Source organism: Pollachius pollachius (assembly GCF_949987615.1).
Source record: "Pollachius pollachius genome assembly, chromosome: 13".
Lineage (NCBI taxonomy): Eukaryota > Metazoa > Chordata > Actinopteri > Gadiformes > Gadidae > Pollachius > Pollachius pollachius.
In genome coordinates this window covers 16,130,906-16,273,030 of record NC_136946.1, presented here as the reverse complement: position 1 = coordinate 16,273,030, position 142,125 = coordinate 16,130,906, and the positions used below count along the sequence as shown (strand labels likewise).

The 142,125-nt window shown below is 44.2% G+C and overlaps 9 protein-coding genes and 1 pseudogene across 17 annotated transcripts in view; 7 read left to right on the top strand and 3 right to left on the bottom strand.

Moving 5' to 3' along the window:
• abcf1 (ATP-binding cassette, sub-family F (GCN20), member 1) overlaps positions 1–5,154 on the top strand; it is an 11,773-nt gene extending 6,619 nt beyond the window's left edge. For both annotated transcript variants that reach the window (XM_079749626.1, XM_079749625.1), the window contains 16 exons: positions 216–338; positions 432–532; positions 638–723; positions 833–972; positions 1,370–1,518; positions 1,602–1,685; positions 2,037–2,161; positions 2,297–2,409; positions 2,789–2,963; positions 3,313–3,387; positions 3,471–3,541; positions 3,623–3,655; positions 4,262–4,430; positions 4,522–4,586; positions 4,669–4,741; positions 4,969–5,154. In XM_079749626.1, the coding sequence (XP_079605752.1) occupies positions 216–338; positions 432–532; positions 638–723; positions 833–972; positions 1,370–1,518; positions 1,602–1,685; positions 2,037–2,161; positions 2,297–2,409; positions 2,789–2,963; positions 3,313–3,387; positions 3,471–3,541; positions 3,623–3,655; positions 4,262–4,430; positions 4,522–4,586; positions 4,669–4,741; positions 4,969–5,141 (1,755 nt within the window). In that variant the 3' untranslated portion in view covers positions 5,142–5,154. The remainder of the gene's footprint in view (positions 1–215; positions 339–431; positions 533–637; positions 724–832; positions 973–1,369; positions 1,519–1,601; positions 1,686–2,036; positions 2,162–2,296; positions 2,410–2,788; positions 2,964–3,312; positions 3,388–3,470; positions 3,542–3,622; positions 3,656–4,261; positions 4,431–4,521; positions 4,587–4,668; positions 4,742–4,968) is intronic.
• A 323-nt stretch (positions 5,155–5,477) lies between these two features.
• On the bottom strand, positions 5,478–7,540 carry mrps18b (mitochondrial ribosomal protein S18B). The gene is made up of 7 exons (XM_079749627.1): positions 7,411–7,540; positions 6,996–7,158; positions 6,742–6,839; positions 6,579–6,647; positions 6,125–6,191; positions 5,973–6,032; positions 5,478–5,677 (listed from the first exon to the last, which is right to left on the bottom strand). The coding sequence occupies exons 1-7, from the start codon at positions 7,489–7,491 to the stop codon at positions 5,481–5,483; spliced, it is 735 nt and encodes a 244-aa protein (XP_079605753.1). The 5' UTR covers positions 7,492–7,540; the 3' UTR covers positions 5,478–5,480.
• Positions 7,541–8,561: 1,021 nt separating this feature from the next.
• On the top strand, positions 8,562–17,208 carry ppp1r10 (protein phosphatase 1, regulatory subunit 10). Of its 3 annotated transcripts, none has more exons than XM_079749272.1 (17): positions 8,562–8,839; positions 11,565–11,673; positions 11,780–11,866; positions 11,979–12,114; positions 12,224–12,275; positions 12,404–12,493; positions 12,607–12,735; positions 12,827–12,932; positions 13,073–13,176; positions 13,284–13,426; positions 13,613–13,772; positions 13,857–14,024; positions 14,220–14,466; positions 14,572–14,860; positions 14,951–15,074; positions 15,159–15,509; positions 15,753–17,208. In XM_079749272.1, exons 2-17 carry the CDS (start codon positions 11,567–11,569, stop codon positions 15,911–15,913), a joined length of 2,454 nt encoding a protein of 817 aa, XP_079605398.1. In that variant the 5' UTR covers positions 8,562–8,839; positions 11,565–11,566; the 3' UTR covers positions 15,914–17,208. The 3 variants fall into 3 exon arrangements, with proteins under 3 accessions (XP_079605398.1, XP_079605399.1, XP_079605397.1); XM_079749273.1 differs by having other exon boundaries at positions 13,854–13,997; XM_079749271.1 differs by having other exon boundaries at positions 13,854–14,024.
• Positions 17,209–19,441: 2,233 nt separating this feature from the next.
• On the top strand, positions 19,442–22,510 carry agr2 (anterior gradient 2). The gene is made up of 8 exons (XM_079749857.1): positions 19,442–19,553; positions 19,736–19,870; positions 20,114–20,177; positions 20,255–20,307; positions 20,699–20,775; positions 20,952–21,015; positions 22,022–22,105; positions 22,238–22,510. Exons 2-8 carry the CDS (start codon positions 19,750–19,752, stop codon positions 22,285–22,287), a joined length of 513 nt encoding a protein of 170 aa, XP_079605983.1. The 5' UTR covers positions 19,442–19,553; positions 19,736–19,749; the 3' UTR covers positions 22,288–22,510.
• A 313-nt stretch (positions 22,511–22,823) lies between these two features.
• Positions 22,824–28,202, bottom strand: tspan13b (tetraspanin 13b). Of its 2 annotated transcripts, XM_079749188.1 has the most exons (6): positions 27,974–28,202; positions 26,874–27,041; positions 24,888–24,968; positions 24,678–24,791; positions 24,246–24,356; positions 22,824–23,898 (listed from the first exon to the last, which is right to left on the bottom strand). In XM_079749188.1, exons 1-6 carry the CDS (start codon positions 28,034–28,036, stop codon positions 23,824–23,826), a joined length of 612 nt encoding a protein of 203 aa, XP_079605314.1. In that variant the 5' UTR covers positions 28,037–28,202; the 3' UTR covers positions 22,824–23,823. The 2 variants fall into 2 exon arrangements, with proteins under 2 accessions (XP_079605314.1, XP_079605315.1); XM_079749189.1 differs by lacking the exon at positions 26,874–27,041.
• A 2,662-nt stretch (positions 28,203–30,864) lies between these two features.
• On the bottom strand, positions 30,865–41,577 carry bzw2 (basic leucine zipper and W2 domains 2; the record flags this gene model as incomplete). Its single annotated transcript, XM_079749629.1, has 11 exons — positions 30,865–30,896; positions 31,009–31,131; positions 32,954–33,092; positions 33,239–33,385; positions 36,182–36,352; positions 36,725–36,834; positions 36,963–37,098; positions 37,473–37,538; positions 37,687–37,790; positions 40,551–40,727; positions 41,514–41,577. 11 exons carry the CDS (start codon positions 41,575–41,577, stop codon positions 30,865–30,867), a joined length of 1,269 nt encoding a protein of 422 aa, XP_079605755.1.
• A 9,370-nt stretch (positions 41,578–50,947) lies between these two features.
• Positions 50,948–57,311, top strand: LOC307084937 (annotated as a pseudogene). The gene is made up of 3 exons: positions 50,948–53,438; positions 55,779–55,896; positions 57,050–57,311. The product of its transcript is annotated as an uncharacterized misc_RNA (transcript).
• Positions 57,312–65,961: 8,650 nt separating this feature from the next.
• On the top strand, positions 65,962–79,189 carry LOC307084656 (uncharacterized protein). Its single transcript, XM_079749127.1, has 4 exons — positions 65,962–66,074; positions 67,390–70,028; positions 72,345–72,462; positions 78,844–79,189. Exons 2-4 carry the CDS (start codon positions 67,532–67,534, stop codon positions 79,103–79,105), a joined length of 2,877 nt encoding a protein of 958 aa, XP_079605253.1. The 5' UTR covers positions 65,962–66,074; positions 67,390–67,531; the 3' UTR covers positions 79,106–79,189.
• Positions 79,190–85,234: 6,045 nt separating this feature from the next.
• On the top strand, positions 85,235–129,767 carry LOC307085198 (uncharacterized protein). Of its 4 annotated transcripts, none has more exons than XM_079749891.1 (5): positions 85,235–85,375; positions 86,641–89,281; positions 103,736–103,853; positions 104,535–104,737; positions 119,466–119,582. In XM_079749891.1, the coding sequence occupies exons 2-5, from the start codon at positions 86,803–86,805 to the stop codon at positions 119,471–119,473; spliced, it is 2,808 nt and encodes a 935-aa protein (XP_079606017.1). In that variant the 5' UTR covers positions 85,235–85,375; positions 86,641–86,802; the 3' UTR covers positions 119,474–119,582. The 4 variants fall into 4 exon arrangements, with proteins under 4 accessions (XP_079606017.1, XP_079606014.1, XP_079606016.1 ...); XM_079749888.1 differs by lacking the exon at positions 119,466–119,582 and adding an exon at positions 106,381–108,145; XM_079749890.1 differs by lacking the exon at positions 119,466–119,582 and having other exon boundaries at positions 104,535–105,043.
• A 3,510-nt stretch (positions 129,768–133,277) lies between these two features.
• On the top strand, positions 133,278–140,957 carry LOC307085200 (uncharacterized protein). Its single transcript, XM_079749893.1, has 4 exons — positions 133,278–133,408; positions 134,943–137,591; positions 139,153–139,270; positions 139,985–140,957. Exons 2-4 carry the CDS (start codon positions 135,101–135,103, stop codon positions 140,244–140,246), a joined length of 2,871 nt encoding a protein of 956 aa, XP_079606019.1. The 5' UTR covers positions 133,278–133,408; positions 134,943–135,100; the 3' UTR covers positions 140,247–140,957.
• Positions 140,958–142,125: the final 1,168 nt, after the last annotated feature.

The following is a 142,125-nucleotide window of genomic DNA, read 5'->3' as shown; positions in this document are numbered from 1 at the left end:
CCCCAGAAGTTCGGCTATAGCATAAGGCGGCTGAAGTATGCTTTTGACTTTGAGAAATTAAAAATTCCATTCCCTTATGATTTGTTCTCCTTTTAGATCTTGAGGTGTTTCACTGAATGATGTATTCTCTTGTTGCAGGACAAATACAAAATGTAAAGGAATCACTCAAAGTGGATTATTTTCCTCTTGCTACATATCCTCCTGGTTGATTTCAGATGGAGTATGAGCGGCAGGTGGCTAGCGTGCGGGCTAAAAGCGCCATAGAGGGAGACTTCTCAGTGTCACAGGCCGAGATGTCATCAAGACAGGCCATGCTGGAGAACGCCTCAGATATCAAGGTAACTCTCCTTACACTGTATATGTAGAATGCGTTGGTTGCGGTTTTACAAAGGGAAAATGACGTAAATCATGTTATTATTGATCCTTCTCAGCTGGAGAGGTTCAGCATATCTGCTCATGGAAAAGAGCTGTTTGTCAACGCTGACCTCCTGATCGTCGCAGGACGGAGATATGGCTTGGTTGGACCAAATGGGTAAATGTTCTCATCCGGGGACTTTGAACATCCGTCTGTTCATCGGTGACGAATAACTTGATCTTGAGTGTTGTTCTCTCTCTCCCTCTCCCCTTCTTTCAACAGAAAAGGAAAGACCACGTTGCTGAAACACATCGCCAACCGAGCGTTGAGCATTCCCCCCAACATCGACTGTTTGCTGTGTGAACAAGGTGAGCCAACCCGCCAACGCTTAAAGCTGGCTCCTCTCCTCCGCCACACCGCCACCCTGCCTCTGGTCGGCCCCCTTCCCTTAAAGCTCCGCCCTGTGTGTCGCTGCAGAGGTGGTGGCGGACGACACGCCGGCGGTGCAGGCGGTGCTGAAGGCGGACACGCGCCGCCTGAAGCTGCTGGAGGAGGAGCGCATGCTGCAGGCCCTGCTGGAGAAAGGGGAGGACAGCGTCACCGAGCGGCTGGACAAGGTGGGTCCCCAGGGACCCCTGGAGTCACACCAGGGGTCCCCCCCCCGCTTATTATTCAGTCACACGATGAATGACATGTCTTGTGGATTGGTTTGTGTATTACGTTGCCAGGGATGACATTTCTCATGCTCTTTTTAAACGAATGAATCCAGACCTTAGAGGGAGTACTAGTAGAGTTACGATTGTGTGGTTAACCTTATATATATATATATATATATATATATATATATAAAACTTGGTTACATTTGGTTAGTTCTGCAATTTAGCATTAAATTATGATGATGGAAAAATGTATCCAAAGAAGGGGAAGAGACAAACAGTGATTGATTTTACGGTCTAGCCCAGTGGTGCAGCCTTTACGTTCCCTTCACATGTACTGACTCTGGGTCACCTCTAGGTCTACGAAGAGCTGCGGGCCATCGGAGCGGCGGCGGCCGAGGCCAGAGCCCGCAGGATCCTGGCTGGTCTGTCCTTCACCCCCGAGATGCAGAACCGGCCCACCAAGAAGTTCTCCGGGGGCTGGAGAATGAGGGTGTCCCTTGCTAGGTAGGTGTGGGGGTTTTTGCACACAGAGAAATGGTTTGCCGGCCCTTGTCTCAGCAGTGATGTGGTGTATTGATCCGTTTCAGGGCCTTGTTTATGGAGCCCACTCTGCTCATGCTGGATGAGCCCACCAACCACCTGGATCTGAACGCCGTCATCTGGCTCAACAAGTACGCCACTACACTCTTAAGATTGCCATTATAACCTGCTTTTAATTAGAGCTAGGGTATGCAATTTATTTAAGATGCATTTTGTCATAATCTTATTTTTACATCTTGACAGCAATCAATAATTAAATCAAATACTCTAAATAAAAACAACAGATCTGATCTGTGGCTGTTGCAGGACTTCAATAAGCCTGGCCAATCATTTAATTTTGCCTGAATGAAATGATGAGATGGGTCACCTGTCGGACTACCTACCTCTTTTCAAAACCGACCCTACTTTAAGCAGTCCTGTTTATATTTAATAGTCTTGCCTTGGTGTTTGTAGTATTTACATTTTTGTTTTTCTATTTAAAGCTACCTACAAGGCTGGAAGAAGACTCTTCTTATAGTTTCCCACGACCAGAGTTTCCTGGATGATGTGTGTACAGACATCATCCACCTGGACTACCAGAAGCTCTTCTACTACCGGGGCAACTACTGTAAGTCCCCATCTATAACTTTAAGTTTCAAATGGCTCCAGAATCTCTCCGTATCTTGAATTCAACACGATGTCGCCAAATGGTTGCACCCCCATCTCATTCAGTTGGGGCCTATTTTTCCGACCGTCTTTTAAGTGACCTTCAAAAAGATGTACGTGCAGAAACAGAAAGAGCTCCAGAAGCAGTATGACAAGCAGGAGAAGAAGCTCAAGGACCTAAAGGCGGGTGGAAAGTCCACCAAGCAGGCCGTAAGTCTCGCTCACTCACACCCAATGACCAGCCTTCCTTCTGGGCTCCCCTCCTTGCTCATGGTCCGGGCCCCAACCTGTGTGTTCTACATACTACGGATCCATCACACATAACGCTGCTGGCTTTGTGAATGAGGTTACTATAGGTACATGAGGGTTAAAGTTACTCTTCTATACCAATCTTTGATCATCACAATTCAGACCAGAAAAATTATATGTAAAAGCAACGGCAACACTGCACTAGCTGATGTCGAAACGTTTTCTTTCATTCAAACCGTTTTAGGAAGCTTGTTTTGGGGGTTAAGCGCAAAAACAGAAATTATGAAATGGTTCAGTTCAGCAACAAGTCATTGAAAAAGGGTTTTCTTTCGGGCCCCAGGAGAAGCAGACCAAAGAAGCTTTGACCAGGAAACAGGCCAAGGGCAAAAAGAAGGGCGGCGTCGAGGAAGAGAGCAAGGAGAGCACAGAGCTGCTGAAGAGACCCAAGGAGTACACAGTCAAGTTCACATTCCCCAACCCACCCTCTCTTTCACCGCCCATCCTGGGACTGCACAGTAAGCAACGTCCCCGTGTGTCGCTCCACTTCCAGACAGGCACCCAAAACACACAGTGATAGATCAGCTTCTGTGAAGCAGTTTTGGTCTGGCTCACACCTCAGCCTCAGGATTAAAGGCTTTTAGAATGTGTCTTATGATGGATTTGCATGTAAGTGTTCTATTGGATCACACCAATCACCCACGTTGCAACTCTTACCGGTTCAGTCCTCCCCAGATGGGGAGGGGAGACAGAATTCAACATATACATTAAGTCCATAAATTGTATGCCATAAATTGTTGAATGGGCAAATGATTGTTGAGAATGGCTGAAATGGTGACCAACTACTTTTATTTTTTGCCAACACAGGCGTTGATTTTGGCTACGACGGCCAGAAGCCACTGTTCAAGAACGTAGAATTTGGAATTGACATGGAGTCGAGAAGTAAGTACATGCTGTAATCTTGCTGTGGCTGATCTGAAATGGGTTCGCTACTACTTCATTAAAACGTTAATCTGCTCTTTCAGTTTGCATTGTTGGGCCCAACGGCGTTGGAAAGAGTACCCTGTTGTTGCTCCTCACTGGACGATTAAATCCAGTAAGTGTGAAACATTTCCACAATACTTTAAACTTGTTAACTGTATTGATTTGCAATTGACTGAACTTATTTCTCTTTCAGGGCAAAGGTGAAATGAGGAAGAATCATCGACTGGTGAGACAATTTTTGTAAAAACAAATGAGGAAAGATCTGCACATTTCAAACCTTAGTTTTCAATAAATAGCCATTATATTAAAATAAATGGAATGACCACCCTGCATTTCATTTATTTTAATTAAATCCACCATCCATCAAATGCACCAATCATCAGATATTTACGTTACACCCACCAGTGAATACATGCATATACATTAACGTTAATCAAATAAACAAAAGGCTATCTAAAGCAGAGAGCAAACCCACAATAAGTCGCTCTAGCGCTGTAACCTGACCTGGTATCGCATCTTTTTGGCCAGCCATAACAGTAAACAGTGCTTCCCCCATCAGGACTGTGGATTGTGCGATTCATTCCATACTTCAGATCTGGAATCAGCCTTGTGCTTGTACCAAATAACAAACACTGGACCATTTCCACTTGGGGATACTGATTTGGAAGTTAGACTGTCCCGAGTCGTGACTTTATACTGGCCCTGGGCAATCGGGCACCCCTTATCGAACCCTGCCTATGCTGGTCGTAAATAGTTCTAACCCAAGTTCAATATCCATGGATTCATGAGGAGACAACCTCTTCCACACTAAAACCTTTTCTACTCTGCACAGAAAGTGGGCTTCTTCAACCAGCAGTACGCCGACCAGTTGAACATGGACGAGGCCGCCACGGAGTACCTGATGAGGAACTTCAACCTCCCCTATCAGGACAGCAGGAAGTGCCTGGGGCGCTTCGGCCTGGAGAGCCACGCACACACCATCCAGATCTCCAAACTCTCAGGTCCTGCCTTTTCAGTGATGGATAAATCTAGGACCAACTTCACACATTTGCATCAGTGTTGTCTATAATTCACAATGCGTTCCCCCTTCAGGTGGTCAGAAGGCCAGAGTCGTGTTTGCAGAGCTCTCGTGTCGCCAGCCTGATGTTCTCATTTTGGTACGTTGGACCTCTGGACTGTATGTGTATGTACTGAGGGCTTAATGGTTGGTGATTTAACTTCCTTTTATTTTCTTATTAGGATGAACCCACTAACAATCTAGACATTGAGTCCATCGATGCTTTGTCAGAGGCCATCAACGAGTACAAAGGAGGTAGGATCATTCATTCAGCCCGTAAAATATGTATTCAATATTTTGATTCTTGTTTAATACTGTTCGCTCACTGAAGTTTTTTTAACAAACACTACATTGCAGAGCTACAAATCAGAAGCATTTCTTGTAACTGTCCTATAATCCAGCTAACTTTTAACATTGTAGCTAGAGAATCGATACAGCCTTCTATCAGACCCTTGGATTAAAATCATTGTCTTCGTGTCCAGCCGTGATCATCGTGAGCCACGACGCCAGGCTCATCACTGAGACCCAGTGCCAGCTGTGGGTGGTGGAGGACAGCGCCGTCAACCAGATCGACGGAGACTTTGAGGACTACAAGCGTGAAGTGTTGGAATCATTGGGAGAGACCCTGGTCCACAAGATCAAGGAGAAAGAGTGACATCGCTATACACACAGAACTAGCCAGGGGGCTGTCGTATGAAGAGCAGCGCTGCATTGCCATAGCACTCAATGTACTGATAGTGCCCCGTCTTGAAGGGTTTTGCATGTTTTACCAAGGGACAATGAATCTGAATAAAGCCTAAATTTATCATCACATGACTAGAGTTAACCAAGAAAATGTGTTTAACAGCAAGAACGTAAACCAATGAGAATCAAACATTTTATTTTAATTGTTTGGTAAATCATGTAATGACGAAATTGTGGACCGCTCAAATGGAATAAGAAAGGACACTTTATTTCTACATCACTCAACATGTATATAGATTTTTCATACCCCCTATTTGAGATAGGCCTTGTATATTTTCTTCACTTTAGCAACTTCTTTCTCGTCAGGCACCATCTTGTCATACCATGTGTACCACGGCTCTCCAGAAGTCAAACATGCGGGAGTTGGTGTTGAACCCACTGCATCATGGGAATTGGAAAAGTCTTCCGCCAAGAATTCCACATGGGGTATTTGGAATGGTAGTAAACCTGTGGAAATTATCAAGAAAGGGATATGTCTGACATTTTCCCATATATTTTCTCTTGCAATTGCTAAAATTAAACAAGACTAATGTAGGAATAAGCCAATTAGGTAATTACTATTCACAAGACTGGTAATACTTGAGTTTCACAGAGAGAAACAGATTTACACCAGCCTCATCATTGAAGTAATGGTATGCAGCCAGTGAGAAGAGTCGGGCCATATTATCATACACTAAGCTAGCCATACTGACAGTTAACCCATGCATTGCAATCATAATAAAAATGCATTACTTCAACCTACCATGGTCTCTTGCCATGTTGACTGCCTGGTTAAGCACCTTCTGTTGTTTCATACAGACACCTAGGGAGATAGAAGAATGTTCAGGAAATGGGATTCCTCTCTGAAGTTGAAGGACCCAACAAAATCCAACAATATTAAGAACAGTGGCTTACCAGTTCGAGTGGGATCATATACCTTCCCGGTGTAAGGGTTTATGAACTGCTGCAACAACTTTACATTCTGCAAAAACAAGTATATTTGAAAGGCTAAAGTTTGGGGGATGACGGCTTGTACACATTAATTCAACTCATGTATCACTTATTAATTTCTAAATAGACCCCAAATGTATTTCAATTTGCTTCTTAAAACAAGAAAGTTACATATATTCACTATTATGTTTTATAAAAGGGACCTTGTCCACTCAATTCTACTCCACTATGCAACCCAATTTACACCAGGGCTTGTGATGTCACATTGAAATGACGATGCAAAAGGGGTCCGCCAAGGGAACACTCTGGGGTATCATTTTTCCGTCGCAATGGACATGTATAAATCGAACGACAAAATCTAAAAACGAATACAATGAAAGTTGGTTAGTAGCGTCAAAGACATTATCTTGCAACTGACCTGATGGTGAATGATGACATTGTTGTCGCGACAAATGGGACATGGGTTTCCACATATTTTGTCTCCCCTCTGATATAAAACAAAAAAAAACGTTGATTAATACTTGACAGACGATTAGTCTTCCTTAATGACCACATATCGAAACTTTCTTTAAAACACTTGCAATGCAGGTCTTGCGGGTTTTCTGTGGGGGTATGCCTCCTTTGTGGTTCCTCCTGTAATCCGCCCACACGTGACCTTTTCCATAACGCTCAATGTACTCTGTGGGAAAAACGCATCGATCTATCAGGTCATAAATGTCTGGCCTGTTAAGCCCTTTGAGACTGTACCAGTGATTAAGGGCTTTACACATAAATTGAAATAAGAAAGGGAGGCTGCAAGAAGAAACAAATGTCCTAGTTATTACAATGTGCAAACCTTCGCTTTCCAGGTAATCCCAGGGGTTGTCCTTGTAGCGTACAACAGCCTCGTTTGGGCTGTCATCCTTGACAGGCAGCGCCGTGCAGAACGAGCGTCGTCCCAGAAGCTCCACCACTGGGCCGCTCCGAGCCCACAGCGTGACCAGTCTCTGGGAACATGGCTAAAAAGGACGACAGACGTCTGAGGGACATCATTGGCAATGACTAGACACCAACAAACCATTCAATCCCTAATTGAATACCGGTTGACCAAACCTCAGAGCAACATAAAGGACCGCTGGCCTATCCAATGTCAGCTGTGTTCCGTACAACAGCTTCACAGGCATACATGGCTCCCAATCATTCATATATGTTCAGCACATTGTATCATCATAAGATGATACAATGTAGAGCATCATAAACTATCACAATACCTTATGTATTACCAGTGACCGCAAAACCGGAGTAGATATGCGGCACAAAATCTTGCTAATGCCTTGTACGGGTGCCGCCATGTTGTTCCCGTGTATTATTCCTTAACGTGTTTTCTTCCTCTTTCATTTCCTCTGTTGTCCTATACGCCGTACGGGGTGTTACTGCCGCCTACTGTCCACCTAGAGGACGTTTTTCACCGGGTCCTTGTTTAACTACCTCCCTCTTCTCGTGATTCGAGTCTCTAAAATGTGTTACTGCTCCCTAGTGTCGAGTGCGAGAAGTACAACTTGACGCTATGTTTTGATTTATTGTTTACGTTTAGAAACTTTAGATACTTTAATGCAATTATACTACTACTACTAATAATAATAATAGTATTACTACTAATAATAATACTATTCGCATATTATTCACTATGCATTATTCGACTGTTATAATTCAGGCCAAATGGTGTTAAATAAATGTATTATTTCAACAGCATTTTAATAAAATTGGATAGTTAATACGTTTTTGATGTATTTGTATCACTTTATGATACTCAAAAGTGTTTTCTCAATAAATTCGACCATAAATTCTCTAAGCGTACAATGGCGACTTCTTTTGTAGGCGGGGCGACAACGACCACTTGACCTAAATCCACTGGGTAGCCATTTTTAGGAATTATTATTATTCCCATTTCGACGTTGAATATAGTCTTCTAGCCACGTAAAGTCATTAATTCATATATCATTGGTTATAATGGACAAAGTCAATTAAATATAAGAAACTTTCAATTACAAATGTAGTCAGATTAGCTAGAATTTCATCGAAGTGTACACACTACGCCATTATGCCCTTGGCAGGGCCGTGATGTCAACGTGCTCTTAGAGACTCCATCTTTTCGCCGTGCGCAGACCGTGATCAACCGCATCATATGACGTCAAAGTCGTCACTGGGTATAAAAAGTAAGCCCGCCCCTACTGAGCTCATTCCTGGATTTGGTCAGAGGTGAGTGATGTCGCAAAGACATTGAGGCTATTTTCAACAAAATACTGTTTGTTTGCGATGAAATTAGGTCTTGTTTTGCCAAAACCCTTTAATGAACAAAAACATCCATAGGAGCGAGAAAACGTAAGTTAAATGTGTCTTTTATTGTGTCTGTTGCAGGTCCGAATTTGTATTGCCGAAGATTTGGGGCTTCGAGGACTTTGAACGACCGTGCTCAAAATCCTATTTTTTTCTTCAAGTAATGGACATTTGGTTACTATTTTTGCCTCCAGTTTGTTCCTGAAGGAAAAGCTAGCTTAGCTACCACAACCCCGCCCATAAGCAGTTTTTCAGTTACTATAAAACCATAATGGTTGACTATATGAAACTGATGAAATAAGCTATAAGTGGCTTTATAGTACACTATAATAGACCCGAGACGCTGAGGATCTATAACCAATAGTAAGTTGACTTTTAAGGGCGTAATTCGACCGAAATTAATCAAATGAAATTTAGCCATTAATGTAGGCTAGCCCCCGCGCTAGCGGGCTCCGTCAGAAGCGTAAGCATTTAAATACTAATTGGACCGTTGACAAAAGTATAGTACTATTTATTTTTATAGTCTAATATTTATAGTATGAGCTCACACAGGAAAGTGGACGGAGAACAGACGCTCCGCTTCTTTGTGTGTGAGACGGACGGGAAGAAACGGAGCCGAGCACTGCGTTAAATAACCATAAGCAATCTACTCATAAAGATTGCCGTAGGCAGGGAATGCTCGCGGTTATGTCGGATTTTTTTTGCCTGCCAACTTCCCAGGGTTGCTCCCCGGAACGAACCCGCAGTCTATACATAAAGATTGCATTAGTGTGAGGATGGTGGATTTGTCTTCTTCGTAGCTTTGTCTTGTGTCATACTAGGGCAGGCGACCCTCCGCAGCCAGGGTCTGTATCACCGTGTACAATCTGGGATAAAGATTGAGGATGGCTCCGGAGAAGTGTCCTCTCCACTTTAACAGGCGGGATGGCCAAATGTGTTGGATCAGTTTCGCTTTCGTCCTTTTGAGAGACCAGAGGCAAGAGCGCTTTTCACGGAGCCGCCGTTGGGAGTTTACAACCTGAAGAGCCGCTCTGTGGTTGCTCTTGTTTTTCTAGTTAGCCTGTGTTGGGAAGCCAACGACGTGCTCCGACAGCAGCTCAACTCAATCTGGTAGACGTGCCATTGTTCTCGGGATAGCCAGTGGTTGGAGATGGCGTCGACAGAGTGGTTAACCAGAGGGCAGGGCTTAGACGGTTCTAGTGAATCACTCAAGAGATCACAAGCTCCCTCCCTTTGTGAGCACATTGGGCAAAGCCTGGTTAGGATCCGGTCTGTACAGCTGAATGACTGATGTCTACTTTACCCAATGCCTTTTAAAGACCTAATGCGCTTCTCATTTTAGGGTTTTAATTAGTTCATCCATCATCCCTTTTCCTTACTGATTACGTTATTTATGTTTTCTACATTGCTCATGTCCATTTTTATTGTAGATCTGTATTATAAAATATATTGCAAGTAAAATTTTTAATACATAACTATCCATTGTCGTAAAACCTTGATCTTATTATTTTCTTAACTTGCACAACCATTTTTATTGCCTAACTGGTAAATTGGGCAATGTTTACAATTGACTTAAATTTAAATGTATAACAATTGTGACATTTGCAGGAAATTTGTAGTTTTGCAGTGTTGTGGAGGTCAGACATTATTATACATCTACTACAACAGTTCTACGGGTAAGACCAAACTGATTCCTCACATGACATTTGGAATTCACATTTCATTCAAATTTGTGAATGATTATGAAACTATATTCCTTAATTGAATTGGCAATAAAAATGACCTTAGAGAAAGTGTGTGATATGCTTGGTAGTAGTACTGCTAATATACACTTTAACGCACATGCATGGAAATAAGGCTAAAATGTTTTAGTAACGTTCTAAACATTAAATATATTAATTCATAAATATATTTTCGTATTTACCATTTCACCCTTTTAAAAGTAGAGGTCTGAGCTGGCATAAATGGCAAGTTCCCTTATTTATGTAGATCACGTGGAATTTGCCAAACCTTTTTGTTTGTACGTTGTTGCTTTGTTTGTGTTGCGTAATTGGACCGACATGGTTCTTTCAATCCATCCAAACGTGTTTTCACACGAACAGGCAGCAGGGGGCAGTAGAGAAGCTGCTTCCTTGTTTAAGCCCCGAGTCACATGGTACTAGATTGAGATAAACACTGAAAGCTATTGTAGCAGGAGATAACGTTTCAAGTTGGCATGCTTAATAATAAACATAATTTTTGGGGAATATTTTAATCACTCTTTATGATAATTGAACAATGTGACATTTTCAAAAAGGAAAGTGTAAGATGGCACTTGCATTATTTACTAGATATTCTTTTTGAATGTTTGGGAGTATATAGGCCTACCATAGGAACTTATTTATATTTATAAAATTTCCTAGTTTGCCATTTACGTGTGCCATTCTTAAAAACTAATATTAAGGAAATATGTTTTTTTGTGTGTGTTTACACTTGTTTCTTGGCTCCAAATAAAGAATAGACTTTTAAGAAATGAATGTCCTACCGTTTGAGATGTCAAAATATGAGCTTCCCTTTTAATATGGTGGCGCCATTGCTTCACTGCCACCGCTGAGGCTCAACTCAACTGGAAAATGAGCGGTCACACACAAAAGATCAAGGTGGTTGCCCTCTATATCCAAGTGAGGAGGGACACTAGTGATGAGATTCACAAATAATGGACTTATGCAAATACAATGTGTGTGTGTGGTTTATTTTTGGTGAGTTATGTTGAATAACTGATTATTCATCTAGAAGACATGAATTGAGAAAAATACTATTTGGTAGGGGACACAGTGGTGGGCTGTGGATAAATATCCATTGAGGCCCTGTCTCTGAAACGTCTATATTGCCTTTGATTGATAAAGGTGATGGTCTGCGTCTTGTGTGAGATTATTTGATATGGGTTCCGGTTCACCTTTAAAACATGGAGCTCCCTGGCTGGTTGGCAAGCAAAAAAATAATGGTTTTCACTTCAAAGGCTAACCGCAAAGGGTATCTTTTCAGAAACGCTAACGTAAACACGTATCTTCCTAATGTGTCCTAACCTGTCTGATGTGTGTGCTTTCAGACATGGCGGTTGGCCCTGTCGACCCACGGGAGATCCTGAAGGGGGTTGAAGCGCTCCTGGGGAAAGATGGGGAGCTGCGCAGCTTGGAAGGAGTTCCCAAAGTGTTCAGGTGACTGGCGCCCCAATAGAGCGAAGGCAACAGGCCAGTGAGTGTTCTCAACCTCACAAAGATGGACAAACGAAAGCAATGCTAAAGCGTCATTTCCTTCCCTCAGCCTGATGAAAGCTTCCACCAAGATGGTCAGTCGCTGCATGTACATGAACATCCTGCTGCAGACCAAGTCCCACGACATCCTCAACAGGTAAAGTCCCCTGAAGTTACTTTAGTAGGTACTTTCACAATGTCCAACCTTCATTTCAAACCCCTACCATGTTGCCACTTTTTAAATAAAGCGATTTCTCTAATTTCTTCAGGTTTATTCGAGTTGGGGGCTATAAATTGCTCAACGCTTGGCTGACCTACTCCAAAACCACCACCAACACGCCTCTTCTGCAGCTCATCCTGCTCACACTGCAGAAGCTGCCTCTGAAAGTAGACCACCTCAAACAGGTACTGGTCCCTTCTGCCCTCGGCCCAACCACAAATACTGGTCAACCTGCACTACAAAGTGTCCCTTTAGTTTATCTTGAATGTTGAACTCAAATCTTTTTGTGCTTAGAACAACACTGCAAAGCTGGTGAAGCAGTTAAGCAAGAGCGGCGAGACTGAAGGTGAGTTTGTTTGAGACCATTTGGTCGTAGCACCAGACACACAGGGCTGTCTGTGCAAGTAGCAGCCACCACTTTCAAAGGTTTCAATTTTAATCCTGATTTTAATCAAATCTTTATTTGAATTTCAGAGCTGCGGAAGCTGGCGGCCGTGCTGGTGGAGGGCTGGATGGCCATCATCCGCTCACAGAGTGTCCCCAACAGTGGAACGTCGCCAGCAGGTACAGACGCGCCCCTCCTCACGCGACCGCGTCCCGTAGCGCTCCCTGGTGCCCTGATTCCCTGGCACTGTGACACTACTCTAATGCTCTCTCCCCTTGTGTTGGTGCCGCAGACAAGAAGAAGAAGGAGGGCAAAGTGCCCATGCGAGAAATGAAGGAGAAGGCGGCGGCAGTGGAGGAGGAGAAGAAGAAGGAGAAGCCCAAGGCCCACGCGCCTAGCCACGCCAAGATCCGCTCCATAGGTGGGCACTGGGTCCGAAACAAAGGAGGACACCCTCGCCCTGCTTTAAACTGCTCCTTCTAAACACCTCCCTCTGCCTGCATTGTTCACAGGACTGGAGATAGAAGTGGCCACCCCTGCCCTGGTTAAGAAGACCCCCGCTGCCCCTCAACTAGGAGACAAGTACAACATCAAGCCTGCTGTTCTCAAGAGGCCCAGGTACAAAGTCCTGCTGAGTTTCTCACTCAGCCGGCACGCCCTCTTGTGGACTTTTCTCGTGTTCACCAAACAAGAGAGACGTTTGTATGTTGCCCCCTAGTGGCTGCAAATCTGATCTTTGTATCTTGTGTTTCCCATAGCAACGGGCCTTTAGATTCCCCGCCGGTGGAGAAGAAGTACAAACCCCTGAACACGCCCTCCAACTCAGCCAAAGAGATCAAAGTGAAGATCATCCCCGCTCAACGTAGGCCAAACACACACACTCGCGCACCCGCACAACCCTCTGTTTGCATTGGCTAATGGAGGTGGCGGATCAGGGAGTAACTGTTGGCTCTCTCTTCTCCCCTGCAGCTATGGAGTGTACCGGTTTTCTGGATGCCTTGAACTCTGCGCCTGTGCCTGGCATCAAGATTAAGAAGAAGAAGATGGGCTCTCCCGCCGGCGGGGCCGGTACCAGTCCCAGTGCCAAGGCCGTGTCCCCGACCTCCAACAAGGTACCAGTCAGCTCACTTCACTTCAGGGCATTTCTGGGGTGGAGTGAATGGTCAAACCCTCCCTAACTCAGTATAGTCTCATCCCGTTATGTCATTGTGTTTCAGCAGCGAGTGTAAACGATAGTGAACGATACAAAATCAATCCGGTATAAAACATGACCCCCATTCCCCTCCTCCCTCCTCCAGCCAAACCCCTTCGACAAGCCAGCCAACTACCAGGGCCTGACGGCCAAGCCCTCGTCCCCAGAGGGGGCGTCTTCGTGCCCCGCCCCCAGCGAGGACAGCCAGGACATGGAGCCCCCCGGGACCCCCGTGCCTGCCGACGACCCCGAGGCCTCTGACACCGGTAGGTCCCTGGCCTCACCGTCCTCACCTGGCCCCTCTGTCCGCCTGGAACCGGTTCCTAAGCTCTCAAACGTGCTTTCAGCAGAGAAGCCGAACGCGCTGGCGGAGCCGCGGCGGGAGGAGGAGACGCTGACCAAGAAGGGCAAGAAGAAGAAGAGCGTCCGCTGGGCCGAGGAGGAGCAGCTCAAAGAGTACTTCTACTTTGACCTGGACGAAACGGAGAGAGGTGGGCAAATCCATATGACCACCACAGGTGGGAAACTCAATATGCCGTGCACCTAAACATACACTTTACTACTACTTGCAGCATAAGTATTGCCCTGTACGAAAGACTTGAATGACAACCCAATGAGCGCGATTGACTGGTGAACCAATCAGGAGAGAGCAGCCTGATTAACGATCTATGAACTCTCTCTCTCTCTCTCCCCCCTCCCCCCCCACCTCATAGTCAACGTGAACAAGATCAAGGACTTCGGCGAGGCGGCCAAGCGGGAGCTGATGATGGACCGGCAGACCTACGAGATGTCCCGCCGGCTGTCCCACGACACCATGGAGGAGCGGGTCCCCTGGACGCCCCCCCGGCCCTTCACGCTGACCGGGAGCCTGGTGCACCCGGGCTCCGGCAGCACGGAGAAGCTCACGCAGAGGGACCGCGAGATGGGCATCCTGCAGGAGATCTTCCTCAGCAAGGAGAGGTGAGGACCGCCGAACCCCCAGGGCCCTCGGCTTGGTGTCGGTCCAGTGACCAGAGGATCTGTTCAGCACAGACTTGTGACCTGGCGTCCCTTCCTACCCCCCAGCGTACCGGACAGCCCTCACGAGCCGGACCCCGAGCCGTACGAGCCCATGCCGGCCCGCGTCATCCCGCTGGACGAGGACTCCAGCATGCCGGAGGACGGCTACATGGAGCCCATGGACACCACGCCGCAGCACGCCGCCGTCCTGGGTCTGGGCCTGGGCGAGGGCTCCAAGCTGCCCCCGGTGCTGGCCAACCTCATGGGCAACCTGGGGGGCGGCGGGCCCCCGCAGGCCCCCGGCAACCCGGCGGCCCCCAGCGTCAACGTCCAGGAGCTGCTCTCCTCCATCATGGTACGAGGGAGAGCCTGCCCTCCCGCTGGTCACAGCGCCGCCCAGAGGCCAGCTAGGTTTCTGACCGCACTGTGTGTGTTCCGCCACTAGGGGGCGCAGGGGAACCAGTCCACCGAGGACCTCATCAAGCAGCCCGACTTCTCGGACAAAATCAAGCAGCTGCTGGGCTCCCTGCAGCAGAGCCAGAACCAGAACCAGAACGGACCCCCGCCAGGTAATCCCCCCCCCCCCCATCATAGCCCGACCAACCGTGGTGTCTGCAGCGGCGTGTCCTAACAGAACGTGTTCCTCCCTGCAGTGAACCCGGGGCTGCTGGGCCACGGCCCCATGAGCAACATGAGCAGCATGCAGATGCCCATGAACGGCTACCCCCCCAACCAGCCCCCCGGGGCGCACCGCTTCCCCCACCCCCCGCCGCCCCACAACCACGGCCCGCCCTTCAACGCCGGCCCCCGCATGATGGGGCCGCCGCCGGGCCAGGGCCACGGGGACAACGGGGGCAACTACTGGGGCGAGGACTCCATGAGGGGCGGGCCGCCCCGCGGGGGGCACTTCCACCGCGGCGGGCGGGGCAGGGGAGGCGAGCCCGGTCCCTTCAGGGGCCGGGGGTCCCGCGGGGGGCCCCGCGGCGGACACAACAACATGAACGGTGGGCACACACACACACACACACACACACACACACACACACACACACACACACACACACACACACACACACACACACACGTTAAGATCATGCATTAGGGCTACCAACATAATTGAGTTCCGTGACACATACCGGTGATGAGTGATGGAGCGCCAGGTGACCCCCTAGGGCCGCTGGTTGACGGCCCCCCACTAGGGGCGTCCCCCTCCCCCCTGTAACAAGCTTCCTGCTCTCCCTCCTCAGACATGTCCAAGAGGCCCGTGTGTCGCCACTTCATGATGAAGGGGAACTGCCGCTACGAGAGCAACTGTGCCTTCTACCATCCGGGGGTGAACGGGCCGCCCCTCCCCCCGAACCACCCGGCCCACAACCAGCACCCCCCCCACCCCCAGCACGGACACTGAGGGGCCGCGCCCCCGGCGCCCAGACTTTGTCAGCCCAGACTTTGTCAGCCCAGACTTGGCGCTGCGGGAGGCTGAGACCCCGGGAGACGGAGGGAGGTCCTCCGACAACCCCCCCCCCCCCCCCCCCCCCTGGGCACCCTGACACTGGTCTCCGCCCGCTCCGGCTCTCCATCCAATGTTGAATTTAACTTATGGACCGGCTCATTCGTTTGTTTTGTTTGTTTTAAAGTGTAAACCCCTTTTTTCAAAGTGCTAAAATCACACAACTGAACCCCCCCCCCTCCTTAACCACTTCTGGAGCCATCAGCGACCCCAGGTGGAGCTGCGCTCCGCTCGCCTTTCATTCCCCGCTGAACACACACCACTACCATGAGAGGACTGAGTCCTACTGGCTAAACACCCACTCCTCTCAGGGTCCGTTAAGCTCCTCCACCAACAGTCAAAACGTGTCTGGGGTGAAGAACACGTTGATGTCCACAGTTGTGTCCTCATGTTTGCAAGTATTGGTATTCTTTTGGCAGCCCCAAAGTAGACGGTAGGACAGGATTATTAGGGGCCCTGTGCGACCCCCCCATAGCGTTGTGATGAGTATGTAGTGAGATGACGAGAGGAAGCACTTCCCACTCAGAGGGCCCAACAGAAGCTCCAGTCTTCCCCGAGCAATCCTGTTTCTCTTGACGTTTTATCAAATCACTATTACAATCCAGACTCCCATGAACCACACCTTGAAGGGGATGTGTATTAACCCATCTAGTCCACCTTCCTGGAGCTCTGAACTCTACATCAGAGCTGGGAAGTCGCTCTATGAACAGATACTATTGGCCTTTGTTGTGCTATCAACTGTAAGCCAATTGGTTACCCCAACAATAAGAAATGCAACACCAAGGTTTCTGAGCATGCTCCTGCAGAAACTCCCAGCTCTCCCTGTCTCTGGTTCCCGGTTGGTGTTGCTGCTTCTCCACGTGGGTCAACATGGCGGAGGAACGCATCATCAGTGTTAAAACGACTTGTCAAAGACTGATCAACTGCTGTTTGTGTCAGGTATATCGCGTTTTCTGTGAAAACAATGGCCTTCGTGTCTCTTGTGGGACTGCAAATGTTTTTTTTTTCTTTTTTCTGTGGCACCAAACCCAGATTTTATTTCGATGCAGTGCTGATAATAATGGGGCCTCTTATAAAAGAGGGGCCAACTTTTTTTTTTGGGGTGGATCAAATGTTAATATTTTTGTTTGTGTAAATAGGTGCACATCCGACACACATAAGTACGAGTATGTTTTGTACACAAATGTATCCAATAAATGTCTCAAAGTAAAATTTAAACGATAACCTTTCTGTTCCATTCATTGCTGAGCGTGTCATCCTGTGTGTGATCGTCATGGCGATGGCAAGGCATCGTCACCCTTAGACGAGCCAGAATCAATCCACTATTGTATCAGGTTTCCTCTGCTTCCTTACGTGCTCTCACTTTTAGTTTGTGCTCCCGTGTTTGCCTGCGTCAGATCCGTGTTATCAGGGCGGGGTCAGCACAAGGCAAACGAAACGAGTGGTTACAGGAGTGGCCTTTACACACCGACCCTCCTAGTCAAATATTGACCAGCTGTTGGAACAAAGGGAGAGAGGGTTAAGGACACCTCACCACTGCTGGGTCCTCAGGGCTCTCACTGGGAGGGTATGCTCGGTGGGGCCAGACCCCTTTAACTGGTAATGTCCCAGGCATTCCTCAGCATAATGTGCTCAAATAGTGCATATGCTTTATTCAGATATCACATTTGGTGAAAAGATTATTAAAGTTTCAGTTACTGTTTGTAAAATAAGACGGATTTGTGTATAATTAGCAACAAGATTACTCAAAATGACTATTATGAAAATGTTACCTATTCAACCAGTAAGAAAATAATCCTTAAAAATATCAATTATATGTATATATATATACACAATGTAGAAGAATATGGCTGTTCTTCTACTAGCCAAACTACTTTTTAAACCATTTTTTTTTTTTGTATTTGAATGGCTATATACTTCCTATATACTATAGAGCTGCTGTGCAAATATCAAGTTTGGTGTGAGTGAGTAGATGCTTATTGATGTCTTTAAACGTAGATATCCCATAGAAATAAACATATGTTAATGTCAAATTGTGTATTTGTGTGTAGTTCCAACCCTAACCCTTTACGATGTGTAGTTGTCACCCTAACCCTTTACGATGTGTAGTTCTAACCCTAACCCTAACCCTTTACGTTGTGTAGTTATGTGTAGTTCTAACCCTAACCCTTTACGTTGTGTAGTTACAGTATGTGTAGTTCTAACCCTAACCCTTTACGTTGTGTAGTTACAGTATGTGTAGTTCTAAACCTAACCCTTTTTATTGTGTAGTTACAGTATGTGTAGTTCTAACACTAACCCTTTACATTGTGTAGTTATGTGTAGTTCTAACCCTTACCCTTTACATTGTGTAGTTTTGTGTAGTTCTAACCCTAACCCAAACCCTTTACATTGTGTAGTTATGAGTAGTTCTAACCCTAACCCAAACCCTTTACATTGTGTTGTTATGTGTAGTTCTAACCCTTGAGGTCCATGAACGTGCAGGATGGACACATTTAGATATCTGAGTTCCATTGACATTTACATTGAGGGCCTTTAGCAGACGCTAACCGTCATGTTCCTGTTTCAGTGAGGGCTGCTATGCTAACGGCTTGATTCTTTCACGTTCACCTCCCTGGGCGAGAGAGCCCCAACAAGGCTTCCATTGATGGAGAACGGGTCGTATTACCTGTGTGAGTGTGTGTCTGTGTGTGTCTGTGTGTGTATGTGTGTGTGTGCGTGTGTATGTGTCCTGAGCTATCCACTCACGATGCTCAGGAATATAATATGAAACCTTTATTTTCGACTCACCCAGTCTACCTGCATCAGTTCTCCTTAAGTTGTACGTCTGATACGTTGAGATATGAACATCACGCATTATGAAGCTGGCTGATTGTTCCTATTTTCCCGATATAATCATAATAAATGTTTTTCAAACTATGATGTAACATAAGTCCCCTTTTATTCTATTAAATCAACCTCTTTGTGTCAGTGCAAAAATCAATTAACCCATTGGTCAGGACTAAGGATCCAATGGTGAAGAGTAGAATCATCGTTCTGATTGTCATCACACCTTACGCCAATGCTGAGCTGTCCTTGGCGCACGGCCAAACATCCCAACACCCAAGAAATCCTCACACACGAAACCCAAGTAATGTTCTGAAGAAGAAAGTTGTCCCTTTCTCTCTTCAATAAAAGTTCACCGTTAAACCAAATGTGAAGAAACATAAAAGAAGGAGACATTTTTTAACTGATAAGATCTCAAAGAATAAGACATCATGTCATTCATCCATTAACCTAGTGTCGGTGGTGGTGGAGGTGTGGTGGTGGAGGTGTGGTGGTGGAGGTGTGGTGGTGGGGGTGGTGGTGGTGGAGGTGGTGGGCTGGTAGTCTGGAACAGGTACAGCGTTGTGTTGGGGTGGGGTGGGGGAGGCTGAAGGCGGGGCTAGCAGGCGAAGGCGGTGTATAAATGTGCTGCAGGTGAGAGGGGAGAGACACAGCAGGTCCACCACCCACCGTCGTCAAGGCAACAACGTGAAGACAAACTATCAAGAAACAGGTAAGACTGCCATAGCTGCTAACCCTACCCCCTTGGGTGACAGGATGTACGCGTGCCTCGGGTCTCCGGGGGTCCGGACAGTCATCCCCTCACCTCCAGGGGGGTTTGAGGATTGTTCAGTTTGTTGAAGTTACCTTAAAACAAGCGATTTAAAGCCTTCTGTGCCTTTCCTTGTCTTGCAGCAAGTGGAGTAACGATGACTAAAGCCATCCTGTTGGTGCTGTTGGTGCTGGTGGCAGTGTGCTCCACCCAGGGGAAGCCAGAGCAGAAAAACATCCCCAAAAGGGGCAAGAGGATTCCTCAGACTCTCTCCAGAGGTTTGTTCCGCTCCTCTGCTCACATTACTCACACACACTGTTTGTACCCATTTTTGGATTTGGTTCTTGTCTTGATATTGGTATTGATCTGAAATGTTTCCTCTGTGTGTGTGTGTGTGCGTGCGCGTGTCTGTGTGTGTGTGTTTGTGCGTGCGTGCGTGTGTGTGTGTGTGTGTGTGTGTGTGTGTGTGCGTGTGTTTGTGCATGTGTGCGTGTGTGTGTGTGTGTGTGTGTGTGCCACAGGATGGGGTGATCAGCTGATCTGGGCCCAGACCTATGAGGAGGCTCTGTACTGGTCCAGGTGGAGGTGAGTCCCAACCGGCCCCTTTAAACCCACTCCCCTACAGGGATGCATGTGTCTAAAGCATATGTATCTGTCCTCAGGAACAAGCCTCTGCTGGTCATCTTCCACCTGGAGGACTGCCCTCACAGCGCCCGTGAGTCCCTCAGTAGCGTGTTAGTGGTTAAGTGTAATGTTAAGTCTAGTTCTTGTTTAAACAAGTGTTGGTGTGCCTGAGAGAGATGTTAAAGGGATTCGAATGCTTGGTTTAAAACCATTTAAACAATAGAAAACTGAACAAACGACAGTGTGTGTGTATGTGTGTGTATGGGTGCATGTGAACGTGTGAGTGCGCGCGCGTGTGTGTTGTGGTTGTGTGTGTGTGTGTGTGTGTGTGTGTGTGTGTGTGTGTGTGTGTGTGTGTGCATTGGCATGTTTGCTTATGTGTAATAGCAGGATGTGTAGTAGCAGGATATCCTGCTCTGATTAACATATTGCTGAGACGCTGAGTTGAAGTCATGCAATCTTTTGTTTCCCTGTGTTTCTAGTGATGAAGAAGGCTTTCGCAGATGACAAGGAAGTACAGAAAATCTTGGAAGAGGACTTTATTGTCCTGAATCTTATGGTATGTCTCTTCATTTACAATCGACTTATACCGATTGACAGTGAGCGTATCAAGAATCTCCTAAGATTGATACATAGTTTGGGAGTAAAGCACATGAGCTTTGTAGCTTTAATATTGAAAGTCACTCACTTACAGCATGAATAATAGCCCCACCCTCTCTCTCTTTTACCCAACAGTATGAAACCACGGACAAACATCTCTCCCCTGACGGACAGTATGTCCCCAGGTTCCTGTTCGTCGGTAAGATATCTCCCTCTCCCTCTGTCTACCACCTCTGTGTCTCACCCTCCCTCTCCCTCTGTCTACCACCTCTGTGTCTCACCCTCCCTCTCCCTCTGTCTACCACCTCTGTGTCTCACCCTCCCTCTCCCTCTGTCCCCCCCACCTGTGTCTCACCCCCCCTCTCCCTCTGTCCCCCCCACCTGTGTCTCACCCCCCCTCTCCCTCTGTCTACCACCTCTGTGTCTCACCCTCCCTCTCCCTCTGTCCCCCCAACCTGTGTCTCACCCTCCCTCTCACCCCCCCTCTCCCTCTGTCCCCCCCAACCTGTGTCTCACCCCCCCTCTCCCTCTGTCCCCCCCACCTGTGTCTCACCCCCCCTCTCCCTCTGTCCCCCCCACCTGTGTCTCACCCTCCCTCTCCCTCTGTCCCCCCAACCTGTGTCTCACCCTCCCTCTCCCTCTGTCCCCCCCACCTGTGTCTCACCCCCCCTCTCCCTCTGTCCCCCCCAACCTGTGTCTCACCCCCCCTCTCCCTCTGTCCCCCCCACCTGTGTCTCACCCCCCCTCTCCCTCTGTCCCCCCCACCTGTGTCTCACCCCCCCCTCCCTCTGTCTACCACCTCTGTGTCTCACCCTCCCTCTCCCTCTGTCCCCCCAACCTGTGTCTCACCCCCCCTCTCCCTCTGTGCCCCACCTGTGTCTCACCCCCCCTCTCCCTCTGTCCCCCCCACCTGTGTCTCACCCCCCCTCTCCCTCTGTCCCCCCCACCTGTGTCTCACCCCCCCTCTCCCTCTGTTCCCCCCACCTGTGTCTCACCCCCCCTCTCCCTCTGTCCCCCCCACCTGTGTCTCACCCCCCTCTCCCTCTGTCCCCCCCACCTGTGTCTCACCCCCCCTCTCCCTCTGTCCCCCCCACCTGTGTCTCACCCCCCCTCTCCCTCTGTTCCCCCCACCTGTGTCTCACCCCCCCTCTCCCTCTGTCCCCCACCTGTGTCTCACCCCCCCTCTCCCTCTGTCCCCCACCCAGATCCCTCCATGACCGTGAGGGCTGACATCGTCGGTCGCTACTCCAACCGCATGTATGCCTACGAGCCTGCCGACATGAAGATCTGTAAGTACAGGGTTTCACAGCCCGATCTGATGACCATGCACACACTATTCAACTGTTCAATCAATTACAATGTTGACCCATGTTTGATGATTATTTTAAACTGTATTTATATCGTCCACTTTCCTTCCCCAGTATTGGAAAGCATGGCCAAGGCCAAGAAGCTGCTCAAGACCGAATTATAGGATGTGACAAATTGATCCAGCGAAGATAATTTGGTGTTCATTCCTCTTGCTGTCACTAGAGTTTACATTGGTAAATTAAGCACTGTTTTTTTTTCCTTAACTGTCACTTGAAGGTTATCTGCATTGGACTTGCTCAATAACTCATAATTATATGTTGTCCAATGAATGTCTGTGCTGTGGCCTACAACCATGTATTTTTAATAAACAAAAGCGTTTCAAACTATTTTTCTCTTCGCCTCCGTTTCTGGCGCCACATTTTAAACGGCTCAAAGTCTCATTACCAAGGGGCTGAGGGAGAGAGACTGAAGTCACAGCTGTGCTAACCATTGTGGAGGAGCGGGGTCACAGGTCAATGTGGGTTAAACATTGTGGAGGGGCGGGGTCAGACTTCAGGGGGTTGGGAAGCGGTTTCCCTGAAGTACTCCTGCTAGGATACGGTGCAGACCGCAGCCTGGCCCCTTTATAAGCTGCTCCTAGCGACAGCGGACAGAGCGATTGCCTATGACTTGACTCACACAAAGTGCACTTAAGGAATACGTGTTTTATTTACCTTTCGAGGTTGAATACATTTTCACATCAATTGGATCTCAAACTCAAAACAATAGCATGAAATTAAATAATTTTCTTTCGGTTTAATCTGTACAGTACAAAGAGACGAATAAGTAGCTTCCCAGTAGCGCGTTACTCAGAATCATGCAGAAGGCAGGAAACACACAACAGCCACCAGCCGTGGAGCGTCAGGACGCACACGCACACGCACACGCACGCACGCACACACACACACACACACACACACACACACACACACACACACACACACACACACACACACACACACACACACACACACTAACCTCAACTACAACAGGTGTACAATCAGGAACCTTCAAATTCAGTTTAAATAACTTACTGTGATCATTAGTGCTAAAGATTGACATTATTGCATTCAGCAGATTTTAGCGTTTCACAGTTAAGATCAATAAAAACATATTTTAATACAATTGATGGAGTTAAATAGAAAAAGCAGGCCTGCATACATATTTTCATACACAGCAAAATGGACACAACCTATTTCACAAACATGGTGCATACATCGTGTTAACAAACCATGTTAACAACATGTTTATACACCATGTTTATAGACCATATTAACACCATGTTTACACACCACGCTAACACGATGGTCTATAAACCATGTTTATAGACCATGTTAACACCATGTTTACACACCACGCTAACACCATGTTAACACCATGTTTATAGACCATGTTAACACCATGTCAACACCATGTTTATACACCATGTTTCTGGTTGCCTCTGCAGGGGTTCTAGATAATGGACGTCATGCAAACCTCTCATTCAGAATAAAAACCCGGCACATGCAGCATCCTTCAAGTCCAAAGTGATCTGTATTTCTGTTCAGTAGCGGTACACACCTCTCGTTAAATAACAACACCTTCATAAAAACAGCATAGATGAGGAGATCAGCGCAGAAGTGGGCGGACAGTGCAGAGGGGCGTCGTGTCTGGGGGGTCTCTAGAGGAAGGCACTGGGGTTGGCCCGCGGGTCTTTCTGGTTCCTGTAGCGGTACGTGAACCAAACCCCCAGCATCTAGGAGAGGAACAAAACCTTGGTTCAATGGTGCAATAAAGGGCAGCATTACACAATCTAACAAGATACAGACTGGGCCATTCTTCACTCAATAAGCCAACTAGACTTGAATTTAACTTTGGACTTGCTCCACAACATATGACCACGGTATCAACAATGCAATGTTAAATAAGTCCTGGACTTAATTGTGTTTTTATCCGCAATTGTAATTGATGCGTGTTCATGTTTGTAAGGCATTTGTTTGATACAATTGAATAATCCAATCAATTGAATGAATCAAATCAAAACACAACATCCTTGTCATGGTGATTCTTGCGGTTGCTTTGGCAGCGGAGGGGGCAGCAGACCTCTGTGAAGCTGAAGAAGAGGCCCAGGCCGCCCACGTAGCGCAGCACCTGGCCCGCGTGCGCCTGGATCTGCTCCGCGCACGGCGAGCACGAGTTGTTGGGGTAGCAGGCCTAGGGTTAGACACACACAGACAAAGACACATACACAGACATGCTCACGCAAAGACACACACCCACAGACACATACACAAACGCGCACACACCGACGCACACGCAAAGACACACACACAGACACAGACAAATACACAGAAACGCTCATATAGAAAAGCACACACACACACACACACACACACACACACACACACACACACACACACACACAGGTTTCACAGTGAGGACACAGATTCAGAGGCACACGTTTCATCTGTAAAATGCTAAAAAGGCGTTGACAAAAGACAATGGGTGGAAGAGCGGAGACGGTGTTAAACGCACAGCGTCGCAGGTGGAGTTGTACTCCACCTGCCTGAAGCCGCAGCAGTTGAAGCTCTTCTCCACGTCCCTTTGGGTGCTCTGAGAGTTGTTCCAGCCCACCTCTAGGAGATGTTCCTGTCCACACACACACACACACACACACGCACACACACGTTTATTTGGGTGAAACAATATGCATGATATGCATCCCATTATTAGTGTTGGTGTTACCTGCTGCTCTTTGTTGATGGCCAGACATGCGCTGGAGACGGAGAACTGCACGATGAACACCATGAACAAGACGATCATGTACTGGACACCGTCGTCAAGGAACAAATTCAAACATCAGCATTTAAAACACAACGCTAACATTGCTAGAATTCACACATGATGAAGTCGAGCAATGTTACGGAGAGGAACCAAAGGGAATTCTGGAGAATAGAGGTTGATGTGTGGCTGAAGGGAGGGCAGAATCTAAAGTGACCACAGTGTTTTGGACCCAGGAGGGAAGCTGCCACATTGTGACCGCCGTATATGTTGAGTAAGAACTTCTGGGACGAGTATTTTGGATTATTTCCTGTCTGGTTTGAGGAAGTAAAACTGTTGTCTATGGTGAAGTATGATGTCACCTAGGGGTAGGATGAGCAGGAGAAAGAACAGCTGGCCAAGCACCGAGCCAAATGGGGGGCAGGGGTAGCGTGAGACCTGCGTTGATGGATGGAGATGTAGTGAAACCTGTCAGAGGTATGATCTGAACCATGAGGGCTGAGCCAGCGATGCCGATACAGGACTGCAGGCGGTTGAGGGGGAAGAAGCTGTTTATCCGTATCAAATGAGGATCAGGAGGAGGAATCAGAGGACAGAAGGTCATTGGTGACTTCACGCAGAGGGTTTTCTGTGCCAGTGTGTGAGAAAGGCGTATGGCAATCTTTCATATATCTGCTTAGTGTTTGAGCTGGGCTGCTGACAGAAATGGTAGGTTTGGATCAGCTGTTGGGGGCAGGTCAGGTTAGGAGGTGCTCTTGAGGATGGGTGTGAGGTGAAGCTTTATGGGAGGAGGGTACAGGGCAGAGGTGAGGGGCGAGGTCAATAAACCCAAGAGGAGGGAGACAGGTTTTGAGGGTAAGGGGAAATGTGTTGGACAGGTTCTGGGCAGGTAGAAGACTAGATGCCGGTGAGTATTTAAGGCTGGTCAGAAAGAGTTATAGGAGACAAACTGTGGGTGGATAGTGGAGCAGCAGAAAGGAAACAGCGAAGGTGGTCAGTGAGGAGGAGGCTAGCTGACTCACTTCCTGAGGTGACAAATGACAGGGTTCATGGAGAACAGTGGTACAAGCTCTCCTTATCAGATTTCAAATGCAAATAAACTATGCTGAAAGGCATATCAAACATTTATGTTATCTACACAGTATATGTTCATAATCAAAGATTAGTTTGTCTTTATGAGAAAATTTTGGATGGGGAAAGTATTTCACGTCAATACTTCATAGCTGTCTTAAAGGTGACACATTATACCACCAGGTGTGAAGGTGATTAGCCGTTCCAAGCCGTTTTGAAAATCTGCCTGCGTATCCACCTAGATGTGTGCTGGATAGATGAGCAATGTTTGCAGCAGTCCACTGGGTAGAAGGTTTGACTGATCTATCCAGAACACATCTAGGTGGACACGCCCACTTGTGATGTCAGAAGAGGCAGATTTTCAAAACGGCGTGTAACGGCTAATCACACTCACACCTGGTGGTATAATACTGTTTGTCACCTTTAAGTTGTACTCAGCCTCATCAGTTCATATCAGCTCCGTCAAAATAGCTTTCGAGATCTCGGTCGGGCAAAGGGCTTCTCAGTGCAGACTTTAAGACCCCTATGAACCCTGACCTCCCAGGGGGAAAGCTCCCAAACCCAGAGGGGGGACCTTTAGAAGGAACACAGCGGAGCAGGGGTGTACTGGGAAGGAAATCCGTTCCTGGACTCATCCAATGGGACCGGCCGGGGGGGGGGGTTCCAGACTAAAGGGCATTTGAGAATTAGTGCGGCGATGTCAGGCCCCCCCACCAGGGGAACACCTCAGAGAGGGATATGCTATACCCAGAGGTACAACTCAAGCCAAACTAAGAACATACGCGCAAATATACCAGACAATCCTCCGGTTCTCAGCGCTCGGCCGGGTGAGAATTCGGGAGGGGGGTTTCAGTGGTGTCCGGCCCGGCGGAAGGATACGAAGAAGAGGAGGACTTGGTGATGCTTCATGGCGCCGACGAGGCCGGCCAGGGCCACGAAGAACAGGAAGACCCCCACCCCGATGACGCCGCCCACCACCTGGAAGCTGGACACCAGGCCGAACCATTTCCCCCACGCGGCGATCCCGATCATCAGCAGGCTCACCAACTGAACACACACAACAGTCAGTCGGAGCAGCGCGGCGGGGTCAGACACGGGGCCAGCAGGCCGGAGGACAGGCGGGTTATCTTGTGTACAGCTGCTGAGGTTTGAACCCTCAGGGTCCAACAGTCCAACGAGGATGTTCACACAGAGCCGTAGATAGCGCTATATTCTACTTTGTTATCGTTGTGCAAAACAATGCAGTTAAGCATCTAACCACATGGTTAAAATAGTGATATGTAATTAGAGAACTTATATATACTGTTTGTTTTCCTGTGACATAATGTTCATTAATATAGGTTGTGATCTATAGTCGGGCTATCTATAGTAAAGGCAATAGATCTTATCTAAGAGATGTGTTGGGAATAATGACCATACACAACACCAAATTCCCTTTCCAACTACCTTCATGTAGACTCAGTTGTTGAATTCGATTTTTTTTACAACATCTATTCTAGGCTAATATAGACCACCTACTGACACATTTAAGTGCCTCTCATTCTGCCCTACACGCGGGTTGTTCCAAGCCTATTAGTATTTCCCGTAGAACTGAGGAGGAAGGCTGGGCAAAGCTCAGACAAAGGACGGACGTTATTCCCTTTTTTTTTCCTGAGAAAGCAAAAAGGAAATCGCACTTAAGAGGACCGATGCCGCAGCCGACCACCTCACTGTGACAACGTGCAGGAGGTGAGTCTCCACTGTATGGGAACACACGCCGCCGCATCAGGTTCCAGAGGGGAGCATCCTTCATTATGGATGAGGCGGTGCGTCCTCCTCTCCCTGTTGTTTACAGCCACCTTACCGCCTTATGCATCCTAAACCACACACCTAATACCAGTCACGGAATGAAACCATAACCCGTATAGTCTGGAGCCACACGCATCGTTCTATGCCACTGAAACATCCACCATATGGTACAAAGTAGCGGGCAGCCTCACCACGTAGAGGATGTTGAGCGCCCCCAGGGAGTGTTTGGAGCAGGTGAACCCGGCGCAGCCCATGGTGTCTGTCTGTTCCCGGGTCCGGCGGACCGGATTCACGCGAAAGGGACTCGGATTAGTGGAGAAAAACTAACAAACAGTAACAGCTGTCTGATCTAAAGGCTGAAACAGTCCTCGCTTGGTCGGGAGATTTACCCTATCAGGTCTGAAAAGGAACGGAGGGAGAATGTGGCGCTGGCCTCGCGAGCATGTGACGCAGGCGCGGGTACGTGGAGCTCGTGGACAGGCGGCGGCGGCGCGCTTCCATCGGGGCGCTGAATGTGAGGCGCAGTGGCGGCACTTCTCTATTCCTGACTCCTGGATACCATTAACCAACCACATCTTTCAGGGAATATCTTTTCTCTGCCTTTTATTTAAGATAATTTAAATCACAAAGACTGATGTTTAGAACGTGATACGTGTTAGCTGTCTTAAAGCCAGCCACCATTAAGGGACAGCAAGTGGAACAGGTTATTCGCTTTAAATATTATCATTATCATAGCATCAGTCAGACTACATTCCTAAAGAGCAATGTTGCGACTTTATTTCCTCAAGGAACTGAGGATCTTCAATGCCAGTGAACACACCGTGTGGGTGTGTGTGTGCATGTGTGTGTGCGTGCGTGCGTGCGTGCGTGTGTCATGGTCAACGGGTCACACACCCAAAGTGTTTTCACCTTTACTTTGACTCCTGGTACAGAACCTCTCAGTGAGATACAGGAAGATCTGAGCCAGGGTGTTGCCCAGGCCTGATTCACCAGAGACCATTACTCCAGGGCCAATACAATGGTCCAGAACCAAGGCCAAACAGGGGTAACCCCAGGGGCGTCACTAGGTTTTAAGGACAGGGGGGGCTTAGCCCCCAGGAGATGCACAGAATGTGAGCGAACGTTTAATTTCACAAACAGCTAACAAAAACTGAGAAATAACAACCTAGGTCGCAGGGAAAACGTGGACTGGATTACAGTGATGTGGGCATGCTCTATATGAACAAGTGGAATGGACTCGATAACGACGCACTGACTCTGACTCTCTACCGCTTCCATAAGGGAAACTAAGATTTATGATCACATTTAAGTTAATAATAACTGGTTATATGATTATTTATCTAAACTCAAATTCTCGCCACATTATATTGAATTTGTCAGCACTTTTTTGTAAAAAAAAAAATAATAATTTTTTTTTTTATAAATGAACATAAAATTATTTAGGGGGGCTTAAGAATATTTTAGGGGGGCTGAAGCCCCCCTAAAATAGGCCTAATGACGCCACTGGGTAACCCTCTGAATTAGACAAATCTCCATCCCACATGTACCAATGTCATGACGCTCTATTTTCTTATCTTTTATGATATCACTTTATTCTATTTGTATGCTAACTCATATCGACGCAAAGCCATGGTTAATCAATATATTGCTGATCTCCGTTTTTTGTGTTTTCCCCATGCCTGTCTGAAGGTGATTTATAATTCATGGTCCCTTGTGGGTCAGTCATCACCGTGACGCAAAGCCCAAGATGCACTGCGTTGTTACCGGGGTTACGTTACAGATAAATATGGAGAAGCTCAGTGTGCACAATTAAGTCATGATGCTCTCACTAGGATCTCTTTGCTTTATTTCCGAACTGATAGGGTTAACATCAAGGTTGGAGGTTGATTCACTTAATTCATTCGGACATTTTCAAAAGTACAAAAATGCATAGCACGATAGCAGGCCAATATGATGGTTGGTACTTTTACATTGAAGTTTTATCAATCCAATCCAAACATTGAATAAAAATATTATTTTGTGACATATTTTCAACCACACATTGACAATAAGAGAAGGGCATAGATACACTTTATTCTTTCAAAGCATTTGGCATATTTCGTATCTCATAGTTAGGATGTTGGGTAATTATGATGTGTGCCTGAAAATAACATCACGAAAATTTGCTATTGACGAATTTGTCTGCTATATAAATGGTGTGTGTGTGTGTGTGTGTGTGTGTGTGTGTGTGTGTGTGTGTGTGTGTGATATGAAATCTACAGGCCAGCTGGCTTCATAGGCCATATTGGAACCAACTCCCGGGTGCCATGTTCTGTCACTTGGCCTCCTCCCCTTCAGAGTCCGATTCTGTGTTCAGCAGACAGAGGGTCAACAAGAGTTAACAGCTTGTTAGCCATGGTTAATCAATATATTGCTGATCTCCGTTTTTTGTGTTTTCCCCATGCCTGTCTGAAGGTGATTTATAATTCATTGTCCCTTGTGGGTCAGTCATCACCGTGACGCAAAGCCCAAGATGCACTGCGTTGTTACCGGGGTTACGTTACAGATAAATATGGAGAAGCTCAGTGTGCACAATTAAGTCATGATGCTCTCACTAGGATCTCTTTGCTTTATTTCCGAACTGATAGGGTTAACATCAAGGTTGGAGGTTGATTCACTTAATTCATTCGGACATTTTCAAAAGTACAAAAAATGCATAGCACGATAGCAGGCCAATATGATGGTTGGTACTTTTACATTGAAGTTTTATCAATCCAATCCAAACATTGAATAAAAATATTATTTTGTGACATATTTTCAACCACACATTGACAATAAGAGAAGGGCATAGATACACTTTATTCTTTCAAAGCATTTGGCATATTTCGTATCTCATAGTTAGGATGTTGGGTAATTATGATGTGTGCCTGAAAATAACATCACGAAAATTTGCTATTGACGAATTTGTCTGCTATATAAATGGTGTGTGTGTGTGTGTGTGTGTGTGTGTGTGTGTGTGTGTGTGTGTGTGTGTGATATGAAATCTACAGGCCAGCTGGCTTCATAGGCCATATTGGAACCAACTCCCGGGTGCCATGTTCTGTCACTTGGCCTCCTCCCCTTCAGAGTCCGATTCTGTGTTCAGCAGACAGAGGGTCAACAAGAGTTAACAGCGACACCATCTGGTAGTAGTAGGAATTACACTTCTAATTCATAAAACGATCTCAAAGAGATTAAGAGGTGTTACCTTCTTCCGCATTCTGCAGCCACTCAACAAACTTCCTCATCTGTTCCAAGAAGATGCTTTTTCCTTTTGACGAGTGGCCGTCTTTGTACCACTTCAGAATGGCTTCCTCACTCAGGACATCGGCTGGGATTGGAGGGGGGAGATGGAGAGTCGTGAGGGTGAGGACTTGCACACACACACACACACACACACACACACACACACACACACACACACACACACACACACACACACACACACACACACAAGAAAAGGAGAACCAATCTGATGGCACCTGAATAATAACCAACAATTAGTGAGCATTGAAATAACTTAAGGGGGAGAGAGAAAGAGAGCGAGAGACAGTGAGAGGAGGAGAGACATAGAGACAGACAGACAGACAGACAAAGAAAGCAAGAGAGGGAGCAAGACAGACAGAGACAGAAACAGAGACAGAGAGACAGAGACAGAGAGACAGAGAGAGACAGAGACAGAGAGAGACAGAGAGACAGAGAGAGAGAGAGAGAGTCAGAGGAGGAGAGAGACAGAAAATGAGAGAGAGGTTTAGTTTAGTTTGTTAGGATCCCCTTTAGCCATTACACCAGGCAACAGCTACTCTTCATGGGGTCCACATTTAAGAAGAAAAATATACAATAAATAAACAATACACGACAACAGGTTGATAAAGAAAAGAGAACAGATAACAAAAAAAGAAAATAAAAAAAGAAAAATAATGTACAATTATGAAATCATAGAGAGGGAAAAGAAAGACATCATACATATGTAAAATTGTGAATTAGCAAGTATAATGTTTCATAGCACCAGTCCAATAACATCACATAGTCTGCACACAATGACCTACATGGACTAAACAAGCTATTGTAAATTATTAAAATGGATTTGAAGCTGTTTTTTAAAGTGTATTCTAACCTTAATTTCTATGTTTGTGTGAGGTAAAGAGTTCCATATTGACATAGCTCTGTACAAAACTGTTTTTTTCATTGCATTAGAATTAGGCATGGGCACTGTAAAACTATTCCATTACCACCTGCCTGTTAGAGTAGTTATTACTGGTGTAATGAATTAATTTGTACAAACAATTAGGTTTGTTGCTAACACAAATGCTCCTAAAAAATAAAGTGAGACTAAATAGTAGTCTTTGTTGTACCATGAGCCAAGATAGGCATTTATGCATATGTGAAATATTAGAACTATTTCAACATTGACGTGCCAGGCACGCTGCTCTATTTTGGACTAATTGTAGCTTTCTCAAGTCCTTTTTCGCTGCAATCGACCACACAGCAGGACAATTGTCAAGATGGAACAGAACCAGTGCCTGGATAACCTGGACCATAGAGGTTGATGTTAAGAACCCAGCCCATCTCCTGATTATTGATCAGGAGATCGATCCCCATTTTCTTGGTTATGTTGTTTATGTGACTAGACCATGACAGATGACTGTCCACTGTGACACCAAGCAGCTTTGTTTCTTCTACCTGTTTAATTTGTATCCCTTTCATTGATAAATTGAGTTTGGGATTTAGTCGTGACATATATTGTGAGCCTAATACAAAGCATTTTGTCTTTGAGATATTTAAGACCATTCTGTTATTCTTGACCAAGTCTGATACTAGTTGAAAATCTTTATTCAGAGTTGTAGATAAATCTTCCACAGTGGTAGCTGACATATATAATGTTATGTCGTCAGCATACATGGACACATTGGCCCTGTTCAAGACCAATGGTATGTCATTTGTAAAGATTGTGAACAGTAGCGGCCCAAAGCAGGTCCCTTATGGTATTCCAGACTGTCCTTGTTTAGCAATAGAGAGATCGCTATTAAAAAAAGCTCTCTGTGATCTAGCTCTCTATCCAGGGCACCGCAGAGGATGAGAAACCGTAGCAAGAAAGCTTCTCTAGCATTAGTCTGTGATCAATAACATCAAATGCTAAGGTGCGTTTGTACCTTTGTAGAAGAGCACGACTATCTTGGCGAAGGCCTTCATGAAGTTAATGTTGTCGTAGCAGAAGTCCTGCACCTTGAGCAGCAGCACCCGCTCCGACTGGCCCTGAGTACTGAACACAGCCAGCAGGGGGGCATAGTGCTGACACACACACACACACACACACACACACACACACATGATTTTGTTGACACCGACGCACACATTTTGAATGTGTGCTTGGCAAGATATGGTCTTGGATCGATAATGAAAACAATGGCGTTGGTGACGCCTTTCCTCGGGCCTACCTTCAGGTGTTTGAGCGCCTGCTCCGTGAGCAGCTCCTCCTTCTTGTTCCACTCCACGGCGTTCATCAGACAGGCCCAGAGCAGGCCTATCACGGCCGGCTCCAGCAGCCCGTTCCTCTTCATCTCCTCCTTCACGTACACCACGATCTAGAGGGACGGCCAACCACACCACACGCAAAAGCCCAGCGCAAACAGACACTTAAAAACACAGCGAACCATGAACCAGAACGACACAGAGGTTCTAAAATGACCCCCCCTCTACTGTGACACTGGAGCTCCTGGTTAGAAGGAGGTGGTACCTCTCTGTTCATGGTTTTGTTTGTGTTCATGGTTAGGAGGCGGTACCTCTCTGTTCATGGTTTTGTTCGTGTTCATGGTTAGGAGGAGGTGGTACCTCTCTGTTCATGGTTTTGTTTGTGTTCATGGTTAGGAGGCGGTACCTCTCTGTTCATGGTTTTGTTTGTGTTCATGGTTAGGAGGAGGCGGTACCTCTCTGTTCATGGTTTTGTTCGTGTTCATGGTTAGGAGGCGGTACCTCTCTGTTCATGGTTTTGTTTGTGTTCATGGTTAGGAGGCGGTACCTCTCTGTTCATGGTTTTGTTCGTGTTCATGGTTAGGAGGCGGTACCTCTCTGTTCATGGTTTTGTTTGTGTTCATGGTTAGGAGGCGGTACCTCTCTGTTCATGGTTTTGTTTGTGTTCATGGTTAGGAGGAGGCGGTACCTCTCTGTTCATGGTTTTGTTCGTGTTCATGGTTAGGAGGCGGTAACTCTCTGTTCATGGTTTTGTTTGTGTTCATGGTTAGGAGGAGGCGGTACCTCTCTGTTCATGGTTTTGTTTGTGTTCATGGTTAGGAGGCGGTACCTCTCTGTTCATGGTTTTGTTCGTGTTCATGGTTAGGAGGAGGCGGTACCTCTCTGTTCATGGTTTTGTTTGTGTTCATGGTTAGGAGGCGGTACCTCTCTGTTCATGGTTTTGTTCATGTTCATGGTTAGGAGGAGGCGGTACCTCTCTGTTCATGGTTTTGTTTGTGTTCATGGTTAGAAGGAGGCGGTACCTCTCTGTTCATGGTTTTGTTTGTGTTCATGGTTAGGAGGCGGTACCTCTCTGTTCATTGTTTTGTTTGTGTTCATGGTTAGGAGGAGGCGGTACCTCTCAGTTCATGGTTTTGTTTGTGTTCATGGTTAGGAGGCGGTACCTCTCTGTTCATTGTTTTGTTTGTGTTCATGGTTAGGAGGAGGCGGTACCTCTCTGTTCATGGTTTTGTTTGTGTTCATGGTTAGGAGGCGGTACCTCTCTGTTCATGGTTTTGTTCGTGTTCATGGTTAGGAGGAGGCGGTACCTCTCTGTTCATGGTTTTGTTCGTGTTCATGGTTAGGAGGAGGCGGTACCTCTCTGTTCATGGTTTTGTTTGTGTTCATGGTTAGGAGGCGGTACCTCTCTGTTCATGGTTTTGTTCGTGTTCATGGTTAGGAGGAGGCGGTACCTCTCTGTTCATGGTTTTGTTCGTGTTTATGGTTAGGAGGCAGAACCTCTCTGTTCATTGTTTTGTTCGTGTTCATGGTTAGGAGGCGGTACCTCTCTGTTCATGGTTTTGTTCGTGTTCATGGTTAGGAGGCGGTAACTCTCTGTTCATGGTTTTGTTTGTGTTCATGGTTAGGAGGAGGCGGTACCTCTCTGTTCATGGTTTTGTTTGTGTTCATGGTTAGGAGGCGGTACCTCTCTGTTCATTGTTTTGTTCGTGTTCATGGTTAGGAGGCGGTACCTCTCTGTTCATGGTTTTGTTCGTGTTCATGGTTAGGAGGCGGTACCTCTCTGTTCATGGTTTTGTTCGTGTTCATGGTTAGGAGGAGGCGGTACCTCTCTGTTCATGGTTTTGTTTGTGTTCATGGTTAGGAGGAGGCGGTACCTCTCTGTTCATGGTTTTGTTTGTGTTCATGGTTAGGAGGCGGTACCTCTCTGTTCATTGTTTTGTTTGTGTTCATGGTTAGGAGGAGGCGGTACCTCTCAGTTCATGGTTTTGTTTGTGTTCATGGTTAGGAGGCGGTACCTCTCTGTTCATTGTTTTGTTTGTGTTCATGGTTAGGAGGAGGCGGTACCTCTCTGTTCATGGTTTTGTTTGTGTTCATGGTTAGGAGGCGGTACCTCTCTGTTCATGGTTTTGTTCGTGTTCATGGTTAGGAGGAGGCGGTACCTCTCTGTTCATGGTTTTGTTTGTGTTCATGTTAGGAGGCGGTACCTCTCTGTTCATGGTTTTGTTCATGTTCATGGTTAGGAGGAGGCGGTACCTCTCTGTTCATGGTTTTGTTTGTGTTCATGGTTAGGAGGCGGTACCTCTCTGTTCATGGTTTTGTTTGTGTTCATGGTTAGGAGGCGGTACCTCTCTGTTCATGGTTTTGTTTGTGTTCATGTTAGGAGGCGGTACCTCTCTGTTCATGGTTTTGTTCATGTTCATGGTTAGGAGGAGGCGGTACCTCTCTGTTCATGGTTTTGTTTGTGTTCATGGTTAGGAGGCGGTACCTCTCTGTTCATGGTTTTGTTTGTGTTCATGGTTAGGAGGCGGTACCTCTCTGTTCATGGTTTTGTTCGTGTTCATGGTTAGGAGGAGGCAGTACCTCTCTGTTCATGGTTTTGTTCGTGTTTATGGTTAGGAGGCAGAACCTCTCTGTTCATTGTTTTGTTCGTGTTCATGGTTAGGAGGCGGTACCTCTCTGTTCATGGTTTTCTGTGTGTTTACATTTTACATTTACATTTAGCATACACTTTCATTCAGAGTGACTTATTAAGTACCATTCATTCACAAATTCACACACCGATGGTGGAGTCAACCACAGAGGGGGACAGCCAGCTCGTCAGGAGCAGTCAGGGTGAGGTGTCTTACTCAGGGACGCCTCAACACTCAGCTAGGAGGAGCAGGGGATCCAACCAGCAACCTTCCGGTTACCTCTGGGATGGGGCAGTCCTGGGAGAGCTTCTCCTGCAGCTCCTTCTGCAGCTGCTTGCGCGTGCCCAGGCAGCGCTGTGTGCGGAGGAACTCGGACAGCTCGCTGAGCCCCGCCTGGTCAAAGTACCTGGAGAAGTGCTCCACGCTCTGCTTGTTGGCCGGGAAAAGCTCCTGGTGAGAATGGGTCAAAAACGTTGTTTCACTCACCATGAAATAGATATGTATTAATATATATTATATTATTCATATTATTCATATTAAGGAGCCCAGTCATGGGATGGACGCCTGCACCTTTAAGTTTTCTTGATTATATGTTAATTCATTGTGTGCACTGCAAAACAAAAGTTTAAAAAAAAATCACCGGGTACAAAGCAAGTGATTTTCATGTATAAATGCTATTTACTGTTATATTTTGTGGCCAGACAAAATGAAAGATGCTCTCAACACAACTAAACATGGATGGCCACTGATGCCCAGCGCGGCCTTGGACCAGAGGTGGCTTGATAAGGCCTCGCAGCCGAGGCATTAGAGGGTAACCCTCACCAGGAGTCTCTTGTCCAGGTTGGACTTCCTCAAGGCCATGGTCACCGAGTTGGCATCTTTCTCTGCTATCCACGCCTTGAACATCTTCACAGCGAAGCATGCTGAGATCCCTGCAGAGTATGACCAACACTAAAGATAACGAGCTGTGTTTATGTGTGTGTTTACGTGTGCGTGTCTGTGCGTGTGTGCGTGCGTTGGGGCATGTGTGGTGTATGCTCGTGGGTAAGGGTGCGCTAACCTTCTTTGACGATTCCCTCGCTGAACAAGCCAACAAGGATGGGCGGGGGGAGATCATTGTTGGCCAACAGCACCCCCGTCAACATGGCTAGCTTGGTCTGCTCAGACTCTGTGAAGGCTTTGAGGAAGAGCAACAGCTCCACAGACACAACGCACGAGAGGATGTTAGGAGACCTCTTACATTGCTTTTCTAGAACCATTTCACAGCGATGTCAACGTAGGACCAACACAGGTGCCGCTATTTACACAAATGAGGGGTCTGTACTTTAGCACCAGGGCCTGTGTTGTCCTATAATGAGGCCCTAAGTGAAATGGGTCTATAAGGTGTCTTAACCTAGTTTAGAGTCAGCAGACTGAATCATCTGAATACCTAATAAACTGTAAATCATCAAGTGATCCAAAAAACACCTGATGTTGACCTACCCACTATATGCCAGAATGAACCGTACATCCAACCCTCTTGCATATTTGTAATCCTTGCAAATAACGTCACAACTTGCTGTAGGCTTACCTTCTTAATTTCCTCTTCAAAGGCCTTCTCCAGGTATTTGTATCTCCTTATGAGCTTATGGAAAACCTGTGAGAAACGGCTGGAACATCAAGCTCAAGACAAGGTTTGGGGCCTTTTTCAGTTAAATGTGCACAATAAAATAAGCAGGTGTTTTTTTGTCATATACATGCGATGGAGCCTTCTAGGAGAGTCATCTGGAGCAGAGTAGACCTGCCTGAGCGTAGAGGCGTATGGAGGAATGCTTCTCTTCACTGGTGAAGACGCAGTGGGCCGTCACCTTGTTCTGGTCGGCCTCATGGATGCGGGTCCCTCCTGGGGCTGTGAGGGATGAAAGCAGGAGTCATGTCCTCACAGCCTATAACTTTATTAGTGTAAGTCTATTTACACTGTATAGACTGTTTTTTGATGTATGGGTTTATTCTGGGACAAAATATTTTAGTTTTTTTGGTTATTTATACAGGGCTGGTAAGCAGTCGATCTGGTAACATAAAAGGAGTTATATATTGCTTTTTCAGTCTTTCCCTTTGCCTAGTGTGTTATATAGTACGGTCTGTTAAGCTACCAAGCACAGAGTCCAGCCCAGGGGGGTCCCCTTCTCCCACAGGAGACCCTTCTCCTGGACTGCCTGAACAGCTCGTTTGAAGTCAGCATTTACTTCCGTGATTTAATATCAAGAAATCATGGAGGTACAAACGTTGCGCCTTATAGGCGCCATGGCCCCCCCTAAAGGGGAGGCTAGTGGGGGCGCTGGCTGGTGGATTCCGGTTCTGGTAGCCCAAGGTCAAGAAGCCGTGCAAGAGAAATCCCCTATGTATGGAGTTTCGAAGGAAGACAAAAGGAGGATCAGTGGTTAGAATTCATTTTGACCGTTCTCTCATTTTAGGGCTAATTTTATGAGGAATGATTTTCATTCTTGAAGCGCAGTTCGTTGCTGTAGCTTTGCAACTTGTAAGTTTGTGTCAAAGGTGGGCATATTGATGGCATATTTACAGCCACTGGACAACCCCCATTTACGTGCTATATTCTCATATAGAATATTTATTGTTCGGTTTATTATTTTGTACATTTGTAATCTGATATATATGGATTTGCAAAAACAACTGTCATGTTTTAGTAGATTAATTAATGGTAACAGTGAGTAAAGCTCACAAAGCACAGCACAACAGCTGAAAAACTGAGTTCAGCGAAACGATACTAAATGCTCCAGCTGAAAAGTCAAGCAATGCAGGAGGAAGTTAGGCGACTGAGTGAACAGTAAACCTTCAAGCCAAGCTTCAGCTCCACACAATGTGTTGCCTACAGCTGTCAACAGGCTTCCGGAAGCAACAATCAGGAGAGAATTCAAGATCTGTGGTCAGATTGGGGAAAAGGGACAAAAGGACCGACCCTCATACCCAAATGCGATGCACCAGATTGACAGAGCCCTGAGTAAAGGGCATCTGAGCACCCCCCCCCCCCCCCCCCCTAGGAAGAATGAATAATATGAGAGGAGGATGTAAAGTCAGGAGCAGGGAACAGTTGACCAGTTGGAACACTGCCTCTAGTGTTCAGTCAGGGCACTTCTCCAGAGGCTGGAAAGGACAATAGGACATGTCATCAGGGAAACCTGATGGCATGAAGTGGACAATCCTTAGACTGTGGGCGAACTGAGGAAAGATTACAGCAATACTGTTTGTTTAGCCTGAATTGATGATAACAGATTAGGGCTGAACCAAAGCCATTGATACCGGCAATGTTTACCGCTGTGTGTACAGGGGGCGTGAGATGGCGACACGCTTGCTTAGCATTTCACCAATCACAACAGAGAGGGCCAGCTGACCAATCAGACTGGGCCTTTTGGGAGGTGATGCCTTAAAGATACAGGAGCGAAAGCTGAGCATTTCTGACAAAAGGCATAGAGTAGTTCTGCAGCAATGAAAACGTATTATTAATAAGGTATATTATAACGTTAAAACATGCAAACCCATTCTTGTAGCACACTGAATTTATTTACCACAAAAATACAACGCCTATTATGACCCCTTTAAAGATTAGATTAATAATAAGAAGAAGAATAAATTATAATAAATTGGATTTTCAAAGCGCCTTTGAAGATACCCAAGGACACTGTCAATGAGGATGAGAACTGGGGAGGGAGGGGGTATACTACACCATTATATGCTGTCCAGCTATCACTCCAATAATAGTACTAATTTATATAAGGTTCAATGGAAGGAATAAATGTGCCTTGCTTTAGTTGCACCCCTACACTAAGCAGAGTTACCTTATCCCTAGTAGGTCTCTCTCTGGGCTGGACGTTTACTTATGGTCTTCCTGTGTCCTTGATTGTGCTTCCTTGGGTTACAGGAAGATAGCCAAGAAAGAAAGGAAACTAACTAAATATTGAACAGCTTTTTACCCTTAAGCTACTCAAAGACAGGGTATTCTTTAAACATATCCTTAGTGCCATAACTACTACAGTGGACATTAAAAGCTCTAATTTTCAATGAAAATGTATTCTCAAATGAAAAGGCCACACTCCAGGGGAAATGCTTACTGGTACGAATCGGTTTAATGACAAAAGCCACTCACCCTGCTGTGAGACAGGGATCTGGTCGTAATGGGGACTTACGGTGCTAATCGTACAAAGCCAGCCGGGATCTCTTTGTCCTTGTAGAGGGTTGCCTGCACAACCCTGATCTGTCCCAGTGCCGACCGGACAGACTATAGCATAACAGGGGGGAAGCCAGGGTGCAAGGCTTTCCTTCCCTATAATACTCCCTTCAGTTAGGAGTTACTTGCTATCTGCATAGATGTAGACTCATTACAATAGGATTCTAGATTTGCTTGTTGCTATGACTTAATCTGAGGAATAGGCCTACCTACTGAACCTCTTCTATGAGAGGTACAAAACAGGTGCCCAATTGTCTGTCTGTCTGTCTGTCTGTCTTTGTCAATCCTTAATAATCAAAACATTTGTTCCAGGTTTTGTTGTCTGTCCAGCAAAACAAAGCACATTAATTACAGTGCATTAAAGCAAAGAGTTTGCCTTTTTGTCTGGACATGATTATATTAAATCCCAGCCTTGGCGCCACTCACCCAGCATGCTCCCTGCGATGAGGACATCAAACAGGGTGTCGGCATAACGCCGGTAGTCCAGCCGTGACCCGGACACATCCAGGAACCGGGCCGCTGCCTCCAGATCCGTGCCAGCTTCGTTGAGTCCCTGGACGATAGTATCTCTGAAAAGGGTCGGCTCAAATTTCTCCTTTTCATCTGGAAGAATACGAAGTAGGAGAATAATCGGTATTATTTAGATTGAACAACTACAACAAGTACCCAGCACAAGGAGTTCCCTGCATTGGACCATCACTAGCTGCAGCACTAGAGCATTTGACCATCACTAGCTGCAGCACTAGAGCATTTGACCATCACTAGCTGCAGCACTAGAGCATTTGACCCATTGGAGCTGGGGCTGACCCCATTCCGTTTTCTTCTAAGATATTCATGTAAACAATTTAAAAATACAAAGCCATGAGTAAAGTACAGTTAAGACTAAAAATTAATTCTAGATTTATATCACAAACTTATCATTTCTGTGTATGCATGTATGCCTTGTGTTTTAAAAGAGCTTTTGCCTTTGGGACTTTCCATGGGGTAGCTTATGTAACCTTCATGGATACTTTCTTGCGACACATGTGTATGTAGCTACAGCAGAGACTTACTCTACTATTCTATTCTCTCTATGCAACAGGAGTCCCAGTAGGTGATGCTGTGCTGGCTAGCTACTTATACCTTTGGCGAGCGCGGACAGCATCCTTGACATAGCATAGTGTGTCAACTGTATTCTAGGAACAGGATCATGTGAGGGTAAGCTCTACATCAGCCATTGTGTGATCAATGTGTCAAGAGAACGCGTGTAACACACACATCTTTGTGTTATTAAATTCCACGGCCACACCACATTAGATGTTTAAAATATTCCCAGAAATAGATCAGCAGACTCAGCAGTTCGGTTTATTTTTTTTATTTTTTTTAAATGCATTATGGACGTCTACTCACCCCTCTTTCTGGTCTTGAACCTCTGGCCTGTCAGCACTGGCTTCTGCGGCTTACCGGAACTCATAAAAGTCCTAAACGCAATCAAAGTAAAGCTAGTTACATCATCATCAGTTTACAGAATAGTGACCGAGTCTTGGTTTAAAGGAACAGAAATGCTTACCAAAAGTGTGTTCTGCTCAGAGAAGCTCGGTCTGAGAGTTGATCCGCCTTGCTGCCAACCCGGTGCCCTGTGCTATATTTAATAGACTCACCTCTCTCTCCCTCTCTCTTATGTGCCAGGCTTAGGACACACGTGTCGGAAAGTGGACACGGCTAATTCCCTGTCTCTGACTTTCAGACTCCTACACTTACAAAAGCATGAAAGTACACCTCTGTGGATAAACATCCCAACATAAGTCAAAACCAATACAATCGTATTCATATATACTATATATGATTCCTATTCTCATCCTGGAGGGATGTCTGGAAATCCAAGCTGCACAATCAACGCAGATCAGCCACAAAATGACATACTTTGTATTTGTTTACTGTTCTATAATATTTGGTTTACTTTTTTTTCCCTTTTTTAAGGCTCTGGTTAAAATGTTGTAAAATTTCTAATAGAATAATATACTAATAATGATAGAATAATATCCAACTACGTTGTACTATACTACAAAGTTGTTGCTGTCATGTCCAAAAAATGACCACTGGGCATTTCATAAAAAAAACAATTTGACTTTGACTTCCCTCATTTTTATATACATGACAAATTATTGAAAAGATACAGTATAAAAGTAATCTTAAAGCCAGTACACGGACAACGTGCTTGTTTTGAATCTCCCAGGCACCGGCAGCTCTCATCTCTGGGTCAGGGATTACAGCACTAGGCCTACTCTCTAATACCTTCACCTCAATCATACTTCGAGGGCTCTACTGAGCACGGCGCTGCTCCCTGGGGACGGCAACCTGTTACTACAAGTGTACACCCTTCAAATAAAACACCGTGTTATTTATTTTTAAACGTTGTTATATGTCTTGTATGATTGTCAACATAGTAACCTATGTCATATCGTCACATACCCCAGTTATACAATGTCTACTTACCACTTTCCCCAAAACACGATGGGATCGCACCACTCTGTTGAACGCAGGTGGCGTTCTGTTCTTGACGTCAGACTACCTTTTCCAAAATAGTGGTAGTAACCAGTGGCGCAAAAAGTGGGTATGCACTATATGCGGCGCATAGGGACGCCAAAGCGATGGAAAAAATACCATCAAATGACAAGAAGCTTGAAAACATAACTTATGCAATAACTAGTTTACCATGGAATCATTTATAGATTGTGTGCTACCTAATAATAATAATAATAAAAAAATAAAATAATAATCAGGTTAGTTGGGCTGTCAGACACACAGGCTACAGTTACATATGTTGGGTGACATGGGTCACATCTCCCTCTCATTAAAGTTCTGTGCTTAGTGGCTCTCCATATTTGTGCTTTTCAACATCCAAAATGTGAATGTAATTTCAACAGAAGCACAACCTTACTAGCTCGGCTCCGCCCGCCTCCGTACTAGTGGCTGAGAACAATGACGTTGAGGTCGTACGCTAGTTTGAGTTGTAGTCAAACGTTAGCAATTGGTTAAGGCAGATCCAGAGTGGCACTGGGCAGATCCAATAGTTTTTAAGTCTGACACCCGCCTTCAAGTGAGTTAACGTTTGTCAATGAAGAGAGGCCAGACTCAAATTAAACAAAGTAGGCCTACGAGAGTCTGGTAGGGCCAGGCTACAACCTTACTGCATAATAGTGGATTTTATATCTGATGCAATCACTAGGCCCCGTGGCATGAACATTTCACTTCATGAGGTTTTCTATCATTAATATGAGTTCCTCTAGCCTGCCTATGCTCCTGCAGTAGCTAGAAATGGCGTTAGTTAATTCCGATTTGGAATTTTCCCCGACATGTTACCTCCCCTTTCTCTCCTTTGCCCGCCCAGACCTACGACCGTACGAGCGCTGTGTGTGTGTGTGTGTGTGTGTGTGTGTGTGTGTGTGCGTGCGTGTGCGTGTGTGTGTGAATACACACACTGTAACACAAGTGTTGTACACTTCTTTGTTATTTGAATAACCGTTGTGCTGTTGGTGATATGGCGCATAACCTGACGTCTCTGGTATTTCCACAACGAGACTCGTAGTGGGGGTTATCTCAGCCATGGTTGAGAATGAATTGGTGGAAAGGAACTTTGGCTTTGACTCCCTGAAGTACATGAACCACGACATGGAGGAGAAAGGGATTGTTGGCCTCGAATGTGTCCCGCTTGAGCCCCGCTCCCCGCTGCCGAGGGACCACCGCCTCGGCGCTGCAGGCGGCGGTGGTGCCTAAGCGCTGACCGCTGCTGAGGTGGTGGTCCCTCGGCAGCAAGGCTCCGGCGGGAGGCAATCGCGGTCAACAATCCCTTTCTCCTCCATGTCGTGGTTCAGTCTACTTCAGATTGATGTGGACGTGGAAGAACAAGAGACGTTGGAGAACCCTAAACGGTCGTTTGAGATTCATAATATCGTCTGGAGGCTCACACAGCTTTTGGCCGTGATAATATATATTATTCAATATAAATATCCATGTATAATATGATATTATTTAGATATAGAGCTCCAGGACTCCTGTGTGTTCTAGAGTATTAACAGAACACGGCCAAAGGCTGTGTGCGCCTCGCCATACACCACTGTAAACAGAGCGCTTGGTACCGTGGCTGCAAGCTGCTCAGGGCCACACCCCCACCCTCCTCCTTGACCCGCCTCGCTCCTCCTCATTTGCATTAAAGCTACAGACACCGAAACAGCGCATTTGGGGGAAGCTCAATGTGCGACTGGCTCGAAGTGGCTGTAACTCTGCACCACGGATGAATTTCGGGAATGTCTTTGAATACTGTGCTAGTGGCCCACTAATACCTATATTAAAGCATCCATAAAATAGCATGTCATGGGACCTTTAAGTAGAGACGTGACCCAGGATCTCAGTCCGCACTTGAGAAATCCGACGTCCATTTATTGTTTGCCGCTGAAGATAAATATGAAACAGCTTCCTTTCAGAAAGTGCCCTTAAACAATCCTCCAACTCATCTTCCCAAGAGAATCAGAACAAAAGGGGCATTATGTACATACAACTTTATCAGATTTTTTTTCCTTTAACAGCTTCCTTTAAGAAAGTGTTCCTAAACAATACTCCAAATCCTGTACAAAGCACACAGAGGGGGAGGGGTACTAGCATGATTACACGAAGGTCAGGTGCATGCTAGCATATCGTAATAAAATGTCAAGTTCTCCAAAACACTGCAATCTATGCATTGATATTTACATGACACTTCCATTAAACAATGTATACTCAAAATAATTAATATAAAGAATGGTAAACTATAAGATGGTTAAAGATTTGATCACAAAATGGGGGGAAATAAATGCACACACCTCTTCCCAAGAGAATCAGAACAAAAGGGAAGAGGGCAGGGGGGGACAGGAAACTGTTGGGGTTCTCAGAAATGTGGGCGGGAGTACAGAAGGAGGTGGAGCTAAATCAAAGAACAGAGTCAAATAGAAAGGGGAACATAAGCTAAACTTCAGGTAATAAAACTGTAAAAGGCAATTTAGTGTAATTATAATTAAAGGGATATTATACCCTGTTACACCTATATGGGTGAAAGTTGACTGTAGTCATGTGTAAATAATAATAGTTAATTACCGTTGTGAAATAAAAACATAGATACATGGTGATGGATCAGCCTGTTGGATCACAATCCCTGCGGCGTCCCTTGGAATACCTAATAACAGGCTTCTCATCAAACAAATATAAACCGGTTACGCAATGCCATAGTCCTGACAAATCCGAATTATAAAGTTTAAGTAGATACTTACTGCTGATCAGCATCTTGTCGGATCTGTGTTTTCGCTGTTTGTGGCTGGGCTTTTCAATGTGCAGTTGCACGGCTGGGAGCAAATGCTACAGGGAGAGCCAGGTCGATTGAAACACGGGATGATTGAACACAGCGATTTCCTCGAAAACCATGCAAGTCTTTCACGTCAAATTTGTTACTAAGTTCAACACGAAAGACTGACCAATCCCGAGAGTTTTTTTGTAATGACGTCATATCGTTCAAATGTTATCCAAGGGAACCTGTTTTTGAGTGCGGCAAGTAGAATCTTCTGTGTGTTATTTTTTTTGCAATACACAGTTGTGTTTTTTGTTTCATGGCATAATAATAAGACAATACAACAGATGAATTAGTACTTAAACCTGTCCTAAAGTGTGCAATGTCAGAGTTTTGAAGTTAAGAGGCAAAAAAAGGTTTGGTTAATTTACCTGAAAAGTCCCATGGCATGCCGCCAGGTGCGGTGTGATTCGCCGGTACAAGCCGTTTTGGAAATCTGCCCCTTATGACATCACAGGTGGGCGTGTCCAGCTAGATGTGTGCTGGACATATCAGTCTACCAGCCTACCCAGTTGACTGTAGCAAACGTTGCTAATATATCCGTCACACATCTAGGTGGACACGCCCACCTGTGATGTCATAAGGGGCAGATTTCCAAAACGGCTTGTAGCCACACCTTGTGGCATGCCATGGGACCTTTAATATAACAGGTTAAGTCATTATGATGGTTCTATTACACTTTTTGGTTCGATTGGTCGCAGTTTCGACTCCCCCTAGCGAATCTTGGCGGGGAAAGCGAATATGCAAGTTTCTGCCGGCGACCCGCCGCCCACTCTCGCGGGAGTCTCGGGTCTTGCCTAGTAACGAATTGCTTTACGGCACTACAGACCCACAAACACGGAACCGGCTCGATATAAACACAAGTAGCGAAGGGATGTTACATTCATCATGGATCAGCCCACTAAAAAGAGACAGAGAAACCCAATGGCGGAGGAACAGAAGAAGAGAAAAGGGAGACTGACCGACAGAGAGGCCAGACACGAGTAAACGTTGGGCGAGCTTTTCAGGAATAGCGTGAACTGAAAGAAAAAGAAGACTGCAAATCGGACGCCGACCTCCGTGTTTCTTGTGTCTCGTCCCCCAGATACAGGCTAAATCCCCGAATCCAGGTTCTTGTTTATTTAGATCATAGACCGCTATTCTAATGCGTCAGAGTGTAGCCTATATCATGTAATATGTCCGGCTGGCCATATAATGCAGTACCGTGCACGAGAGCTGCTGTTAGCACATATTCGTCAGTAACAAAACTGTTACGAGACGTGAACCTCCATTATAGCTTTAGCCATGTTATACCTTTGGTGTAGTTCCCCGCGTGTAAACATGTTTGTAAAAAGATTGCTTTGTATTTTTTCTTAGTTAAAAGCGTTGGTGAACAGCATTGTTATGAGTTTTCGTGACGAGGTTTGATGACCCAAGACGGCTCGGCCTGCCGGCCCCGGTACAGCCACCACCCACATCCGAACTTGTGCGGGTACAAGTGTCACGAGGAAATCCAGAGAACCCTCAAGAAGATGGTACACAATAGCAGTAAGGCAAAAAACAAACCATGAAGAACTGGCACATATTTTTCTAACCAAAAAGTGTGTATTATTGAACAAATGAAAGAAAGGTGGTGAAAACATGTTATATTAAAAAAAGGGAAATTTTAAATTTTTTAATTTTAAAACCATATACAATAATATTTATTTGCAAACATTTACAGGTAAACATAAATGTGTCGCTAATCTTCCATACACAGCATCTAGCTATGTCAACTCTCCTGCGGGGGCTGGCGACAGCATACCCTCTCGATGTCTGAATCCAACTCCCTGCAAATCTGTACACAAGTGACGTAGGCCTATTAGATAAATCCTGTCCTTTTAACACTTTTAACGTTCACAGACTCTCATCCCTCCCATCTAGTTTTGTTCCCACACCCGTCTTGACAACCACAACCCACAACAGGGTACAGGTTTTCCGCACCACGCACCTAAAACAATATGGCACTCTTGGGATTAAGCCCTCTCAGGATAGACCCTCTGGACAGCTTGACCATAAACCAAAAACCAAAATCCACACTGATTGATATATTGCTGCAAATGACACAGCTGTCTTAACAACCACAACACTTACTGGGAGTGAGGCCCCACGAAATGATTGCAAATGACTCAGCCGTCTTGACAACCACAACACACACTGGGAGGGGACCCCAAGAAATGATTGCCAATGGCTCATATGAAACCCACTACTCATTTTAGGATGACATACACAGAGGGGCGCACCCACCGGAGCTAATGAGTGTTGCAGACTTGACGGAGCCGTTCCATTAAGACACAACTACCACATTCACCCATATATGTATTTCACACACACCTGACATTTATGTATGATGCCTACTGAGACCGAGCCTAACACCCAGTTCAAGCTTGCATGAAACCAATGTGGGCCATTGACATGGGGCCATTATCGAACCCGTGGATATTCCCATACAAGGCCTGTTTTTATGTTATGTTTAACATTAATAAAAAAAATGTCCATAACCAAACAACAAATTAGAATAAACAGATTCACCTTAAAGGATGATGACGTTATTGTGTTCTGATTCTGGTATCGCATATAGACAGTGTCATTTATGGTAAAAAAAAGATGGTGTCAGTTCCCTTCAGATATTTCCCCTTTTCTCACTTCATTTGACTACTTCCTTTTGCGTCATCATTTATAACCCAATGGACCACACACAAAAGACTTTCCAACAAGCTTTTATCAATAACACATTATCTTGATTCGCCGGAAGCATCAGCAAAGAGACCAGATTGAGGAACATTTGTTTTTGTGGAATTTGGATATTATTACTTTTTAATTATACAAATATGTACAGTAAGTATTTAACTTAACTGAACCCACTTCTTTCACTACAATACAGCTTAAACTCAAGTAAATTATCTTTCTGCACAAAGGAAAGTAACATATTACCATTTCAAGCATGTGTTTATTTTAGCCTTTAATGTTAGTTTGTGATGGAAATGCTTTTTTTTTCATCGTTTTAATCAACAATATAAGAAACCTTTGGAGAGGAGAGAACAAACCAGTTAACAATCATTTAGGAGCTATTTCTTTAAAAATCATAGAATGTAGAATTTAGTTGTTCTATAAAAGCTTGGTTGTGCAACATGTCATGTTTTGGAATTGTGCCAATATTAATTCCATGCTTGGATTGTTCTCAGCCTCATCTGAAAGTCCCTTTGGATAAATTAGGCCATCTAACTGCCTGAATAAATGTATCAAGTAGGCATGCTAGCTGACTAAATATATATGTAGAAGGTAAAGAAGGTCTATTAACGCATGCTTTCTCGATTTGTCCTCCGATGTGGTTAAGTGCTCTGGTTCAGGATACTCTGTATGCAAAGCAGTGAGCTGAATCAATGGGACACAAGGCATTATTACTCAGAGAAATCTTATTTTATTCAGATGCCTTCAGCATGAATACAGTTTGTTCAAGGGGAGTCCACGACCCGGACATGAAAAGTCTAAGTCTATCTGTTATTTTAAGGTCTAACAGATAAGAGGTAAGCAAAACAGAGACGTACTCAGAAAATGGCACAAAAGTGTTAATAGTGAGAATGATACGTAGACGACAAAAATAACATAAAATAACACAACTCCAACAAAGAAAGACATCCTTCGTAATAACAAGATATCTGAGTGACATACATGCAGAATGTTGGTTACAGAAGTAGAGAATGTTCTACTCGGAAAGATAACTCATTATAAATAATAACTAGCAGTACTAGTTGACTAATATAAATGTAAAGCAGGTCTGCTAACTGACCAAATGTAAATGTAAACAACCCTACCAGAGCAACATGTACATCACCTCCTAATGTTAAAATTGGTTTAAAGGTCCCATGGCATGAAAAACTCACTTTATGAGGTTTTCTAACATAAATATGAGTTCCCCTAGCCTGCCTATGGTTCCCCAGTGGCTAAAACTTGCGTTCGGTGTAAAACGAGCACTAGGTGTTTTGCTCGCCTTTGAAAAAATGGAGGCTCAAGCACGCTGATTTGGAATATGCTCCCATATGTCGTCATAAGGATCTAAACTCCTCCCCTTTTGTGTGTGTGTGTGTGTGTGTGTGTTATTACACAGTGTTTGCTGTTGATGTTATGGCGCATAACACGTTGGCTCTTTGACGTCTCTTGTATTTCCACAACGAGACTGTAGTTGGGGTTATCTCAGCCATGGTTGAGAAGGAATTGGGGGATAGGAACTTTGGCTTTGACTCCCTGAAGTATGAACTGCGACATGCTGCCTGCCACCGGTTGCCGCGAGGCACCACCGCCGCGAAGCACCACCGCCGCGAAGCAGCACCGCCCGGCAGCGGGCAGCCGGCAGCAGGCAGCGCGCGGTTCAGTCTACTTCAGATTGATGTGGAAGTGGAAGAACCAGAGAACCAGAAGTTGTTTGTGATTCATAATATCGTCTGGAGGTGCACACAGCTTGGCCGTGATAATATGTATTATATGATATAGATATCTATGTATTATATGATATTATTTAGATATAGAGCTCCAGGACTATAACGCGTGTGTCTTACACACGCGTACACACAAAGTGTTGTACACGCTGTTGGTGTTATGGCGAATAAAACGTCAGACTCTCGTCTCTGGTATTAGGAGATAGGAGAAAGGGATTGTTGACCTCGAATGTGTCCCGCTTGAGCCCCGCTTCCCGCTGCCGAGGGACCACCGCCTCGGCGCTGCAGGAGGCGGTGGTGCCTAAGCGCTGACCGCTGCTGAGGTGGTGGTCCCTCGGCAGCAAGGCTCCGGCGGGAGACAACCGCTGTCAACAATCCCTTTCTCCTCCATGTCGTGGTTCAGTCTACTTCAGATTGGTGTGGACGTGGAAGAACAAGAGATGTCGGAGAACCCTAAACAGTCATTTGAGATTCATAATATCGTCTGGAGGCTCACACAGCTTAGTGGCCCACTAATACCTATATTAAAGCATCCATAAAATAGCATGTCATGGGACCTTTAAGGCCAGCACTGCTTAGCCTGAAAAAAAAAGTTTTTCCTTTGCTTTTGTATATATATTTTTGGTTATGATGTAAAAAAAATATTATGGAGGACAATGGCTATGACTCAAATTCATTATATTCCTACAAAAGATGAATTACATGTTATTATGTTTAACTGAGGTTGTTTACATCATGTAGGCCTATGGGTTTGAGATACATCTCAAACCAATAGCACGAGGATGCTATGCTTCAATTCCAGTATTTTGATAGCAGATTGTAATGACCACTGTCTGTGTATCTTTGTGTGTCTCTTTGACAGTCTTTTAGGATTGGCGGTTTTAACCTGAGGGATTCATCGGACTGAAAGAAATGAACGAACAAAACCAAAGATCAACTTGGTAGGACTGGAGACCAATTGTCTTGGAAATAACCAACATCAACAAACTGCTTTGTGTGTTGGAATAAAAACGAAAATTGCGATGCTATTTAGGGGAATTCGTTTTTGTTCATTTGGAATATTATATTTATTTTTGAACAATTTTATTTTCCCAACTGTTAGTTACACGCTGAAGAACTGCAGGGTCACACAGAGTAGACATGCCTTCTGTCAGAAGAACAGTTTGAAAGTATTTCCAAAGGACATTCCAGCAAGAGTCAGAACTATAGAAGTGTCTAGAAACAACATTTCTACACTATATAAAACAGATTTGACAAATGTACCAAATCTGTTGCGCTTAGACCTGACACGCAACAGGATCTCCAAAATTGAATCTTCCACTTTTGTGGTTCAAATCTCTCTTGAGGTGTTAAAGTTAAACAACAACAGGCTTTGTAAGCTACAGGAGGGTATGTTTGATGGCTTAGTCAATCTCATGGAATTGTATCTGACTTCCAATCAGATCGAAACAGTAGCACCGGCCTCTTTCAAGTCTCTGAGCAAGCTAAGGATTTTGGACCTAGGCCATAACAAACTGCGCCACTTAACAAATGTCTTCTTACAACATACACGACATTTACAAAACCTGTACATTCGAGCAAACAAAATTTCCACTTTTCATTAATGGGAGCTGTCAAATAAGTCTACCGAACTTGCTACACTTGATTTGTCTCAGAATGAGCTCATGTACTTTAGGCTCACTGCAGCTATCTTTCCCAAACTCAAAAGGTTGTTCCTTGAGGATGGTATAAAGAATGGCATCGTCTGGGAGGTGAATGACACATCGTACCTTAGAAGTGTGGTTAGACTAGATATCAGTGGGGTTCGCTCCTCATTACATGGACGGCAGGAAGTGCTAAAGACATTTAACTCCTCCTCCTCACTGAGGTATCTGCAGTTAAACCAAATAAATAACAGCCTGCGGGTTCTCATCAATGCTTCCTGCAAAATCCCAAAGCTGAGCACTTTGGAAATCCGAAATAACAGCATCAAAGTTATTAGATCAGACCTGCTGCACTTGTGTACTTATCTGAAAATATTAGATTTGGGGATGAATGAGATAACTGAAATCTCTAATAATTCGTTTCAATCTCTTAGAATGCTTAACACTTTAATCCTAGAGTCTAACTGTCTCACATCTGTCCCCTATGCTGTAAGGAAAACTCAAATCACAAAACTGGATCTCAGCTGCAATAAAATCAATGTTCTTGGCTGTGATGATTTTGCCAATATGACCCGTCTCAGCGTTATCTATCTATCCAACAATCCTCTCTTGGCCCTCAAGGATTGCGTTTTCAAAGATTTGGTCAATTTTAATAGATTATTGTTGCTAAACAGCAGCATTCATCAATTAAACGGCGCCTTCAAAAAGAACAAGCAGAAGCTTAAAACTCTTTCTTTGATGAACAATAAACTCACTGTTCTAGATCGTGGAGAATTTGAAGCTCTGAAATCCCTCCAGACTTTGTCATTAAAAGGGAATAAATTACAACAACTTAAGGATGGGACTTTTTTTGGACTGTCCAGGCTTACACATCTTAGTCTCGAATCAAATAAAATAACTGAAATTACAAACGGTACTTTTGGTGACTTGAAAGCTTTAAAGACATTGAATTTGAAAAGCAATCAGATTAAATATGCAACGGCAGAGCCTATTCTGTATCCACCATTTGCCGAGCTTTCACAACTAGATACATTGGATCTTTCAGGTCAAGGCAGATCTCATAAGCGGTTAAACTTCCCTCAAAACTTTCTGCTAGGCCTGACAAATCTGTCAATACTCTACATCCAAGGTAACCATCTTACATCCGTGCACCCAAACATCTTCAACTATACTCCTAATTTGAATGTACTTGGTATGTCTAACAATTTTTTAACAGACATTCCCGACAATTTGTTTTCCCCAATTCAAAAACTAAAAAGTCTTTACATTTCAATGACAATGCTGAGGTCTCTAGATTTTTTGCTCCATGCTAACCTCACAGAGCTGGAGATATTGCAGGTGGCGTATAATACCTTTTCTGTGATTAGAGAGCCAGTGATGCTGTCTCTGTCAGCACTTACTTACCTGGATATGCAGGGTAATGGCTTCACCTGTAACTGTGACAATGCGTGGTTCCTCCAATGGGTAATCACCAACAAGCAAACACAAGTGTTTTCTGCGTACAACTTTGAATGCAGCTACCCTCCAAACCTTAAAGGTAGAAAACTGTTGCAGATTGACGTCCGTTCTTGTATAGTAGACATGGACTTCATCTGTTATATTTCCACGGCATGCGCGGTCATCATGACCTTAGCAGTCTCCTTCACCCACCATTTCCTGCAATGGCATCTGGTCTACGCGTACTACCTCATGCTGGCATTCCTCTACAACTCAAAGAACAAGGACAAGCGTGCTCATCAATACGACGCCTTCGTCTCCTACAACGCAAACGACGAGGGCTGGGTGCTGGGGGAGCTGCTGCCCAAGCTGGAGGACGAGCAGGGCTGGAGACTGTGTCTGCACCACCGAGACTTCCAGCCAGGTGAGGAGCTCTACCCTGAACATCCTCTGCACCTCCATTAGCATACATGCTAGCCTACACTTATTCATATATCGTTCATGTCAGTGGATATGCTATTAGATGATCATAAACATGGTATGAGATTTTTTCCTAACTTAGAAGGAGCCTTCGGTTGGTGACTGCAATAAGCATAAATGGTCTGTGTACAGTAAATGTAATAGGAGTCTGTGTTACGTTATGTAACAGAAAACAATACATTTCCATGTTTATTACCGTTTCATAAGCAAAAATGTATATTATGCTTAAGTAAATTAAACCAAGTCTAAATAACTGATCAAATTTAAAATGGTATTACAACATTTGAAGGACCAGGGAATTGCATTGGTGGTTAAATGGTCAATCGACTGGTTTTTAATTTCAAAGGCACAAAAAAAGAAAACTCTAAGCACAAATGAACCCTAACCTAACCCTACCCATCCCTCCTTCCACCCTCTCTTCCTCCAGTTCTTCATTCTTAAATTCTTGCCTCTCTGCATCTCACGTATCCATTTAAAAATATATATTTTTTCAATCTTGGCTTTGAATCAATAATTCTTGGCTTTGAACCTTGTCTAATGCCCACTGATTATATCCGTCCTGTTGTGCATGTCAAATATAAATAATGTAATGTGGCGCTAATCAGGGCATTCAATTGCAAGTTTGAGTTTGCAAAGTTGCAAGTTTGAGTTTACAGACATAGGTCATAAATTGCAAGTTTGAGTTTACAGACATAGGTCATAAATTAACTACACTGCAAAATATACACATATATATTTATTTTAATAAAAATACATTTGTAAATGTAAAGGAAAACACATATTGAGTGGCAGTTATGAACTGATTAATATCAAATCAATTCTTTAATTGCATGTCCAATCATCCAGTTTTGTCAAAATAAATTGAAATATTTTTCTCCTCGCGGTATAATTTTTGGGTGGGACAAATGTGCCTGTCTCCAATATTGGAAGGAACACGTCCCCTCCATCCGTCCCGGTTCCTACGCCCTTGATTTTAACTATTTTTATTCATTGCAAGGCTGCTATTGCTGTATCTTTTATAATTGGTATAGTTCCTTACAGGAGCAGTTTCAAAATAAAGATAATCATGTAGTCACATAGTGACGAGTCACAATACAGAGAATCCTTGTATGTTTTGTTTGTATTAACAGAAACAGTTTCTGCATTAGCTTAGTTTGTTAGTAGGTTTAATATTTTGTGCATCAATCTTTTGTGTCTGTCTCTTAAACTTGTGACCGATACACAGATCAAGGCAAGAACATACATACATGCAATATAAAACTAGAAAGCTATTAGCAACGGTAAGTTTCAAAGTAAGACTAGATAATATTCTGTAAATCAAAAATAAATCTTTGATATACAGAATATTATGAATTGTATAGATAAATAATATAAATAGCACATTTTGCCTTATTAACATGAAAAACCATAATGTAGGTACATCTTTAACCCATTGTTAATGCAAGAACATGTCAAAGAGTTTAGAATTAAGACTATTTAATATGTCAAAGAAATACTTAGAATATCAAATAAATGGAAACGGCTGTTTTGCACAACAGTTGATGTTGTGTTTGAGACTCACCATGGAATGGCGTCAAGCAGAGGCGACCGCATGAGGGGCACAACTGACAAGCTAAAACACAGAGGAAGGGCCACACAAATGAAACAGACAGGAATATTCTCAGAGATGCAAAATCACTTAAAACTCCCTCATAACATGAATGCAATCTGGTTTTATTATATCTGCTTACATAAACTAATATTTTATAATTTTTAATCAGTATTGTTGGCCTAAGAAGTAAAGTGTGAAAGAGAGCAGTTGTACGTCTGCGTTAGCATGTAAGCTAATGAATAGCTCAAAGCTGGCTAGCGTTGACTGACTCACTAATCTCACTAGTCAGTCTTTTTATTTATATCGTAAGTCTCATGACAAACAAGCTCAGAACGGTGCGTTTCCCTTTCTTTAGATTAATTTGTTTCATCCAATCATGTTTCTTGAGGTAGGGATCTGTAGGCTAGTAGCTGACCAACACAAACTCGGTAGAATATCATAACCATAACGTTAGAGGAAGCATGGCGTAACTCACCCATCACAGTTGTTGGTTTCTGGCCCAGGCTCTGTGCCGTCTCACCCAAGAAGCTCTGCTATAACAGTCAGATTGCTGGACCTGAGATGACTGACTAGCCAAATGGTCTTAGGCAACTAAGATCAGTTTGGCTAGTGAGAGAGTGGACCAAGAGAAAGTACAGAGAAGGGTACTTCAAATATTATTTGAATGTATTTTCACTGACCGATGCTTTTCAGGTAAACCCATCATGGAAAACATTACAGATGCCATCTATGGCAGCCGGAAGACCATCTGTGTGGTCAGTCGCGATTACCTGGAGAGTGAATGGTGCTCCAGAGAGATCCAGGTTGCCAGGTAAGATCCCAGAGTTTACATGGATCACCAGAATATGGTCGTTCACGTGTGTACTCGTGGTCATATTGTATGACCCTCATACATTTTCCCTCAAACTGTAAAGTGCAACGGACCAAAAGAATCAAGAGCTTTTATTTGTGTGTAATAACTTAGGAATGCGCAGCTATTACTGAGTGAAATGAAATGTTGTTTTGCGTCCACCACACAAGCCTCTTCGTGGCCCAATCTAGATTTTAGGCCACTCCCGTCACTTATTTCTGACCAATCAGGGTATCTTTGCCCTGACTGGCCTGAAACGTAGGGTGAAAGGAAGTAGAGTCTTGCTTCAAAATCTTGTTTTTTCCTCTCTCTCCCTCTTAACAACTCTCAAAGCATATTTACACCAATTTTAATGCCTCAGTAGTGAGGTTAACCCGTAGGGAATCTGTCACTCTATAAGACAAGCAGTCCGGTTCAACAGTGGAAACATGCCCCCAGCTACATCGCTCACCTCCATTAAATCAAAGACATAAGGGTCCAGGGAACATGTATAACTAAGACATGAGAATGTTAAGGGTGTTATGTTAACCAATATCATATGGGCAACTGGGCCTGTGCAAACATTTTAAAGGGAAAAGATGGTATGGCAATAAGACAGTGCATAAGGCTGGGACAAGTGACCAAAACATTAATGCTGTAACTTATTTTCTCGCAATGTGTCTCAGTGACTGCCCATGGTGCATGAGGTGTCTGTGGAAAGAATCCTGCATTTACCCTGTTTGAGCAGGTCACCCAATTATCCCCCACACGTGTGTAATGAAAAAGAACCACACTTTAGGGGGCTGATTAAAACACCACATCACCACCTGGTTATTTTCTCATGACTGACTTGCTGATCAATGATTGGCTACATCAATACATGGACAATGTAGCAATGGGAAAATGTGTCAAAAAATTATAACCAAGTAAAGTACTTGAGTATAGTCAGAAAGTATTTCTACTCAAGGACCAATACAACCATGTAGATAGGTCTGGTTTGTGTGCTGCTGGGTGGGGGTGGGTGCCCAGGGGTACAAGGAAGTCTTCATATGGTCATGACCCAGGCCAACCTTCACCTAAAGGTTAAAGAGCTCACATATATTAAAAAACAACTCTCCCTGTTCCATTACCCCAGCTTCCGTCTGTTTGACGAGCAGAAGGACGTGCTGATCCTGGTGTTCCTGGAGGACATTCCCATGCAGCAGCTTTCTCCATACTACCGCATGAGGAGGCTCCTGAAGAGACAAACCTACCTGAGCTGGGCTCGAGCAGACGCACACCCAAACCTGTTCTGGGAGAAGCTCCGGCAGGCCCTGGAGACACAGGAGCACCCAATGGGTGAGCATATACGGCTCACCGTGGAGGACGGACCCCCTGGAGAGAGACCAGAACAGTAAAAGGCTTAGAAATGCTGGGGGGATTATACTAGAGATACCCGAGGTCTGTATTTGGAGGGAAAGGGAAACATTTCCCCTTGCCAGCTTTGTTTGTTTTTGTGTATTGTAAAACACCTTCTTAATCTAGTTAATTGGTACATTTGGTGTGGATTTGTATTTTTATTCATTGCGACATTGGTGTAAACATTGTCTAATGTTTTCCAATATGTACCGTTGGGCATTTCAACTTCTGATGAAATCTGGGGAGAACTGACCCGAGGTTTGTCTTCGACAATGAAGAGTCCTTCAGGGAGTTCTGTTGTTTGCAAATAGCTGAGTTTATTAGTTCAAGTGCTTACCAATCATTAGCATGCAAAGGTATGTAGAACACCATCACTATAACAAGGGTGAAGTTCCCTAAGTGTATGGAAAGGCCTGCATTTCAAGATATGTTCCAGATCGGGGGTGCAAAAAATGTCTGTGACTCTGTACCAAACAACGTTATCGCTTGTTTCTTTGCGTAGCTCTATAGCTTATTATTGTATCAAGGCCTAACTTAAAAGGGGAAACTATGGTCATTGTTAATTTGAAATTAAACTTGTTTTCTATTCTAAAACACAAATCAAAGACTGCAACTTTACCATCTGTAAGAGTTGAGTATTTCTAAGCCTGACTTTGCCCGTGCACATTGCTGTGTAGGGACCCCTAGAGGGCTTCCATGTATATAGCACCATTCATAAAAGTTTATATTAAAGGTCCCATGGCATGCTACTTTATGGATGCTTTAATATAGATATTAGTAGGTCCCAAACACAGTATTTGAAGACGTTCCCGAAATTCAGCCGTGGTGCAGAATTATAGCCACTACGAGCCAGTCGCACATTGAGCTTTTCCCAAATGCTCCGTTTCGGTGTCTATAGCTTTAATGCAAATGAGGAGGAGAGAGGCGGGTCAAGGAGGAGGGTGGGGGTGTGGCCCTGAGCAGCTTGCAGCCACGGTACCATGCGCTCTGTTAACAGTGGATGTATCGCAATGGCGAGGCACACACAGTCTTTAGCCGTGTTCTGTAAATATTCTAGAACACACAGGAGTCCTGGAGCTCTATATCTAAATAATATCATATTATACATAGATATCTATATCATATAATATATATTATCACGGCCAAAAGCTGTGTGAGCCTCCAGACAATATTATGAATCTCAAACGACCGCGTCGGGTTCTCCGACGTCTATGGTTCTTCCACGTCCACATCAATCTGAAGAAGACTGAACCCCGACATAGAGGAGAAAGGGATTGTTGCCCGCGGTTGTCTCCCGCCGGAGCCTCGCTGCCGAGGGACCACCGCCTCGGCAGCCGTAAGCGGGGCTCAAACGGGAGACATTCGCGGCCAACAATCCCTTTCTCCTCCATGTCGTGGTTCATGTACTTCAGGGATTCAAAGCCAAAGTTCCTTTCCCCCAATTCTTTCTCAACCATGGCTGAGATAACCCCAACTACAGTCTCGTTGTGAAAATACAAGAGACGTCAAAGAACCAATGTGTTATGCGCAATAACACCAACAGCAAACACTTGCGTTACAGTGTGTGTAATCACACACACACACATGCAGCGCTCGCACGGTTGTGTCTCATTGGCGCGCCAAATTCTCTGGGCGGGCTAGGCAGAGAAAGGGGAGAAGCTTAGATCCTTTATGACAACATATGGGACCACATTCCAAATCAGCGCGCTTGAGCCTCCGTTTTTTCAAAGGCCAGCAGAACACCTCATGCTCGTTTTACACCGAACGCAAGTTTTAACCACTGGGGGACCATAGGCAGGCTAGGGGAACTCATATTTATGTTAAAAAACCTCAGAAAGTGAGATTTTCATGCCATGGGACCTTTAATCGAATAGTTTGTATAAGAATATAGTTTTATGATGGATAATTAATAACTAAAAGATAATTTGAAGTGTGAATTTTTTTGCAGGTTCAATATAAACCTAATTTAGAAGATGAATCTGAAACTACTGTTTTCTTCAATATGAATTGAATCATGAATAAAATTCTTGTTCACAGGAGATATTTATTGCTATATCACTGTTACGCTGCACTAGACTTTTACACCTTAATCATATCACTTTGCCACATGTCATGATTATATACACATGTATACAGTGGTGTATAGTAACAAAGTAGCAATACTTTGTTGCTGTACTTCAGTCGTTTTTTGGGAATTTGTACTTCACTAAATTTAGTATTTACATTTCTAGCAACTTTCACTTTTACTCCTCAATAACTCCTCCTTACTTCCTCAATAAAATACACTTTTACTTTGATACAGTTTCCCTTTGCATCTTTGTTTCTCGCTACAAAATAAAAGCTCAGGCAATTAGAAATGTCATGGCGTTGGGACGTGGGAACAGCAGGTTTGGCCAATCAATGGTGGTCCTAGCTAGATTGGTAATTTGATTGACAAGGGCTCACTACCACCAACAAATTTTCTTTATGTTTCGATTTGACCCAATAGCATTAGTATTAAGGGGTGGGAGATGGACACCTATCCAATAGTAATAAGGGGCGAGGAAGGGCCATCAGACCTGTCACTCAAACTTGCGCCAGTTGTAAGGAGATTTGGTTCATGATGTATTAGTCGAGCTGGCGTTGACTGTACATAGTTCTCTGGTTTATGTTCTTTAAGTTCTTGTAAGAATATTTCAAGTTGAAGTTCTACATAAATGTAAGATCATTTTATGCATGAATATTTTAAAGGATGTTTTATTTTAGCTCGTGTACTAAACATACATTTTCTGTGGCTGTGTCCATGCTTAACTATAGTTAATATATACTATATAAAAAAGCGGAGCCTAGATGCCTCTATTATTAACAATTACAGTCAAATATCAAATCTACCTTTCATAAGTAAAAGCATTGAGAAAGTTGTCCTCCAGCAACTTCACTTCCTGGCTTCAACTGGCTGCTATCAAATCTTCCAAAAAGGATTTCAACCATAAAATACTTTTGGAAAAACTGCGGAGCCACTGGCAGGGGCCTGGGGAGATCCTTGACAAATTGTCGGAGGTGGTGTACCACCTGCGGATGCCTGGGCCAGGCACCTGGGGGCGTGTGGTGGTGCTGCACCGGGACGGACTCTCGCCGTACCGCCCCCTCGCCCCAGTTGTTGCTGGGGAGGGAGGCAGAACTCCCATTGGTTCCCCGGAAGGCTCCCCTGCCGGCTGCAGTTGCCGCTCCTTGGGGGATCCAGGGGCCCGGCGCCGGGCCCCTGAATACTTTAGGGACTAAGTGTTGGATGATGGGGTCGTCGGAGACGACTGAACCCCCAGGTGGGAGCTTTGTGGCGAACACTGGCGTGGACGCCTCTTCCATGTGCGTGCAGGGCATCCTGGGAACTCGTTGGTTGCCTGTTGTATAAAGGCCCTTCTGGGTCCTTTGTATTTGTTAGGATAAGTGGGGTTAATGGGTTTGGATGGTTCATTGTTGGTGTGTGTTGTTCTGCTATCATGTTGTGTTTATCACTGTCGCCACTGTCATGGAGAGTGTCATGTTCGTTTGTTGGGTGCGCTGTGTTTTATGGATAATGTTGGTTTTCAATAAAGGTAGTCTGTGTCGAGCGGTGTATGGGGCACAGAACTATGGTTAACTTACTCTGTGTACTTCTTGGCCGCCGCTACAATATCATATTATACTTACGCCTTGTTCACACTACATGTGTCCGTCGACGGATGATCAAGGGCGTGTCTGATGTATAGGGGACTAGTCTTTGTAGACGCATACTACTACTACTACTCTTCGTCCCCTATGGGACATAAGGCTTCAATGAGCAGTCTCCATTCCACTCGGTCCCTGGCATCATGAGGGGCCTCTCCCCATGACAGGTTCATCTGTTTCAGCTCTTGTGTCACACTTCTGCGCCAGGTGGTTTTTGGCCTCCCAGGTTTTCTTTAGCCTGGTGGTGTCCATCTTAAGGTGACCTTTGTGATGCAGTCCTGCTCCATCCTCAATATATGTCTTAGCCATCTCAGGCGTCCGTGCGTAATCTCCTTGGTGATGTATTGACAACCGGCCAGCTCTCTGAACCGTGCAGCAGAACAGACTTTACATTGAATAGGAGCATCGTTGTTTTAAGGCTGTATTGTTTTGATCTCCAGATGGGATGGAGTTGGGAGAAGGCCCCCTGAGCCTTTCCCAGCCTTGCTTTGATGTCTTTTGATGCCCCGCTGTCCTTGCTGATAAGACTGCCAAGATAGGTAAAATCTTCGACAAACTCAAGTGGTTCCTCATTAACAAGGATGGGTGCTGTTGGGATGGAGTTGACACACATCACTTGTGTTATGGAAGTGTTGATTCTGAGCCCAACTTGTATGACATCAGTTTTAGCTTGTTTATTGTACTGGTTGGTTGATAGGAGAGCAAGATCGTCAGCGAAGTCAAGATCTTTCAGCTGGGAGAACAGAGTCCACTGGATGCCTCTGGGTCTGTCTGCTGTGGTGTTGTTTGTGATCTAGTCTATGGCGACCAGGAATATAAGCTGATTGGTCAGCTAACATTCCTGTATAATGGATATCAGCTAATAATAACTATTAGCAGATATCCATTCTTTGGCCCCTTTCTGTCTGAAGCCAAGGACCTTTTGTGCTGTTTCGGAGTATATGGTCTTGATAGTATTCCATTTGCTGTTTATGGTGGGTTCTTCTTCCATTTCAGAGGAAGCCTCTGGAGTATTGAAGCAGTTTCTGAGTTCCAACACAAACTCTCTGTTTTTTTAATGTCCAGTTTCTTCTGCCGGTGGCTTTTTGGGATTGACTTCTTCAACTTGAGTTTAATGGTGGCAGCGATTAGGTGGTGGTCGCTATAGGCATCTGCCCCCCGGTAAGCTCTAACATCTTGCAGTGACCTGCACCATTTACCATTAATGCGGTCGATTTGTTTGATTGTCCTACCATCAGGTGACTGCCATGTGATCTTATGGGTGTTCTTGTGGGGGTAGATGGTACCGCCAATGACCAGGTTGTTGTTCATGCAGAAATCAACAAGGCGTTCACCATTGTTGTTCCTTTCGCCACATCCCTGCCTGCCCTCTCGTTGTTGGAATTGTCGGTTCCCACTTTGGCATTCATGTCACCAGTTAGGAGAAGAACGTTGTGTTGGGGTACCATTGAAACCGCCATTTGCAGTTGTTCATTACAGTCTTCTTTGACCTCCTCCTCAGCCTCGTTGGCTGGTGCATAGCACTGTAAGATGGTGAGTTTACAGTGCTTTGAGTTGAGGCAATCTCGGATCAGCCTTTCACTTACTGGTTCCCAATCCAGCAAGGTTTTGGCCTTCTTTTGGAGATTAAGATGGCAACACCATGTGTGCGGCTGTTCTCGTGGCCTGAATGGAGGATGGCAGACCCATCATGCAGGACTTGATGACCAGAGCTGGTCCAGTGACTCTCACTTATCCCCAGGATGTCCAGGCGGTACATTTTCATCTAAATAAGGACTTGTGCTGTCTTGGTGGTCTCAAACATGGTTCGGACGTTCCATACTCCAATGCGGATCTTGGTTTCAGGCCTTAGTAGGCCCTCTTTTGCACTCCTGACTTCCTTTCGGCTTTCATCAGAAGTGGTCATACTGCCATCCAAAGAGTTTTGGTGGCTGGGGTCTACAATGGGCCTGATGTCAATAGGATTTCTCATTTTAGTTTCTGTAACAATGGGTTTTTTTTACGGGGTGATGTTGTTAGCGCCACGCCCAGCCCCCAACCTGGAGGACCAGGTGCTGCCTTTTGTCTCACTCCTCACCCAAGACCAGTCTGGTATGATTGAACCTGCCAGGAGCTATAGGCTGCCTCCAGGATAGCTCTCAGTATCATAGAAGCACGCAAGCCTCTCCACCACGGCAAGGTCAGAGCACGCGGAGAGGACGCATACTTTGTAGACGCATACTGCAGCCAATGAAATCGCTTCCCGCTACAAAGCTGATGTGTGGATAGAAATACAAAAGATGACACAAACAACAGGTCACTAAAAACAATCCTATCATTCCACATTTCTTTAAAAAAATATAACGGCCAGAATTTTCCTGCTTCTTCCTGATTGTTATTGCAAAATGAATCCAGTAGATGCGTGGAGTGTATTTGCATAACCGCGATCTGATTGGCCGACGGCCGACGGATCCGCTGCTTCCTGAAAAGTTGAACGTTTCTCAACTTTTTGACGCAGGCCACCGAGCTGAATGGACGGACGGACCCACAATGCATTTTACGAGCGCCCCATGCAGAGTCAATGAGATCCATCGACGGACGGAGGTAGTGTAAATGAGCCCTTAGGGTTGATGCTACAGCAATTTGAAGACATAATCTCTTTTTAAATCCCATTGTAAGTTCAGCTAAACCAGAATTTAGCTGAAGCAAAGTCAAATACTTCACAAAAGGGTAAATTAGGATTTAGGCTCCTGGTTATTCTGTGTTTTTGTCCACCATGTGTCTGTTTGTCGTGCCTCTGACACCTCTCACCTGTACATCCTGCCTTTGTCTGTTTCCCGCCTTTTTTCCTGCTCATCTGTTCACCTGTTCACCTGCTCACCTCAGCCTATTTATACCCTGTATTGTTGGTGCCCCCTCGTCAGATTGTTTTATGCTGTTTCATAGCTCGCCAAGTTAGTTCTCTCTGTCATGTTTCTGCCTGCCTCCCTACTTGTCTGCCTGTTTTTTGGATTTAACCACAGTTTTGACCTTTTGCCCTCCTCTGGACTACATTCTTAACGGTGACCCGGCTCTTCTTACAGAGCCTGGCTCTGCTTCAAATACATCTTTGGAACTTTACTCTGCTTTTGGGGTCAGATGTCACACACACCTGACATTAATGTATGTTGCCTACTTAGACCCAACCTAACACCCAGTTCCATCCTGCATGAAACCCATGTCGGCCATTGACATGGGGCCATTATGGAACCCGTGGACCCGTGGACCAAGGATGATAACATTATTTTGTTGAATCCTGGTTGCATATAGATAGTGTCATTTATATTATTTTATAAAAATTAAAAAAAGATAGTGTCAGTTCCCTTTAGAGAATTCCCCTTTTCTCACTTCATTGGACTCCTTCCTTTTGCTTCATCATTTAGAACCCAATGGACCACACACAAAAGAATATTTCCAACCAGCTTTTATCAATAACACATTATTTTGATTTGCCAGATGCATCAGGAAAGAGACCAGATCGAGGAACAATTGTTTGTGTAGAATTTGGATATTATTCTTCTTCTTACTGTGTTCGGTTTTTGTTCCTGTTTTTGACAACAGCATCATTTTTGTTCTTGTATTTCCTCCTGAGAAACAGGGGTCGATTTATGCTGTTGTTTGAGCTGAAGCCTTGCTCTGCTTTAAATACATATTTGGAACTTTACTCTGCTTTGGGGTTCAAATTTCACACACAGCTGACATTCATGTATGATGCCTACTTACACCCAACCTAACACCAAGGTTCAATCCTGCATGAAACCCATGTGGGCCATTGACATGGGGCCATCATCAAACCTGTGGATATACCCATTCAAGGCCTGTTTTTATGTTATGTTTAACATCAATAAATAAAATATCCATAACAAAACAACAAATTAGAATAAACAGATTAATCTTCAATAATTTAAATCAATGTGTTTAAACTTCAAAGATGATGACATTATTGTGTGGAATCCTGGTTGCATATAGACAGTGTAATTGATGGTATTGTGGCGAGCAGCACGGGAAGGAGGGAGCCCAGGTTCAACCAATTATGCAGTCCGTGCCCCATACACCGCACGACTACGGACTGCTTTTATTCAACACCCTCATACATAACAGAAACACGGCACACCTGACCAACACACACAACACTCAAACTAATGGTCGTGATCACACTACACATCACACAACAATGGAACTACACACAATTAACCCCCCCACAACAAACAACCACAAAGTAACCCAGGGGGCCCCGAAAAGGTCCAAACCCCTATGACAGTTGAACCCCCCAGAATCCCTTGCGGCTCCACACCTGTGGTCGCCACACAGCCCCCACCTAAGGGGTCAGACGTCCCGTCGACCCCAACACCCAATCACATAGTCCGAAACGTTCCCGTGGCCGGCGCTGCCGCCTCGGCCTCTGCCGGTGGCGGCCCCATTGCGGCGCAGCTTTCCTCCCTGGTTGGGACGCCCGTCTCCCACAGCCGCAGAAGCCCTGGGGGTGTGGTCGGGGACCAACTTCATCGGGGCCCCCATCAGGTTCCACTGTTGGGGAGTTCTGGAGCGCTGTTCGGGCACCCCATCCTCCGCCGCCGTCCGACGTCTGGCCCTTCGACGGCCACGGGGCGCACGCTGCCCCGTCCACCCGCAGTCCTCGACCAGCCCCAGCTGCCCACACTGCTGCGGCTCACGGTCCTGTAGCCTGGGTTTCCGGACCGTGTCCTGCCCGGACTGGAACGCCACTGTCGCTGTGCCACGGGCCGCGTCCATCCGGGCACCACAGCGGCGGCAGCAGTCAACACCTGTGGTCGCCACAGTATTTGATTTAAAAAAAAAAACAAGATAGTCTCAGTTCCCTTTAGAAAATTCCCCTTTTCTTACTTCATTTGACTACTTCATTTTGCATCATCATTTAAAACCCAATAGACCACATACAAAAGAATATTTCCAACCAGCTTTTATCAATAACATATTATTTTGATTCGCCAGACGCATCAGGAAAGAGACCAGATTGAGGAACAATTGTTTTTGTGGAATTTGGATATTATTATTTTTCAATAATAGAATTATGTACAGTAAGTATTGAACTTAATTGAACCCACTTCTTTCACTACAATACAGCTAAAACTCAAGTACATTATCTTTCTGCAAAAGGGAAAGTAACATATTACCATTTCAAGCATGTGTTTATTTTTGCCTTTAATGTTAGTTTGTGATGAAAATGTTGTTTTTTTTCATCGTTTTAATCAACAATATAAGAAACCGTTGGAGAGGAGAGAGCAAACCAGTTAACGATCACATAGGAGCTATTTCTTTCAAAATCATAGAATGTAGAATTTAGTTGATCTCTAAAAGCTTGGTTGTGCAACACGTCATGTTTTGGAATTGTGCCAATATTAATGTCATGCTTGGATTATTCTCAGCCTCACCTGAAAGTCCCTTTGGATAAATTAGGCCATCTAAATGCCTGAATAAATATATCAAGTAGGCATGGTAGCTGACTAAATATATGTGTAGAAGGTAAAGAAGGCCTATTAACTGATGCTTTCTCGATCTGTCCTCTGATGTGGTTGAGTGCTCTCGTTCAGGATAATCTCTGTATGCAAAGCAGCGAGCTGAATCAATGGGACACAAGGCATTATTACTCAGAGAAATCGTACGTTTATTGAGATGCCTTCAGCATATATACAGTTTGTTCAAGGGGAGACGACGACCCGGGCGTGAAAAGTCTATGCATCTTATCTGTTATCTTCGGGGCTAACAGATAAGAGTGAAGCAAAACAGACACGTATTCATAAAAGTGGCACAGATTGTTAATAGTGAGAATGATGATGTAGATTACCTAAAAAAACACAACTCCAACAGAGAACGACATCCTTCGTAATAATAACATCTGAGTGACATACATGCAGAATGTCGGTTACAGAAGTAGAGAATCTTCTACTCTGAAAGATGCCTCAAGATAAATAATAACTAGGAGTACTATTTCACTAATATAAATGTAAAGCAGGTCTGCTAACTGACTAAAAATAAATGTAAGTAATCCAACCAGTTCAACATGTACATCAGCTCCTCATGTTAAAATTGGTTTAAGGCCAGCACTGCTGAGCCTGAAAAAACACTTTCTCCTTTGCTCTTTTATATATTTTTTTGTTATGGTTTAAAACATTTATTATGGAGGACTATGGCTATGAATCAAATTCATTATATTCCTGCAAAAGATTAATTACCATGTGATTATGTTTGACTGAGGATGTTTATATCATGTAGGCCTATGGGTTTGTAATAAATCTCAAACCCATAGCATGAGGATGCTATGCTTCAATTCCAGTAATTTGATAGCAGATGTAATGACCGCTGTCTGTGTATCTTTGTATGTCTGTTTGACAGACTTTTAGGATTGGCGGTTTTAACCTGAGGGATTCCTCGGACTGAAAGAAATGAACAAACAAAACCAAAGATCCACCTGGTAGGACTGGAGATCCATTGTGTTGGAAATTACCAACATCAACAAACTGCTTTGTGTGCTGGAATGAAAACGAAAATTGCGATGCCGTTAAGGGGAATTTGTTTTTGTTCATTTGGAATATTATATTTCTTTTTGAACAGTTTTATTATTCCAACTGCTAGTTACACGCTGAATAACTGCAGGGTCACACAGAACACACAGGCCATCTGTCAAAAGAACAGTTTTAAAGTATTTCCAAAGGACATTCCAGTAAGAGTCACAAGTCTGGACGTGTCTGGAAACATCATTTCTACACTAAATAAAACAGATTTGGAAAATGTACCAAATCTGTTGCGCTTAGACCTGACACACAACAGGATCTCCAAGATTGAATCTGCGACTTTTGTGTTTCAAATCTTTCTAGAGGTGTTAATTTTAAACAACAATAGCCTTTGTAAGCTACAGGAGGGTATGTTTGATGGCTTAGTCAATCTCATAGAATTGCGTCTGACTTCCAATCAAATCCAAACAGTAGCACCAGCCTCTTTCAAGTCTCTGAGCAAGCTTAGGATTTTGGACCTAGGCCATAACAAACTGTGCCACTTAACAAACTTCTTCTTACAACATACACCACATTTAAAACACCTGTACATTCCAGCAAACAAAATTTCCACTTTTCATTCATGGGAGCTGTCAAATAAGTCTACAGAACTTGTTACACTTAATTTGTCTCAGAATGAGCTCATGATCTTTAGGCTCACTGCAGGTATCTTTCCCTCTCTCAAAAGGTTGTACCTTGAGGATGGTATAAAGAATGGTATCGTCTGGGAGGTGAATGACACGTCGTACCTTAGAAGTGTGGTTAGACTAGATATCAGTGGGGTTCGCTCCTCATTGCGTGGACTGCAGGAAGTCCTAGAGACATTTAACTCCTCCTTACTGAGACATCTGCAGTTAAACCATATAAATAACAACCTGCAGGTTCTCATCAATGTTTCCTGCAAAATCCCAAAGCTGAGCTCTTTTGAAATCCGAAATAACGGCATCAAAGTTATTAGATCAGACATGCTGCACTTGTGTACTTATCTGAAAATATTAGACTTGGGGATGAATGAGATAAGTGAAATCTCTAACAATTCGTTTCAATCTCTTAGGCAGCTGAACACTTTAATCATAGAGTCTAACTGTCTCACATCTGTCCCTTATGCTGTAAGGAAAACTCAAATCTCAAAACTGGATCTCAGCTGCAATAAAATCAATGTTCTTGGCTGTGATGATTTTGCCAATATGACCCGTCTCAGAGTTCTCTATCTATACAATAATCCTCTCTTGGCCCTCAAGGATTGCGTTTTCAAAGATTTGGTCAATTTAAATATATTAATGTTGCAAAACAGCAGCATTCATCAATTAAACGGTGCCTTCAAAAAAAACACGCCACATCTTAAAACTCTTTCTTTGTTAAACAATACACTCACAGTTCTAGATCATGGAGAATTTAAAGCTCTGAATTCCCTCCAGACTTTAACATTAAAAGGGAATAAATTAGAACAACTTAATGATGGGACTTTTTTTGGACTGTCAAGTCTTACACATCTTGATCTCGAATCAAATCAATTATCTGAAATTACAAATGGTACTTTAGGTGACTTGAAAGCTTTAAAGACATTGAATTTGCGGAACAATCACATTAAATATGCAACGGTAGAGCCTATTCCCTATCCACCATTTGCTGAGCTTTCACAACTAGATACATTGTATATTTCAGCTCAAAGCAAATCTCATAGATGGTCCAACTTCCCTCAAAACTTTCTGCAAGGCCTGACAAATCTGTCGGTACTCTATATCAACGATAACCATCTTAAATCCATGCACCCACACACCTTCAACTATACTCCTAACTTGAACGTGCTTTTTTTGTCTAACAATTTTTTATCAGACATTCCCGACAATTTGTTTTCCCCAATTCAAAAACTAAAAAGTCTTTACATTTCAATGACAATCCTGAGGTCTCTAGATTTTTTGCTCAATGCTAACCTCACAAAGCTGGAGTTGTTGCAGGTGGGGTATAATACCTTTTCTGTGATTAGCGAGCCAGTGATGCTGTCTCTGCCAGCACTAACTGACCTGGATATGCAGGGTAATAGCTTCACCTGTAACTGTGACAACGCCTGGTTCCTCCAATGGGTAAACACCAGCGAAAAAACACAAGTGTTGGATGCATACAACTTTGAATGCAGCTACCCTCCAAACCTTAAAGGTAGAAAACTGTTGCAGATTGACGTCCGTTCTTGTACAGTAGACATGGACTTCATCTGTTATATTTCAACGGCATGCGCGGTCATCATGACCTTAGCAGTCTCCTTCACCCACCATTTCCTGCAATGGCATCTGGTCTACGCGTACTACCTCATACTGGCGTTCCTCTACAACTCGAAGAACAAGGACAAGCGTGATCATGAGTATGACGCCTTCGTCTCCTACAACGCAAACGACGAGGGCTGGGTGCTGGGGGAGCTGCTGCCCAAGCTGGAGGACGAGCAGGGCTGGAGACTGTGTCTGCACCACCGAGACTTCCAGCCAGGTGAGGAGCTCTACCCTGAACATCCTCTGCACCTCCATTAGCATACATGCTAGCCTACACTTATTCATATATCGTTCATGTCAGTGGATATGTTATTAGATGATCATAAACAGGGTAGGAGATTTTTTCCTGACTCAGAATGAGCCTTCGTTTGGTGACTTCAATCAAAGAGTCTGTGTTATGTTATGTAACAGAAAACAATACATTTTCATGTTGTTTATTACCATTTCATAAGCAAAAATGTTTAATATGCTTGAGTAAAAGAAACCACATCAACATAACTGATCAAATTTAAAATGGTATTCCAACATTGGAAGGACCAGGGAATTGCATTGGTGGTTAAATGGTCCATCGACTGGTCCTTAATTTCAAAGGCACAAAAAAAAGAAAACTCTAAGCACAAATGAACCCTAACCTAACCCTACCCATCCCTCCTTCCACCCTCTCTTCCTCCAGTTCATCATCCTTACATTCTTGCCTCTCTGCATCTCACGTATCCATTTAAAAATATATATATTTTCAATCTTGGCTTTGAATCAATAAATCTTGGCTTTGAACCTTGTCTAATGCCCACTGATTATATCCGTCCTGTTCTACATGTCAAATATAAATAATGTAATGTGGCGCTAATCAGGGCGTTCAATTGCAAGTTTGAGCCTTTTCAACATGGTGTATTTGAACCAGGGGCGTAGCAATGAGTTTAACTTTGGGGGGGACACATATCGGAAACCAGGCAGATCTGTCAATGGTTTGAGCAGAAATAGGTCATGAATTAACTACACTGCAAGATATTCAGAAATATATTTTATTTTAATAAAAATAAACATTTGTAAATGTAAAGGAAAACAAATATTGAAAGGCAGTAATGAACTGATTAATATCAAATCAATTATTTAATTGCCTGTCCAATCATCCAGTTTTGTAGAATAAGAAGCGGTGACAAGACGTCTTGTTGCGCTTTCAAAATAAAATTAAATATTTTTCTCCTCGCGGTATAATTTTTGGGTGGGACCAATGCGCCTGTCTCCAATATTGGAAGGGACACGTCCCCTCCTTCCACCCCGGTTCCTACGCCCTTGATTTTAACTATTTTTATTCATTGCAAGGCTGCTATTGCTGTATCTTTTATAATTGGTATAGTTCCTTACAGGAGCAGTTTCAAAATAAAGATAATCATGTAGTCACATAGTGACGAGTCACAATACAGAGAATCCTTGTATGTTTTGTTTGTATTAACAGAAACAGTTTCTGCATTAGCTTAGTTTGTTAGTAGGTTTAATATTTTGTGCATCAATCTTTTTTGTCTGTCTCTTAAACTTGTGACCTTCACATAGATAATTAGGCAAGAACGTACATACATGCAATATAAAACTAGAAAGCTATACGCAATGGTAAGTTTCAAAATAAGACCAGATAATATTCTGTAAATCAAAAATAAATCTTTGATATAAAGAATATTATGAATTGTATGGATAAATAATATAAATAGCACATTTCGCCTTATTAACATAAAAAAAACATAATATAGGTACATCTTTAACTCAATGTTAATGCAAGAACATGTCAAAGAGTTTAGAATTAAGACTATAAAATATGTCAAAGAAATACTTATAATATCAAATAAATGGAAACGGCTGTTTTGCACAACAGTTGATGTTGTGTTTGAGACTCACCATGGAATGGCGTCAAACAGGCGACCGCATGAGGGGCACAACTGACAAGCTAAAACGCAGAGGAAGGGCCACACAAATGAAACAGACAGGAATACTCTCAGAGATGCAAAATCACTTAAAACTCCCTCATGACATGAATGCAATCTGGTTTTATTATATCTGCTTACATAAAGTAATATTTTATCATTTTTATTCAGTATTGTTGGCCTAAGAAGTAAAGTGTGAAACAGAGCAGTTGTACGTCTGCGTTGGCATGTAAGCTAATGAATAGCTCAAAGCTGGCTAGCGTTGACTGACTCACTAATCTCACTAGTCAGTCTTTTTATTTATATCGTAAGTCTCATGAAAACAAGCTCAGAACGGTGCGTTTCCCTTTCTTTCAATTAATTTGTTTCATCCAATCATGTTTCTTGGGCGTAACTCACCCATCACAGTTGTTGGTTTCTGGCCCAGGCTCTGTGCCGACTCACCCAAGAAGCTCTGCTATAGCAGTCAGATTGCTGGACCTGAGATGACTGACTAGCCAAATGGTCTTAGGCAACTAAGATCAGTTTGGCTAGTGAGAGAGTGGACCAAGAGAATGTACAGAGAAGGGGACTTCAAATATTATTTGAATGTATTTTCACTGACCGATGCTTTTCAGGTAAACCCATCATGGAAAACATTACAGACGCCATCTATGGCAGCCGGAAGACCATCTGTTTGGTCAGTCGTGATTACCTTGAGAGTGAATGGTGCTCCAGAGAGATCCAGGTTGCCAGGTAAGATCCCTGAGTTTACATGCATCAACAGAATATGGTCGTTCATTAAATCAGGTTCACGTGTGTACTCGTGGTCATATTGTACAACCCTCATACATCTTCCCTCAAACTGTAAAGTACAACGGACCAAAGCCTAAATTACACATTTGTGTTGGCACATCTTGCAGACGTGCTATAGCGCTCTAACCACTGAGCCAGAAGTTTGCAACCAGCAAACCCAGTTGGTGTATATAACCTTCTTAATTAATAGCTGCTATAGGAAAGAATCAAGAGCTTTTATTTGGGTGTAATTACTTAGGGATGCGCAGCTATTACTGAGTGAAATGAAATGTTGTTTTGCGTCCACCACACAAGCCTCTGCATGGCCCAATCTAGATTTTAGGCCACTCCCGTCACTTATTTCTGACCAATCAGGGTATCTTTGCACTGACTGGCCTGAAACGTAGGGTGAAAGGAAGTAGATGTCATAATGTTGGACTATTGTGTCTTAGACCACTAGATGGCGCCAATTCTGTCTTTCTGTTCTCTGTGTTGTTTCCACCTTATGTCGATTGTTAAGCAGACTCACCTGGCCCTGTTAATTAGTCATGTGATTGGTTCCGCCGTGTTTGTCTCACAGTACTTAAGCCTGGTTCTTTCACTCTGTCTCTGTTGAGTCTGCACTGAACCCATGTGAGTAGACCTTGGTCTTGAACTCTACGTTTTGGATTTCTTGTTGTTTGACCCTGGACTGTTCCCATACTCTGAGTTTTGGATTACCCTTTGGATTTACTTTGATTGTGTTTTTGCCCTTTTGGATTGTTGGACTGAGTTTTTTGTGTTTTTGCCTTTTGGATTACTTGGACTTTGTGTTTTGTGTTTTGGATCTTCTGAGCTTTTGGAACTTTTGAGGAATAAATACCTTACACTAATCCTGTTTGCTTCGCACTTGAGTCACCCTAGTTTCCTGTGTACCAAGCCATGACAGAAGACTCAACCATGACTGACCCAGCGACAGCATCGGCAGGAGCCCCTGATACTATGTTTATTGCTGCCTCTGACTTTGAAAAAATCATGGCAGCTCTCAATAGCTTTGGTTCTACTATGGATACTCATGGACAGGCGCTGGCTCTCCAACAGACTCTTGCCCAACATGACCACCTTCTTCAGCAACTCGTCCAGTCAGCGAGGAGTCCTAGCCCCACTCTACCCGGTGGCCAGGATCCACCAGACCCAGGTGGGCAGCCTTATCCCGCCGGCTCCACCTCAACCGGTAGCTCGACCTCCTAGTGCAGAACCTCGGCTACCTACTCCTCAACGATACAATGGTAACCCAGGTGCTTGTCGTGGTTTTTTAACACAATGCCAGTTGACTTTTGAGCTGCAACCTATTTCGTTCCCTACTGCTAGATCCAGGATAGCTTATATTATAACTTTATTGACTGACAAGGCGTTAGCCTGGGCCACTGCAATCTGGCAGTTACAGGGTCCAGAATGTTCGGATATTATTCTTTTCAGTAATGAGATGCTGCAAATTTTTGACCAGTCTGCCTCAGGACAGAAACTCTTGCTCCTTCGTCAAGGGAGAGACCGGGTTTCGGATTACGCCATCTCTTTTCGTACTTTGGCCGCGGAGAGTGGCTAGAATGAGACGGCCCTTGTTACCACTTTCTTAAATGGCTTGTCTGAATCACTGAAAGACTGTTTAGCTGCAACTGAGTGTCCTAAGGATCTTGAGTCCATCATCTCCCAGGCCATACGTCTGGACAATCGTCTCCGAGAGCGTAGACGGGACCAGACCAGCGGCCAGCAGCCAAGCTTCCAGAGCCGACCAACACCTATAACTCCCCTCTGGAACCAACCTGCTCCCATGGACACCACAGAGCCTATGCAGATTGGACGAGCACACCTCTCTCAGGAGGAAAAGGATCGGAGACGAAGGGAGAGATTGTGCATCTATTGTGGCCAATCAGGACATTTCAGAGCCTTTTGTCCCGACCTCCTGGGAAAAGACCAGCCCCGTCCAGCCTTGGGAGGGCCGTGACGGGGGTCACTCGTTCTCCCGAGCTCCCATGCACAGGAGTCTACCTTTCAGTAACCTTGGCCTGGGGAGGGCTAAGCCACTCCTGTCGGGCATTATTAGACTCTGGTGCTGCTGGAAATTTTATGGACACTGCCCTTGTCCGAAGATTGCAGATTCCCCAAGAGGCCTTGGAGACTCCGCTTTCTGTTTCCGCTTTAGATGGCCAACCTATTGGTGATGGAAAGGTTACTTCAGCCACCACTCCACTTCGCCTTCGTGTCGGGAACCACAACGAGAGTATCTCTTTGCATTTGCTTGACTCCCCAGAATTTCCTGTGGTCCTTGGTTTCCCGTGGCTGAACCGCCACAACCCACAAATTGATTTGTCGACGGGGTCCATCCTTGAGTGGGGTCCAACTTGCCATGCCACCTGCCTTTTTTCTAGGCCTTCCCCTGTGTCTAAGTCTCCAGATCCTTCCGAGCTAAGCAACGTTCCCACAGAATATCTGGATATAAAGGAGGTTTTTAGCAAACAAAGGGCCTGCAAACTTCCACCCCATCGGTCCTATGACTGTTCCATAGAACTCTTGTCAGGATACAGTCCTTCACGTGGTCGGATCTTCTCGCTCTCCTTGCCGGAAAGGAGGACCATGGATGACTACATCAAGGATGCCCTCTCCACTGGTTTTATACGCCCCTCCACGTCCCCTGGTGCAGGGTTTTTCTTTGTGGGGAAGAAAGATGGTGGTTTGCGCCCTTGTATAGACTACAGGAGTCTGAACAAGATCACCATACGCAACCGATACCCCCTCCCGTTGATCTCCACAGCTTTTGATCTTCTACAAGGGGCCACCATTTTTTCTAAGTTGGACCTTCGCAATGCTTATCACCTCGTTCGCATCAGACAAGGTGAGTGGAAGACAGCTTTTAACACCCCCTCTGGACACTATGAATATCAAGTGATGCCCTTTGGACTCACTAATGCCCCAGCTGTTTTCCAAGCCCTGATAAATGATGTTTTGCGTGACATGATTAACCTTTTTGTGTTTGTTTATTTGGAAGACATTTTGATTTTTTTTCCAAGTCTCGTCACGAGCACTGCCAACATGTGCGTCAGGTCCTCCAGAGACTTTTAAAGAACCACCTGTATGTAAAACCTGAGAAGTGCGAGTTTCACGTCACCGAGGTGGCTTTCCTTGGGTTCATCATCAAACAAGGTCAGGTTCTGATGGACTCAAGGAAGACTCAAGCGGTGCGAGACTGGCCCGTTCCTAAGACTGTGAAAGAGGTCCAGCAATTCCTTGGGTTTGCAAACTTCTACAGGAGGTTCATCAGAGGTTTTAGTTCTGTGGCTGCTCCTATCTCTGCTCTCACCAAGAAGGAAGCAGCACCTTTTGGATGGACTCTGGATGCAGACCAGGCATTCCGAAGACTCAAGGAGCGCTTCTCTTCGGCTCCTATACTGACAGTACCTAATCCCTCTTTGCCTTTTATTGTAGAGGTGGATGCCTCCAGCGTGGGTATTGGAGCTGTCTTGTCTCAGTGCTCGTCTGATGGGAAGGTACACCCATGTGCCTTTTTGTCCCATCGCCTCAGTCCCACAGAGACAAGGTATGATGTTGGTGACAGGGAACTTCTGGCAGTGAAGATGGCGCTTGAAGAGTGGCGCCACTGGCTGGAAGGAGCCCAGCATCCTTTCTTGGTTTGGACGGACCACCGGAATCTGGAGTACCTCCAGCAAGCCAGACGCCTGAATCCTCGGCAAGCTCGGTGGGCATTATTCTTCGGTCGCTTTGACTTCACCTTGTCCTATCGACCCGGTTCCAAAAATGGAACCTGATGCCCTATCCAGACAGTTTCTGCCTAACAACCGGGAAGAGGATATAGGGCCAATTATCCCACCAAAGACAATTGTTTCACCTGTCCGTTGGGGAATTGAGACCGTTGTCAGACGGGCTCTTCAGCAGGATCCTGATCCGGGACCTGCACCAGATGGTAAACTGTTTATTCCCAGAAGAGCACGGTCTGAAGTTCTCCAGTGGGGCCATTCCTCGCATCTCACAGCACATCCAGGTGCCCAAAGAACTCTGGAGTTCCTCAAGCGACACTTCTGGTGGCCGGAGATGGAGAAGGAGGTTAAGGACTTCGTTGCCGCCTGTGCTACCTGTGTCCGAAGCAAAGACCTTCGTCAGCGTCCTCAAGGGTTGCTCTTACCACTCCCAACTCGGCCCTGGTCGCACCTGTCCATGGATTTTGTGACTGGCCTACCCGTCTCAGAAGTTAACAGTGTCATTTTAGTTATTGTTTACAGGTTCTCTAAGGCCTGCAGACTAATTTCTTTACCTAAGTTGCCATCTGCACTTGAGACCGCTAAGCTTGTTTTTCTCCATGTGTTCCGAGTTTTTGGTCTGCCGCAGGACATCGTCTCGGACAGAGGCCCCCAGTTTTCCTCCTGTATATGGCAAGCCATCTGCCGACTCATAGGGGCCACTGCCAGCCTGTCCTGGGGGTTCCATCCGCAGTCCAATGGCCTGACAGAGAGGGTAAACCAGGAGATGGAGGCCACCCTTCGGAGCTTGGTTGCTGACAACCCCTCACCTTAGAGCGCCAAGTTGCCGTGGGCGGAGTATGCTCATAATACCCTCCAGTCCTCCTCCACTGGTCTATCCCCATTTCAGTGCCAGTTTGGGTTCCAACCACCCTTGTTCCCAGAGCAGGAGAATGAAGCAGGGGTGCCGTCTGCTCTGCATTTCGTGCGGCGGTGCAGACGAACCTGAAAAAGGGTTCGCCAGGCACTGCTTCGCACTGCCAAACGGAACCAGGTGCAAGCCAACCGTCACCGGACACCGGCTCCTATCTTCCGCCCGGGACAGAAGGTCTGGCTGTCCGCCAAGGATCTACCGCTACGGGTGGAGTCCCGTAAGCTTGCCCCACGCTACATTGGCCCTTTCAAGATTACCCACCGGGTTAATCCAGTCGCCTACAGACTCCAACTGCCCCGGTCCATGAAAGTCCACCCCACTTTTCATGTTTCACGTTTGAGACCCGTGCTTACCTCCCCTTTTGCCCCTGCCCTCAAGCCCCCTCCTCCACCCCGGATGGTCGATGGTGGACCAGTCTACACGGTGAATCGACTGCTGGACTCCCGTCGGGTCCAGAGGTCGGTCCAGTACTTGGTGGATTGGGAAGGCTACGGCCTTGAAGAACGTTCATGGGTTCCTTTGGAATATTGTCGACAAGACCCTGATCAGAGACTTTCACCTACAGCATCCTGATCGTCCTGGGAACGCCAGGAGGCGTTTCTAGAGGGGGAGATTCTGTCATAATGTTGGACTATTGTGTCTTAGACCACTAGATGGCGCCAATTCTGTCTTTCTGTTCTGTGTTGTTTCCACCTTATGTCGATTGTTAAGCAGACTCACCTGGCCCGGTTAATTAGTCATGTGATTGGTTCCGCCGTGTTTGTCTCACAGTACTTAAGCCTGGTTCTTTCACTCTGTCTCTGAGTCTGCACTGAACCCATGTGAGTAGACCTTGGTCTTGAACTCTACGTTTTGGATTTCTTGTTGTTTGACCCTGGACTGTTCCCATACTCTGAGTTTTGGATTACCCTTTGGATTTACTTTGATTATGTTTTTGCCCTTTTGGATTGTTGGACTGAGTTTTTTGTGTTTTTGCCTTTTGGATTACTTGGACTTTGTGTGTTGTGTTTTGGATCTTCTGAGCTTTTGGAACTTTTGAGGAATAAATACCTTACACTAATCCTGTTTTTGCTTCGCACTTGAGTCACCCTAGTTTCACCAAGCCGTGACAGTAGAGTCTTGCTTCAAAATATTGTTTTTTGGTATGGCAATAACACAGTGCATAAGGCTGGGACAAGTGACCAAAACATTAATGCTGTAACTTATTTTCTCGCAATGTGTCTCAGTGACTGCCCATGGTGCATGAGGTGTCTGTGGAATGAATCCTGCATTTACCCTGTTTGAGCAGGTCACCCAATTATCCACCACACATGTGTAATGAAAAAGAAACACACTTTAGGGGGCTGAATGATTAAAACACCACATCACCACCTGGTTATTTCTAATAACTGACTTGCTGATAAACGATTGGCTACATCAATGCATGGACAATATAGAAAGTTGAAAATGTGTAAAAAAACATAACCAAGTAAAGTACTTGAGTATAGTCAGAAAGTATTTCTACTCAAGGACCAATACAACCATGTAGATAGGTCTGGTTTGTGTGCTGCTGGGTGGGGGTGGGTGCCCAGGGGTACAATGATGTCTTCATATGGTCATGACCCAGGCCAACCTTCACCTAAAGGTTAAAGAGCTCACATATATTAAAAAACAACTCTCCCTGTTCCATTACCCCAGCTTCCGTCTGTTTGACGAGCAGAAGGACGTGCTGATCCTGCTGTTCCTGGAGGACATTCCCATGCAGCAGCTTTCTCCGTACTACCGCATGAGGAGGCTCCTGAAGAGACAAACCTACCTGAGCTGGGCTCGAGCAGACGCACACCCAAACCTGTTCTGGGAGAAGCTCCGGCAGGCCCTGGAGACCCAGGAGCACCCAATGGGTGAGCATATACGGCTCACCGTGGAGGACGGACCCCCTGGAGAGAGACCAGACCAGTAAAAGGCTTAGAAATGCTGGGGGGAGCGGGGATTATACTAGAGACATCCGAGGTCTGTATTTGGTGGGAAAGGGAAACATTTCCCCTTGCAAGCTTTGTTCGTTTTTGTGTATTGTAAAACACCTTCTTAATCTGGTTAATGGGTACATCTGGTGTGGATTTGTATTTGAGGGTCAAGCAGCGAAGCTTCGAGACAACCTATTGTTTTCGTACATTTTCCTATTATTATCCTTCAATGGGAGTCTATGGCAGCCCATAGAACTTCATTGTAAAAAGATGTGAAATTTAGCACACTTATTCAGGACAGTCCCATTATCCTATGACCCAAATTTGTGGTCGCTATCTTATGATCTCTAGCGCCACCAACAGGTCACAGTTGAATATGCATTCATGTTTATAACTTTTTACCCATTCGCCCAATTTTCACAATCATTGGATTCCTTGGGCCAAGCCGAGTTCAACGCACCCTATATCGTCGTTTTGTGCCATGATGGATTTTCCGCCATCTTGGTTTATGTCAAAAACCTTGAAATGTTTTCCAATCTTCTTTAAACTTGGCACACATGATGTTCAGGCCATGCTTGACAAAAAACATTAAATGGATTTTTCAAATTCAAAACCGTTTGGCCGCTACAGCCAATCAAATTCGACCGCGAAGACGCCAAACAGGAAGTAAGCCAATTTCTCAGCAGCCCTTTGACACATCATAACCAAACTTTTCACATAGACCCCTGATGTCATCATGGGGACAATCATTAAATTCGGTGACCTTTGACCTCTAGAGGGTGCTGTAATTAATGAGGATGTGTTTTAACTCCTCTCTCTTCACATGAGTATATTTCAAACCTATTTTCAATGTCTGGTGATACTGTCAGACCTCCCCACATATCTAATGAAATATTTCCCATGGCAACATCAGAATTTGCCCGCCATGTGGAAAGTTGTCAAAATCAATAGTAAATATCCACAAGACCCAAATTACGTCCAATCATCATGAAACTTGCCATATATGATCTTCAGCTTTTTCAAATTCAAGCCAATGACAGCCAATTAAAGTTGACCACAAAGCCGCCAAACAGGAAGTATGCCTGTTCTCAGCATCTCTTTAACATATCATAGCCAAACTTGGTACATAGACTCATCACATCATTCTGGGGACATCCAAACAATTTGGTGACCTTTTACCTCAGGGGGACGTCAAACAGGAAGTGAGCTCATTTATCTGCAAGGCCTTCGTGTATCCAAACCAAACTTGGCTCATAGTCTTATGACCCTATTCTGATAATGCCCAAACAATTTGGTGACATTTGACCTTTAGGAGGGCGCTGTTAGCAGCAAGTCTATTCCAGCTTTTAGAAAGCAACCTCAATGTATTTTCGTTGTGATAACCATTTGACAATATCTTTCATTGTCAGTAAAATGATATCTAATCATATGCATTTTATCATGGTCATCATATACTGTGTTATATAAAACTGATAACATTTCAATCATCATGTCAATCTGACATACAGCATACAATTAGAACACACATTTATTTCCAATGTTAGTTGCGCTGAACAGCGCTCATTTAAGGGTAGACACTTCACTCGTGTGGCGACAAGCGGTACTGCATGTATAATTCAACAATGACTTTATTTACCATTCCGCCCACTTACAATATAAACTGCAATTCTTACTGGAGTAGATGCTTCATGAACTACCTCCAGAACAGATGCTTGTTTACATTGTGTTTCTGTTAGGGATATTGTTCAGAAAGAATACCCCTATGTATTTCTTTGATTTCTTCTGTCAGGCAGACGATAATGTGCCCTTACCATTAGGTGGGGTCATTTTCCATTTTGTAAACATTGACGTGTAGTCGCATAATGTTCTAGTCCAGGGGTTTTCAAATTGGGTGAATGTGACCCTCCCCTTAGAGTAGGTAAGGACAGCCGAGCCCCCCCCCCCCGAGTTCATGAACTATCGTTCAATGAACGCGTTCAGGCACAACACTGACCCTTTTGTCTGTGTACCAAACAATGTTATCGCTGGTTTTTTTGCGAAGCTCTACAGCTTAATATTGTATCAAGGCCTAACTTAAAAGGGGAAATTATGGTGATTTTTAATTTGAAATTAAACTTGTTTTCTATTCTAAAACACAAATCAAAGACTGCAACATTACCATCTGTAAAGAGTTGAGTATTTCTAAGCCTGACTTTGCCCGTGCACATTGCTCTGTAGTGACCCCTAGAGGGCTGTCATGTATATAGCACCATTCATAAAGGTTTATAATAATCAAATGGTTTGTATAAGAATCAAGTTTTATGATGGATGATTAATAACTAAAAGATCATTTGCCGTGTTAATTTTTTTGCATGTTCATTCTTAACCTCATTTAGATGATGAATCTGAAACTGCTGTTTTCTTCAATATTAATTGTATTATAAGTAAAATTCTTGTTGACAGAAGATATTTTTTTCTATATCACTGGTACATTACACTAGACTTTTACACCTTAGTCATATCAATATGTCATATCATGATTATGATTATATACACATGTATACAGTGGTGTATAGTAACAAGGTAGAAATACTTCGTTACTGTACTTCAGTCTTTTTTTCGGGATTTGTACTTCACTTCAGTATTTACATTCTAGCAACTTTTACTTTTCCTCAATAAAATGTATACTTTTACTTCGATACATTTGCCCTTTGCATCATCGTTACTTGCTACAAAATAAAAGCTGAGGAAATTAGAAAAGTCATGAAGTTGGGACGTGGGAACAGCAGGTTTGGCCAATCAATGGTGGTCCTAGCTAGATCGGTAATTTGATTGACAAGTGCTCTCAACCACCACCCAATTTTGTTTATGTTTTGATTTGACCCAATAACATTAGTATTAAGGGGTGGGAGATGGGCACCTGTCCAATAGTAATTAGGGGCAAGGGAGGGCCATCAGACCTGTCACTCAAACTTGTAAGGAGATTTTGTTGTAAGGAGATTTGGTTCATGATGTATTGGTCGAGCTGGCGTTGACTGTACATAGTTCTCTGGTTTATGTTATTCAAGTTCTTGTGTGAATATTTAAAGTTGAAGTTCGACATAAATGTAAGAACATTTTATACATGAATGTTTTAAGGGTTGTTTTATTTTAGCTCATGTACTAAACATAAATTTTCTGTGGCTGTGTCCATGCATAGGCAATGCGTGTGCTGCCTGTGCATGTACAAAGTTTATATATATTATATAAAAAAGCAGAGCCTATTAAGCAGAGCCTATTATTAACAACTACAGACCAATATCAAATCTACCTTTCATAAGTAAAAGCATTGAGAAAGCTGTCCTCCAGCAACTTCACTTCCTGGCTTCAACTGGCTGCTATCAAATCTTCCAATAAGGATATCGACCATGTAATACTTTTGGAAAAACTGCGGAGCCACAGGCAGGGGCCTGGGGACATCCGAGGTGGTGTACCGCCTGCTGATGCCTGGGCCAGGCACCCGGGGGCGTGTGGTGGTGCTGCACCGGGACGGACTCTCGCCGTACCGCCCCCTCGCCCCAGTTGTTGCTGGGGAGGGAGGCGGAACTCCCCGCGGTTCCCCGGGCGGCTCCCCTGACGGGGCCGTTGGCCCTGCAGTTGCCACTCCTGGGGGATCCAGCTGCCTAACCGGCGGCGCTGGGCCCCTGATCACTTGAAGGACTATGTGTCGGGTGATGGGGTCGTCGGGGACGACTGACCCCTCAGGTGGGAGCTGTGTGGCGACCACTGGCGTGGACGCCTCTTCCGGGTTTGCACAGGGCATCCTGGGAACTCGTTGGTTGCCTGTTGTATAAAGGCCCTTCTGGGTCCTTTGTATTTGTTAGGATAAGTGGGGTTAATGGGTTGGGGTTGTTCATTGTTGGTTTGTAGTTTTGTGTTGTTCTGTTATCATGTGTTCATCATTGTCGCCACCGTCATTGAGAGTGTCATGTTTGTTTGTTGGGTGCGCTGTGTTCTATGGATAATGTTGTTCTTCAATAAAGGTAGTCTGTGTCGAGCGGTGTATGGGGCGCAGAACTATGGTTAACTTACTCTGTGTACTTCTTGGCCGCCGCTACAATATCATATTATACTTACGCCTTGTTCACACTACATGTGTCCGTCGACGGATGACCAAAGTCGTCTGATGTATAGGGGAATAGTCTTTGTAGACGCATACTGCAGCCAATCAAATCGCTTCCTGATACAAAGCTGATGGATATAAATACAGAAGATGACACAACAGGTGACTAAAAACAATCCTACCATTCCACATTTCTTTAAAAAAATATAATGGCCAGAATTTTCCTGCTTCTTCCTGCTTATTATTGCAAAATGAACCCAGTAGGTGCGTGGCGTGCATAACCACGATTTGATTGGCTGACGGATCCGCCGCTTCCTGAAAAGTTGAACATTTCTCAACTTTTTGACGCAGGCCACGGAGCCGAATGAACGGATGGACCCACAATGCATTTTACGAGCGCCCCATGCAGAGTCACTGAGATCCGTCGACGGACGGAGGTAATGTGAATGAGCCCTTAGGGTTGATGCTACAGCTATTTAAAGACATATTCTCCTATTAAATCCCATTGTAAGTTTAGTTACACACAAACCCAGGTTTATCTGAAGCAAAGTCAAATACTATACATAAGGGTAAAACAGGACTTAGGCTCCTGGTTATTCTGTGTTTTTGTCCACCATGTGTCTGTTTGTCGTGCCTCTGACACCTCTGACCTGTACATCCTGCCGTCTTCTGTTTCCCGCCTTTTTTCTTGCTCATCTGTTCACCTGTTCACCTCAGCCTATTCATACCCTGTATTGTTGATGCCCCCTTGTCAGATTGTTTTATGATGTTTCTTAGCTCACCTAGTTAGTTCTTTCTGTCCTGTGTCTGCCTGTCTCCCTACTTGTCTGCCTGCTTTTGGATTTAACCACAGTTTTGACAATTTACCGTCCTCTGGACTAAAACCCTAATGCCAACCCGGCTATTCTATTACTTTGTTTCGTTTTTGTTGCTGTTTATGACAACAGCAACATTTTTGTTCTTGCGTTTCCTCCTGAAAAACGGGTCGATTTCTGTTATTGTTTGAGCTGAAGCCTTGCTCTACTTCAAATACATCTTTGGAACTATACTCTGCTTTTGGGTTCAGATTTTGCACACACCGGACATATATGTATGTTGCCTGCTTAGACCCAACCTAACACCCAGTTCAACCCTGCATGAAACCCATGTTGGTCATTGGCATGGGGCCATTATCGAACCCGTGGATATTCCCATACAAGGATGATGACGTTATTGTGTTGAAACCTGACCGTGTCACTGATATCATTTTATTTAGAAAAAAAAGTTTCAGTTCCCTTTAGAGAATTCCCCTTTTCTTACTTCATTTGACTACTTCCTTTTCCTTCATCCTTGTTAACCTTATAGACCACACACAAGACCATTTCCAACCAGCTTTAATCAATAACACATTATTTTGATTCGGCAGACGCATCAGGAAAGAGACCAGATTGAGGAACATTTGTTTTTGTTGAATTTGGATATTATAATTCTTTTCCTACAGTTTTTGGTTTTATTTCCTGTTTTTGTTAACAGCAACATTTTGTTCTTGCTTTTCCTCCTGAGAAACAGGGGTCAATTTTTGTTATTGTTTGAGCTGAAGCCTTGCTCTACTTCAAATACATCTTTGGAACTTTACTCTGCTTTTGGGTTCAGATTTCACACACACCTGCCATTTATGTATGCTGCCTACTTAGACCCAACCTAACACCAAGGTTCAATCCTGCATGAAACCTATGTTGGTCATTGGCATGGGGCCATTATCAAACCCGTGGATATTCCCATACAAGGCCTGTTTTTATGTTATGTTTAATATTAATACATAAAATGTCCATAACAAAACAACAAATTAGAATAAACAGATGAATCTTCAATAATTTAGGTCAATATGTTTAAACTTCAAGGATGATGACGTTATTGTGTTGAAACCTGGTTGCATATAAACAGTGTCATTTATGGTATTTTATAAAAAAAAAAAAAGTGTCATTTCCCTTTCGAAAATTCCCCTTTTCTTACTTCATTGGACCCCTTCCTTTTGCTTCATCATTTATAACCCAATAGACCACACACAAAAGACCATTTCTAACCAGCTTTTATCAATAACACATTATTTTGATTCGCCAGACACATCAGGAAAGAGAGCAGATCAAGGAACATTTGTTTTTGTGGAATTTGGAATTATTATTTTTTAATAATATAAATATGTGCAGTAAGTTTTTAACTTTTTTGAACCCACTTCTTTCACTACAATACAGCTAAAACACAAGTACATTATCTTTCTGCAAAAAGGAAAGTAACATATTACCATTTCAAGAATGTGTTTATTTTTGCTTTTAATGTTAGTTTGTGATGAAAATGCTTTTTTTTTCATCGTTTTAATCAACAATATAAGAAACCTTTGGAGAGGAGAGAGCAAACCAGTTAACGATCATTTAGGAGCTACTTTCAAAATCATAGAATGTAGAATTTAGTTGATCTCTAAAAGCTTGGTTGTGCAACACGTCATGTTATGGAATCGTGCCAATATTAATTTCAGGCTTGGATTGTTTTCAGCCTCACCTGAATGTCCCTTGGGATAAATTATGCCATCTAACTGCCTGAATAAATATATCAAGTAGGCATGGTAGCTGACTAAATATATGTGTAGAAGGTAAGGAAGGCCTATTAACTGATGCTTTCTCGATTTGTCCTCCGATGTGGTTGAGTGCTCTGGTTCAGGATACTCTGCATGCAAAGCAGCGAGCTGAATCAATGGGACACAAGGCATTATTACTCAGAGAAATCATATGTTTATTCAGATAACTTGAAAAGCCTATGCATGTCATCTGTTATCTTCAGGGCTCACAGATAGGAGTAAAGCAAAACAGACACATACTCAGAAAAGTGGCACAGATTGTTAATAGTGAGAATGAGACGTAGATGTCATAAAAAATACTACTCCAACAGAGAATGACATACTTCGTAATAACAAGAAATCTGAGTGACATACATGCAGAATGTCGGTTACAGAAGTAGAGAATATTCTCCTCGGAAAGATAACTTAATATAAATAATAACTAGGAGTACTAGTTGACTAATATAAATGTAAAGCAGGTCTGCTAACTGACTAAAAATAAATATAAGTAATCAAACCAGATCAACATGTACATCAGCTCCTCATGTTAAAATTGGTTTAAGGCCAGCACTGCTGGGCCTGAAAAAACAGTTTCTCCTTTGCTTTTTTATAACCTTTTTTTGGTATGGTTTAAAACATTTATTATGGAGGACTATGGCTATGAATCAAATTCATTATATTGCTTCAAAAGATTAATTACATGTGATTATGTTTAACTGAGGATGTTTATATCATGTAGGCCTATGGGTTTGAGATAAATCTCAAACCCATAGCATGAGGATGCTATGCTTCAATTCCAGTGTTTTGATAGCAGATTGTAATGACCGCTGTCTGTGTATCTTTGTGTGTCTGTTTGACAGTCTTTTAGGATTGGCGGTTTTAACCTGAGGGATTCCTCGGACTGAAAGAAATGAACAAACAAAACCAAAGATCCACCTGGTAGGACTGGAGATCCATTGTCTTGGAAATTACCAACATCAACAAACTTCTTTGTGTGTTGGAATGAAAACGAAAAAATTGCGATGCCGTTAAGGGGAATCAGTTTTTGTTCATTTGGAATATTATATTTCTTTTTGAACAGTTTTATTTTTTTAACTGCTAGTTACACGGTGAATAACTGCAGGGTCACACAGAACACACAGGCCATCTGTCAAAAGAACAGTTTGAAAGTATTTCCAAAGGACATTCCAGTAAGAGTCACAAGTCTGGACGTGTCTGGAAACAACATTTCTACACTAAATAAAACAGATTTGGAAAATGTAACAAATCTGTTGCGCTTAGATCTGACATGGAACAGGATCTCCAAAATTGAATCTGGCACTTTTGTGGTTCAAATCTCTCTAAAGGTGTTAATTTTAAACAACAATAGCCTTTGTAAGCTACAGGAGGGTATGTTTGAGGGCTTAGTCAATCTCATAGAATTGTATCTGACTTACAATCAGATCCAAACAGTAGCACCGGCCTCTTTCAAGTCTCTGAGCAAGCTTAGGATTTTGGACCTAGGCCATAACAAACTGTGCCGCTTAACAAACGTCTTCTTACAACATACACCACGTTTACAAAACCTGGACATTCGAGCAAACAAAATTTCCGCTTTTCATTCATGGGAGCTGTCAAATAAGTCTACAGAACTCATTACACTTGATTTGTCTCAGAATGAGCTTATGTTCTTTAGGCTCACTACAGGTATCTTTCCCAAACTCAAAACGTTGAACCTTGAGGAGGGTATAAAGAATGGCATCGTCTGGGAGGTGAATGACACATCGTACCTTAGAAGTGTGGTTAGACTAGATATCAGTGGGGTTCACTCCTCATTACATGAACTGCAGGAAGTCCTAGAGACATTTAACTCCTCCTTACTGAGACATCTGCAGTTAAACCGAATAAAGAACAGCCTGCAAGTTCTCATCAATGTTTCCTGCAAAAACCCAAAGCTTAGCTCTTTTGAAATCCAAAATAACGGCCTCACAGTAATTACATCAGACCTCCTGCACTTGTGTACTAATCTGAAAATATTGGACTTGGGGATGAATGAGATAACCGACATTTCTGACGATTCGTTTCAATCTCTTAGGCTGCTTAACACTTTAATCATGAAGTCAAACAGTCTCACATCGGTCCCCAATGCTGTAAGGAAAACTCAAATCAAAAAACTGGATCTCAGCTGCAATAACATCAATGTTCTTCGCTGTGATTATTTTGCTAATATGACCCATCTCAGAGTTCTCTATCTATACAATAATCCTCTCTTGGCTCTCAACGATTGTATTTTCAAAGATTTGGTCCATTTAGTTATATTAATGTTGCAAAACAGCAGCATTGATCAATTAAACAGCACCTTCAAAAACAACACGCCCAATCTTGAAACTCTTTCTTTGTTAAACAATAAACTCACTGTTCTAGATTATGGAGAATTTAAAGCTCTGAAATCCCTCCAGACTTTGTCATTAAAAGGGAATAAATTAGAACAACTTAAGGATGGGACTTTTTTTGGACTGTCAAGTCTTAAACATCTTGATCTCGAATCAAATCAATTATCTGAAATTACAAACGGTACTTTTGGTGACTTGAAAGCTTTAAAGACATTGAATTTGCGGAGCAATCACATTAAATATGCATCGGTAGAGCCTATTCCCCATCCACCATTTGCTGAGCTTTCACAACTAGATACATTGTATGTTTCATCTCAAAGCAGATCTCATAAGTGGTCCAACTTCCCTCAAAACTTTCTGCAAGGCCTGACAAATCTGTCAATACTCTATATCAAAGGTAACCATCTTAAATCCGTGCACCCACACACCTTCAACTATACTCCTAATTTGAATGTGCTTTTTTTGTCTAACAATTTTTTATCAGACATTCCCGACAATTTGTTTTCCCCAATTCAAAAACTAAAAAGTCTTTACATTTCAATGACAACCCTGAGGTCTCTAGATTTTTTGCTCCATGCTAACCTCACAAAGCTGGAGTTTTTGGAGGTGGGGTATAATACCTTTTCTGTAATTAGCGAGCCAGTGATGCTGTCTCTGCCAGCACTAACTGACCTGGATATGCAGGGTAATAGCTTCACCTGTAACTGTGACAACGCGTGGTTCCTCCACTGGGTAATCACAAACAAGCAAACACAAGTGCTTGATGCGTACAACTTTGAATGCAGCTACCCTCCAAACCTTAAAGGTAGAAAACTGTTGCAGATTGACGTCCATTCTTGTACAGTAGACATGGACTTCATCTGTTATATTTCAACGGCATGTGCGGTCATCATGACCTTAGCAGTCTCCTTCACCCACCATTTCCTGCAATGGCATCTGGTCTACGCGTACTACCTCATGCTGGCATTCCTCTACAACTCAAAGAACAAGGACAAGCGTGATCATGAGTACGACGCCTTTGTCTCCTACAACGCAAACGACGAGGGCTGGGTGCTGGGGGAGCTGCTGCCCAAGCTGGAGGACGAGCAGGGCTGGAGACTGTGTCTGCACCACCGAGACTTCCAGCCAGGTGAGGAGCTCTACCCTGAACATCCTCTGCACCTCCATTAGCATACATGCTAGCCTACACTTTTTCATATATCGTTCATGCCAGTCGATATGTTATTAGATGATCATAAACATGGTAGGATTTTTTCCTGACTCAGAATGAGCCTTCGGTTGGTGACTTCAATAAGCATGTTTGGTCCGTGTACATTAAAGGCAATGGGAGTCTGTGTTACGTAATGGAAGAGAAAACAATACATTTGCATGTTGTTTATGACCATTAGATGAGCAAATGGTCAATCAACCAAATCAACAAAACTGATCAAATTAAAAATGGTATTACAATATAGAAAGGACCAGGGAATCGCATTGGTGGTTGACTGGTCGATCGACTGGTCCTTCATTTCAAAAGCACAAATAAAAAGATAACTCTAAACACAAATAAACCCTAACCCAACCCTACCCATCCCTCCTTCCACCCTCTCTTCCTCCAGTTCTTCATCCTTAAATTCTTTCCTCTGCATATCAAGTATCCATTTTTTAAAAAATATTTATTTTCAATCTTGGCTTTGAATCTTGTCTAATGCCCACTGATTATATCCTTCCTGTTCTGCATGTCAAATATAAATAATCTAATGTGGCACTAAACCGGGCGTTCAGTTGCAACAGATTTAGTTTGTGCACAACGCACAGATTATTGAATTAAGATTGAGCCTTTCTGACGTGGTGTATTTGGACCTGGGGCGTAGGAATGACTTTAACATGGGGGGGGGGGGGGGGGGGGGGGACACATATCGGAAACCTGACGGATCGGTTAATGGTTTGAACAGAAATGTCATAAATTAACTACACTGCAAAAATTCACAAATATATTTTATTCTACTAAAAAGATACATTTGTAAATGTAAAAAAACACTTTTTGAATGGCTGTAATGAACTGATGAATATCAAATCAATTCTTTAATTGCAGGCTTTATCATCCAGTTTTTTAGAATAAGAAGCTGTGACAAGACGATCTATTGCGCTTTGAAAAATTTCAAATATTTTTCTCCTCGCGGTATATTTTTAGGGAGGGACAAATCTTTTTTTTTTTTTTATATTTCACTACAAAGCATGATTATGTTAATAAAGACATTTCTCACTGAAATACAAATTGAAAGGCAGAATAGTCCGTAGTGCAGCATAAAAACAGCAAAAAGTAATGATCTTCACAGAGGGAAGATCATGCCCTCACCGAACTCCCCCCCTCCCTCCGTCTGTCACGGCATGTGCGTAATAACGTCACTCAAAATATAGCCAATCAAATCGTTTGTTTACCGGAAGAGCGATTTGGAATGAAAAAATGGCTTGCTCGAAAATTAGGAAAGTTGACCACGAAAACAGACATTTTAAAAGGTGAATGGACTGACCAATACATGTTCATTCTCCCGCAAGGCAGTACTAAACCTTTGTTGTGTCTTTTATGTGTTGAAACCATGGCGCTGATAAAAAGCGGGAATATTAAGCGGCATTATGAATCCAAACACAGATCCTTCAAGGAAAAGTATTGTAACGTCACAGGGTTTGGGAGGAAGGGGCGGGCCTTCTGAGAGGGGGGTCCCGGGGGTTTCCTTCCGGGTGGGTGTGTCCGGTTGTTGAGTGTTCCGGTTGAGCTGCGCCTCTCTGTCCTTTTGAGGAATCTAATAAAGCTCCTATGGACTTCGCTCACTACCTCGCCTGTGGTCATTACATTGGTGTCAGAAGTGAACAAACGACGGGAGTGGGTGGAGAGTTGTGCGTTCAAGCGGAGGGCTACTTTGGATTTACGTCGCGGTCGGGCTACAGCGTTAGTTTCAGTGTGTCGGTTAGTTCGCGTCGGTCATGTCTTTTCCGAAAGTGAAAGAGGAGGAGGTGGAGCAGGAGACTGGTGCGTTCGGATGGACAGAGGACGCGTATGGGGAGTTTCGCAGAGCTTCCCAAGAGGCCAGAGAGGGGTTGAGAGAAGCTGCAAGGAAGCTGGCGGCCGACGCAGGGTTGTCTTCTCTTCCCGCGCGCCCAGAGCGGGAGCCCGCGGCTCGGGAGGTAAACAGACATGGCGGCGCCCATGTTCCAGTTGCCGCCCCCCATGTCCCAGTTGCCGCCGTTTCGGTTAAGACGCCTAAGTACTCCGGTAGGTCTGACTGGGAGGCGTTTCATGCTCAATTTGAACTGCTGGCTGACGCTGGGGGATGGACAGTAGAGGCTAAAGCATTGCAGCTGGCTTTGTGCCTCACAGACGACGCGTTGTCGTGCCTGCTGCTGCTTTCACCGGGGGAGAGACGGGATTACGGAGCTTTAGTGGGGGCCTTGCAGAGGCGGTTTGGACAATGTGTGAAGCCGGAGCTCCTTCGTAATGAGCTTGGTAACCGCTGCAGGAAGCCGGGGGAGTCGCTGAGGGTGTTGGCTGATGACATTGAGAGCCTGACACGTAGGGCATATGCACACATGCCCCCCAGCGTGCAGAGCGAGTTGGCACGGGACCAGTTCATCAGAGCCCTCCTTCCTCTGGAGCTGCGGGTTCAAGTGCAATTACAGCACCCAATTTCTCTTCAGTCGGCTTTGGAGATGGCCGTGGAGAGGGAAATCGTGTGGGCGCGGTCACTGAGGGGGGCCCAAGAGGGAGTTATCCGGCAGGGGGAGCAGCCCGGGGCCCTGTGGCGGAGGAAAAGCCGGCGTGGGCGACAGAAATTACGGAACTGATAAGGGCCGTATCACTGCAGCCGTCACGCATTCGACAGCGTCCCGACCAAAGAGCCTGTTGGGGGTGTGGCCAACCCGGACATTTGGTCAGAGATTGCCCAACACGCGCGGGTCCGGGAAACGCCACAGGGCCCGCACGGGGGGGATGTGCGGACCTTAAACAGTTCTTCCCCCGCCCCCCCGCCCCAGCTGTTCCAGAAACGGAGGGGCCACGTCAGCACAGGCGGGGGAGCCAAGACCCACTTCCCCCAGTAGCAGACGTCCTCGAAGCTTCAAGGACGGCGATGGTGGTGGGTCGACTCGGTGACGGGGATTCAAGCTATGTTCCTGTGGCCGTGGAGGGGGTGCCGTGTTCGGCCCTGGTGGATACCGGTTCATCAGTGACGGTGCTCAGACCAGACGTGTGCCCGGAGTGGATTCGGTTGGAGCCCACTGACGTGCAGCTGCGCACGGCCACAGGGGGGCTGGCCCCGATGAAAGGTACGGGGCTACTTACATTGACTGTGGGGGGAAAGGACGTACGTCACCCAGTGTGGGTAGCAGCGGTGCAGGACCCATGTATTCTGGGCTGTGACTTTTTGAAGGCCACAGGTTGCCGACTCGATCTGGACGGGGGCACGGTGAGCTTCCGAGGGGGGCCTGTGATCGCTTTGTTGCCCACTGGCTCAGGTTCGGGGCCGCCCGTGGGGCCCATCTCGCCGGCAGTGTGTGCAGTAGAGCCCGAAGTCAGCGATCCCCTACCCGTGGCGTCCGTAACCTTTCCCAGGACTTATGTGCCCCAAGCAGCCCAGGCCCAGTCACGACGACTGAAGGGGGGGGCGCCGCCGCCGACCGTGAGGGAGATATGGCTAAAGAACCGGGAGGGGCTGGACGACCAGCAGCAGGAGCGGTTGTGGCAGTTGCTGCTGGAGTTCCAGGACAGTTTTGCTATGGGGGAGGATGACGTGGGCCGGACTCCCTTGGTGCTACACGAGATCGACACTGGGGAGGCCAGGCCTATCAAGTGTCGGCCGCGTCGTCTCCCTTTGGCACGTCAGGAGGCGTGTGACCAAGCGGTGGAGGACATGCTGCAGGCAGGCGTAATTGAGCCTTGTGACAGTCCTTGGGCGTCCGCTGTCGTCATGTTCCCCAAAAAGAATGGCACCTGGCAGCTCTGCCCGGACTACAGGCCGGTGAATGGGGTGACCAAAAAAGATTTGTACCCGCTGCCGCGCATCGACGAGTCCCTGGACTTAGTCTCGGGATCGTCCTGGTTCTCTGCCTTGGACCTCCGCAGTGGGTACTACCAGGTGCCCCTCTCCCCAGAAGCAAGACCCAAGACAGCGTTCTGCACAGGCCAGGGTTTGTGGCAGTTCCAAGTCCTTAGTTTTGGACTGTGTAACGCTCCAGCCACCTTCGCCCGCCTGATGGGCCGGGTTTTGTCAGGCATCCCCCGCCAACAGTGCCTGGTATACCTGGACGATATCTTGGCGCATGGCAGTGCCTTTGACCCTGCCCTCGAGTCCCTGCGCCGGGTGCTGGAACGGATCCGTGCAGCGGGCCTGAAGCTGCATCCAGATAAGTGTCACTTCATGCGCAGAGAGGTACAGTTCTTGGGGCACACAGTGGGGGGGGGAGGGCATCCGCACAATGGAAGCGAAAGTGCAGGCGGTTGCAGACTGGCCCACCCCGGCTAATCAGAGGCAGCTCAAGAGCTTCCTGGGCCTGGCTTCCTATTACCGGAAGTTTGTGCTGGGTTTTTCATGCTTGGCTGCTCCTCTTTACAGGCTGCTACAAAAGGACAGTGTTTTCCTGTAGACTGAGCAGTGCCAGGGGGCGTTCACCAGCCTTCAGCGTGCCCTGAGCGAGTCCCCCGTGCTGGCCCCAGCTGACCCCTCGCTGCCGTTCATGCTGGACACCGATGCTAGTGGCGTCGGGGTGGGAGGGGTGCTCTCCCAAGTGGGGCAAGATGGAGAGAGAGTGGTGGCGTACTTTAGCCGGGCCTTTAACAAGGCGGAGCGGCGTTACTGCGTTACCCGCAGAGAGCTCTTGGCCGTAGTGCTCTCCATCCGTCACTTCAGGTACTACCTCTGCGGCCTGCCTTTTACAGTGAGGACTGACCACTCTGCTCTCCAGTGGCTCATGACCTTCAAAGAGCCGGAAGGGCAGGTGGCCAGGTGGTTGGAGGAACTCCAGGCCTACGTCTTCCGAGTGGAACACCGGGCTGGAGCCCGACACACCAACGCCGACGCACTCTCTCGGCGGCCCTGCGCTGCCGAGGGGTGTCGCTGCTGCGAGAGGAAGGAGGCCCGCGAGAGAGAGCTGCGGGCAAAGGAGGAGGGATGCGCCGCGGTGCAGCAGTTGGAGGTCATCTGCCGAGGGTTGGAGACCATAGATGGAGGCGATTGGACAAAGCAGCAGGAGCAGGATACCGACCTTCAGGCGGTGTTGCAGTGGGTGGAGGTGCAGCGAAAACCACCGTGGGAGGAGGTGGCCGCCCTCTCCAGAGATGTCGAGGGACTGTGGACCAAGTTCGGGGCTCTGCGCCTCTGCCGGGGCGTGCTGCAGCAGGCCTGGAAGGAGCCGGCCACGGGCGAAGAAAGGTGGCAGGTTGTGGTTCCCAAGGGCCTACAGGGGGCTGTGCTCGAGGCCATGCATGGAGCCGCAGGGTCGGGGCACTTTGGGGTTGCTAAGACACTCCGACACCTACGCCAGGGTTTTTACTGGGGCCGGTCCCGGAGGGATGTCGAGGACTTTTGCCGTCGGTGTGACCCCTGCACCGCACGGAAAGGCCCCACCGGGCGCTCACATGCTCCCCTTCAGCAGTTTCTGGTGGGCGCGCCCATGGAGAGGGTGGCAGTGGATGTGGTGGGGCCGCTGCCCCGCTCGGACCGTGGCAACCGCTTCGTTCTCACTGCCATTGACTACTTCTCCAAGTGGCCCGAAGCCTATGCCATCCCCGATCAGGAAGCTGAGACCGTGGCCGACGCCCTGTTGGAAGGCATGTTCAGCCGTTTTGGGGTGCCAGAGACATTGCATAGCGACCAGGGGAGAAATTTTGAGTCCTGGGTGTTCTCCGCTATGTGTGAGCACCTGGGCATCCATAAGACCCGAACCACTCCCCAGAGGCCGCAGAGTGATGGACTGGTGGAGCGCTTCCACCGCACCATGGGCCAACAGCTGGCCATCCTCACCTCCCAGCACCAGAGAGACTGGGATAACCACCTTCCCCTGGTTCTCATGGCTTGCCGCACCGCCGTGCAGGAGTCTACGTCATGCACGCCTTCCCTTCTCATGCTGGGAAGGGAGCTTCGTACCCCGGCGGAGTTGGCATTCGGTCGTCCGCCGGATGCCCCAGACTGTTCCCCTGGCCCTGAGTATGACAGGAAACTCCAAGATCGCCTGGAGTCGGCCTACCTATTTGCCCAGGAGCAACAGCAGAGGGCAGGGGTGAGGCAGAAAAGGAATTACGACATAAAAAGCAAAGGCCGGCATTTCCAGGCGGGAGAGCTAGTTTGGGTGTTCAATCCCCAAAGGAAGAAGGGGAGATGCCCTAAACTGGACAGTCCTTGGGTGGGCCCTACCACCTAAATGAAGAAGGGCGGCACTACACAGAGACAGACTGGCTCCGTACCAAGGGGGTGCCTCCCCACTGGCCCAGGGGGGTCCCGTTGCCCCTCGCTGCCGCCCTGCCGCCTCAAAGCCCACCCCCCCGGCGACACCGGCGGGGCCTTGGTCGGACGCCTTTACCCCAGCTGGCGGGGATAACCGGCCCTCCCCTGTATCCGATACCCTTTGCCCCCCGCCCCCCCGCCCCATCCCAGGTGCTGAAGACCCCGTTCCCTTTGTACCCGATGCCCGGGGAGGGGGTTCTCGACGGCCCAGGGGGCCACCAGGGCACTTAAAAGACTTTGTTTGCTATCTGTAGGATGAGTTTAGTAATTTTGTTCAGCGTTGTGTCTGTTGTTATGTGGGGGGGGGGGGGGTTGAAGCACGTCATGTTAAAGGAAGTTACGTTTATTCTGGGGGCTGTTTTTTCTGTGATTCCTCGGGGCGAGGAACTTTGTGAAGGGGGGGTAATGTAGCGTCACAGGGTTTGGGAGGAAGGGGCAGGCCTTCTGAGAGGGGGGTCCCGGGGGTTTCCTTCCGGGTGGGTGTGTCCGGTTGTTGAGTGTTCCTGTTGAGCTGCGCCTCTCTGTCCTTTTGAGGAATCTAATAAAGCTCCTATGGACTTACTTCGCTCACTACCTCGCCTGTGGTCATTACAGTATTGTGGAAAATATCCGAGCTGAGAGCTCAGTATGAGAGGTCTACTCGAGTCTTCACACACTCATTCACAGGCCAGCAATGTGCAAATGAATGCTCACTTAAGATTGCATGGATTTTGTGGCAACATAAAAAAACTTTCAGTTATGCGACTGTTGTGAAGGAGTGCTTGAACGCCACTGCTGAGACGTGAAGGTAAACAAAGGGATGAATTGTGTGAAAAAATAAAGAAAATCCCAATGTCAGCTGCAACGACAACCAGAAAATCCGAAATGTTATCAGACGACGCACTGTCACAGCTTGATGCGGCTGTTCAGAGTGCCCCATCCTTAGACATTGAGTCTTCAGATGTAACGGATAATGCCGTATAATTTTGGTTTATGTGCGTTTTTTCACCAAGACAAGAAAGAGATCTGTGAGGACCTGTTGGGTCTAACACCACTTAAGGCACACACAAGACGAGAAGATATTTATGAGGCTATTAAGGAGATGCTGTCAAAGAGGGGGATTGATCTAACAAAGGTTGTCTCAGTCACTACAGATGGGGTACCTGTTTTGCTTACTTGAAATGTAGGCCTAGTGTACTTGTTTTGCTTACTTGAAATGTAGGCCTAGTGTACCTGTTTTGCTTACTTGAAATTAAAGCCTAATGCTCTTTTTGTGTTTATTTTAAATGTATGCCTGGTGTACCTGTTTTGCTTACTTGAAATGTAGGCCTAATGCACTGTGTTTATTTGAAGTGTAGGCCTAGTGTTCCTGTTCTGCTTACTTGACATGTAGGCCTTATGCACTTTTTATGTTTACTTGAAATGCAGGCCTAATGTACCTGTTTTGTTCATTTGAAATGTTAATATGCGTTACTTTGTCTTACTTGTTTTTCATGGTTAAAAGTAAGCTATTTGGAAATTGAAAATAAATACATCTGAAATTATAAGAAAATATGCTGTGTTGATTGTATTTGACAAAAGTAGGCTATTAGGACGTGGTAGGTTAGAGGTTCGGACCTTTCTTGGAAGGAATTTTTAGTAACTGGACCTTGTTCAATTTTAATTGAAGACTCCTGATGTAGAGTCACATAGTGACTAGAATAACAATACAGCGAATCCTTGTATGTTTGTTTGCATTAATGCAAACAGTTTCTGCATTTGCTTAGTTTGTTAGTGGGTTTTATATTTTGTGAATTTTTTTTTTTGTCCGTCTCTTTACTTGTGACCTATACACAGATAATTAGGCAAGAACATATATACATGCAATATCTAACTAGAAAGCTATAAGCAATGGTAAGGTTCAAAATAAGACTAGATAATATTCTCTAAATCAAAATTAAATCTTTGATATACAGAATATTATGAATTGTATAGATAAATAATATAAATAGCAAATTTTGCCTTATACACAAATTAAACAGACAGGAAAACTCTGAGATGCAAAATCACAACATAACATGAATGCAATCTGGTTTACATCTACTTACATAAACTAAAATTTTATAATTTTAAATCAGTGTTGTTGGCCTAAGAAGTAAAGTGTGATACAGAGCAGCTAAACGTCTGCGTTAGCATGTAAGCTAATAAATAGCTCAAAACTGGCTAGCGTAGGGGAGTGGGTGACCCGTCGATAGCGATGCCGGCGTAGTTTTTGGCTCTGCTCTCACAGTCTTATTCTTTCAGTAATCCTATCATATACCTCGAATACTTCGACATATTATTCATTATGAATCCTTCCCCAAACAACGATGCACGGAAAAGGGAGATTGGACAATCGCCTGTAAAGAAGAAATTCAGAGATTCGGCCATTTCCAAGGAAGATCTCGATGAAGCTATAGCTAATGGGATAAAGCTAGCCCTCGAAGCACAACAACGTGGTCTAGAAGTTGCGGTAGCCTCCGCTGTCAGAGAATCTGTGGACTCTATCCTGGTCCCAGCGCTGTGTGATTTACGAACCGAAATCCAAAAGACCAATGAAGCTGTGACGGAGATCAGCAGTGAATTTGAGCGTGTAGCCAAATCTACTAAGAAGACCCAAGACCGCGTGGACTCTGTTCAGGCAGCTGCACGAGAGGATAGGCGCTCGGCCGTTGAGTTAAGAGCACAGCTAGAACAGCTCACCACAAAGTTGACAGATCTGGAGGACCGGGGACGAAGTAATAACATAAGGCTGGTTGGCTTACCAGAATCAGTGGAGGGTGCGGATGCAATCAGCTACCTCAAAGATAACCTCCCCAAGTGGATTCCTTCATTGGTGGGCCGAGACATTGGCATTGAGCGGGCGCATCGTGTGTATGGAGGAGCGGCTAACTCCAACAAACCATACACCCTCATCGTCAGATTACTGTGTTGGCAAGACAGATCGGCTATCCTTAACGGGGCGCGTCAAGTTTATCCTGTGAAGTACACCTCCAACAGAGCCACTTCGGCAACATCAGCAAGCACGCTCCTGTTCTTCCCAGATTACAGTCCAGCGACGACAGCAAGGAGAAAGAGCTTCAGTTCTGCCATAAAGAAAGCTAAAGACATGAACCTGGAGCCATTCCTCACCTACCCTGCGCGGATTAAACTGCAGTACAAGGGTGAAAAGAAGATGTTCGACTCCCCCGAAGCCGCCGAGGAGTTCCTCAACTCTCTTCCACGGAGGTCCGCCTTCACACCTGTACGGCGCGACGGTGGAGCTAATGTCGCAGTCTTAACTCTGATCGTTGAGAAGAACCACGGGGATCCTCCGCACGCAAGAGAAGGCAATTTGGTGGGCATGAAGGAATGATCTTTCATCACTTAACATACACAAGTTAGGTAGCGATGGACAGTCTCAGCATCCTTATTAAGGTATTTTGTAATGTTTGGAATATAGGGTGACCTAGGCTCTTCTGATAGTTCCTTCCAGTATAAGCCTAGCTTCACCAGTTCGAGAGGTAATGCTTTATTTATTTTTTTTGTTATGACTGTGTGGGCTTATCTTCTACTGTAGCCATGCGTTGGTGTGGATCGGTCACGTATCAGACGATGTTTGTGTTTTTACAGATCTACGGTTTTTTGCTTGTGCGGTCTGTGTTTGTTTTTGTATATAGTTTTTCCTACCCCTTCCCCGTTACAGACGTATTCATACTCTTTGTTAGAACATCAGCGTTGGGGCATCTGCGCAGTAAATGGCAGGACGATCGCACACATATGCTCCATCTTATACTAACACGTTTACATTTTAAGACAGATCTTAGCCATATAATATGTCAACGCAGTCATTGAAGGTATTATCACTTAATGTGAATGGCCTAAACTCCGCTATCAAACAAACTCGTGTTCTTGAATATCTTCATCGTAAAAGGGTGGACATTGCCCTGATCCAAGAAACGCACCTAAAACAATGCGATGTGGCACGGTTTCAAAATAAACATTACAGATTAGTTGTATCATCATGCGCCCTAAATAGGACCAAGGGAGTTTGCATTCTTCTTAACCGGAAAATGTCCTGCGAGGTGAATGTCACTGGTAAGGATGAGATTGGGAGACTTGCTTTTGCCCGTGTGTTCTTTGGTGGTGGGGGGTGATTTCAATGCAGTCCTTAATCCATCTCTTGATAAATCTAATTCGGATGCAATAACCAATCCTTCATCTACCCTATTGAACGCACTTATCACAGACTTAAATCTTGTTGATATTTGGCGCATGCGGAATGCCACTGCTAGGGATTATACATTTTTCTCTAATAGGCAGAAGACATTTTCCCGGATAGATTATCTTTTTCTTAGCCCAACCTTGGTTGCCGGGCATACGTCCATTGCTATCTTACCAATTCTGCTATCTGATCACTCTGCACTGTTATGCAACGTTGATCTGCCCAACATTAGGACAAAGGCCCCCAGGTGGCGTTTAAACACATCCTTACTAACTAACTCTGGCTTTCTTAGTTCACTCAAAGTTCAATTAAATGATTTTTTGGATATTAACACAAAAGAATGCTCCACTCCACAAATTTTATGGGAGGCCACAAAGTGCTTTATTCGTGGTTTCTGTATTTCATTCACCTCAACTCTAGCTAAAACAAAAGCTTCCCAGATCACAACTCTTGAATGCAAAATAGAATCGTTAGAAAACTTACAAAAACATAGCTTCTCAGATGATCAGTCTAAACTGCTGAAATCTTTGAAAGGTGAATACAAGACACTGGCTGTATCAAAGGCGGAATTTATCCTGCATAGAACTAGACAAAAGTACTACTTTGAATCAGAGAGGCCTAGTCACCTGCTGGCTCTTATGCTTAAGGAATGTGAAACGAAAGCTCACATCCCAGCAATAAATAAGCCTGATGGCGAAATTACAACCAATCCGCAGTCCATTAATAATTAATTTTTAACATTTTATGAAAATCTATTTAAATCAGAAATTGCTTATGACGACACAAATTGTAAACATTATCTTGACAAATTGGATCTTCCCTGCCTTGAACAAACAGACCAAGACGATCTGGAAGCTGCGTTAGAGTTGGATGAACTACATAGAGCTTTGAAATGTCTCAATAAAGGCAAATCGCCTGGCTTGGATGGCCTTCCCCCAGAGCTTTATTTAGAACTCTGGGATTTGGTGGGCACACTAATGCTTGATTCATTTAATTTTGCAATCAAGAGTGGGACCTTTCATAGAGACCAAAAAACAGCACTCATCACCGTACTCTTGAAGAAAGGTAAAGATCCCTTGGAGTGTTCTAGTTTTAGACCAATATCTTTACTTACAAGTGATCTTAAGATGTATGCCAAAGTTCTTGCTCTTCGCCTTGAAAAAGTTATTCAGTCTCTAGTCAATGACGACCAAACAGGCTTTATCAAGGGACGCTATGCATCTGATAACATGAGAAGGCTGCTACACATTATAGATGTGGCAGAGACACACCCAAATCCTTGTGCCATATTTTCACTTGATGCCGAAAAAGCTTTTGATAGGATAGAGTGGAACTATATGTGGGCAGTTTTGCAACGTTTTGGATTCAGACATAATTTTATAGCAATGATCAAGGCGCTATACCACTCTCCCTTAGCAAGTGTTCTAATGGGGGGCACAATCTCTTCTCCTTTTACCCTGCAGCGTGGAACAAGACAGGGGTGTCCACTCTCGCCACTTTTATTTTGTCTATCTCTGGAACCCCTGGCACAAGCCATTAGGCAATCTACAGCTTCCCCTATGAAAATTGGTTGTCATAACCATGTTATATCTCTTTATGCGGATGATATAATTTTGTTCTTGGATAGCTTTGACACCTCTATTCACCCAGTCATCAAGGAATTTGATCTTTTCAGCAGCCTGTCAGGCTATAAAATTAATTGGTCTAAATCTGCACTTATGCATCTAAATAATATTCAAACAAAAGCTCCTATTCCCACCTATGTTCAGACCAAAAGCTCTTTTACATATCTGGGCATTACAATCTATAGAAACATACATAAAATTAGCAGAGACAACTTCAACACTATGCTAAGCAAAATAAAGTCGGACATTCATAGATGGAGGAATCTAAAGACATCTCTTCAAGGTAGAATTAATACAGTTAAAATGAACGTATTGCCCCGTCTCAATTTCCTTTTCTTTATGTTACCACTCTGCCCCCCTCCAAATTATTTCAAAGACATTCACTCCATGATTTCCAGTTTTATTTGGGATGGGAGACGGCCTAGGGTTCGTTTGACTACACTGCAACGACCCAAACTGCTGGGGGGTTTGGCAGTACCAAACTTTGAGCTTTACTATTGGTCTTTTCAGATCAGAGCACTCAGCACATGGATTGACCCACAGGCTACCACCGCATGGAAATTGATCGAAGCTGCTAAAATATTACCACACAAACTGCAAGAAATCCTATTCTCTAGTGTAACAAACAAAGTAATTAAAAATAATTTTGGGCCCATCATTGCAAACTCTATACGGGTGTGGAAGAAAGCAGAACGTTGGATGGGTGCCCCTTCTAAATTCTGTCAGAATACACCACTATGGCATAATCCAAAGTTATTATCCGGTAAAAAGCCATTTCATCAACCATCTTGGTCATCTCTTGGAGTGAATACATTAGGTGACCTATATAATGCTGAAGGTCTTTGCTCCATACAAGACTTAAGAACACGCTTTTCTCTTACTGCGTCCTCTTATTTTGTTTACTTTCAGCTAAGATCTGCCTTAAAAACGTATGGGGTTCCCTGGAATTCTCCTCTCCCCTCACATCCCTTGCTAAGATGGATTGCACCATTACTGGGCAGATCTTCTGTCTCCTTAATATATAATTCACTGGTTCAGCACGGGGCCAAGGCTTTACCAATTGAATCCATATGGAGCAGGGAACTGGGGGGCTTGAATGTAAACTTGGATTGGGAGAGAATTTGGTGCAATTTAAGTATGACTTCTAAGAACCTAGCTCACCAACTAATTCACTTCAAGACCATACACAGGGCCTACATCACACCCTATACGAGATTTCAGATGAAATTGCAAACTACTCTCAACTGTCATATATGTAACACTGCTTTACCCAGAACATTCTTACACATGTTTTGGGATTGTTCGGTCATTCTGGTTGCATGTAAACTCAGTGTTAGCGGATATACTTGATATTTTTTATGTTCCTAATCCTGTTTTTTGTCTGCTTAATGATAATTCTGATATAAATCTAAAGCGAATTCAGCTCAAAATGCTATTTGCAGGGTTTACCTCTGCAAAGAAAACAATTTTGAAAAACTGGTTTACTCCAGATATGTGTATGAAGTCATTCTGGATCCATAGCCTGCTCAACATTGTCAATCTTGAACATACAACTGCCCGACTTAATAAGGCACGACCAGTGACTGTTCAAGCTTGGTACTCTTTCTCATCCAAAATAATCTCTTGGGCTAGGGACAACAACAACTAGACAGTCTTTGTTGTGATTTACCTGCTGAACATGTTTCTGTTGCTGTATGTATTGTCTTACCAACCTGATATTTTTTCTTCTTTCTTTTTATTTTCTACCTTAATTTAACATATGACTTTTGATATGTCTGTAACCACCCCCCCCCCGTTCCATTTGAAAAAGAAAAACAATAAAAATGTTGATCACAAAAAAAAAAAACTGGCTAGCGTTGACTGACTCACTAATCTCACTAGTCAGTCTTTTTATTTATATCGTAAGTCTCATGGCAAACAAGCTCAGAACGGTGCGTTTCCCTTTCTTTCGATTAATTTGTTTCAACCAATCATGTTTCATGAGGTGGGGATCTGTAGGCTAGTATCTGACCAACACAAACTCGGTACAATATCTTACCCATAACGTTAGAGGAAGCATGGCGTAACTCACTCATCACATTTGTTGGTTTCTGGCCCAGGCTCTGTGCCGTCTCACCCAAGAAGCTCTGCTATAACAGTCAGAATGCTGGACCTGAGATGACTGACTAGCCAAATGGTCTTAAAACTAAGATCAGTTTGGCTGGTGAGAGAGTGGACCCAGAGAAAGTACAGTGTACTTAAAATATTATTCTAATGTATTTTCACTGGCCGATGCTTTTCAGGTAAACCCATCATGGAAAACATTACAGACGCCATCTATGGCAGCCGGAAGACCATCTGTGTGGTCAGTCGCGATTACCTGGAGAGTGAATGGTGCTCCAGAGAGATCCAGGTTGCCAGGTAAGAACCCAGAGTTCACATGCATGACCAGAATATGGTTGTTCATTAAATAAGGTTCACAGGTGTACTTGTTGTCTTATTGTACAACCCTCATACATATTCCCTTAAACTGTAAAGTGCAATGGACCAAAGCCTAAATTACAAATTTGTGTCGGTACATCTTGCAGACGTGTTATAATGCTCTAAACAATGAGCCAGAAGTTTGCAACCAGCAAACCTAGTTGATGTATATAACCTTCTTAATTATTAGCTGCTAAAGGTATATGTGTCTCAGTGACTGCCCATGGTGCATTAGGTGTCAGTGGAAAGAATCCTGCGTTTACCCTGTTTGAGCAGGTCACCCAATTATCCCCCACACGTGTGTAATGAAAAAGAAACACACTTTAGGGGGCTGAACGATTAAAACACCACATCACCACCTGGTTATTTCTAATAACTGACATTGGGAAACTGAAAAGGGAAAATGTAGCAGGTTGAAAAATGTGTAAAAAAACATAATCAAGTAAAGTACTTGAGTATAGTCAGAAAGTATTTCTACTCAAGGACCAATACAACCATGTAGATAGGTCTGGTTTGTGTGCTGCTGGGTGGGGGTGGGTGCCCAGGGGTACAAGGAAGTCTTCATATGGTCATGACCCAGACATATATTAAAAAACAACTCTCCCTGTTCCATTACCCCAGCTTCCGTCTGTTTGACGAGCAGAAGGACGTGCTGATCCTGGTGTTCCTGGAGGACATTCCCATGCAGCAGCTTTCTCCGTACTACCGCATGAGGAGGCTCCTGAAGAGACAAACCTACCTGAGCTGGGCGCGAGCATACGCACACCCAAACCTGTTCTGGGAGAAGCTCCGGAAGGCCCTGGAGACCCAGGAGCACCCAATGGGTGAGCATATACGGCTCACCGTGACGGCCGGACCCCCTGGAGAGAGGCCAGAACAGTAAAAGGCTAAGAAATGCTGGGGGGATTATACTAGAGATACCCGAGGTCTGTATTTGGAGGGAAAGGGAAACATTTCCCATAGCCAACTTTGTTCATTTTTGTGTATTGTAAAACACCTTCTTAATCTGGTTAATGGGTACATCTGGTGTGGATTTGTATTTGTATTCATTGCCGACATTGGTGTAAACGTTGTCTAATGCAGGGGTCCCCAACCTTTTCACCACCAAGGACCGGTTTGATTCTCCAAAAAATTTCACGGACCGGCGGGGCGGGGCCTGGGGGGGGGGGTTGGGTTATGTTGCGCAGGAGTTGCCAATTTGTTGATATTTTCATATAGTGTTGTGCATGCATTCATTTAAAATAACTAGTTCCAGTTATTTATGAACAGTGAAGGTAACAAACTCTTAAAAAAGAACGTGAACTTGAACAAGTGAAAAATGAACAACTATGAACATAAATATATTGAACTAAACTTGAAGTAACATCTATCAAGTGTAAACATGCACAACACAAAATGTCAGTAAGGGAACTTAACACGCGTTTGTGAGGCCACAGAATAGGCTACAATTCATTTTAATCAGTGGGAGCCCTGTGCTTGTTTCCCTGCAACAAGAAGGTTCCATCTGGGGGTGATGGAAGACAGTGACACCCTTAGCGTGTTTGAAATGTCCAATCGATTGCGCAATTTTGTTTTAGTGGCAGTCATTGCCGAAAACCCGGCCTCGCATAGGTACGTGGTGGGAAATGGAAGCAACGTTTTCAGCGCTTTTATGGATATCTCGGGATACTCCGCTTTGGTTTTGATCCGAAAACCCGCCAGAGAGGTTTGCTCAAACACATTTTTAAGACCACCATCATTAGCTATTTCGATCAATTGATCTTCCTCCTGCACTGAGAAGTGATTCGGGACATTGACAAATGGGTTGCGGATCCACTCATTTGTTCGCTGTGGATCTTTGGAGGATGGGAAGTAACGTTCGAATTCATTTGAAAGCGCAACAAGGTGATCGCGCACCAGCTGCGAGAGAATGGGCCCTGCCTCAGTCTCTCCCAAAATCCCCACTAATGTTTGGAACATATCGAATACTCCCCTGTCCACTCGTCGTCCCCACAAATCAAGCTTGGCTTTAAATGCAGCAACTTTATCTGCCAGTTTAAAGACAGCCGTCATTCTCCCCTGGAGTGTCAGGTTGAGCTCATTAAGCAATCCGAATATGACACACAGGTAAGCCAGTATGGACACCCAGTGCTCAACACTAAAATGTGCTGCCAATGGTGACTTTTTTTCTGTAAGAAACCTCTGCAGCGGCTCTCGCAACTCAAACACTCTGGCCAATGACCTGCCCCTTGACAGCCATCTGACATCTGCGCGCAAGAGAAGGCGTTTGTGCTCTGCGTCCATTTCTTCACAGAGCTGTTCAAATAAACGAGAGTTGAGTGCGTGTGCTTTTATGTGGTTGATTATTTTAACTACATCATTTAATACCCCATTAACTCGGGCGACATTTTTCGGCTAGCCAGCATTTCCCTGTGAATGACACAGTGTGTGGGCTCGCAGTCAGGTGCAACCTCTCTAACCCTTGCAGTGAAACCGGACAGCCGTCCAGTCATGGCTGCAGCCCCATCAGTGCAAACGCCAATACAGAAAGACCAGACTAATTTTCCTGACACATAACCATCCAAAGCCCGGAATAATTCTGCAGCTGTGGTGTTCGTTGGAAGTGACAGCACACACAACAAATCCTCCTGCACATCGTCCTCAAAACTGTACCGTACAAAAACAAGCAGAATTGCCCTGTTTTCCACATCAGTGGACTCATCGACCTGGATCGCATACCACGGTGAACCATTCACCCTCTCAAACAACTGTGCTTCAATATCCTCCGCTATATCATCAATTCGCCTATGGACGGTGCTGGCTGAAAGAGGTACCGAGCCTATCTTTTTTGCTGCAGCCTCCCCAAGGAGTTCATTGCACATGTCTTTTGCAGCAGACAGAATTAGCTCTTCCCCAATAGTAAAGGGCTTCTTACACTTAGCAATACGACTAGCCACTAAGTATGAGGCTTTTAGCGCAGCCACGTTCACAGATGTGGTTGTTTTAAGCGCTATTTTTTGTGATTCTTGCTCACGTTTTTTACGTTCGAAGAAGTCAAGGGGTTTGTCTTTAAGTGTAGGATGCTTGGATTCTAAATGTCGAATAAGCTTTGACGGTTACATAGCTTCATTCGACAACGTATCGCCACATACCACACATAACGGACTTGGTGCATGTGACTCACCGGTCTCTATAAACCCATATTTTAGGTACGACTCGTCATACTTTCGATTGAAAGACCCTTTCTTTTTCTTTGCGGTTTCTTGCTCATTATCGTCAGTGGGTCTTTTTCCCCCGCTACCCCTTCCAAAGAAACTTTCTAAACACGTCTGTTTTGAGTTGCTCATTTTCGCAGTTTAGCTAACTTAGTGTGACACTACTGTTGAACTGAACACGTGAAGGTAGCTGCACAGCTTAGGCTGCGCAGCCACTGTAGCCAATACGTGTTGGGGGCGGGACAGACAGACAGTTATGCCTAAGAAAAGAAGTTAAGACCTTGCCAAAAATGCAAACATGTTATATGCAATCTAACAACTGCATATAGACTTATGGCATGTAAAAGAGTGACAGTATTGCGAAGTAAATTGAGTTTATTAAGTATGCATGCATTTTGCATGAATTTTTTTTTTATTATTTTTTTACTCATGTCGTAGCCTACGAATCTACGGCCCGGTTAGGAATGTCCCGCGGCCCGGTACCGGGCCACGGCATGGTGGTTGGGGACCGCTGGTCTAATGTGTTCCAATTTTTGCGTTGCGTTTATCAACTTCTGATGAAATCTGGGGAGAACTGACCTGAGGTTTGTCCCTAAGTTCCTTAGGGGACAAACGTTCCCTAAGTGTATGGAAAGGCCACCATTTCAAGATATGTTTCAGATCGGGTTTGCAAAAAACACTCGTGACACTTGTGTCTGTGTACTAAACAACTTCATTGCTTGTTTTTCTGTGTAGCTCTATAGCTTATGATTGTATTAAGGCCTAACTTAAAGGGGAAACTATGGTCATTGTTAATTTGAAATTATTATTTTTTTCTATTCTATAACACAAATCAAAGACTGCAACATTACCATCTGTAAGAGTTGAGTATTTCTAAGCCTGACTTTGCCCGTGCACATTGCTGTGTAGGGACCCCTAGAGGGCTGCCATGTATATAGCACCATTCATAAAAGTTTATATTAATCGAATGGTTTGTATAAGAATCAAGTTTTATGATGGATGATTACTAACTAAAAGATCATTTTCAGTTTTGCATGTTCAATATTAACCTAATTTAGAAGTTGATTCTGAAACTGCTGTTCAATATTAGTTGTATTATAAATAAAAGAATTGTTCACAGAAGATTCTTTGGTCAATATCACTGTTACACTGCACTAGACCTTAACATCTTAATCATATCATTATGTCCTATGTCATGATTACACATGTATACAGTGGTGTATAGTAACGAAGTAGAAATACTGGGGTACTGTACAGCAGATGACACGCAAATCTATGTAATAATGCTAATAATAATAATTTCAATTCATATAGCACTTTCCTCGCCCTCAAAGCGCTTTACATAGGAGCACAACAATGAACAAACAAAAAGGAAATGTAAAGTTGATGGGGCTTGGGTTGGTGGGTGATCTAGGGGTAGGCGGAGGAGAAGAGATGGGTCTTGAGGTGGGACTGGAAGATGGTGAGGGACTCGGAGTCACAGATATGTTGGGGGAGGGTGTTCCAGAGCCTGGGAGCTGCCCTGGAGAAGACTCTGTCACCAAGGCTGCAGAGTTTTGATGTGTGGGTGGAGAGGAGACCGGCTGAGGAGGATCTGAGGGCCCGGGGGGGTTGATAGAGGGAGAGAAGGTCAGAGAGATATGGGGGGGCCAAATGGTGGAGGGCTTTGTAGGTGAGGACCAGGAGTTTGTAGTGTATCCGGTGTGAGATTGGGAGCCAGGGGAGTCTTTTGAGGGCTGGGGTGGTAGGGTGCCAGTTTTGATGGTGGGGCGGATGTGGGGTTCAAGGGAGAGGGTGCAATCAAAGATTACGCCAAGATTGCGGGCCTGGGGGGAGGGGGGGACCTTGGTGACGTCGATAGTAAGTGTGGGGGGTTTGCGAGTTTGCTTAGGGTGGATTTTGAGCCGATGTTAATTTTGAGGAAGTTATTTTGCATCCAGAGTGTAAGTCTAGACAGGCAGGATTCGATGTGGGAGAGGGGGGGGTTGTGGGGGGATTTGGTGCTGAGGTAAATCTGGGTGTCATCAGCGTAGCAGTGGAAGTCCATGGGGAAATGGCGGAGTTACTGACCAAGGGGGAGGAGGTAAATGATGAAGAGGAGGGGGCCGAGTACAGAACCTTGGGGAACGCCTTGTGTGATGGTGCCTGTGGCAGATGTGTGGTTGTGGAGGGAGATGAAGTGAGATCTGTCTGAGAGGTATGAGTGATGCCAGCTCAGTGCAGTACCTTCGATGCCTAGGTTGCTGAGCCTGGTGAGCAGGATGGTGTGGTTTACGGTATCGAAGGCTGCACTCAGGTCATGGAGGATGAGGAAGTTGAGGGAACCAGTTTCGGCAGAGGTGAGGAGGTCATTGAGGACTTTGCGGAGAGCGGTTTCTGTGCTGTGGAGGGGGCGGAAGCCAGATTGGAGGGGTTCGAAGAGGTTTTTGGCGTGGAGATGGGATTGGAGTTGTGTGGTGACGATGCGTTCAAGGGTTTTGAAGAGGAAGGGGATGTTGGAGATTGGGCGGTAGTTACTGAGGGAGGAGGGGTCGAGACCGGGTTTCTTGAGGGTGGGGGTGACAGCAGCAGATTTGAAGGCAGAGGGGACAGTTTCGTCGGACAGTGAGGAGTTGAAGAGCTTAGTGAGGTAAGGGCAGAGAATGGGGAGGCAGGACTTGAGCAGGGGAGTGGGGAGGGAGTCGAGGCATAAGGTAGTAGGTTTGGAGGAGCTTATAAGTTTGGGGAGTTCAGGAGGAGTAACCAGGTCGTAGTGGGTGAGACGGTAATTGGGAGGAGGGGTTGGGAGGTCCAGAGATATGGGTAGGGGAGGGGCCATTGAGTGTGCAGGGGGGTTATGTACAGGGAAAGGTGAATGGTTGATGGTGGTGATTTTGTCAGCGAAAAACTGGAGGAATGAGTTGCAGAGATCGCAGACGGCGTAAGTCCTGAGACGCCAATCAGCATATGAACTGTTATATCTGCACATAGCCACCAGGGAGCATCACCAAGCATATAAGCTGTAATAACCGCACATAGCCACAAGGGAGCAGGAACAAACAAATAAGCTGTATAACCAAACACAGCCACAAGATGGTAGCACCATCACACATACGAGGAGGCAGGAGGCTCACCACCCCTCCCACGGGCCCATAGAACCAGGTGAGAAGAACCGGCTGTCTTAAAGACTGAACCTGCATAGGTCTTAGTCAACCAGCAGCCCGTCGTGTACCCTCCGTAATCTCGGTCCGTGGCTTAGAAAAGTATGACCGACGTGAACTTGATCAATCGCTGAGAACTCTGAAGGAAGAAAGGGCTTTTGATTTATTGGGAGACAGGGCTGCCCTCAGAATAAGAGTGGGGGAGTTTCCATAACGGCCCACAGGAGAGAGTGAGAGGGGGAAGGAAAGAGAGAGAGTGAACACAGTCTACTCCCATTCGTAGCGAGCAACACAGAAAGATACACACACACAGACACATACACATACACCTATACAGAAACTCTCTCACACACACACACACACACACACACACACACACACACACACACACACAGCACAGAGGAGGATAATAGAGAGCCTGTTCCCCTGTACGCGAGTGGTGGCACTACGCCACAAAATACCAGTGCAGATAGGACTCCGTGGAGCTTTCAGGCCTTGATCAATTTGTAGTTCCTCATCCATCATATTTGGAGTTCTTCTACTCCACCACACGTTTTTGTTACCTGACCGCCTTGTTTGGAGTTCTTATTAGTCTCTGTAGTTAAAGTTCTACCTCTGTGATTTCCCCTGCTGGGCGAGAATAGGAACTATCACCAGTTCTAACCCAGCGACTACCCCTGCTGGCTGAGAAGAGGAAATACCACCGGTCCGAACAACCCCCCCCCCCATCCCCCACTGCTGGCCAAGAAGGGAACTACTATAGATTTCACCTCAACGACACCCCTTGCTGGTGAAGAAGTGAACTACCACTGGTTTTCCCCACACCCAGCCCCCAGAGCATGCGCGCTTCAAGGCGTAATGGCTGTACCCAACAGGCAGCCCCAGCTAGCTGAGGCGATAACAGACCCAGATACCCCGGCCCAGCTGAGAGCTACAGTAGTCAGGCACTTGGCAGCCAACGCCCAAGCAAGCAAGCCGCTGTCCACTAGAGAGCAAAGAGTCTGGGCTAGAAGAGACAAGAAGTATAGAAAATAATAGGAAGTTGAGAGAAGAGGGCGACCGCCGGCCCCTCAACCCGGCCCTGGTTGCAACAAAATGCCCCCACCCAAGGAGGTGCCCCATCCCATGAGGACCAGGTCAAAAGATCCCAGTCTCCGGCGTCCGAACAACACCAGTAGCCCCCAGACCAACCAGCGCTGGTCCCATTTCCCCCAGCCAAACGTCGTGGCACCCCAGACGCAGAAGGGAGAGAAACCGACACACCGTGGGGCCATCGGGACATGGTCACTCTGGCCGCCCAACTGCTACCACTCACGGCGGGAGCATCGGCCTGGATCAGAAAGTTTGAGGCAGAGACATCTGGAGATGTCCTGGGCCAAGGATATTTAACAGCCATGGTCGGCAGGGCTCACAGCTCCAGAAAAGCCATCGAACTGGAGAAATTCCCCCAGACTGAAGAACTGCCTGACAGGACCTTCTTCGATACATACCGGAAGAATCCATCTTTGCGTACATAGAGAGGGCCGAAGAGATGAGGACGGACAGTTATGACTGCCACCCATGCAGCAGGAGGCTAGCGATCAAGGTTTTCCAGCAGGCAATCCTACAGGGAGATCCTACAGGGATTGCCTGCTGGGGTCCAGAAGTGACTAAGAACAGTGGTAGCCCTGTCCACCAAACCATTGACAGAGTGGGTAGAACACCTCGTTCACCACTTCACCGTCTCAATGAAGAGAGGCGGTAAGACCAGGATGAAGATCACAAAGAACTGAAGAAACAATTTGTGAAGATGCAGATTAAGGAGCAAGTAGAGAAGTCACTGCTGCGGATGCAGATTAAGGAGCAAGTAGGGATGTCCCTGCTGCTTAAAAAAGCTAAAGACACCCAGGAACCCCTGAACATGATGCCCTTAGCAACCCAGTCGTCAACACTCCCTTCACGTCATTTATTTCATAATTATTATTACTTATAGGAGACAACTTCTGTCTTGTAAATTGACATTTGAATGAATGATCAATGATTTGTCAAAACGCTTACATTTTATCCAAGTTTACATTGGTTGGTGCCCCCCCCCCCCCCCCCATATATAAATGATTTCTTATGTAATTGAAAATATAGATTAAATAGACACTTCACTTTTGAAGAAATTCACACTTAAAGACAACAGCTTTAAAAGGTTTTGTTGATGTTGTATCGTGATATGTATCGTGCTCAGTGGTCTGGACCATAAATACGATTGGCACCTTATACCTTTATGCCTATTTTTAGACAGTGAATGGTGCTGCATTTGTGGATGTGTGGCTCTGTAAAATAGGTAAATATGTATAGTGATGGCCCAACATGGATTCATATCTTACTACTGTATAATAGCAGGCCTGTCGGACAAGTTACTCCCCCACACGTGGTCAAGTGCGCATGTGCCAAGCAGCCCGCAGCTCACACACACACACACACACACACACACACACACACACACACACACACACACACACACACACACACACACACCGCACGCAGACACACACACAGCACGCACACCGCACGCAGACACACACCACACACACACACACCGGCTGCCCTCATGTTCGCGCGGGAGCTCCGGACACCGGTGGACTTGGTGTTCGGGTCCCCGCCCGAGCCTGACATTGCTGGGGGTGCAGCTATGGACTATTTCCGTAGGCTGATGGATGGCGTGCTGGGGGTCCATGACTACATCCGCCAGGCTCAGGCTGCCTCGGGGTTGAGGCAGAAGAGGGGCTATGACACGCTGTTGTGGACGAGCATTCACACCCAGGGACAGGGTGTGGGTGTACTGCCCCGTCAGAAAGAAGGGGGTCTGCCCTAAACTGGGGAGCCACTGGCAGGGGCCTGGGGAGATCCTCGACAGAGTGTCCGAGGTGGTGTACCGCCTGCTGATGCCTGGGCCAGGCACCCGGGGGCGTGTGGTGGTGCTGCACCGGGACGGACTCTCGCCGTACCGCCCCCTCGCCCCAGTTGTTGCTGGGGAGGGAGGCAGAACTCCCCGCGGTTCCCCGGGCGGCTCCCCTGACGGGGCCGTTGGCCCTGCAGTTGCCACTCCTGGGGGATCCAGCTGCCTAACCGGCGGCGCTGGGCCCCTGAACACTTGAAGGACTATGTGTCGGGTGATGGGGTCGTCGGGGACGACTGACCCCTCAGGTGGGAGCTGTGTGGCGACCACTGGCGTGGACGCCTCTTCCGGGTTTGTGCAGGGGATCCTGGGAACTCGTTGGTTGCCTGTTGTATAAAGGCCCTTCTGGGTCCTTTGTATTTGTTAGGATAAGTGGGGTTAATGGGTTGGGGTTGTTTTGTATTGTTGGTTTGTAGTTGTGTGTTATTCTGTTACCAAGTTGTGTTCATCGTTGTCGCCACTGTCATGGAGAGTGTCATGATTCTTTGTTGGGTGCGCTGTGTTCTATGGATAATGTTGGTCTTCAATAAAGGTAGTCTGTGTCGAGCGGTGTATGGGGCGCAGAACTATGGTTAACTTACTCTGTGTACTTCTTGGCCGCCGCTTCAATATCATATTATACTTAGGGTTGATGCTACCGTGATTTGAAGACATATTCTCCTCTTAAATCCCATTCTAAGTTTAGTTACAAACAAATCCGAGTTTAGCTGGAGCAAAGTCAAATACTACACAAAAGGGCAGAATAGGACTTAGGCTGCTGGTTATTCTGTGTTTTTGTCCACCATGTGTCTCTTTGTCGTGCCTCTGACACCTCTCACCTGTACATCCTGCCTTCGTCTGTTTCCCGCCTTTTTCCTGCTCATCTGTTCACCTGCTCACCTCAGCCTATTTATACCCTGTATTGTTGGTGCCCCCTTGTCAGATTGTTGCATGCTGTTTCTTAGCTCGCCTAGTTAGTTCTCTCTGTCCTGTCTGCCTGTCTCCCTACTTGTCTGCCTGCTTTTGGATTTAACCACAGTTTTGACCTTTTACCGTCCTCTGGACTACACTCCTAATGGTGCCCTGGCTCTTCTTACTTTGTTTGGTTTCTGTTCTTGTTTTTGTCAACAGACACATTTTGTGTTGTTGCATTTCCTCCTGAGAAACAGGGGTCGATTTTTGTTATTGTTTGAGCTGAAAGCCTTGCTCTGCTTCAATGTATCTTTGGAACTTTACTTTGCTTTTGGGTCAGATATCACACACACCTGACATTCATGTATGATGCCTACTTACACCCAACCTAACACCAAGGTTCAATCCTGCATGAAACCCATGTGGGCCATTTGCATGGGGCCATTATCGAACCTATGGATATACCCATACAAGGCCTGTTTTTATGTTATGTTTAACATTAATAAATAAAATGTCCATAACAAAACAACAAATTAGAATAAACAGATTAATCTTCAATAATTTAAATCAATGTGTTTAAACTTCAAGGATGAAGAGGTTATTGTGTTGGATCCTGGTTGCATATAGACAGTGTCATTCATGAAATTTTATTTAGAAGGAAAAAAAAAAAGTTTGTCAGTTCACTTTAGATAATTCCTCTTTTCATACTTCATTTGACTACTTCGTTTCGCTTCATCATTTATTACTCTAATAGACCACAGACAAAAGACCATTTCAAACCAGCTTTTAGCAATAACCCATTGTTCTCATTGGCCAGACACATCAGGAAAGAGACCAGATTGAAGAACATTTGTTTTTGTGGAAGTTGGACATTAATATTATTCTTACTTTGTTTGGTTTTTGTTCCTGTTTTTGTCAACAGCAACATTTTGTGTTCTTGCATTTCCTCCTGAGAAACAGGGGTCGATTTTTGTTGTTTGATCTGAAGCCATGCTCTGCTTTAAATACATCTTTGGAACTTTACTCTGCTTTTGGGTTCAGATTTCACACACTCCTGACATTTATGTATGATGCCTACTTAGACCCAACTTAACACCCAGTTCAATCCTGCATGAAACCCATGTGGGCCATTGACATGGGGCCATTATCGAACCCGTGGATATTTCCATACAATGCCTGTTTTTATGTTATGTTTAACATTAATAAATAAAATGTCCATAACAAAACAACAAATTAGAATAAACAGATTAATCAGTAATTTAAATTAATGTGTTTAAACTTCAAGGATGATGATGTGATTGGGTTGAATCCTGGTTGCATATAGACAGTGTCATTTAGGGTATTTTATTTAGAAAAAAAAGATAGTGTCAGTACCCTTTATACAATTCCCCTTTTCTTACATCATTTGACTACTTCCTTTTCCTTCATCCTTGTTAACCTAATAGGTCACAAACAAAAGACCATTTCCAACCAGCTTTGATCAACAACACATTATTTTTGATTCGCCAGACGCATCAGGAAAGAGACCAGATTGAGGAACATTTGTTTTTGTGGAATTTGGATATTATTATTTTTTAATAATAGAATTATGTACAGTAAGTATTGAACTTAATTGAACCCACTTCTTTCACTACAATACAGCTAAAACTCAAGTACATCATCTTTCTGCAAAAAGGAAAGTAACATATTACCATTTCAAGCATGTGTTTATTGTTGCCTTTTATGTTAGTTTGTTAGGAAAATGCTTTTTATTTTCATCATCATAATCATCATTAAAAGAAACCGTTGGAGAGGAGAGAGCAAACCAGTTAACGATTATACAGGAGCTATTTTTTCTGAAATTAAATCAAAATCATAGAAAGTAGAATTTTGTTGTTCTCTAACCGTACGTTCACACCAAAAGCTGTAAAAGATGCAAAATCGCCGATTAGCACACAACGCATCGCTGTCAAAAATATTTACAGCTCATATCGTTCATATCGCTCTCTTTTTCCCTACTACACGCTCGTAGTTGAGGCAAGTGCTGCTGCTGATGCCGAGCCACAAAAACACAAGTTTGGTCAATAGAAAAAGAATAAGGATAAATACATGAAACACTGAATAACTAATTAAAGAAGCGATTGCTTACATGCTAGATTATAGCCTATTTGATTGCTATCATATGTCTAATTGTGTGTGTGTGTGTGCAGGGCCGCTGACAGGTTTGGCTGGGCCCGGGACAAAATTCTCTCAATGCCCCCCCCCCCCCCCCCCCCCAAAAAAAAAAACCACACACACCTCTACTTTCTCAGACCCTACCCTACCCTTAAATGACGGAAATTCAAAAAAATACTCATTACTCAACAAACAATTTATTTGAACATTTTAACATTAACTTTGTGTGCAACTATTTAGGTGCGAAATGCCATGCGCCGGACTTTTGTGGTGGCAAAGTCATCAATGAGGTCATTGAAGTCCAGCTTCTTTGCAAGCTTGTGCTCTATGGGGGTCCAGTTATGGGCCCCCCCCATTCCAGGGCCAGTCCAGGGCCCGGGACAACGTACCCGTTTGTCCCCCCCTGTCGGCGGGCCTGTGTGTGTGTGTGTGTGTGTGTGTGTGTGTGTGTGTGTGTGTGTGTGTGTGTGTGTGTGTGTGTGTGTGTGTGTGTGTGTGTAGTATTGTTTATTACGAAAAAGATCCACTTAACGGGAGCATTTGTGCCAGGCAGACACACGACAGACTGACAAATTAGAAATAGATTTTCGTGCGGCATCTCCCTGCTTCTGAAATGCACGAACATCTCCGCCCAGCGCTCGTTCGCTGGTTTCCATCAGCATTCCTCTGTGCGACCATCCCTGTTTCATACATTGTTGGAATCATATGCTGGATGCTTTATTCTTTCTGTGTTTTTGAGTTACTGATCGGGCTATAATAAGACCACGTTGGCTATGTAATCGCGGACAAAAGGGGAGGTTTCACAGTGGTTGGTGGAAACCGGGACATTTGAGCTCGGTTAGATCGGTAGAATGGAGAGAAAATGATTTGAATTCCCGCTATAAACAAGCGTTCCCGCTGTGAAATGAGCATTCTAGCGCTCAAATTATGTTCTAAATATATATTGTCGCGAGAAGGACAAGACGGGAGCCCAGGTTGAACAATTATGCAGTTCCGTGCCCCACACACCGCACGACTACGGACTGCCTTTATTAACAACCACGAACATAACAGAAACACGGGACACCTGACCAACACACACAACACTCTCACTAATGGTCCCGATCACACTACACATCACACAACAATGGAACACACAATTAACACACAACCAATAAAGACCCCAAACCCGTTAACCCCACTTAACCTAACAGAATAAATTAACAAAACCCCTTTTGTCAACTGACAACCCCAATTCCCAGAATCCCCACGGCTCCGGAACATGGCGCCCACACCCGTGGTCGCCACAATATATATATATATATATTCTATATAATAAGCAGGGTGCGATTTGCCGGTGGGGATGGTGGGGATTATCCCCCCCTCTGGTTTACACGTCCTACCCTCTGCTGAATTATTTTTATCCTCGGTGGGGATAAAAATTATCCCCCCCACCCAAAGTATTTTCACCATTACATCGTAATAATTAACAACCAAAATACACAGGGTCCGTCTTCATTTTGAAACATTTTAAAGTGTTTCTCAAAATTATCCCCCCCTCTGGTTTTTTCACAAATCGCACCCTGATAATAAGAGTCATGTTGGCTATATAATCGCGGACAAAAGGGGACATTTCATAGTGGTTGGTGGAAACCTGGACATTTTAGCAACCCAACTTTTTTGGCCACAACGTCCCACGCCTTTGCCTTTTTATTCCTGTCCCTGTAAATGAACATGCTTGCGTCGTTCAATATACGACGGCCTGCAACAGCAGCAATTATTCTTTCGCGCACCATGATGAAGGAACAAAATTGTTTGTTAGGAAATAGGAACTTTCTCATGTATGTTTCTTAGGACTAACGACGGCGAGAGACATCTACATTCCGATTGGCTGGCGGTCATTTACAGCCGAAACGATACTAGCTCATTTGCATAGAGTTGAGCTGTTTTTCAACCCTCATTTACAGCTTTACAGCTTTAAAGCTATCACTCAAACGTTTTATCGCTCCTATCGCTTTATTGCACATGTCTAATAGAAAGTGAATGGGTGTTTATCGCTCGAAACGCTTTATAGCTTTTGGTGTGAACGTACAGTAAAAGCTTGGTTGTGCAACACGTCATGTTTTGGAATTGTGCCAATATTAATTCCATGCTTGGATTGTTCTCAGCCTCACCTGAAAGTCCCTTGGGATAAATTAGGTAATCTTACTGCCTGAATAAATATATCAAGTAGACATGCTAGCTGACTAAATATGTATGTAGAAGGTAAAGAAGGCCTATTAACTTATGCTTTCTCGATTTGTCCTCCGATGTGGTTAAGTGCTCTGGTTCAGGATACCCTGTATGCAAAGCAGCGAGCTGAATCAATGGGACACAAGGCATTATTACTCAGAGAAATCTTATTTTATTCAGATGCCTTCAGCATATTTACAGTTTGTTCAAGGGGCAGACCACGACCCGGAAGTGAAAAGTCTATCCAAGTTATCTGTTATCTTCAAGGATAACAGATAAGAGTGAAGCAAAACAGACACGTACTCAGAAAAGCGGCACAGATTGTTAATAGTGAGAATGATACTTAGATGACATAAAATAACACAACTCCAACAGAGAAAGACATCTTTCGTAATGACAAGACATCTGAGTGACATACATGCAGAATGTCGGTTACAGAAGTAGAGAATGTTCTACTCGGAAAGGTATTACACGGGTCTTCTCAATGCCGTGGAACGCTCCGTTCACTCCCATGGGCCCTTCACAACTTCCGGCTGTGAATTATATTTGATAATTCACCGTTGCTAAGTGTATTTGACCGCTGCCAAGGAGAATAAAGGACTTTTTACCTCTAATGATGTCTTTGGTATCACTCCTCAAGTAGTCCGGTAAATTGTAAAAAGACACACGGTGTGCACTGTGTTATTTTTTCATTTTGGCAAGTGGCCGTGTAATAAGTAAGGGACAATGTATAGAACGTCACCGGTCATTATCAAAAATAAGCCCCTTCAGGGCGAAGCAAGACACCTCCGCGTCGGTGTCCGGTTTGCCCTGTCGGCACTAACTATAACAATAACTGGGACAAAATTTAAGCAACCCGACAGGAGCAACAGGTACATCACCTCCTCATGTTCAAATTGGTTTAAGGCCAGCAATGCTTAGCCTGAAATAAAAAGGGTTTCTCCTTCATGAGGATGCTATGCTTCAATTCCAGTGTTTTGATAGCAGATTGTAATGGCCGCTGTCTGTGTATCTTTGTGTGTCTGTTTGACAGTCTTTTAGGTTTGGCGGATTTAACCTGAGGGATTCCTCGACGGAAATAAATGAACGAACAAAACCAAAGATCCACTTGCTAGGACTGGAGATCCATTGTATTGGAAATTACCAACATCAACAAACTGCTTTGTGTGTTGGAATGAAAACGAAAATTGCGATGCCGTTAAGGGGAATCAGTTTTTGTTCATTTGGAATATTATATCTATTTTTAAACAGTTTTGTTTTTCCAACAGCTAGTTATGCGCTGAAGGACTGCACGGTCACACAGAACACACAGGTCATCTGTCGGAAGAACAGTTTTAAAGTATTTCCAAAGGACATTCCAGCAAGAGTCACAAGTATAGACCTGTCTGGAAACAACATTTCTACACTAAATAAAACAGGTTTGGAAAATGTACCAAATCTGTTGCGCTTAGACCTGAGAAGCAACATGATCTCCAAGATTGAATCTGGCACTTTTGTTGTTCAACTCTCTCTTGAGGTGTTAATTTTAAAGAACAATACGCTTTGTAAGCTACAGGAGGGTATGTTTGACGGCTTAGTCAATCTCAAAGAATTGCATCTGACTTCCAATCAGATCCAAACAGTAGCACCGGCCTCTTTCAAGTCTCTGAGCAAGCTTAGGATTTTGGATCTAGGCCATAACAAACTGCGCCACTTAACAAACATCTTACAACATACACCACATTTACAAACCCTGTACATTCCAGCAAACAACATTTCTACTTTTCATTCTTTGGAGCTGTCAAATAAGTCTACTGAACTTGTTGCACTTGATTTGTCTCAGAATGAGCTCATATACTTTAGGCTCACTGCAGGTATCTTTCCCAAACTCAAAACGTTGAACCTTAAGGATGGTATAAAGAGTGGTATTGTCTGGGAGGTGAAGGACACATCGTACCTCAGAAGCGTGCATAAACTAGATATCAGTGGAGTTCGCTCCTCATTACATGGACTGCAGGAAGTAATAGAGACATTTAACTCCTCCTCACTGATTTATCTGCAGTTAAACCATATAAATAACAACCTGTCGGCTCTCATCAATGTTTCCTGCAAAATCCTAACGCTGAGCACTTTTGAAATCCGAAATAACGGCATCAAAGTTATTACATCAGACATGCTGCACTTGTGTACTTATCTGAAAATATTGGACTTGGGGATGAATGAGATAACTAACATCTCTGACAATGCGTTTCAATCTCTTAGGCAGCTTGACACTTTAAACATGAAGGATAACTGTCTCACATCGATCCCCTATGCTGTAAGGAAAACTCAAATCACAAAACTGGATCTCAGCCACAATAACATCAATGTTCTTGGCTGTGATGATTTTGCCAATATGACCCGTCTCAGAGTTCTCCATCTACACAATAATCCTCTCTTGGCCCTCCAGGATTGTATTTTCAAAGATTTGGTCAATTTAAATGAATTACTGTTTCAAAACAGAAGCATTGAATTAAACGGCGCCTTCAAAAAAAACACGCCAAATCTTAAAACTCTTTCTTTGATAAACAATGAACTCACTGATCTAGTTCATGGAGAATTTAGAGCTCTGAATTCCCTCCAGACTTTGTCATTAAAAGAGAATAAATTACAACAACTTAAAGATGGGACCTTTTTTGGACTGTCCAGTCTTACACATCTTGATCTTGAATCAAATAAAATAAATGAAATTTCAAACGGTACTTTTGCTGACCTGAAAGCTTTAAAGACATTGAATTTGCGGAGCAATTGCATTCAATATGCATCGGTAGAGCCTATTCTGTATCCACCATTTGCTGAGCTTTCACAACTAGATACATTGGATATTTCAGGTCAGATCAGATCTCATCGGCGGCCCAACTTCCCTCAAAACTTTCTGCAAGGCCTTACAAATCTCTCAACACTCTACATGAAAAGTAACAATATTAAATCTGTGCACCCAAACACCTTCAACTATACTCCTAATTTGAATGTGCTTTATTTGTCGGACAATTTTTTAACAGACATTCCCGACAATTTGTTTTCCTCAATTCAAAAACTAAAAAGTCTTTACATTTCAAAGACAATGCTGAGGTCTCTAGATTTTCTGCTCCATGCTCACCTCACAGAGCTGGAGGTGTTGCATGCGTCGTATAATACCTTTTCTGTGATTAGAGAGCCAGTGATGCTGTCTCTGTCAGCACTTACTTACCTGAATATCCAGGGTAATAGCTTCACCTGTAACTGTGACAATGCATGGTTCCTCCAATGGGTAATCAACAACAAGCAAACACAACTTTTTGATGCGTACAACTTTGAATGCAGCTACCCTCCAAACCTTAAAGGTAGACAACTGTTGCAGATTGACGTCCGTTCTTGTACAGTAGACACAGACTTCATCTGTTATATTTCAACGGCATGCGCGGTCATCATGACCTTAGCAGTCTCCTTCACCCACCATTTCCTGCAATGGCATCTGGTCTACGCGTACTACCTCATGCTGGCGTTCCTCTACAACTCAAAGAACAAGGACAAGCGTGCTCATCAATACGACGCCTTCGTCTCCTACAACGCAAACGACGAGGGCTGGGTGCTGGGGGAGCTGCTGCCCAAGCTGGAGGACGAGCAGGGCTGGAGACTGTGTCTGCACCACCGAGACTTCCAGCCAGGTGAGGAGCACTACACTGAACATCCTCTGCACCTCCATTAGCATACATGCTAGCCTACACTTTTTCATATATCGTTCATGTCAGTGGATGTTATTAGATGATCATAAACAGGGTAGGAGATTTTTTCCTGACTCAGAATGAGCCTTCGTTTGGTGACTTCAATAAGCATAAATGGTCCGTGTACAGTAAAGGTAATGGGAGTCTGTGTTACGTTATGTAACAGAAAACAATACATCTTCATGTTGTTTATTACCGTTTCATAAGCAAAAATGTTTATTATGCTTGAGTAAATGAAACCACATCAACATAACTGATCAAATTTAAAATGGTATTCCAACATTGGAAGGACCAGGAATTGCATTGTGGTTAAATGGTCCATCGACTGGTCCTTAATTTCGAAGGCACAAAAAAAAGAAAACAACCCTACCCATCCCTCCTTCCACCCTCTCTTACTCCAGTTCATCATCCTTAAATTCTTGCCTCTCTGCATCTCAGGTATCCATTTAAAAATATATATATTTTCAATCTTGGCTTTGAATCAATAAATCTTGGCTTTGAACCTTGTCTAATGCCCACTGATTATATCCGTCCTGTTCTACATGTCAAATATAAATAATGTAATGTGGCGCTAATCAGGGCGTTCAATTGCAAGTTTGAGCCTGTTCAACATGGTGTATTTGAACCAGGGGCGTAGGAATGAGTTTAACTTTGGGGGGGACACATATCGGAAACCAGGCAGATCTGTCAATGGTTTGAGCAGAAATAGGTCATGAATTAACTACACTGCAAGATATTCAGAAATATATTTTATTTTAATAAAAATAAACATTTGTAAATGTAAAGGAAAACAAATATTGAAAGGCAGTAATGAACTGATTAATATCAAATCAATTATTTAATTGCCTGTCCAATCATCTAGTTTTGTAGAATAAGAAGCGGTGACAAGACGTCTTGTTGCGCTTTCAAAATAAAATTAAATATTTTTCTCCTCGCGGTATAATTTTTGGGTGGGACAAATGCGCCTGTCTCCAATATTGGAAGGGACACGTCCCCTCCTTCCGCCCCGGTTCCTACGCCCTTGATTTTAACTATTTTTATTCATTGCAAGGCTGGTATTGCTGTATCTTTTATAATTGGTATAGTTCCTTACAGGAGCAGTTTCAAAATAAAGATAATCATGTAGTCACATAGTGACGAGTCACAATACAGAGAATCCTTGTATGTTTTGTTTGTATTAACAGAAACAGTTTCTGCATTAGCTTACTTTGTTAGTAGGTTTAATATTTTGTGCATCAATCTTTTTTGTCTGTCTCTTAAACTTGTGACCTATACATAGATAATTAGGCAAGAACGTACAAACATGCAATATAAAACTAGAAAGCTATACGCAATGGTACGTTGCAAAATAAGACTAGATAATATTCTGTAAATCAAAAATAAATCTTTGATATACAGAATATCATGAATTGTATAGATAAATAATATAAATAGCACATTTTGCCTTATTAACATGAAAAACAATAATGTAGGTACATCTTTACCTCAATGTTAATGCAAGAACATGTCAAAGAGTTTAGTATTAAGCAGAGATGTGGACTCGAGTCACATGACTTGGACTCGAGTCATGATTTTGATGGCTTCAGACTCCACTTGACAAAATTACGCATAACTTGCGACTCGACTTAGACTTGACTGCTATTGACTTGATACTTGACTCGGACTTAGCCGCTTTGACTTGTAATGACTCGACATGTCTCGAGTCAAAAACATTTATTGTTTTAGATATCTAACCTATTTTCCGCCTAGAGGGCTAGACACCCAAGACGCATTCACTTCCGTGAAGATGAAAAAAAAACAGCGAGCGAAGACAAATCTACACTTCAATAATATCAAAACAAAATTTCGATATCGTTTATACTTCATTCAGAATAACAGTTTTAGTTTCATATCAGCTGCGTTTTGAGTTGGTCCCATTGAAGCCGTCTGGCCAGCCTCTGACATTTAAGACATCGTAACTAAATCATTGTTCAGCCATTTACCTTCGTTAAAAAAATATAACAAATCTACACACTCGTATCTTCAATAATATCTAAACTGAATTTTGATATCATTTATGCTTTCTTCAGAATCACAGTTAAAGTTTCATATTGGCTTCGTTTCAGTTGGTCTCATTGATTTACGTTGATGCTGGAGGTGAGGACGTTCAGCAGTGTTGCCAGATTGGGCGGTTTTCCCACCTTTTGGGCTACTTTTAAAAACATACGATTTCAGCGCATGCGCATATCATAACACATTTGAAGACAGAAACAATGAACATATTTTAACTGTGTCGATAAGAAATTACTGTACATTAGAGTGATATGTTGAATTAATGATCAATAGCCTAATAATGACATTATTAAGTTAAAAAAACATGATGACTTGTTCAAGACTTGAAAAAGTTTGGGCCTTGGACTTGCACTCGACTTGGCTTTGGTGTGACTTTGACTTGGACTCGACTTGCCTTTCCTTGTCTTGACTTGGGACTCGACTCGGACTTGACTGCTAAGACTTGGGACTTGCCAAAACAGTGACTTTGTCCCATCTCTGGTATTAAGACTATAAAAAAATGTCAAAGAAATACTTATAATATCAAATAAATGGAAACGGCTGTTTTGCACAACAGTTGATGTTGTGTTTGAGACTCACCATGGAATGGCGTCAAACAGAGGCGACCGCATGAGGGGCACAACTGACAAGCTAAAACGCAGAGGAAGGGCCACACAAATGAAACAGACAGGAATATTCTCAGAGATGCAAAATCACTTAAAACTCCCTCATAACATGAATGCAATCTGGTTTTATTATATCTGCTTACATAAACTAATATTTTATCATTTTTAATCAGTATTGTTGGCCTAAGAAGTAAAGTGTGAAAAAGAGCAGTTGTACATCTGCGTTAGCATGTAAGCTACTGAATAGCTCAAAGCTGGCTAGCGTTGACTGACTCACTAATCTCACTATTCAGTCTTTTTATTTATATTGTACGTCTCATGACAAACAGAACTCAGAACGGTGCGTTTCCCTTTCTTTCGATTAATTTGTTTCATCCAATCATGTTTCTTGAGGTGGGGATCTGTAGGCTAGTAGCTGACCAACACAAACTCGGTAGAATATCATAACCATAACGTAAGAGGAAGCATGTCGTAACTCACCCATCACAGTTGTTGGTTTCTGGCCCAGGCTCTGTGCCGTCTCACCCAAGAAGCTCTGCTATAACAGTCAGATTGCTGGACCTGAGATGACTGACTAGCCAAATGGTCTTAGGCAACTAAGATCAGTTTGGCTAGTGAGAGAGTGGACCAAGAGAAAGTACAGAGAAGGGTACTTCAAATATTATTCTAATGTATTTTTACTGACCGATGCTTTTCAGGTAAACCCATCATGGAAAACATTACAGACGCCATCTATGGCAGCCGGAAGACCATCTGTGTGGTCAGTCGCGATTACCTGGAGAGTGAATGGTGCTCCAGAGAGATCCAGGTTGCCAGGTAAGATCCCAGAGTTTACGTGCATCACCAGAATATGGTCGTTAATTAAATCAGGTTCACGTGTGTACTTGTGGTCATATTGTACGACCCTCATACATCTTCCCTCAAACTGTAAAGTGCAACGGACCAAAGCCTAAATTACACGTTTGTGTCGGCACATCTTGCAGACGTGCTATAACGCACTAACGACCGAGCCAGAAGTTTGCAACCAGCAAACCCAGTTGGTGTATATAACCTTCTTAATTAATAGCTGCTATAGGTAAGAATCAAGAGCTTTTATTTTGGTGTAATTAGTTAGGAATGCGCAGCTATTACTGAGTGAAATGAAATGTTGTTTTGCGTCCACCACACAAGCCTCTGCGTGGCCCAATCTAGATTTTAGGCCACTCCCGTCACTTATTTCTGACCAATCAGGGTATCTTTGCCCTGACTGGCCTGAAAGTAGGGTGAAAGGAAGTAGAGTCTTGCTTCAAAATCTTGTTTTTTCCTCTCTCTTCCTCTTAACAACCCTCAAAGCATATTTACACCAACTTTAAGGCCTGTAGAACCCGTAGGGAATCTGTCACTCTATAAGACAAGCAGTCCGGTTCAACAGTGGAAACATGCCCCCAGCTACATCACTCACCTCCATTAAATCAAAGACATAAGGGTCCAGGGAACATGTATAACTAAGACATGAGAATGTTAAGGGTGTTATGTTAACCAATATCATATGGGCAACTGGGCGTGTACAAACATTTTAAAGGGAAAAGATGGTATGGCAATAAGACAGTGCATAAGGATTGGACAAGTGACCAAAACATTAATGCTGTAACTTATTTTCTCGCAATGTGTCTCAGTGACTGCCCATGGTGCATGAGGTGTCTGTGGAAAGAATCCTGCATTAACCCTGTTTGAGCAGGTCACCCAATTATCCCCCACACGTGTGTAATGAAAAAGAACCACACTTTAGGGGGCTGATTAAAACACCACATCACCACCTGGTTATTTCTAATAACTGACTTGCTGATAAACGATTGGCTACATCAATGCATGGACAATATAGAAAGTTGAAAATGTGTAAAAAAACATAACCAAGTAAAGTACTTGAGTATAGTCAGAAAGTATTTCTACTCAAGGACCAATACAACCATGTAGATAGGTCTGGTTTGTGTGCTGCTGGGTGGGGGTGGGTGCCCAGGGGTACAAGGAAGTCTTCATATGGTCATGACCCAGGCCAACCTTCACCTAAAGGTTAAAGAGCTCACATATATTAAAAAACAACTCTCCCTGTTCCATTACCCCAGCTTCCGTCTGTTTGACGAGCAGAAGGACGTGCTGATCCTGCTGTTCCTGGAGGACATTCCCATGCAGCAGCTTTCTCCGTACTACCGCATGAGGAGGCTCCTGAAGAGACAAACCTACCTGAGCTGGGCGCGAGCAGACGCACACCCAAACCTGTTCTGGGAGAAGCTCCGGCAGGCCCTGGAGACCCAGGAGCACCCAATGGGTGAGCATATACGGCTCACCGTGGAGGACGGACCCCCTGGAGAGAGACCAGACCAGTAAAAGGCTTAGAAATGCTGGGGGGATTATACTAGAGACATCCGAGGTCTGTATTTGGTGGGAAAGGGAAACATTTCCCCTTGCAAGCTTTGTTCATTTTTGTGTATTGTAAAACACATTCTTAATCTGGTTAATGGGTACATCTGGTGAGGATTTATATTTGAGGGTCAAGCAGCGAAGCTGCGAGACAACCTATTGTTTTCGTACATTTTCCTATTATTATCCTTCAATGGTAGTCTATGGCAGCCCATAGAACTTCATTGTGAAAAGATGTGAAATTTAGCACACTTATCCCTGACAGTCCCATTATCCTATGACCTAAATTTGTGGTCGCTATCTAATGATCTCTAGCGCCACCAACAGGTCACAGTTGAATATGCATTCATGTTTATAACTTTTTACCCATTCGTCCAATTTTCACAATCATTGGATTCCTTGGGCCAAGCCGAGTTCAACGCACCCTATATCGTCGTTTTGCGCCATGATGGATTTTCCGCCATCTTGGTTTATGTCAAAAACCTTGAAATGTTTTCCAATCTTCTTTAAACTTGGCACACATGATGTTCAGGCCATGCTTGACAAAAAACATTGAATGGATTTTTCAAATTCAAAACCGTTTGGCCGCTACAGCCAATCAAATTCGACCGCGAAGACGCCAAACAGGAAGTAAGCCAATTTCTCAGCAGCCCTTTGACATATCATAACCAAACTTTTCACATAGACCCATGATGTCATCATGGGGACACTCATTAAATTCGGTGACCTTTGACCTCTAGGGGGCGCTGTAATTAATGAAGATGTGTTTTAACTCCTCTCTCTTCACATGAGTATATTTCAAACCTATTTTCAATGTCTGGTGATACTGTCAGACCTCCCCACATATCTAATGAATTATTTCCCATGGCAACATCAGAATTTGCCCGCCATGTGGAAAGTTGTCAAAATCAATAGTAAATATCCACAAGACCAAAATTACGTCCAATCATCATGAAACTTGCCATATATGACCTTCAGCTTTTTCAAATTCAAGCCAATGACAGCCAATTAAAGTTGACCGCAAAGCCGCCAAACAGGAAGTAAGCATCTCTTTAACATATCATAGCCAAACTTGGTACATAGACTCATGACATCATTCTGGGGACATCCAAACAATTTGGTGAGCTTTGACCTCAGGGGGACGTCAAACAGGAACTGAGCTCATTTCTCTGCAAGGCCTTCATGTATCCAAACCAAACTTGGCTCATAGTCTTATGACCCTATTCTGATAATGCCCAAACAATTTGGTGACATTTGACCTTTAGGAGGGCGCTGCTAGCAGCAAGTCTATTCCAGCTTTTAGAAAGCAACCTCAACGTATTTTCGTTGTGATAACCATTTGCCAATATCTTTCATTGTCAGTAAAATGATATCTAATCATATGCATTTTATCATGGTCATCATATACTGTGTTATATAAAACTGATAACATATCAATCATATTAAATCATCATGTCAATCTGACATACAGCATACAATCAGAACACACATTTATTTCCAATGTTAGTTGCGCTGAACAGCGCTCATTTAAGGGTAGACACTTCACTCGTGTGGCGACAAGCGGTACTGCATGTATAATTCAACAATGACTTTATTTACCATTCCGCCCACTTACAATATAAACTGCAATTCTTACTGGATTAGATGCTTCATGAACTACCTCCAGAACAGATGCTTGTTTACATTGTGTTTCTGTTAGGGATATTGTTCAGAAAGAATACCCCTATGTATTTCTTTGATTTCTTCTGTCAGTCAGACGATAATGTGCCCTTACCACTAGGTGGGGTCATTTTCCATTTTGTAAACATTGACGTGTAGTCGCATTATGTTCTAGTCCAGGGGTTTTCAAATTGGGTGAATGTGACCCTCCCCTTAGAGTAGGTAAGGACAGCCCCCCCCCCCCCCCCCGAGTTCATGAACTATCGTTCAATGAACGCGTTCAGGCACAACACTGACCCTTTTGTCTGTGTACCAAACAATGTTATCGCTTGTTTTTTTGCATAGTTCTATAGCTTAATATTGTATCAAGGCCTAACTTAAAAGTGGAAATTATGGTGATTTTTAATTTGAGATTAAACTTGTTTTCTATTCTAAAACACAAATCAAAGACTGCAACTTTACCATCTGTAAGAGTTGAGTATTTCTAAGCCTGACTTTGCCCGTGCACATTGCTCTGTAGTGACCCCTAGAGGGCTGTCATGTATATAGCACCATTGATAAAAGTTTATATTAATCAAATGCTTTGTATAAAAATCAAGTTTTATGATGGATGATTAATAACTAAAAGATCATTTGCCGTGTTAATTTTTTTGCATGTTCATTCTTAACCTCATTTAGATGATGAATCTGAAACTGCTGTTTTCTTCAATATTAATTGTATTATAAGTAAAATTCTTGTTGACAGAAGATATTTTTTTCTATTTCTCTGGTACATTACACTAGACTTTTACACCTTAGTCATATCAATATGTCATATCATGATTATGATTATATACACATGTATACAGTGGTGTATAGTAACAAGGTAGAAATACTTCGTTACTGTACTTCAGTCTTTTTTTCGGGATTTGTACTTCACTTCAGTATTTACATTCTAGCAACTTTTACTTTTCCTCAATAAAATGTATACTTTTACTTCGATACATTTGCCCTTTGCATCATCGTTACTTGCTACAAAATAAAAGCTGAGGAAATTAGAAAAGTCATGAAGTTGGGACGTGGGAACAGCAGGTTTGGCCAATCAATGGTGGTCCTAGCTAGATCGGTAATTTGATTGACAAGTGCTCTCAACCACCACCCAATTTTGTTTATGTTTTGATTTGACCCAATAACATTAGTACTAAGGGGTGGGAGATGGGCACCTGTCCAATAGTAATTAGGGGCAAGGGAGGGCCATCAGACCTGTCACTCAAACTTGAAAGGAGATTTTGTTGTAAGGAGATTTGGTTCATGATGTATTGGTCGAGCTGGCGTTGACTGTACATAGTTCTCTGGTTTATGTTATTCAAGTTCTTGTGTGAATATTTAAAGTTGAAGTTCGACATAAATGTAAGAACATTTTATACATGAATGTTTTAAGGGTTGTTTTATTTTAGCTCATGTACTAAACATAAATTTTCTGTGGCTGTGTCCATGCATAGGCAATGCTTGTGCTGCCTGTGCATGTACAAAGTTTATATATATTGTATAAAAAAGCAGAGCCTATTAAGCAGAGCCTATTATTAACAACTACAGACCAATATCAAATCTACCTTTCATAAGTAAAAGCATTGAGAAAGCTGTCCTCCAGCAACTTCACTTCCTGGCTTCAACTGGCTGCTATCAAATCTTCCAATAAGGATATCGACCATGTAATACTTTTGGAAAAACTGCGGAGCCACAGGCAGGGGCCTGGGGACATCCGAGGTGGTGTACCGCCTGCTGATGCCTGGGCCAGGCACCCGGGGGCGTGTGGTGGTGCTGCACCGGGACGGACTCTCGCCGTACCGCCCCCTCGCCCCAGTTGTTGCTGGGGAGGGAGGCGGAACTCCCCGCGGTTCCCCGGGCGGCTCCCCTGACGGGGCCGTTGGCCCTGCAGTTGCCACTCCTGGGGGATCCAGCTGCCTAACCGGCGGCGCTGGGCCCCTGATCACTTGGAGGACTATGTGTCGGGTAATGGGGTCGTCGGGGACGACTGACCCCTCAGGTGGGAGCTGTGTGGCGACCACTGGCGTGGACGCCTCTTCCGGGTTTGCGCAGGGCATCCTGGGAACTCGTTGGTTGCCTGTTGTATAAAGGCCCTTCTGGGTCCTTTGTATTTGTTAGGATAAGTGGGGTTAATGGGTTGGGGTTGTTCATTGTTGGTTTGTAGTTTTGTGTTGTTCTGTTATCATGTGTTCATCATTGTCGCCACCGTCATTGAGAGTGTCATGTTTGTTTGTTGGGTGCGCTGTGTTCTATGGATAATGTTGTTCTTCAATAAAGGTAGTCTGTGTCGAGCGGTGTATGGGGCGCAGAACTATGGTTAACTTACTCTGTGTACTTCTTGGCCGCCGCTACAATATCATATTATACTTACGCCTTGTTCACACTACATGTGTCCGTCGACGGATGACCAAAGTCGTCTGATGTATAGGGGAATAGTCTTTGTAGACGCATACTGCAGCCAATCAAATCGCTTCCTGATACAAAGCTGATGGATATAAATACAGAAGATGACACAACAGGTGACTAAAAACAATCCTACCATTCCACATTTCTTTAAAAAAATATAATGGCCAGAATTTTCCTGCTTCTTCCTGCTTATTATTGCAAAATGAACCCAGTAGGTGCGTGGCGTGCATAACCACGATTTGATTGGCTGACGGATCCGCCGCTTCCTGAAAAGTTGAACATTTCTCAACTTTTTGACGCAGGCCACGGAGCCGAATGAACGGATGGACCCACAATGCATTTTACGAGCGCCCCATGCAGAGTCACTGAGATCCGTCGACGGACGGAGGTAATGTGAATGAGCCCTTAGGGTTGATGCTACAGCTATTTAAAGACATATTCTCCTATTAAATCCCATTGTAAGTTTAGTTACACACAAACCCAGGTTTATCTGAAGCAAAGTCAAATACTACACATAAGGGTAAAACAGGACTTAGGCTCCTGGTTATTCTGTGTTTTTGTCCACCATGTGTCTGTTTGTCGTGCCTCTGACACCTCTGACCTGTACATCCTGCCGTCTTCTGTTTCCCGCCTTTTTTCTTGCTCATCTGTTCACCTGTTCACCTCAGCCTATTCATACCCTGTATTGTTGATGCCCCCTTGTCAGATTGTTTTATGATGTTTCTTAGCTCACCTAGTTAGTTCTTTCTGTCCTGTGTCTGCCTGTCTCCCTACTTGTCTGCCTGCTTTTGGATTTAACCACAGTTTTGACAATTTACCGTCCTCTGGACTAAAACCCTAATGCCAACCCGGCTATTCTATTACTTTGTTTCGTTTTTGTTGCTGTTTATGACAACAGCAACATTTTTGTTCTTGCGTTTCCTCCTGAAAAACGGGTCGATTTCTGTTATTGTTTGAGCTGAAGCCTTGCTCTACTTCAAATACATCTTTGGAACTATACTCTGCTTTTGAGTTCAGATTTTGCACACACCGGACATATATGTATGTTGCCTGCTTAGACCCAACCTAACACCCAGTTCAACCCTGCATGAAACCCATGTTGGTCATTGGCATGGGGCCATTATCGAACCCGTGGATATTCCCATACAAGGATGATGACGTTATTGTGTTGAAACCTGACCGTGTCACTGATATCATTTTATTTAGAAAAAAAAGTTTCAGTTCCCTTTAGAGAATTCCCCTTTTCTTACTTCATTTGACTACTTCCTTTTCCTTCATCCTTGTTAACCTTATAGACCACACACAAGACCATTTCCAACCAGCTTTAATCAATAACACATTATTTTGATTCGGCAGACGCATCAGGAAAGAGACCAGATTGAGGAACATTTGTTTTTGTTGAATTTGGATATTATAATTCTTTTCCTACAGTTTTTGGTTTTATTTCCTGTTTTTGTTAACAGCAACATTTTGTTCTTGCTTTTCCTCCTGAGAAACAGGGGTCAATTTTTGTTATTGTTTGAGCTGAAGCCTTGCTCTACTTCAAATACATCTTTGGAACTTTACTCTGCTTTTGGGTTCAGATTTCACACACACCTGACATTTATGTATGCTGCCTACTTAGACCCAACCTAACAACAAGGTTCAATCCTGCATGAAACCTATGTTGGTCATTGGCATGGGGCCATTATCAAACCCGTGGATATTCCCATACAAGGCCTGTTTTTATGTTATGTTTAATATTAATACATAAAATGTCCATAACAAAACAACAAATTAGAATAAACAGATGAATCTTCAATAATTTAAGTCAATATGTTTAAACTTCAAGGATGATGACGTTATTGTGTTGAAACCTGGTTGCATATAAACAGTGTCATTTATGGTATTTTATAAAAAACAAAAAGTGTCATTTCCCTTTCGAAAATTCCCCTTTTCTTACTTCATTGGACTCCTTCCTCTTGCCAAACAAAGACCATTTCTAACCAGCTTTTATCAATAACACATTATTTTGATTCGCTAGACACATCAGGAAAGAGAGCAGATCAAGGAACATTTGTTTTTGTGGAATTTGGAATTATTATTTTTTAATAATATAAATATGTGCAGTAAGTATTTAACTTTATTGAACCCACTTCTTTCACTACAATACAGCTAAAACACAAGTACATTATCTTTCTGCAAAAAGGAAAGTAACATATTACCATTTCAAGAATGTGTTTATTTTTGCTTTTAATGTTAGTTTGTGATGAAAATGCTTTTTTTTTCATCGTTTTAATCAACAATATAAGAAACCTTTGGAGAGGAGAGAGCAAACCAGTTATCGATCATTTAGGAGCTACTTTCAAAATCATAGAATGTAGAATTTAGTTGATCTCTAAAAGCTTGGTTGTGCAACACGTCATGTTATGGAATCGTGCCAATATTAATTTCAGGCTTGGATTGTTCTCAGCCTCACCTGAATGTCCCTTGGGATAAATTATGCCATCTAACTGCCTGAATAAATATATCAAGTAGGCATGGTAGCTGACTAAATATATGTGTAGAAGGTAAGGAAGGCCTATTAACTGATGCTTTCTCGATTTGTCCTCCGATGTGGTTGAGTGCTCTGGTTCAGGATACTCTGCATGCAAAGCAGCGAGCTGAATCAATGGGACACAAGGCATTATTACTCAGAGAAATCTTATTTTATTCAGATGCCTTCAGCATATTTACAGTTTGTTCAAGGGGCAGACCACGACCCGGAAGTGAAAAGTCTATCCATGTTATCTGTTATCTTCAGGGATAACAGATAAGAGTGAAGCAAAACAGACGCGTACTCAGAAAAGCGGCACAGATTGTTAATAGTGAGAATGATACTTAGATTACATAAAATAACACAACTCCAACAGAGAAAGACATCTTTCGTAATAACAAGACATCTGAGTGACATACATGCAGAATGTCGGTTACAGAAGTAGAGAATGTTCTACTCGGTAAGGTATTACACGGGTCTCCTCAATGCCGTGGAATGCTCCGTTCACTCCCATGGGCCCTTCACAACTTCCGGCTGTGAATTATATTTGATAATTCACCGTTGCTAAGTGTATTTGACCGCTGCCAAGGAGAATAAAGGACTTTTTACCTCTAATGATGTCTTTGGTAGCACTCCTCAAGTAGTCCGGTAACTTGTCAACCCCAGCGTACTCGGTTGCTAAGCGACGTCAACGTCTTTGGCAGACTATTTCTCTGCTGATCAACACTACAGATTCTGGTAACAAATTGTAAAAAGACACACGGTGTGCACTGTGTTATTTTTTCATTTTGGCAAGTGGCCGTGTAATAAGTAAGGGACAATGTATAGAACGTCACCGGTCATTATCGAAAATAAGCCCCTTCAGGGCGAAGCAAGACACCTCCGCGTCGGTGTCCGGTTTGCCCTGTCGGCACTAACTATAACAATAACTGGGACTAAATGTAAGCAACCCGACAGGAGCAACAGGTACATCACCTCCTCATGTTCAAATTAGTTTAAGGCCAGCAATGCTTAGCCTGAAATAAAAAGGGTTTCTCCTTCATCAGGATGCTATGCTTCAATTCCAGTGTTTTGATAGCAGATTGTAATGGCCGCTGTCTGTGTATCTTTGTGTGTCTGTTTGACAGTCTTTTAGGTTTGGCGGATTTAACCTGAGGGATTCCTCGGACGGAAATAAATGAATGAACAAAACCAAAGATCCACTTGCTAGGACTGGAGATCTTTTGTTGTTGTTGATCATTGTATTGGAAATTACCAACATCAACAAACTGCTTTGTGTGTTGGAATGAAAACGAAAATTGCGATGCCGTTAAGGGGAATCAGTTTTTGTTCATTTGGAATATTATATCTATTTTTAAACAGTTTTGTTTTTCCAACAGCTAGTTATGCGCTGAAGGACTGCACGGTCACACAGAACACACAGGTCATCTGTCGGAAGAACAGTTTTAAAGTATTTCCAAAGGACATTCCAGCAAGAGTCACAAGTATAGACCTGTCTGGAAACAACATTTCTACACTAAATAAAACAGGTTTGGAAAATGTACCAAATCTGTTGCGCTTAGACCTGAGAAGCAACATGATCTCCAAGATTGAATCTGGCACTTTTGTTGTTCAACTCTCTCTTGAGGTGTTAATTTTAAAGAACAATACGCTTTGTAAGCTACAGGAGGGTATGTTTGACGGCTTAGTCAATCTCAAAGAATTGCATCTGACTTCCAATCAGATCCAAACAGTAGCACCGGCCTCTTTCGAGTCTCTGAGCAAGCTTAGGATTTTGGATCTAGGCCATAACAAACTGCGCCACTTATCAAACATCTTACAACATACACCACATTTACAAACCCTGTACATTCCAGCAAACAACATTTCCACTTTTCATTCTTTGGAGCTGTCAAATAAGTCTACTGAACTCGTTGCACTTGATTTGTCTCAGAATGAGCTTATATACTTTAGGCTCACTGCAGGTATCTTTCCCAAACTCAAAACGTTGAACCTTAAGGATGGTATAAAGAGTGGTATCGTCTGGGAGGTGAAGGACACATCGTACCTCAGAAGCGTGCATACACTAGATATCAGTGGGGTTCGCTCCTCATTACATGGACTGCAGGAAGTAATAGAGACATTTGACTCCTCCTCACTGATTTATCTGAGGTTAAACCATATAAATAACAACCTGTCGGCTCTCATCAATGTTTCCTGCAAAATCCTAAAGCTGAGCACTTTTGAAATCCGAAATAACGGCATCAAAGTTATGACATCAGACATGCTGCACTTGTGTACTTATCTGAAAATATTGGACTTGGGAATGAATGAGATAACTAACATCTCTGACAATGCGTTTCAATCTCTTAGGCAGCTTGACATTTTAAACATGAAGGATAACTGTCTCACATCGATCCCCTATGCTGTAAGGAAAACTCAAATCACAAAACTGGATCTCAGCCACAATAACATCAATGTTCTTGGCTGCGATGATTTTGCCAATATGACCCGTCTCAGAGTTCTCCATCTACACAATAATCCTCTCTTGGCCCTCCAGGATTGTATTTTCAAAGATTTGGTCAATTTAAATGAATTATTGTTGCAAAACAGCAGCATTGAATTAAACGGCGCCTTCAAAAAAAACATGCCAAATCTTAAAACTCTTTCTTTGATAAACAATGAACTCACTGATCTAGTTCATGGAGAATTTAGAGCTCTGAATTCCCTCCAGACCTTGTCATTAAAAGAGAATAAATTGCAACAACTTAAAGATGGGACCTTTTTTGGACTGTCCAGTCTTACACATCTTGATCTCGAATCAAATAAAATAAATGAAATTTCAAACGGTACTTTTGGTGACCTGAAAGCTTTAAAGACATTGAATTTGCGGAGCAATTGCATTAAATATGCATCGGTAGAGCCTATTCTGTATCCACCATTTGCTGAGCTTTCAAAACTAGATACATTGTATATTTCAGATCAGCTCAGATCTCATAGGCGGCCCAACTTCCCTCAAAACTTTCTGCAAGGCCTTACAAATCTCTCAACACTCTATATGAAAAGTAACAATATTAAATCTGTGCACCCAAACACCTTCAACTATACTCCTAATTTGAATGTGCTTTATTTGTCGGACAATTTTTTAACAGACATTCCCGACAATTTGTTTTCCTCAATTCAAAAACTAAAAACTCTTTACATTTCAATGACAAACCTGAGGTCTCTAGATTTTCTGCTCCATGCTAACCTCACAGAGCTGGAGGTGTTGCATGCGTCGTATAATACCTTTTCTGTGATTAGAGAGCCAGTGATAATGTCTCTGTCAGCACTTACTTACCTGAATATCCAGGGTAATGGCTTCACCTGTAACTGTGACAATGCATGGTTCCTCCAATGGGTAATCAACAACAAGCAAACACAACTTTTTGATGCGTACAACTTTGAATGCAGCTACCCTCCAAACCTTAAAGGTAGAAAACTGTTGCAGATTGACGTCCGTTCTTGTACAGTAGACACAGACTTCATCTGTTATATTTCAACGGCATGCGCGGTCATCATGACCTTAGCAGTCTCCTTCACCCACCATTTCCTGCAATGGCATCTGGTCTACGCGTACTACCTCATGCTGGCGTTCCTCTACAACTCGAAGAACAAGGACAAGCGTGATCATGAGTACGACGCCTTCGTCTCCTACAACGCAAACGACGAGGGCTGGGTGCTGGGGGAGCTGCTGCCCAAGCTGGAGGACGAGCAGGGCTGGAGACTGTGTCTGCACCACCGAGACTTCCAGCCAGGTGAGGAGCTCTACCCTGAACATCCTCTGCACCTCCATTTGCATACATGCTAGCCTACACTTTTTCATATATCGTTCATGCCAGTCGATATGCTATTAGATGATCATAAACATGATAGGATTTTTTCCTGACTCAGAATGAGCCTTCGGTTGGTGACTTCTATAAGCATGTTTGGTCCGTGTACATTAAAGGCAATGGGAGTCGGTGTTACGTTATGTAACAGAAAACAATACATTTTCATCTTGTTTATGACCATTTGATGAGCAAATGGTCAATCAACCAAATCAACAAAACTGATCAAATTAAAAATGGTATTACAATATAGGAAGGACCAGGGAATCGCATTGGTGGTTGACTGGTCGATCGACTGGTCCTTCATTTCTAAAGGCACAAATAAAAAGATAACTCTAAACACAAATAAACCCTAACCCAACCCTACCCATCCCTCCTTCCACCCTCTCTTCCTCCAGTTCATCATCCTTAAATTCTTTCCCCTCTGCATGTCAAGTATCCATTTTTTAAAAAATATTTATTTTCAATCTTGGCTTTGAATCAATAAATCTTGGCTTTGAATCTTGTCTAATGCCCACTGATTATATCCTTCCTGTTCTGCATGTCAAATATAAATAATCTAATGTGGCACTAAACAGGGCGTTCAATTGCAACAGATTAAGTTTGAATGTGCACAACGCACAGATTATTGAATTAAGATTGAGCCTTTCTGACATGGTGTATTTGGACCTGGGGCGTAGGAATGACTTTAACATTGGGGGGGGACACATATCGGAAACCTGACGGATCGGTTAATGGTTTGAACAGAAATATGTCATAAATTAACTACACTGCAAAAATTCACAAATATATTTTATTCTACTAAAAAGTTACATTTGTAAATGTAAAAGAAAACACTTTTTGAATGGCTGTAATGAACTGATGAATATCAAATCAATTCTTTAATTGCAGGCTCAATCATCCAGTTTTTTAGAATAAGAAGCTCTGACAAGACGATCTATTGTGCTTTAAAAAAATTCAAATATTTTTCTCCTTGCGGTATATTTTTTGGGAGGGACAAATGCGCCTGTGTCCGATATTGGAGGAGACACGTCCTCCATTCACCCCGGTTATAATGCCCTTGATTTAAACAAATTGTATAATTGGTATAGTTCCTTACAGGAGCAGTTTCAAAAGAAAGATAATCATGCAGAACGGTGCGTTTCCCTTTCCTTTGATTAATTTGTTTCAACCAATCATGTTTCTTGAGGTGGGGATCTGTAGGCTAGTATCTGACCAACACAAACTCGGTACAATATCTTACCCATAACGTTAGAGGAAGCATGGCGTAACTCACCCATCACAGTTGTAGGTTTCTGGCCCAGGCTCTGTGCCGTCTCACCCAAGAAGCTCTGCTATAACAGTCAGATTGCTGGACCTGAGATGACTGACTAGCCAAATGGTCTTAGGCAACTAAGATCAGTTTGGCTAGTGAGAGAGTGGACCCAGAGAAAGTACAGTGGACTTAAAATATTATTCTAATGTATTTTCACTGACCGATGCTTTTCAGGTAAACCCATCATGGAAAACATTACAGACGCCATCTACGGCAGCCGGAAGACCATCTGTGTGGTCAGTCGCGATTACCTGGAGAGTGAATGGTGCTCCAGAGAGATCCAGGTTGCTAGGTAAGAACCCAGAGTTCACATGCATGACCAGAATATGGTTGTTCATTAAATCAGGTTCACATGTGTACTTGTGGTCATATTGTACGACCCTCATACATCTTCCCTCAAACTGTAAAGTGCAACGGACCAAAGCCTTAATTAAAAATTTGTGTCGGCACATCTTGCAGACGTGCTATAACGCTCTAACCAATGACCCAGAAGTTTGCAACCAGCAAACCTAGTTGATGTATATAACCTTCTTAATGAATAGCTGCTATAGGTATATGTGTCTCAGTGACTGCCCATGGTGCATTAGGTGTCAGTGGAAAGAATCCTGCGTTTACCCTGTTTGAGCAGGTCACCCAATTAGCCACCACACGTGTGTAATGAAAAAGAACCACACTTTAGGGGGCTGAACGATTAAAACACCACATCACCACGTGGTTATTTTCTCATAACTGGCAATGGGAAACTGAAAAGTGTAAAAAATGTAGCAAGTTAAAAATGTGTAAAAAAACATAATCAAGTAAAGCACTTGAGTATAGTCAGAAAGTATTTCTACTCAAGGACCAATACAACCATGTAGATAGGTGTGGTTTGTGTGCTGCTGGGTGGGGGTGGGTGCCCAGGGGTACAAGGAAGTCTTCATATGGTCATGACCCAGGCCAACCTTCACCTAAAGGTTAAAGAGCTCACATATATTAAAAAACAACTCTCCCTGTTCCATTACCCCAGCTTCCGTCTGTTTGACGAGCAGAAGGACGTGCTGATCCTGGTGTTCCTGGAGGACATTCCCATGCAGCAGCTTTCTCCATACTACCGCATGAGGAGGCTCCTGAAGAGACAAACCTACCTGAGCTGGGCGCGAGCAGACGCACACCCAAACCTGTTCTGGGAGAAGCTCCGGCAGGCCCTGGAGACCCAGGAGCACCCAATGGGTGAGCATATACGGCTCACCGTGGAGGACGGACCCCCTGGAGAGAGACCAGAACAGTAAAAGGCTTAGAAATGCTGGGGGGATTATACTAGAGATACCCGAGGTCTGTATTTGGAGGGAAAGGGAAACATTTCCCATAGCCAACGTTGTTCATTTTTGTGTATTGTAAAACACCTTCTTAATCTGGTTAATGGGTACATCTGGTGTGGATTTGTATTTGTATTCACTGCCGACATTGGTGTAAACGTTGTCTAATGTGTTCCAATTTTTGCGGTTGCGTTTATCAACTTCTGATGAAATCTGGGGAGAACTGACCTGAGGTTTGTCCCTAAGTTCCTTAGGGGACAAACGTTCCCTAAGTGTATGGAAAGGCCACCATTTCAAGATATGTTTCAGATCGGGTTTGCAAAAAACACTTGTGACACTTGTATCTGTGTACTAAACAACTTCATTGCTTGTTTTTCTGCGTAGCTCTATAGCTTATGATTGTATTAAGGCCTAACTTAAAGGGGAAACTATGGTCATTGTTAATTTGAAATTATTATTTTTTTCTATTCTAAAACACAAATCAAAGACTGCAACATTACCATCTGTAAGAGTTGAGTATTTCTAAGCCTGACTTTGCCCGTGCACATTGCTCTGTAGTGACCCCTAGAGGGCTGTCATGTATATAGCACCATTGATAAAAGTTTATATTAATCAAATGGTTTGTATAAAAATCAAGTTTTATGATGGATGATTAATAACTAAAAGATCATTTTCAGTTTTGCATGTTCAATATTAACCTAATTTAGAAGTTGATTCTGAAACTGCTGTTCAATATTAGTTGTATTATAAATAAAAAAATTGTTCACAGAAGATACTTTGGTCAATATCACTGTTATACTGCACTAGACCTTTACATCTTAATCATATCATTATGTCCTATGTCATGATTACACATGTATACAGTGTATACAGTGTATATATAGTAACTAAGTAGAAATACTGGGGTACTGTACTGCAGATGACACGCAAATCTATGTAATAATAATAATAATAATAATAATTTCAATTCATATAGCACTTTCCTCATGCTCAAAGCACTTTACAGAGGAGCACAACAATAAACAAACAAAAGGAAATGTAAAGTTGATTGGGCTTGGGTTGGTGGGTGATCTAGGGGTAGGCGGAGGAGAAGAGATGGGTCTTGAGGTGGGACTGGAAGATGGTGAGGGACTCGGAGTCACAGATATGTTGGGGGAGGGTGTTCCAGAGCCTGGGAGCTGCCCTGGAGAAGACTCTGTCACCAAGGCTGCAGAGTTTTGATGTGTGGGTGGAGAGGAGACCGGCTGAGGAGGATCTGAGGGCCCGGGGGGGTTGATAGAGGGAGAGAAGGTCAGAGAGATATGGGGGGGCCAAATGGTGGAGGGCTTTGTAGGTGAGGACCAGGAGTTTGTAGTGTATCCGGTGTGAGATGGGGAGCCAGGGGAGTCTTTTGAGGGCTGGGGTGGTAGGGTGCCAGTTTTGATGGTGGGGCGGATGTGGGGTTCAAGGGAGAGGGTGCAATCAAAGATTACGCCAAGATTGCGGGCCTGGGGGGAGGGGGGGACCTTGGTGACGTCGATAGTAAGTGTGGGGGGTTTGCGAGTTTGCTTAGGGTGGATTTTGAGCCGATGTTAATTTTGAGGAAGTTATTTTGCATCCAGAGTGTAAGTCTAGACAGGCAGGATTCGATGTGGGAGAGGGGGGGGTTGTGGGGGGATTTGGTGCTGAGGTAAATCTGGGTGTCATCAGCGTAGCAGTGGAAGTCCATGGGGAAATGGCGGAGTTACTGACCAAGGGGGAGGAGGTAAATGATGAAGAGGAGGGGGCCGAGTACAGAACCTTGGGGAACGCCTTTTGTGATGGTGACTGTGGCAGATGTGTGGTTGTGGAGGGAGATGAAGTGAGATCTGTC

Excerpts from the sequence above, each read along its gene's own strand:
- LOC307085200 (XM_079749893.1), top strand. The coding sequence starts at position 135,101 with ATGAAAACGAAAATTGCGATGCCGTTAAGGGGAATCAGTTTTTGTTCA. Across the intron at positions 137,592-139,152 it reads CCACCGAGACTTCCAGCCAG|GTAAACCCATCATGGAAAAC; the intron begins GTGAGGAGCTCT and ends GATGCTTTTCAG. Across the intron at positions 139,271-139,984 it reads AGAGAGATCCAGGTTGCTAG|CTTCCGTCTGTTTGACGAGC; the intron begins GTAAGAACCCAG and ends CCATTACCCCAG.
- agr2 (XM_079749857.1), top strand. The coding sequence starts at position 19,750 with ATGACTAAAGCCATCCTGTTGGTGCTGTTGGTGCTGGTGGCAGTGTGC. Across the intron at positions 20,178-20,254 it reads CTGTACTGGTCCAGGTGGAG|GAACAAGCCTCTGCTGGTCA; the intron begins GTGAGTCCCAAC and ends ATCTGTCCTCAG. Across the intron at positions 20,776-20,951 it reads TTATTGTCCTGAATCTTATG|TATGAAACCACGGACAAACA; the intron begins GTATGTCTCTTC and ends TTTACCCAACAG.
- ppp1r10 (XM_079749271.1), top strand. The coding sequence starts at position 11,567 with ATGGCGGTTGGCCCTGTCGACCCACGGGAGATCCTGAAGGGGGTTGAA. Across the intron at positions 12,276-12,403 it reads CAAGAGCGGCGAGACTGAAG|AGCTGCGGAAGCTGGCGGCC; the intron begins GTGAGTTTGTTT and ends TTTGAATTTCAG. Across the intron at positions 13,177-13,283 it reads GAAGATCATCCCCGCTCAAC|CTATGGAGTGTACCGGTTTT; the intron begins GTAGGCCAAACA and ends TCTCCCCTGCAG.
- LOC307084656 (XM_079749127.1), top strand. The coding sequence starts at position 67,532 with ATGAAAACGAAAATTGCGATGCCGTTAAGGGGAATTTGTTTTTGTTCA. Across the intron at positions 70,029-72,344 it reads CCACCGAGACTTCCAGCCAG|GTAAACCCATCATGGAAAAC; the intron begins GTGAGGAGCTCT and ends GATGCTTTTCAG. Across the intron at positions 72,463-78,843 it reads AGAGAGATCCAGGTTGCCAG|CTTCCGTCTGTTTGACGAGC; the intron begins GTAAGATCCCTG and ends CCATTACCCCAG.
- mrps18b (XM_079749627.1), bottom strand. The coding sequence starts at position 7,491 with ATGGCGGCACCCGTACAAGGCATTAGCAAGATTTTGTGCCGCATATCT. Across the intron at positions 6,840-6,995 it reads GGATTACCTGGAAAGCGAAG|AGTACATTGAGCGTTATGGA; the intron begins GTTTGCACATTG and ends TTTTTCCCACAG. Across the intron at positions 6,648-6,741 it reads AAACCCGCAAGACCTGCATT|AGGGGAGACAAAATATGTGG; the intron begins GCAAGTGTTTTA and ends GTTTTATATCAG.
- LOC307085198 (XM_079749888.1), top strand. The coding sequence starts at position 86,803 with ATGCCGTTAAGGGGAATCAGTTTTTGTTCATTTGGAATATTATATTTC. Across the intron at positions 103,854-104,534 it reads AGAGAGATCCAGGTTGCCAG|CTTCCGTCTGTTTGACGAGC; the intron begins GTAAGAACCCAG and ends CCATTACCCCAG. Across the intron at positions 104,738-106,380 it reads GACCCAGGAGCACCCAATGG|TGAAACCGGACAGCCGTCCA; the intron begins GTGAGCATATAC and ends TAACCCTTGCAG.
- tspan13b (XM_079749188.1), bottom strand. The coding sequence starts at position 28,036 with ATGGGCTGCGCCGGGTTCACCTGCTCCAAACACTCCCTGGGGGCGCTC. Across the intron at positions 24,792-24,887 it reads CCATCAACAAAGAGCAGCAG|GAACATCTCCTAGAGGTGGG; the intron begins GTAACACCAACA and ends GTGTGTGGACAG. Across the intron at positions 23,899-24,245 it reads TCTTCTTCAGCTTCACAGAG|ATGCTGGGGGTTTGGTTCAC; the intron begins GTCTGCTGCCCC and ends TTCCTCTCCTAG.